Raw genomic sequence first — 122,691 nt, forward strand, 5'->3', positions numbered from 1 at the left:
ACATCACATAATAATTCCATTTCATGAAAATATGCAAAAATAGACCATAATAGAATGTGTAGTAGTAATTCCATAATTCAAGAGTTCATAAATGATCATAAGGACCCATAAATTTGAAGTAAAATAGAGGATAAATGGTTGGACTTGTGGAAAAGAAGGTTTCCACAATCAACCCACATACCTCAACTTTGGAGAATCCTTGATGAAGATTGGAATGGAGAATTGATGCTTGAGATGGAGTCTTGAATCCGGAATTAGAACTTGAGATGTTTGAATTTGGTTGAAGATCTTGGTGGAATTTTGGAGAGGGATTAGTTAGTGTTTTTGAGTGTTTTGAAGCTAGAAAGAAATATAACTAAGTATGGGACAATCCTTTTTTTTATAAAAGAAAAACGTCCCAGCCGCTACAGTAACGTAGCTCACTGGAATTTGCAAATATGCTCCGACAGGTTTTACGAAAATTGTCATAACTCCTTCATCATAACTCGAAATGAGGTGAAACCAATTGAATTCGAAAGATAACTCGAAGGGCTTTAATTTAATAGGTAGTGGCCCTTCCAGTTCCTTGTGTGCTAAGAGATAAGCCCCTTTAAAGTTGACCCTGAAAATCGCATTTTTTGCGATTTTCGAATTTTGATACGGTTGCTCTAAAATTTGGGTTAGACCCATTTCCCACTCAATTTTACCCCCTGAATAAGAATATGAAGTCGAATTTCCGAAATCATGCATGGATTTTGAGATATATGGAAATTACAATTATTGGTGTTTCCGAAGCACATTTTCGGGCATTTTTGGGGTCGTTTCATTCATAATATTTTTTCTTACAAAAATTTTATATATTATATATAAATAGTGCTACTTACTTTCTCATTTTTAAGTTTTTACGTCAAATAAATATTGTTTTTAAGGTTTAAGTTGATTTTTCTAATTAAATATAATTTCTAATGTTAAGAGTAAACATTTTTCGTACATTATTCTAATTCGGAAGCTTATTTAATTAATGAGTCACTAATTTATACCAATTTTATTTTCTAGAATGACTAATTTTATCAAATAAGCTAATCTTGTAAAATAATTATTTCTAATTTAATAAATTATGATTAGTTGATAAAGAAAAGGGTTACATTTTAAATGGGTTAATTTGAATAAAAAATGGCAATCCAAGTCCTTTTAAATCGGTCAATCTGTGTGTGCCACGTAGGAAGCACATGGATTGTACTTCTTCAGCATTAATTTTGACCATCGGATTCAATCTAATGGCTCAAATTAATCAGGCCTTTTACCATTATATATATATATATATATATATATATAAATTAAAAATTTTGACTTTTTTTAACCATCGGATCAAATGATCGGACAGACCTAATTAATCCAACACTTTTTCTTTCTCCCAAAAGGTCCTTGCATTCCAATTTGAAAAAGAAAGAGAGGTTCAGTCTCCTTTCTCCTTTCCCAGAAAAAAACCGTTCCCAACAACGCAGTTCCTCCTTCCCATCAATAATGTCACGGACGGACCACCAAAAAATTGCAATTTCCAGTGGATTTTGGCCTTCTCCCTCTATTCCTCAGCAATTTCCCCTCTTTTCTATCAACTTTATATCTCTTCTATCAACTTTTTTTATAAGGAAATAGATCCCTACACCTCTATTTTGGCTAACGTTTTGTCCAAAATAATTCAAATTTTGAGGTCGAAATTGGTCCAACGGCTTGAAATCTGAAAAGGTGATAGTTGATTTTTGATATCTAGTTGCAGCTCTCTGTTTCCAGCGATTTTTCGAATTTCAAATCCGGATTTTGATGTCTATTTTTCCCTATAAAAGGCAAGCGTTCTCTCCTCCAAAAGATCATCCAACAACGAGCAAAAGAGACTACCTGAAAAGAAGATCAAAAACATTCAGAAAATATCCAGCAACGATAAAAAAAAAAGATCCAAGTATCATCGAAGAACAAAGAAAAAATTTGAAGACGATCCAAAAGCGATAGAAGATATTTTGACCTTCTTCCCCTTCTGCTTTTAGCTTTGAATTCGAGTCTGGAAAAGAGTTTGAAGTTGGAATCTTGACAAAATCTCTCTAGTTTGCTGCTCAACACAAGGTAAAATCCTTTTCAAATCTAAATTTATTTTTAGTCAATATGTTTATTTACTGGTGGAAATTAGTTTAGTTCCCTTTTTAAAATATAACTTTGAGAATGTCCTTCTTGCTTCTTATATGTTGTGTTGTTTTAGTTGCTACGATGGTCAAATACATTCATTCCTCTCCTAGTTCTTAAAATTAATATGAATTTCATTTCAACACATAAGTTATGTTTTGAATATTAGTTGTGTAGATGTATTGTTTAAATTTTGTATAAATTTGGATGGAACTAGTCTCTCCGTTAGTATTTTTTTTTTCAAGTATATTGTATACTTTACTTCCTTAGTTCTTAGTTACAGTGAGCCACTAAAATCATTTTGTTAATTGGGCTCTATGATGAATATGTATTACTAATTTTCGTATGCCTTCTTTACTCTGAAGTAATAGAATTGTTGAATGTTTTTTAAATAACCCGTTAAGTAGTTTACTTTCAATAAAGTGAGCATGAACATTCTTGCTTTACTCACTTTCATTTGACTTTGGTTAATTTATTGTCTCATAAACAAGTGCTTGCAATGCTTTCTGGATGACTTTGTTATGTTCAAGATTGTTTCTTTGAAGTTCATTGTGAGAAATGGGTATTTGTTTATTTTAGCATGTTCCTAGTTAATGTCCATTCTTTAATCAACAATGTCATCTATATTTAAGTTATACAAATGAGTGTTTTTTTTCTTACATTCGAGGATGTTTTGTTTTAGTACTATGGATTGGATTGATTGAGTTACATTTTCATTTATGTGTTGCTACTATACATATCAAGAATTTACTAAGTTGTGTGTAGGTCATGACCACTTTTTATTGGAAGATTGCTAGTTAAATTATCTTGAATGCCATTTCTTTTACTCATATCATACTCCGTTATCACTTTAGTACAAACATATTTTGTTATCACTTTAGTACAAAATTTCTAATATTTCTTCCTCTTCTTACGTTTCATGTACAACCGGAGAGCTGGAGTTTCTACTTTGGAACTTATTATTGGCCCAAAATATTGGGCCAACAGCAATTAGGGTCATCGCAATGCTTGGAGTCTCGTAAATTAGGAGTCCAACATTTCCTAGTCCCCATTTCATTGTCTTTGATTATATTGTTTTGATATACTAACTCTAACATATGTTTGAATAACTCTTAAGTTGTTTTTGATATATTAAAAATGCTTGTCTTTTATTTTTGAAGATTATTTATGTGAGCTAATATTATTTGTTAACAAGATTGAGAGTTATATTATAAACTTTTGGTAACACTCATAGATCAAATGATAGAAACAATATTTTTTTCTTTTCTTGAAAATAGGTAACGTCTTAAGTTTACTTATCCGTATTCTTTTAGGCCTTTTAAGTTGGGAAGAAGGAAATTCACATTCATATAGGCCTCTTAAGTTAAGGAAAATAAAAATTATAGTTTAGAACTTAAGAAAGTAAAACTTATTGTTTAGAATTTCCAAATGAAGTTTCAAAAAAGCTATAATAATATTCATTTAGACCTTTAAGTCAAAACAAAATTCATCGTTTAGGACCCCCTAATGGACTTGAAACTATTTTAAAGACTAAAATAATTACCCTTTAGAAAAATTGTCCTAGGGAGGACCAGGGACAAAATTAAAGCAAACGTTTGAAGTAGTCACTCTCAACTTAGGCTTTTAGCCTGAGTTAGGGTGCACAATGTCCAAGGAAGGACCAAGAGAAGGTGAGTTGGGTGTATTGAAAGAAATGGTATTTGTTAGGCACAAACATTTGAATCAAAGGGAGCATTTATTCCTTTTGGTTTCTTTTAGGCTTAAGTGGACTTATTGTCAATAATAGCCTATGATCATTTCCCAATTCCCAGTCTAAATCATCTTAGCAAGACAATCGGGGCAAGTTATAAACTGGCACATGTCATATGAATAAACAAACAATCCACACACATATGTCACCTTGTTTCACTATCAAATCATTAATGTCAAGACCCGAGCCTACACCCTAGATGTGGCCGGCACTCGAGAACTTTGATGGTCCCCAAGCGAATCCTCATCCTGGCTGACTGCAAGTGGAAGACTAACTTTAGCATATATAAGCATCAAATTGAAAGAAATGTTTAAAAACAGTTTACTGAATCTCAAAACTTTGTTGAATATACTGAGTATGAAACATAAGTTTTAAATAAAACATCTGAAACTGAAAGACTCTCCAAAACTGTCTATCTATGAAGCCTCTACTGTACAAAGATGAGTGTTGGGATAAGACCCACGACTCCTCAAAAGAACTACTACTAACAACTAATAAAATTGGAGTCCTCCAGAAGATAGGAGGTCTCACTCATAAAAACGCCAGAGTATGAAGTGATCTCAAACTCTTGTTGAGGATCCTAATAACCTGTATTTTCATCATTAAAAGATGCAGGTTGAATGACATCATTACATTGGATGTACGAGTATGTAATATAGCTAAATAATAAATAACTGAAAGAAAGGACTGGAATAGATAACAATGTACTCAACCTGAATGTAAAGAAATAAAGGAGTTAAATCATTTAAAGCTTTACAAAATACTTCATCATCTATGAACTCAACATAATAAGCGATACATAAAAATATATTTTTAACTATATTTGGGAGATTCTCTAACCGACAACCATCACTATGAGTTACGTGATGATACAACGTCTCACCCACGCTGCCAGAACTGTCCTATACCTTGCCGGGATATAGCACTTGTCACGACCCGAGCCTACACCCTGGACATGGCCGGCACTCGAGAACCATTGCTGGTCCCCAAGCAAACCCTCATCATGGCTGACTACAAGCGGAAGACTAACTCAAGCATACAAAGCTTAAAAACTGAATAAAAATTCAGAAAACTCAAATACAAAGCATTAACTCAAATGAAAAACTCTGAATAAAAATAATATATTCAACTCGCCACAAAATAGGCAACTTAAGTCTTTAAAACATTTAACAGAATAAATGAATAGACTTCTGAAACTCTATTATCTATCTACGAAGCCTCTAACTGACAAAGACGGAAGTCGAGACAAGACCCACGACATCCTAACAACTGATATAACTGAAAGTACAAGTGAAACCCTCCGGAAGCAAGGAGGCTCTCCATAGCTAACTCGAACTCCATGTGGTACCAACGAAGATCTTGTTGATGACCCTGAATACCTGTATGTGCATCATGAAATGATGCAGGACAATTGGCTCAGTATGTGGAATGTACAAGCATGTAAGGGGAATTCTAAAGCATAACATAAGCTTGAACTTGATAAAAAGGAAACATACTTACCTCCTCTCAACTCACTCATGCTTAAATCAACTCAAGAATAAGAAACATAGTTCAACTCAATGATAATATATTCAACTGAGTGAAATAAGGCTCAATTCAATAATAAGATACTCGACTCTGGGTAATCAACTCTGGATACTCAACTCTAGATACTCAACTAAATATAAAACAACAATACACATGCAATATATGGAAAGCTTTTTGAATAGTAGAAAACAACTCAATGTATTAAGGAATACAATAACAACTCAATTTATATATAATAAAATATAATAGAACTTTGTGGGAGTGTCACTAACCGACAACTATCACTGTGAGCTATGTGATGATACAACGTCTCTCCCACGCTACCAGAATTATCCTATAACTTGTCGGGATATAGAACGCCTCAATTGAGTGCATCCACTAGTCTATGCTAAAAGGAATTAAGGAATCATCTAAAAAGTATGACCCTTTCTACCCACGTTGGCTACATGATTTATGGAGGCTTGAGTTATCTTAACTCGTCCCCACATCGGTGCTCAATACTAATCCCAAAATATACTCAGCTCATATGTTTAATAACATAAATCTTTATGTGACTTGAGATTATTACTCAAAATCTTTCTCTAAAAAGAGATACTACTCAAACTGCTCAAAAACTCTTTTGGATACCTCAGTTTCCTCATCTTTTAAATGTGAAAATATTTACACTTGGGAATACTTAGTTCCCATATATCATTTTAAAGAAAATGAACTCGACTCTACTCTTTCTCAACTCAAGTGCTCAAGTCTTAAGACAATTTTAGAAAAAATTGTAAAAGACTTCTCATAATAAAGTTCATGCCGAATTATGGACGTGAACGACTCAATTCAAGGTTTTAAATAACCATAACTAGAACTCAATACTCGAGACTCAACAACTCAGAACTCAAGGAATTTAATGGTAATACTCGTTTCAAGAATGCTCGACTCAGAGGGTTCATGTGGAATTATGGGCATGAACTACTCAACTTAAGGACTCAAAGATACTTCTCATCTCAAGACTACTCGACTTATAGGGTTCATGCGGAATTATGGACAAGAACTACTCAACTCGATGACTTCATGGGTAACATGTAATTGTTCTATGATTAGGAATATAATCTCTAAAGGTTTAGGAACTCGATACTCAAGACTTAGAACTTGAAGATACTACTCCTCTCAAAGATACTCAACTTTTGGAGTTCATGTGGAATTTATGGGCATAAACGACTCGACTTGAGGGTCTAAATACCAATATGGAGCTCATTTATACAAATCTTTTCATTCTCATACTTACTTCTTCAAAACTTAGCTCAAATGAATAGTTGATCTCAAGGATTCACAATTGAACTCAAAGGCTTTCTTGAACTCTACTCTTACCTCTCTCTTGAATTTGAATTATGAATTCAAGAGTTATGGTTCATCATATGAAGGATCTCGTGATGATAAAGTATACTCATGAATACATTCTCCTCATCTTTATGCTCACTTTCTCGAGTCTTGAAACAAGTTATTTGAATTAGTAAAAAAACTCCTCCAAAAAGACTCAAAGGGACTTTCTCAAAAATGTTCGAAAGAACTCTCAAGACTTAACTCTTAGCTCTACCTTGAATTTGAATTATGAATTCAAGGTTATGATTTGTGGTAGGAAAGATATCGTGATAATTAAAAGTGTTTTAGATATTTAATCATGAGAAACGGTTGAAAAACAATGTTTGGGGAGCAAGTCCACGACGCGGAGATCAATTAAAATGTTTGGTTGAAATAATTTTTGACACAGTGGACTCCGCATTCTCTCCGCGACACGAAAAGAAAATCTTCACCCTGAAGGAACAAGTCTGCGTCGCGGACCTGGTACTTATCCCTTGTCTGACTTTTTCTTCCTCATTTTCTGACCCCAATTCGCCTAAATTCAAAAAAAAATCTCAATTTCTCTTAAGATTCATATACTCAATACATTTACACAAGAATATAATCAAACAAAACACTAATATCGACATGATTTCCTCAAGAACTCATTTATTTCATCTTAACTCAAGAACGAAAGCCAATTTCAAGAACACAATTCAAGAACATCAAACCTTCATCTTTCTAGAACGAATTTAACGCTGAAATTAACATGATTGGCGAGTGGGTGAACAAACCCAACACTATGGAAGCTTACATACCTCTTAGGGATCAAACCCATGGCGAAAATCCACAACAAAACTCAAGAACATCGACGAACGCTTTGATCCTCTCCTCTTTTCTCTAATTTTCTCTTCTTGAACTCTCAACTAAAAACCCTAGGCGTATATTAGAATTATAAAACTGAACATAATAAGATTAGACCCTTAAAAACTTACTAAAAATGAATTAAATCTTACTGGGTTTGGAAAAGACCAAAATACCCCTTACTATTTTCGGTTAACTTTCCTTAATTGGACAGCCTAACTTCAAGAGGGCATATCTCACTCATTCGACCTCGAAACTTAGCAAACTCAGTGGCATTGGAAAGCAATGACATTTCGTTTTCCATCACATGGAACACCTAACTCATCATGTACCGAAGGTTATGGTCATTTGAAGTTGACTTAAATCTTAGAATAACTTAGGAATGACTTGAACGAATTCCATTTATTTCTTTTTGAAACTCAAGGTGCTATATATAGTGATCTTAACACTTAAGAAAATTTAAATTCCTCGGTAAAATCCTACTCACAACAAAGGATGGTTCAAGTCTTAGCTCAAAAAAATTCTAGGGTGTTACAGGACTCTTCAACTAAGTGGATCCACTAAGCTATGCTTAAAAGCAATAAGAAATCATCTAAAAAGTATGATCCTTTACCCATGTTGGCATACATGGTTTATGAGGATTTTGAGTTGTCTGAACTCATCCCCATATCGGTGCTCAATAATACTCCCAATAATATATATAACTCATGCTCATATGTTTAAAAACATAAATCTTCCTCTGGTTTGAGATAATTTCTCAAACTACGCTCTTAAAAAAGGTAACTGCTCTTGAAATATCTTTTGAACTCATAACTCATTTAGAAATCTCAGTTTATCTTTTATCAATGTAAAAATTGATACCTCTGGGAATACATAGTCCCCTTATACTCTTACTCAATTCATACTTGAAAACTTTTTTAAAACATATCAAAATCATATTTTAATATGATTATTGATGACTTGGAAAGTCATACTGCATAAACATTGATGGTATATCTAGATACCATACTGCTCATACATTGATGACATACTCGATTGTCATACTAATCATATTTTAGAAACTCTTTTTTCAAAACTCATCTTTACTTTCTCAAAACTCAGTTTAAGAACTCAAGTGTTGGCTTTAAAAAGCATTTCAAAATTTATAACTCAAACCATAGGGTTCATGTGGAATTATGGACAGGAACGACTCAACTCACGGATCTTAATAGCAATAAGGAAAGTTGATACTCAGAACTCAAGACTCAAGAACTCATGGACTCAAGAACTCGAAACTCATAACTCAACGATATTTCTCCTCTAAGAAATACTCAATTCATAGGGTTCATGTTTAAATATAGACATGAACGAATCAAATCAAGAATTTTAATGCATAACATATAACAATTAAATAATTAGGAATAGAATTTCAAAAAGAAACAGCAACTCAAGAACTCAAAATCAACTTATCTCAAGAATACTCAAATATAGGGTAGAATCCTAGATTTCTCTTTTACTGATTTGAAAGTAGATGTAGGGCGTGAGGACGAACTAATCCAACACTATGATAGCTAGCCTTACATACCTGAAAGAACAAGGTTCTTGGAGAATATTGAAGAATCTTGGATAAGAACTTGATTACAAGCCTTGAAATCCTAGTTTGAAGGTAAACAATCAAGTAAACCTTTCTTGAATTAGTTTCTTGAAATTTCTATGGCCAAGAATTATGATTTTAATTAGTGATTCATAATTGTGTGGAGGAATTTGAGTTGAAAAGAATGGAATTCTTGGAGAAAGGCTTACCTTGAAGAAGAATCTTGAATGGAGTCTTCTACTTGATTTTTCCTTAGGGTTTTGTCTTAGGATTTGAGAGAGAAGAGAATGATGGATTAAGAGATGAAAATTTGATTGTTTTGGGTCTTTAATTAGTAAAGAAATTCGCTTAGGGTTTTCTTAGAGGTAAAAAGACCAAAATGACCCTTTTTAATGTTTTCCCTCGGCTAATTCGTAACAACATTGTATCATGTTACTAAAATGGTCATAACTTTTTACTCAAACTTTGGATTGTTGCGAAATTGGTGCCATAGAAAAGAAGACTTGAATACCTTTAATTGATATGTTATTGGCCATATAACTCTTTATATTCTAAGATATATGGTCATTTGAAGTTGACCCAAGTAGAATCTTACATCAAAACTAAATCGATAAGAAAACTTTCAACTTTACTTTGTGCTAAGATTTTCTAGTGACCTTAATTGATATCCAAAATCATTCCCACACTAAAGAATTTAACTTTACACATATGGGCAATTTAAGAATCACCTGATATGACCCTACAAGTAAATGAAGAATGGTTCGAGTCTTAACTTAGAAATTTTTGGGATGTTACAATTAATGTATTTGGTTCATGTTATAGCTCAAGTTATGTTTTCTAATAGATTCTTATCATGTCATACAAAGATTCTACATATTCAACTTATCAAGCACACAGATATAGCACATATGAAAATTTTGAGGGGTACAACTTTTCATGCTTTTTTCCCATAATGCTTTCATTTTAGTTTAGTTCTACACTTATACTTATCCTAAACATGTTGGTTCAATAGAAATAAAACAGTTCATTTGGGAAAAAGAACACATGCAAGAAAACCCCAAGAAAGGATTGTGAGTTAGGTTATTCAAACTTCATCCTAACACTCACAATCCATTCACCCCACCCCCACAAAATATGGTGCAATTGCCCTCAATGCACAGAGAAATGTAATACATAGGGTGAGAAAAACCTGTGGCGCATAAGCGTCGAAGACCCATCAAGAAGAAGGTGGGTTTGGTAAGCCCGAACCAGTTGGATCAACAAGAGAGACACCCTCAGTAACGCCCACAATGATAAGTAGAACACCATCAGTGCTCCTAGATGAAAATGTACTCGCAGCCAACTCCATCGCTCTCCGCTGCCGCAACTTCTTATCTAGCATAGACTGACGTTGCACTTCCTCTATATCTCCCTCTCCCTCTTTCTGGCCCATCTATCCTCCTCTGTATCAGTAGTGGTTCCAGAAGTACGGGTTTATTTTCCAGTCGCACGAGGGGGGTAAAGGGGAGGCTCATCCTTACCAAACAATGCCTAGAGCACTACATCTTTAGCAACATCCTCTGGAGCTGGCTACGGAACAGTAGCAGGCAAGGCATCAATATCAGCCTGGAGTTTTGCCAACACCGTCTGGAAAATAGCAACATCAACAGTAGGCCCAGGCTGGGGACTCTCAAACATCCTAAGCTCGAATGCATAAATCCTTCGATGCACTGCCTAGATCTTCATCTCAACATCTTTCTCTGTCCATGCCTCTGACTCTTCCACTTACTTCCTTATCCAAGGTCGAATGTGTTGCAATAGAGTAGCCATCTGAGTCTCCAATTTTTGGACTCAAGCAAGTGGCAACAAAGCAAATCATGAAGGGGTAAAAGCATGTGGTGTGCTCATAGTCTGGCCGAATGAAGTGGAGGGGGAAGCATGCACATCGGGCTCCGCACAATTCAAGCAATTTTTTAAGTCTCTCAACAACCTTTGTTGACTTAGATGATTTTTTAAACTAGGCAACACTAATAGTACTATGACAGTTTAAGTCTGTCATAATTGCAAATTCTTTCATACCAAAACAAATCGACATGCCATAATAGTTAATTCAAAGTGCATTTTTTTCATCACTAATAATTTTTCGTCGAAGAAGTTAATATACTAATTTCATATGAAATTGTGGAGTTATTTCATCGAACAGGTCTAAAACCTTTTCAAATATACTAGATTGGAAAAAAATCTAATTTTTTTCCTTAAGACTTTTTTTAAAATCAGTGAATGATTTTTTTCATACCTCACTGAACAACAATATCACCCTTCAAATCAAAAAGTTGATTGTCCATCATTTGATGCAAATCATAATCTCAAAATTTGATAGTTTTGACGATAGCATCTGTTGAAAGACTGTCAGGAGGAGACTAGACAGTAGAAGATGAAAGGAAAAGCCTATAATGAAGGTGTTTTGTTCTTTTAATTATGCACCACAACATCATCCGCAACATCACCAACCTGATCATCATCTCCGACGGTAGGGGGTTCTCTACTTTCAAAACCATTTTAATGTTTTGATTTGCTTGCCTGTTTTGAAGAAGAATCATCTTTATTATTTATATTTTCTTCTTCTTCTTGTGCAGACCTCTCCTTGCTGATTATTGTTGGGCTTCAGAATACTGATCTGCATGACTAGGGATAGAGCCTACCTCATTATATGTCAATGCGGCATGATCAGCAAGCAATGTGAATTTATTAATGAACGTTGCTACTTCTGCTTCTTTTTCTCTTGGTGTTTTTGAACTGATTCTTCTAGATTTTCAAGGCGTATTGCTTGAATTAGTGTTTTTCTTTATTTGAGCCATTTTATCCACATAGATGAGACAAAACACAAATCACAAATTAATATAAAATGATTCTTCAATAAAATAGAAAATAAAATTTTATAATTGATTAAATAGTGCACAAATTCATTTTTTTCAAGCAAATGAGTGAATTACTACAACATTTTGATGTTGCAACTTAAGAAATTAACATTACATCAGCTACTTAAGCAGTTGTTTTATAAATTATTTAAGTTGTTGCAACAACTTAAGAATGCAACTTAAAGAATTTATTGCAGCAACTTTAGTAGTTGCTACTGCAACACCTTAAGATAGCAACTTAAGGGATTTTCAGCAACGCAACTACTTAAGTTGTTACAAAAACTTAAATAGTTGCAACACATTAAGACTGCAACTCAAGAAATTTACTATAGCAACTTCAGCAGTTAATTCATTAATTACTTAATTTGTGGCATCAATTTAAGGTATTTGGTAAAGCAACTTAAGCAGTTATTGCATCAGCTACTTAAGTTGTTGCAACAACTTAAGGTTGCAAGTTAAGGAATTTGTTGCAACAACTTAAGTGATTGTTTCATCAACTACTTAAGTTATTGCGAAAAATTCAGTAACTAATGATTTTTTTCAACAGTTGACAGAGTGGTTGCAGTAAGTACTTTGTCTGTTAAAAAAAAATAAGTTTTGCGGTTGTTACAGTAACTATACACCTTTTTTACTCTTATTTTCTCGCTTAATTCATTCATACATCATTTATTTCATACTCAGATTTTTGTGATATCTTCAGCTTTTCATCAATTTCACATTGTTGTAATAAAAAAATATAAATATAATATTTATTTAGGACATAAAATAATAAGATAAGTGAAACCCAAAAAATTCATGCTCTTTTTTTAAAACCATCACACCCTAATTGTTGAAGAAAACTTGAAATTCTAACGGTTTAAGAAATAAAATTTCTCTTTTCACAATGACAATAACAGCATGAGAAGGAGATGACAAAGAAGATGAAGAGCAAAGTGGAAAGTGAGTTGCAAGCAAAGCAAAAAGGCGAAGAAGTGACAAACGATCATTGTAGAAAAACTTCAAAAAAGAATAATTGAGAGAGAAGAGAAAGAGGAGAAGATGGATTATTTGATTTGAAAAGTGATTCAAATTGGATCAGTTGGGGGTCCAAGTGGGGATTCGGTATATTTTAACTATCTATGTATCTATCTTCTATACTACCTTAAAAGCATGAACTACCTAATTTGAATGTTAAATTACTATAATACCCCCAACTTAAAACATCAAATTTAATATGTATTATATATTTCATATTATATTATATTTATTTATTTATTTGTTCTATTTTATATTAAAAGTTGCACTTTTTCGCATTGATGAGTAGTGACTTCTCCAAAAGATTATAACTTCATCTATGAGTTATGACATTTCTAAATGATTGTGATTTTTCTAAAGGGTTGTGACTTATTTGATAAGGCACGATAAGCACATTTTCATACTATCATTTATTGTCTATACATAAGGAGTTTTCTCACATTTTTAATCTACAAATTTTGTAAGTTTTTTGTTCTTCTTCTTCTTAAAATAAGGAAGATTATGAGAATTGTTCAATTATGAAATTACAATATTTTTTTCGGTAAATTATAAGATCAACAAAAATTGATACAACAAATAGAATGGAATAACTCAACTTTATACGAGAAGAATATATTGATAATTAATATGTACTCATTTTCATTGCCATAAATATACTTTTGCAACAACTTTTACTTGTCACGACCCAGACCATCGTGATTGGCACCCACACTAACCCTCCGGTGGGAGAACCATTACTACAACCCAACTAAGCAAAGTAACGAAAACCAGAACATTTAAAGATACAGAAGCAGGGTTAAATGAATAATAAAAATAGAGTTCCCATAAACTCCAAAGATCTAACAAATAACTAACAAAACTATTGCGGAAGTTCAACCTCTAGAAACTGAAAGTCATTGTACCAAAACTCTAAATTCTACAAGTCTATGAAAAAGGGGTACAACTCAAAACTAAACAAAAGCAGTGTCTAATAACATAAATAGTCTAAGTCCAAAAAGAGTGGACTAAACTAAGGATGGATCCATGGCAGCCTGAAAGAACTGGCTCACCCTTGAATTCGGTCTCGGTCTGTGATCTCCTAGCTGAGGTCTACCAGTAACCGCCTAAAGATGCAACGTACTCAACAAAGAACGAGCAAGTGCCAGTAAGCGAAACACAGGCAAGCAATCACAACACAATAACACATATATACAGAATACATAGATCAATTATCCTTTCAAGAACAACATACAGTTCTCAATATCAACGACAAATAGACATGAATGCAATAATCACAGTGGTCCTCTCATGGAACCCATACCCAAACTATTAGTGTCAGAACGTGACACCTGATCTAATATATGTGTCGAAACGTGACACCCGATCTAATATATGTGTCCAAACGTGACACCCGATCTAATATATGTGTCGGACCGTGACACCCGATCCAATATATGTGTCGAAATGTGACACCCGATCTAGTCAGCTTTACCACAATCACAATCACACCCATAATGAACAATGCTCATAGTCATACAATCAAGTAATGGGTTCATGGCATTTAATTGTTCACATATATATACTCATTTGCATTAGATTCAATTCACATTTAACTATTCACATACACGCATGCATAAAATGAAGCAAGTAACTTGCGTATATCACACATACAGGAAATCAAACCATCACATACCTCGAAACCAAGCTTGAATCCTTCTAAGACACTTGAGCCTTCCCTTTGAGGTTCTTTCCGCTTGTTCTTGGTCTAAAACAAGTAATTTAATGCAAGGATCAATAAACAAGGCCTAATTTACCCGGATAATAATCAATCTATCTATCCATGGCCAAACCCAAGATCCTAATGTTCAATTAGGGCTTTTCCCACCATTAACTTCAGGTCAAAACCCTCCTTTAATGATAATTACCTAAGAATCTAATATCTATGGATCGAAAGACGGATTAGGGGAGTAATAATCTTACCTTTAGCGCTAGAAGTGGTGGAAAACTGTCAAGAACTTGCCCTGGGTCGTCCCTTAGCTCTTAAGAACGAAGTTTGGCAGAAAATAACGATTTTGGAGTTTTTCCCCGATTTAAGTTGTGATTGTCCCGCCACAGCGGGATGAATCCCGCTCTGGCGGCTTGCAGGGATACAAAAGATCTGAATTTGAGTTCCAAACTTCCATTTCGGAACACACCTTCAACCCTTGATGTTAAAAAACTACCATTTCACGCTAGGATTAGTTTCGGGAGTTCTACTCACCTGAATTTGATTTCGTAAAGCCTTACGGGCTCCTTAACGTCTTGGATGTCCACTCATGTGATCAAATTCATAATTAAACCCCCTCCGTTTATTACCAGATTTTCCTACACCTCACTTGACTTTCGTCCAAGTCTGGCCTAGGCTAGAAATTTCCAAGTCACTACTCAAAAGTTTTCTGTCCTAAATTATTTCCCTATTGGATTTTCTATAACGACAGAAATAGGCCGTACAATAGTTATCAATTTAGCCATCACTCATCCCCGAGTGATAAACTAGGAGAACTGGCTAAGGCAAGAGTAGAGTAGAATCTGAATCGTCGAATAGCTGGGGATACTTGTCTCTCATGTACACATAGAACACTGGATGGACTCCAGATAGGCTAGGCGATAAAGTTAACATATAACCACTGGCACTACACAGTCAAGAATCTCAAATGGCCCGATGTATCGAGGACTAAGCTTGCCCTTCTTGCCGAATCCCATCCCCCCTTTATGGGTGACACTTTTTAGAAGAACTTGCTCACCAGCCTGAAATGTCATCCCTTACCTTACGGTCTGCATACTTTTTTCTGTCAACCATGGATTGCTAGAAGCTTAGCTTGGATGTTTCTCACCTTATCCTGAGCATCTTTCAGCAAATCAACCCCCAAAGGTTTCACATCTCCAGCCTCAAACAAACTAACACACACTCATAATACCCGAACAATCATAGTTCTTATCAACATCTCCATCTCACAACATAAATTCCTATGAGTTTAAGTTAAAAATTTGATCTTTAGACATCAGATACTCATCGAGGGATATGTCCAAGCATACAAACCCTCTAACAACACTATCGAAAAGCTAGATTTAGTAATTGTGATTGTAGATTACCCTAAGAACAGTAGAATTGGACCCAATGATCCCCACATTCAACCACACATAATCGATACATGACCTCGACGACTAGATGAATCTTAAGATTGTCGGACAACCATATATACGCATGGTAGCTCTTCTATAAATTCTCATAAGCAAGGTGGTACATGTAGAACCACTGGAATACTTTAACAACTCCAAGACAACACCAAATTTGTCATCTGAAATAACCAAGTCTTTCCAATCATCCCACTCAACCAAGAGAACATCGTAGGTACGGTACATCTGATCCACCCACGTGTGAGCATAGCTAGTGAATTATACTGACAACCATGTACAAAATGAAATAGATGGTCACATAAGAATTTACGAAATAAATATTGAATAACACTATAGGTTTTCCTCCGAAGAGCCGATACCAGCCATTCCCATTCAGTTGACTCCACATACTCTTCACATCATTTCACTGAAGCCCACGCTCTCAATATTAACAACCATCATAAACACTCCGACCATTTAACTTACTCTAAACCAACACTTTTAAACGAAAACTTTTCTTAGGTATTTAACGATCAATAGTAATAAACTTTACGACTCAAACCAGGTGTAAGTCCTTTCAAACACTCAATACCTAATACAATTGATCATTTCTCACATTGCAAATTCATACCTTGACAAAATATATCACCACGAATGTAGACTTACAATGAAAAATCTGAATTGTAAATTCAACCATTTAACACAATCCCCTTATCCATCAACATTAGCTTGTACCTTGAAGATTTTTATGAATTCATGGATCTTCGCTTATCATTGATCGTATCTCCATCGATCTTACAATATCTTTTGCTAAAAATTCAATCGTACTCATTGCTAAACTCAAAAACAAAAACAAAGCACTTATTATCACACTCGAACTAATGTATGTACACTCATTTCTCAAGTATTTTCTAATAGTTTTTAACAAATCTGATGGACTTGTAACACTATTATCATAGCCACAACAAAATGAATGAATTCAGGCGTCTCTGAACCCAATTATCTACCCCTCTGAAGATACATCTTTAGCCTTTGCAATCAAATAAAATATTCTTGCTCTCGCCTCTCTCTAAAGGTTGTACTACATCCCACTATTATTTTTTTCTTCATTATGACTCTAGCTCTTTTAAATTCTATTTGAGTGGTGTCCCACCATCTCTTAAAACTTTTCATACAACCACGTTACTCACCAAATATTAGAAAAACTACAATCTTAGATACTCGCAAGTCGTAATTACTATACAAAATTCGATGAACCAACAATGTTATTATATAGTTGCATCCCATCACAATCTATTACGAACTCTTATTACCATTATGCCCAGTTAGCCCTGGCTATCACTACTAAGTCAACATTTTCATCGACATGACACCTCAAACTCAAGTATACCCATCAAATTCAAAGGACTAACCCAATTGTATACACACTTTCTTACTAAAATCTTCAATTGTCTTCACCCAAGTATACTCAATGAGACTTTCTTTATCCATAAGCTTGGCATTCCGGTATCAATCCACTCATTTATGGCTTAAGATAAAATCACCAGTCCTCATACTACCCTCCTACTTCTTAACAGACAAGACAGGAGCATCCCACGGGGAAGCACTAGGACAGATGAAACCTTTATCAAGAAGCTCTTGGATTTGAGTTTTAAGCTTTCTCAACTCTGTCGGGGACATGCGATAAGGAGGAATAGAGATGGGGAGATTTCCAGGTCCCAAGTCAATGTAGAAATCTATATATCTATCTGATGCATACCAGGCAAATCGGTAGGAAACACTTCCTTAAATTCAGACACTATAGGAATAGACGCAATAGAGGGAGACTCAACATCAACATCTCGAATATGAGCCGAATACCCCCAACACCCCTGCCCCACCAGTTTCCAAGCCCGCACGAAAGATATGACCTTAGTTGGCTTTGGCTTGTACACCCCTTCCCACTCTAACATTTCTTTACACGGGATCTCTAGAGTTATCGACTTAGTATTACAACTAAATACAGCATAATATGGGGACAATCAAGTCATGCCTAAGATTATATCAAGGTCACTCATATCCAGAATAACCAAATCAGCCCAAGTCTGGAAACCCATAAATAGGACAGGACATGCACGATATACATGGGTGACTATGACAAACCCTCCAACTAGGGTAGAAACATGGATGAGGGCATCAATCACATCAAAAAATGCATCAAATCCCAAGGTAAACTGAACTGACACATATGAATAAGTAGAACCCGGATCAAACAAAATAGTAGTCATCCGGTCACAGACAATAACAGTTCATGTGATCACTGCATCAGACGCCTCAGCCTCGGTCTTGCCAGAAAAGACATAAAATTGAGCCTTTTCATCTTGACGGTGAACCTCCTTGCTTGGTTGCACTGCTCCCCTACATGCATTACCATTTCCCCGGCCTCCACGGCCTCGCTGATTTCCTCTTCCCCCACCTTGTGGACATCCTCTGCTATTACTTCTGCTGCCTGTTGGTACCACTGCTCTGGTCTGCTATGGCACGGGGTCAGACATGTACGGATGGGGACAATCTCTTCTCATATGTCCAGGTTCTCCACAATTGTAACACACTTAATAACTTAACCAAGTAAGCATCGCTGCTATTGGAGTAGCCGTATCATGACCTCTTTTTATATACACTCAATCTAGGAAATAGTAGTAGAGATTCTAACCTCAATTGTCGTAATATAATTTCATCATTTACTAAGCAACCCATGCATGTTATGACAACAATACTAAATGCATTTTCCAAAGTAATGATGTTCATTATCTAGCCGTCCCTTACAAAACTTCTTGAATGTTGTCACTTATAAGCTTGAATCTGCAAATCTGACCTTAATCCCTTTACAAGCGACGAATTTGCTCTTTTTGACTGAAGCAAAGTGGAGTACCATATTTGGATGAAACACAAAATTTAGCCTTATTGGCTACAACAAATATATTATGTTGCTCTATATTCAGAAACTCATCTCTCCTCCTATCCCTCAAGGTTCAGGGTATATATTTCTCCATAAAGAAAGCTAACAAATGTTTCCCAAGTCATGAGTAGTGCATTTACCAGTCGACACTCAACATGAGACCACCACCACATTCTGGCGTATTCCTTGAACTGGTAAACCATAAACTCAACACTAAATCACTCTACTTTATCCATCTTATGAAGCATCTCATGACAATCAACAAGAAAATCATAAGCATTTTCAGATTCAAAATAATGGGGATTCAACTTTAAGGACTTACTAAAAAGATCATGTTGGTCACTAGTCATTACATGCTCTCATTGAATCGGGGAAACATGCTTATTTGGAAGGACGTATCCTCTCTTGCTAGTGTTGGTGTTACCATTTATGTTGCTCTAGTTCTGACCATAGAGTGAAGGAGGAAAGATATCAATTTGTATCACCTAGATATCAATTGGATTCAAGTAATAGCACGAAGAAAGAAAGAATTGAGTTTTCCTATAGTCTTATAGCCTCTCAAAGAAAAGTACAGACGTTTCCGTATCGTTTCAAAAGACTCTACTAGACTTATTTTGGTACAACGAGATCAACGAACCTAAGGCTCTGATACCAACTTTGTCATGACCTAGACAGTCTTGATTGGCACCCACATTAACCCTCCGGTGGGAGAACCATTACTACAACCCAACTAATCAAAGTAACGAAAGTTGAAACATTTAAAGATACGAAAATAGGTTTAAATGAAGAATAAAAATGGAGTTCCCATAAACTCCAAAGGTCTAACAAATAACTAACAAAACTATTGCGGAGGTTCAACCCCTAGAAATTGAAAGTCATTGTACCAAAACTCTAAATTCAACAAGTTTAAGAAAAAAGGGTACAACCCAAAACTAAACATAAGCAATGTCTAAAAACATAAATAGTCTAAGTCCGAAAAGAGTGGACTAAACTAAGGATGGATCCATGGCAGCCTGAAAGAACTGGTGCACCCTTGAATCCAGTCTCGATCAATGTTCTCCTAGCTGAAATCTATTAGTAACCACTTGAAGATGCCCTGTACTCAACAAAGAACGAGCAAGTGCAGTATTAGTACACAACCACAGTGTACTGGTAGGATTACGTGGCTATTCCAGTAAGCGAAACATAGGCAAGCAATCACAACACAGTAAACACACATATACAAAATACATAGATCAATTATCCTTTCAAGAACAACATACAGTTCTCAATATCAACGAAAAATAGACATGAATGTAATAATCATAGTGGTCCTCTCATGGAACCGACACCCAAATTATTAGTGTGTCGAAATGTGACACTCGATCCAATATAGTGTCGAAACGTGACACCCGATCTAATATATGTGTCGAAACGTGACACCTGATCCAATATATGTGTCGGAATGTGACACCTGATCCAATATATGAGTCGGAATGTGACACCTGATCCATTCAGCACAACCACAATCACAATCAAACGCATAATGAACAATGCTCATAGTCATACAATCAAGTAATGGGTTCATGGCATATAATTGTTCATATATATACTCATTTGCATTAGATTCGATTCACATTCAACTATGCACATAGGCACATGCATACAATGAAGCAATTAACCGGCATATATCACATAAATAGGAAATCAAACCATCACCTACCTCGAAACCAAGCTTGAATCCTCCTAAGACACTTGAGCCTTCCCTTTCTGAATTCTTTCCGCTTGTTCTTGGTCTAAAACAAGTAATTTAAAGCAAGGATCAATAAAAATGACTAATTTACCCGGATAATAATCAATCTATCTATCCATGTCCAAACACAAGATCCTAATGTTCAATTAGGGCTTCTCCCACCATTAACTTTAGGTCAAAACCCTCTCCCAATGATAATTACCCAAGAATCTAAGGTATACGGATCGAAAGACGGATTAGGGGAGTAATAATCTTACCTTTAGCGCTAGAAGTGGTGGAAAACTGTCAAGAATTTTCCCTGGGTCGTCCCTTAGCTCTTAAGAACGAAGTTTTGCAGAAAATAACAATTTTGGGGGTTTTTCTCAATTTAAGTCGCGACTGTCTCGTCATAGTGGGACTCATCCCTCTACAGCCGCCCCGCCCTGGCATGATTAATCCCACTTTGGCGCCTTGCACGGAGACAAAAGGTCGTAATTTGAGTTCCAAACTTTCATTTCGCAACACACCTTCAACCCTTGACATTCAAAAACTACCCTTTCACACTAGGATCAGTTTCGGGAGTTCTACTCGCCCAAATTCGATTCTGTAAAGCCGTACGGGCTCTTTAACGTCTTGGATATCCACTCATGTGATCAAATTCATAATTAAACCCCTTGTTTATTACCATATTTCCCTAGACCTCACTTGACTCAAATTTCGTCCAAGTCTAGCCTAGGCTAGAAATTTCCAAGTCACTACTCAAAAGTTTTCTGGCCCAAATTCTTTCCCCATTGTCTTTTCTATAACAACGGAAACAGATCGTTACACTACTTGACAAGAAGTTTAATGACTTTATGTTGCATAAACTACAACTTGATGTTCAAGCTATGAAAAGCCTCAAACTATTGGAGAAAAGGATTTGATCAAAAACTCATTTGAAGAGTCCAAACTAGATTTAAAAAGTACTCATCATTTACCGATTTATTTGTTGTATTTTTATAATTATTCAGTTTAATATAGAATGTTCTTTTTGTGGGGGGCAAATTTAAGACTACAAAGTTAAAAGACATTTTTATATATTCTACATATCCTTAGATTAAAAGTTTTCTTTATTTTTTAAAATTTTATATAGAATTAAAATTAGACAAATCTACATCAATCTTTTTATCTATACTACCTTAAAAGTATGAACTAGCTAACTTAAATAATAAATTATTATAACCCTCCCCCTCCCCCCAAACTTAAAATACAAAATTTAGTATATATTATATTATATTATATTAAAAGCGGACACTTCTTCACATTGAAGGGTTGTGACATTTTCAAAGAGTTATAACTTTTCTGATTAGTTGTGACCTTTTTCAAAGGGTTGTGACTTTTCCGAAGAGTTGTGACTTTTCCGAAGAGTTGTGACTTTTCCGAAGGGTTGTGACTCTTCTAAAGAGTTATGAATTTTTCCGATGAGTTGTGACCTTTTTGAAGGATTGTGACTTTTCTAAAGAATTGTGACTTTTTTTTTATAAGCCACAATAAACATTTTTCATACACTACCTTTTGTTGGCTATAAAAAGAGGGGTTTCCTCACATATTTAAACTATAACTTTTTAAAGTTTTTTTATTGTTCTTTTTCTTCTTCTTAAAACACTCAATTTTGTATAGCTTCTATATTTTATATCAATATTTATTTATATTATATTAAAAGTAAGAACTCCAATAGTATAATAATAACTAAGTAATTCAGTATAGGGGAGGTAGGAGAATTATATTTAAGAGGTGTAACTAATAGATTTTAAGAGTGACTCTTTTTATTTTTACATATTACAATTAATTTTAAAATGACAAAAAATTATATAAAAGCCAGGAAAAAGATAAATTTAATTGTAGGTCATAGAGAAGTGTTAGATCATCTTATCTATATCTAACTTTATATTATAAATAGTTATAAGTGTTTTTCGGATGTTGATTTGACAACTTTCAGTAGTAATCAAACGAAAGTTTACATCCACTATTCATAAGAACTACCCTTTATCATTCCATTTATAATTGTTTATTGAATTTTTTATTTAATATTATTGACATTATTTTTAAAAATAGTTAGTACATAATTTGATATTCATGTGCAACGCACGTGCAATCAAAACTAGTATTTTATAAAAAATTAAGAAAATTTAAAAAATTTGATTAATCGAAAAATCGAATTTATGTAATTTGTGACTTTTTCATTTTCCTCATATTACCAACTCCTTCATGCCCAACATACCCACATAGGTAAGACGAAAATAAATGTGTTTTTCCACCGAAGTCAAAGACCAATGATATCACCAGTTAATTATTTTTTGTCGATTTTTATTTTCTTAAAGATGTCTTATTTGCTTTCATAATAGCAAGATTCTAAATACTCCATACTAAAGAGGCTTTAGATGCTTAGTTTAGATTCATCTAATGTTAGTTGCATAGATTAAACTATTTTTTCATTTCATCTTTGTTTTTTCATGCTTTTTTCTATTTTTTTCATAATCTGCCAATCTCAGAATTTTTTTATATGAAAAGTGCAAATCGAAACGAATCGAATTAAATTTAAAAAAAATTGAATCAAACCGAAGTAATTTCAATTTGATTATTACTTTCACTAAATCGAACATCAACAAATTGAATCGAATCGAATAGACCGTATGACCACCCCTATACTTAACTTAGAGCATGTTGGACATTATTGCTAAAAACTACTTAATTTTAGAAACACTTTTTTAAAATAACTTTTCAGAAAAGTGTTTTTGAAAAAAATAATTTGTGTTTGGTTAATTCATTTAAAAAGTGCTTTTGATAAAAAGATTGTGATTGGCAAAATTTTTTTTTAAAATACTTTTGAAAGTCAAATCACGAAAAAAAAAATATTAATGCACTTTTAATATTAAGATTATATATAAAATATCAAGTAAAATATATTTAAAAATAATTTCACAAATTAAATCACTACATACGAAAAACTCATCACAAAAATAAATAAATATAAAAAATATATTGATAAATACGTATATATAACAGAGATATTTTAGTCTTGAAATAAATATTTTTTTGTTTCTTCTTCTACTTTTTAAGAAAATATTTTTTTAGTTTGTTCCCAACAAACAAAAGTTGTTTCTGGTTCATCTTAAAAGTTGTTTTATTGATTAGCTAAACAACTTATTTTTCTAAAATAAATATGTTTTATTCAAATGAAGTGTTTTTGGCCTTCTAATTTCAACGGCACTACACAGGCTCTTAATCTTGAAGGATTTGACTTGGGCTATTACCATTTTTTAATGGGCAAACTACATAAATCCCACTAGTTTAGGTTCCAAGTACTAAGATTTTCGATACTTTCGAATATTACTTCATCTACCATATTTCGTGCGTTGAATACATGAGTCTGAATTTGTGAGATACATGTATCTATCAAATTTTTAAAATGAGATACATATTTTATTTGTTTAAACTAATTGATTGTAACTAATTTTCTTAATTACAGGAGTAATTGAGGATTTTCAAAATACATAAATAATTAATTCTGAAAATTTAAATTAAACTAAATCCCTTAATGTAAGGCGGAAATCAAGGAGTGTATCTATATTTAATTAATTTTATTTACTATTCTTTGAAATGATGAATTCATTAATATTAATAATAGAAGACAAAAATATGCATATCTTGGTCATTAATTTGATTTATTTTATTTTATTACTCTTAAAATAATAAATTCATTAATTTGAAGTATCTATAACCAATATATAATGTTTCAACAAACTAAACACTTACATACATGAGTGTTATACAAGTACATTCATATGTATCATAGAAATATCTAGTATTAATTTCATGTATTTGTAATTTGTATCTAGTATTAATTTCATGTATCTTTTTTATACAATTTGATGTATCAAATATCAATTTCATATCTTATATTCAAAAATATGTATCTCAAATGAATACGAAAATAGTCAGATACATTGTAATAGCATATTATATATATATATATATATATATATAAAGACATGGTAAAAGACAGATACATATGACAACACTCAGGTACAAGACTGAATAAATTGTGTTAAATACATGCGTAAATCTCCAATAATGCATAAATCTCATATATATATATATATATATATATATATATATATATATACACACACTTAATAAGATACATTGATAGCGTCTAGATCCGATAGGAGAAGTGATGTGAAGTTTCTAGTTGAGTGTGTAATTGGCACCGTCGTTAGTGTCGATTTTGATAAATTTATTGGGCTTGAAATCTCCGCTTACAATGATAACCATTGTCTCTGCGCACGAGAGGCTTCTCCCCTTGCGAGAAAAAATGATGGGTACGTGGGGAATTGGTTTGAAAGTGGAAAAATCAAAGGCAAAGAGTTTGACGTGTTTTTTGATAAGTTGTAGAACATCCATTTTAATGGAGTGTTTCTTTTCAGTGACTATTGATAAAGGGAGGAGAAAGAGGAAGAGTTGAAGTTCTACCCTAACTCATATTCCCTAAGAGAAAGATATTTGATTTTAATTAAAATGTTAATTTTGAAGTTTAAATGTAAAAATAATTAATCAATTCTAATTTTAAGAGATGTGAGTATTTGATTTGTATCTTTAATAATATATGACATAAAATATTTAAAAATGGTACTCATGTAGGTAATTATTTGAAAATAAATGTAAAATTAGTAAAGAAATGATGGTGATGTACTAATAAAATAGTTTATCCTTTTTTTTTTTAATTGAAAACTCTTTTGTTACCTCCAACTCAAATTTGTCCACTGAGTTGGGTGTATTCAGTTGTCAAAATTCAATCGACGGCTATCTGTAGGTATCTATCTATCGGGTTACAACTTTTCCGATCAGGACATGGAGGCGGCTCCCTCCAATCCTACTCATAATATCATCTCCACCGCCCCTTCTGCAGCAATTAGTATGAATTCCTCGGTCGCGACCCACCGGAATCCGCTAAGAGTTGACTGGCCGACAGTAGACGGACCACTGGGTCTCTCGGAGCAGGAGTCCGTCGATCACGCGCGTAGATTCTTCAAGTTCGGGTTTCTACTTCTTCCTTGGCTTTGGGCTGTCAATTGCTTATACTTTTGGCCTGTTATTCGTCGTCCTAGCTCCTATTATCATCCAGATCTCCGCCGATGTAAGTCCTTTATACTTTTGGTTAAAACCTCTATATAATTGAGACGCATTGCGTAATTTGTCTGGAGAAATCCATCTGAATAACCCCAATGTTAACGCGCATTTCCCAACTGTTCCAAAAAAAATTGAAGGGTTCGAGTTTAAGGGTGAACTCATCTAATTGTATGAAATAGGACATGATATGTTTTTCTAACAAAATGAATACCTATAACCACATTAACTTTCAGATTCCTGTGTAATGATTTCCTTAGTCTTCTTCATTTTTGTATTTTCTTTTTCCAAAACTTCTTTGAAAGAATTTCTTCTTCTTCTTTATTTGAGTTGAGGGGTCTCACTATCCTCCCCACAGCCACTTGTGTAATTACACGGGGTTTGTTATTGTTTTTGTTGTTTTACTTAAAGTGCATCAAATTCAAATTCATAGATAAACAAAAAATTTACAACAATGTAGTTGGAAAAGAATATTGTTCGACTCTCTCAAGTAATTGCCGCCAAATTAATTGGGATGGAATGTGAACTTATATGCTTCTACTGTTTTCATGAGTGTACTATTTGCTTTTGGGTTTTTGGGGTTAATTTGGTCAGCTTCGGCATTATGTTACTGAAGGGAGACGTGTCCTATTTGTGTTGTTATGTATTAGGTAAGCTAGAACCAGCAGTCATGTGGATCAGCCATGAGATAGTAAAGATAAACCTTACCATTCGGATCTCATTCTGATCATTGAATCTTTTCATGCTATGTTAATTCTTGCTTCTACTTTTGTGCTGCTGCAAGTTTTGTTAAACCTTTCACTTATTTCTCATATGGAATAATATTAGTATATGAGAAAATGAACTCATGAAGGTAATTGTTACTGTAAAACATCTTATCTGGTTGTCTCGTTTAGTCTGATGTGATGTATATTTGATAGGGTTATGTTGATGTGGTACTTGTTGATTGCATTATTAAGGCAATAGATACTTAGATAGTCAAAACTGGAATAAACTCCTCTAGCTCAATAGATTTAGGAAGCTTATTGAACAATTACACAAGGTAGGTGAGAAGTTCACAACCTTTGAGGCCTGGGGCAGGGGGCAGGATTGCTGAAAAGGGGTCTTTAAGTTTTGAGATGCTAAAGTAATATTCATTATACCTGGTACTTCGAATCAATCACTAGATACTAAAAATCAATTTGTTGGTAACAAAGTTAATGTTAAGAGTGATGACCAAAAAGTGCTTGATATTCAAGAAATATAAATCAAATGTCATCCATGTTGTGGAGTTGACTTCTTTGTTTAAATGTAGAGACTTTTTACAGCTGTCTGCATTATGTTTAGCTGGATAACAAAACATTTTACAGATGATTATCTCAAAAGAAAAAATTGAAACATTTTCCAGGTGTTATATACCCTCTTTCTCCTAGGATGGTTATGTTTACATGGAAAACAAATTAAATTTAGTTGGATGATAAGTCATTTCCCCAGAGGTTATAAGTTGTACCATTTTTTATCTTCTAGGGTGGTTAGCCAGATTTTAGGGCACTAGTTTGAGAAGTTAAACAACGGTAACTGGGGCATAACTTAAGAGTGTATAGCAAGCATTACTAAAAAATATTATTACTTATATGAAAAAATGAAGGGAAAAGGGTCAAATATACCCTTATACTATTGGAAATAGTCTATATATACCCTTCGTTATACTTTTGGATCAAATATACCCCTACCGTTATACTTTGGCACATATATACCCCTAATTTTAACGGAGGGACACATGTCAACTCAAGAATCAAATAACCCACCTACAATTTTAAATACCCAATTCCTTTGAAACCCACCCATTTCCTCCGGTGACCCACATTGAACCAAATCAAAAATCTTCTCTTTTGTTTACTTCGATTAAACAACTATTCATATTTTCAGTAAAAAATCATGTCTAGTATCTGTTTTTGTTTGGGGTAATCTGAGTGCTGAGTTTTGATATTGATCGAAGGTCCTATGGACGAAGCGCAAAAACACAATGCACACTCGGCCAAGTTTGCTTTTGGTTATGGATTTCTGAATCCAGATATCCGGGCCTGAATCATTCTGGTTAGGATTGCTTCTTAATTGGATCTGATTTCTCCTTAGATTAAAAATAAAACAAATCCATTTCCATATTTCCTTTAAAATCAGCACTCAAGCACGACCAAAGCTCACCTTGAAACTCAAGGAAGAAGTGAAAAGCTTATACCATCTAATTGAATAATGGCACGAAGATCACATGAAATTTTATGATGAACTCTTTGCTGATTTTTCAATTTTGCTAATTGTAACTTTTAGGGAAATTTTTGCATCAAGGTGGATAAGAAACTAACAGTAATAATGCAGTAATTTGCTCTACATTCCCAATTTCACTACACTAATTTTCTTAGTTTTTGCTTCAAAGTTAGATAGAGAAAAGAAATATTAATGGATAGAGATGAGTTTCAAGCTAATGAATCAATGATGAGGAGAAGTTCTTGTAGTTACTATGTCTCAACTAGATGCCCTAGTTAACTTCTATAGTATAACTAGCCCTTCCCCGAACTCCCGCAAGCACTTCCTCATTGAGTTTCACAGTGAACTTTGTGGTGGTTGAGTGTTGATTTTAATAGAAATTTTAGATAGAGAAAATGGGTTTGGTTCAAGGTGGGTCATCAAAGAAAATGGGTTAAATGGGTGGATTTTAAAGAAATTGGGTATTTAAAATTGGGGTGGGTTATTTGAATCTTAAGTTGACATGTGTCCCTCCATTAAAATTAGGAGTATATATGTGCCAAAATATAACGGCAAGGGTATATTTGATCCAAAAGTATAACGGTATGGGTATATTTGATCCAAAAGTATAATGAAGGGTATATATAGACTATTTCCAATAGTACAGGGGTATATTTGACCCTTTTCCAAAGAATGAAATAGATGAATTTGAAACTAGTTTGCTAGAGAAAGCTTGAAAAAATATGCGTGTAGAAAATAATTATTGTTTTGGGGTTAGTGATTTTATTAGCTTTGACTACACAACTTGTAATGAATGCTTCATTTTGGTGAGAAAGGACTTAGGAGTTGTTTGGTAGGATGCATTAGAAAAATATAATGCATGCATTAGCTTTGTGTACTACTAATACCTTATTTGATATACTTTTTCAACCTATGTATTATGGAGAGTATTATGCTATGTATAACGAATACATGACGAATCATTGTGTTAGTAATGCAAGGAGTTCAAATGCATGCATTAGTATAGTTAAAGACACAATCGCCTCTGAGAACCTTTTCTACATTATTTACACCATATTTGTGAAGGGTATATTTATGAACATATAATTTTTTATAAAAAAAGAAAGAAATGCATGTTATTTTAATATACCAAATCAAAGAGTGAATAAGAAATAATCTTAGCATAACATATACCAGCATTACTAATGCATTCTCTTCAACACTATTTTTATACACCCTACCAACGACCCTTAATGTTCTGGCCAAGAAGAAATTGTTGTCAGATTTCAAAAGTGCTAAATTAGGTAAGTGTGCTCTGCTTGTCTGGAAAACAATCTTTCAAGTCTTATCCTCCTTCAAGAAAGATAAAACTGCTTGAGTTGGTGCATTCAGATTTATGTGGTCCAATGAAGACCTTACTTTGGGTGGTGCACTTAACTTTGCTACTTTTATTGGTGATTGTTCAAGGAAACTTTGGTTCTATGTCTTGAAGACTAAAGACCAAGTGTTGGACGTCTTTAAGTAGTTCCAGGCTTAGTTAAGAGTGTTGAGAGAGAAAATAGGAAAGAAGTTGAAGTGTATTCGTACGGATAACAATGAATATTGTGGACTGTTTGACGAATTTGCAAGCAACAGGTATCAACCACCAGAAGACTCCTAAAACTCCTCAGTTTATTGTTTGGCAAAGAGGATGAATAAGACCTTGATGAAAAGAGTTAGATGTTTGCTTTTTGAAGCAAAGTTGTCAGGTTCTTTTTGGGGTGATGCTTTATTAATCGTTGCACATGTTATTAACCTATATTTTGCTATTGCTTTCAAGAGTGATGTTCCAAGCGAAGTTTGGTATGAGAAGGATGTTTCCTATAGCAATTTGAGAGTAGCTATTGTTCACTTTCTAAAAATATAGAGCTACATGACTCCAAATCTTGCTCTTCTAGTTTCTAATGGAGGACCAAGTTGTTGGCAACACTTGGTTCAAATTTCAGCTTAATCCAATAAGAAAGAAATCATGAATTGCCAAAAGAAGCTGGCTGGTCAGATTTATTTTCATCTGCACTTTCTCTATATATTGTGCTCTACCTCTCTGCCAAACCATTAAGCTGAGAAGTCTTTTGTTGTTGATACCTTGTTGCTTGCGATGTTCGTCAACAATACTCACCACCCTTATCAGCACGAAAACACTTTAGCTTCTTTCCCAGTTTCTTGCTCACTGAATGCCTGAAACTGCTTAAAGACACCCAACACTTGATTTTTAGTCTTCAAGACACTGACCCCAAAGTTTGCTAGATCAATTATAAGTGTTGTGAAAAGTGATTGCCTCGTCGCCAATGGCGAGAGGAGAGGAGAGGCAACCCTTTATCGCCTATTAGCTTTGTAGCGAGGCGATCTTCAAAAGGCGACGCCTATGGCGAGAAAGGCGTTGCCTTTTGTATTTTCTTAAAAAAAGACTACCAATTTAGGATTTTAAAAGTTCAATGGTAATTTTAGGGTTTTCTTTCCAAATTTGCACAGTTGCACTTTTAGACCTCGACTGTGACTCCAACCAGTCAACACGACTAGACTTCTCCGTCGACCAACGAGACTTTGCTGGCAACTTCAAAGTCTAACCATTACGTATTTCTTCTTTTCTATTTTGTTCTCTAGCTAAGTAACTCTGAAGTCGGAAGAAGAAAAGAAGAAATACGTATTGGTTAGACTTCTTTTCTTCTTCCGACTTCAGAGTTACGTATTTCTTGGAGGAGATGATATTTGAAAGACATTTCTATTTTGTTCTCTAGCTAAGTAGTGCTGACACTTTTCTATTTTAGCACTCTTGAAAGCTGACAACAATGTCTTCTTTGCCAGAATATCAAGTCCTTTCTCTATAATCTGGCTAAGCCTCTTATGCCATAACGTTGAAGAGTTATTACACTCTCAATTGCATTCATCATATCAGTAGAAATCGTAGTCTAGTACAGACCATGAGCCACAATTAAGGAACCCTTAGTGAGTTTCCACCACAATATAGTCATGTTACCAGTTTCAAAAAAGAATTTCCACCACAATATAGATATCTCGAACCAAAGCTTTGGTACAAATTATTGGTGTTTGAAAAGGTGTGGTTCACACAGCGGAGTAAAAACAAACAGGCACTAAATCCTCTCCTTGTCTGGTGAGAACAAAATATCGAACATTGAAATTTTAATGTGGAAAAACCTCTACAATGTGATGAGTAAAAACAACGGGATCAGAACTCCACTTTATTGATGAGAGAGTTACAAAATTTCTCCAAATTGGCAACAATGTGTGTGTGTGTGCGCATTTATATTGTGCTCTACTTCTCTTTTATATTAGTGTTTTTTTTTATTTGCTTCATCTGAAGAATATTATATGCCTATTTAAGAGGTGAATACCTCTCCGGATGTCACTGATGGCATCCACAATTCCAAATTATACTTGTGTGTGTCTGAATTAGGTTTCATGACATCCTTGGCGACTCCGATAACTCTTATATAGCTATCTCTACTTTAATCTACTGGGCGTATTACAGTCTCTATTCGTTTAGGTTTTAGAATGTTTTGAGTTATAGATGTTAGGTGAATTTCATGGTGTTTGCTTTTATGAGAGCTTAGAACAATTGGTTTCATGGTGTTTACTGTTATGAGTTATCATTTTAACTTGGGCCTGCAAGCACTTGTCTAATATTGAGTTTTGAAAACTATGATTTGTAGATGTTGTCAGGTCAGCAATAGGTTTCACGGTGTTTGCTGTTATCCTCTCAAGTTGGGCTCTTACCTTTTCCATTGGAGGAGAGGGTCTATTTGGTCATGCGTGGGACAAGCTAGTAATGTACAACGTTGCTGAGAAATATGGGTTGACGGGGTGGATTTAGGTACTTATTGCATTCATTTGTGGTCAAACCTCGTAGACACAAGATTTGTATATATACTTCCCTTGAAAAAGACTGAGAGACTGGAATATCTCAGTTAGACAGTTACCATGATTCTATTAAGTAGTGAGGAAACCAGGGAAGATATGCACCTTTTGAACTCAATTGTATGCAAAACCCAAAGGTATACATTGCAGGCTGTAGCTTGAAAGTTGTCATTTTGGCTAGTCAGATCTAGATTTTATTATTTCAGTAGTTTCTTCATAGGCTTCTTCACCGTTATCTTAGGTATATAAAAGAAAACCTGACGACCTATTTTCTTATCGGACACAACTTATCGATGCTTCCAATTGAATTTAAAATATGAGGTAAAAAATGATAATTTCAAAATTCACTGGATCCAGTTAGCACAATTGGTCCTAGTTCATCTTTTTCCAATATTGAACTAATTCATAAATGTAATAGCATAATATGAATGGCTGCTTTCTTTGACGATGTTTACTATGTAACCGTAGATGATATGGGAAATGTAAGAGTAGATGATGGAGAGAGTTTAAGTTATTCTAGCCTCCTATATTAAAATGGTCATTTTACATAAACAATACCCTCTATCTCTAATTACTTGTCCACTTTTGAATTGATACACTTATTAAGAAAACAATTATCATAGTGAATTATTCTTATTAATTATGAAGATGAATTATAAAACTTAAGATTTTCAAGAAGTTCTACCTTTTTCAAAGTAATTAATTAAGGGTATAATAAGTAAAAAAAATTGTCCTTTCTTGATTAGTCAAAATTGACAAGTAATTAAGGACAACTAAAAGAAAAGTGGACAAGTAATTAAGGACAGATGGAGTATATATTATTTTCATAACGGGAAAGGGTCATATTTGCCCCTATATTTTTAGAAAAGGGTCATATTTACCCTTCATTATACTTTTTTGATATATTTACCCTTACCATCCAACTTTGAGGCCATATTTACCCTTCATCCGTTAAATCTCCATATTCCCACATAAATTACCTATGTCTACATGGATTTTATTTCCTCCTACATATATCTAAAACATTATTTAAATTTTAATTGCCCACAATTTTGTTAAACTTCCATTGATTAATTTGGAAGTTTGGAGAGGAATACTAGAGAACATAGAAGTTTAGAGATGGTAATCTGTTTCGTCTCTCCACCACCAAATAGGTCCGATCATCCCAAAAAAAAAAATCTTAAACCACCGTTAATTCGTCAGATCTTCACCACCACCGAAAAACTGAAACACCACCCTTGAACAATCAAATCAAATCCACCAAATAAATATATTTCTGAACAACATTAAATAATCTAGATATATAGAAGTTTTCTAGTAGTTGTGTCGAATTTAGTCTCATCTCATCCCCGTTTCTCCATCAATAACCACCGCGTAACAATCTTGTAGCCACCAGAAACCAACTTGAATCCTCCATCTCCATTGTTGAACTTCACATCACCCTCTCCACCGTCTAAAACAATCGAAAAAATAGAGCACGTGTAGATTGTTTGTAAAAATTCTACCTATTTTTTAATCAAATCGAGATTAAAGATAAAAGTTGGATGTACTTAACAAAAAATTATTGGATTAAATGTTAAAAATTGTATTAGTTCTTAATCTTATTGGTGTATGATGTGAAAAAGGATATATATAATTTTTTATGTTTGTTGTATAAAACGCCCATGGAGAAAAATTAAGCAGAGGAATCAAAGTTGGATTTATTTTGGTCAATGGAAAGGATTTAATCGTGTGGGCTGAGTTAAAATAATTTAAATAATATTTAGATTTAATTAGGAGAAAATGAATTCCACGTAGGTGCCACATAGGTAAATTTATGTGGGAATAAGGAGATTTAACGGATGAAGGGTAAATATGGCTTCAAAGTTGAATGGCGGGGGCAAATATATCAAAAAAGTGTAACGAAGGATAAATATGACCCTTTTCTAAAAGTACAGGGGCAAATATGACCCTTTTCCGTTTTCATAATTATCATTTATAGTAATATAATGTATTTTACCATTTATGACATTTTTGGCTCTCTCTCCCTCCTATTTTCTTTTTTTTTTTCCAGTTTTTCACTCTCTTTTTTTTTTCTCGTTTTTCACTCTCTTTATTTATTTTTTATTTTTTTCGTTTCACTCTCTTTAATTCTTTTTTTTTTGTTTTCTCTTTCTCCCTCTCTCCTTTTTTTTTTCTCTGTTCATCTTTCTATTTTGTACATTTAGTGAATATATAACTTAAATATTTTTAATATAATTAGAAATATTATATGTGATTTCAAACATTTTGATACTTTAAATTAGTTTACATTTTTAAAATTTATACTAATGTATGATTCGAATTGTGTTATAACTATCGTTTATATTTATACAATTTTAATACAGATTTTTCAGAGCTTCACCTCTTTTTTGATAAATCATCACCATCAGACCACCAAATGCTTATATTTAATACAGTTTTGATACAACTTTAATACAATTTCTTAGAACTTCGCCTAATATACAACTAAAACATTTTTTATACAAATATATTACAAGTATTATATGTGAATTTCAAACATCCTGATACTATTTAAATTAGTTTACATTGTTAGAAATGTATTACATTTGTTCTACAATAATAATAATACAGTTTTGATACAACTTTCAATACAATATTGATACAACTTTAATACAGTTTTGATACAACTTTAAAACAATTTTGATACAACTTCAATATTGTTTTGATACAACTTTAATACAATTTTAATACAACTTCAATACATATTTATATCAAATGGTTATTAAAGCTAAAATTATGTCATATATGGTAATAAAAATAAAGTAACACTTAAAATCGTAATTAGTCAAATAAAATATATTATTTATGTAAAAATCCCTATTAAAATTAGCTATAGAGTCCATATTAGCACAAGTCCAATATATGTTATTTATTTTAGGGTTAATATATATTTATATACATCTTACCTGACATTCTATGCAACAATCAATCTATGCATACAAAAGAAAATAGAGGTCAGCGGAAAAATCTTACCTGACATTCTCAATTTGATTTTTGTTTTCTTGTTCGTGCAATGGTGTTCTCTTTGTGAATTGGGTGTAAAGGCCGCAATTATTTGTACAATGACTAAAATTAGAGTAAACCTTATTTAATTTATTTTAACACATGGATCAAGTGACATAGATTATTAAGTAAATTATGAATTTGATCCATTAAGTAAATAATATATTTATTTGAAAATGATGCAATTTTAACCCATTAAATAACAATAGGGACATTTTTGACCAAACTATTGAGACAAACATATTTGTAGACAAGGATTATTGATGTTATATTATTTTGAATATGTAAAATGCATATATGAAAGTGTATTTTTGTGTAAACTTAAGTATTTGTTCAACATAGTTTTGCATCAATATATAGTTGCAAATGTTTATAACTGTGTATCTTTATACGTCTTATCACTTTGAAGTGTAAAATATTGGGCCCGTACTCAAGCACAGGTCATGCCCCTCTAATACATTTATAAGAGATTATTGTTATCATTATTTAGACAACTTACAAAAATAAAATAAAAATTGCTAACTTCCAATAGCAAAAAGTAATCACATTAATTAGCAAGATCTTTCGGATCACATTAAGGGTAGCTTCTGATTTCTAAAGTTGTTTCTGCCCTAACTCCACACCCGCACCGCACCACATAAATTATGTATTTTTTAATTTTACCCCGTCCCGCAACCACATTTATCCCAACCCGCCTGTCCCGCATATGCTTAAACCCGCCCTACTTCGCACCCGTCCCACTCCATTGCCACCTTTAGTTGACGACATAGTATTGATTGAGGAGACACTAAACAAAGTTAATGCTAGGTTGGACATTTGGAGCTAAACTCTAAAGTTCAACGAGTACAAGTTGAGTAAGACCAAAATGAAATATTTGGAGTGCAAATTCAGTGTTGTATTGAATGAAGTGGATGTAAAATTAAGGTTTGTAATAATATTTTAAAGAGAGAAAGTTTTAAGTATCTTGGGTCCGTAATTTATGATAGTGGAAATATCGACAATGATGTCATACACCGCATTGGGGTGACATTAATGAAATGAAGGTATACCTCTATAGTCTTGTGTGATAAGAAAGAACCCCCTAAACTTAAATATAAGTTTTACACCATAACGATGGTTATACCATCTTTGTTATATGCAGTGGTCATATTCAGTCATCTTTGTTATATAAGTTTTAATTCGGTGTACATGTTATTCTTGATTGATGTTGATCTTCCTGTTTCTGGTTCTGAGAACTGGTACATACCATTTATCCATGCTAATATATGTTTTTATTCAATTTCAGAGTTTAAGAATATTTTTTTCCTACTCTTTTCCATTTAATCTAAATTATAGCTACCAATTATATTATATTATATATATATATCCTTTAACTTAGTTTCAATTGACGTTTATACCATTCAAATTAGAGTGTACATAAGTAGATGCTAAAACTTGTATACTATTGGACAAATAGACACATATCATATGTGGCATCCTACCTGACAATTTGCAGTCCTACAAGACGTCCTACTAAATAATGCCACATAGAATGTGTATGTCTACTATTCAATTTTATACAAATTTAAATATTTACTCATATATATTCAAAATTGAAGGGCACATATGACAACTAATGCCAAGTTAAAGAGAACGTTTATGTATTACTTCCGTCCCATATTAATCGATCATTTTGTTCTTTTACATGCATATTAAGAAATCATAAATAAGAAGATAATTTTACTAATTCACCCTTTAAAAAACTTCTTGAGAATTTTACAAACAATGTGAACACTTTAAAAAAGAATTAATTGCAAGGTTAATGCATGAAAATTTTAATTAGTGTTTTCTTAATTTAGTAATGTGGACGATTACTATGCGACAATTATTTTTAGTAAGATGATCAATTAATATGAGACGGAAGGAGTATGTCAAATATCATTACTCCCTTAGTCTAACAATAGTTGTTCAATATACTATTTTGGGATGTTCAACAATACTTGTTTGCTTTATGAAATCAATATATAATTTTACACTTAGTTTCTTTTTATCCTTATAATTAATTATGATATAGTAAAATTATCTTTCTTATTTATAATTTTTTAAGAATATGCAAAGTCTATAATGAACAAATATTGTTGGACCGAAAGAATAATTATTAACAAGGCCAACAGGCGTATTTTTTTACATGTTTCAACAGAGGAAGCAAAGCCCACTGCGAGTCCGAAAGCCACGTGTGAGTTTCTTCACTTGGGCAAAGAGCCCTCATTGTTATAACGCCTGCGAAAATTGAATCTGCCCTTCTCCGCCGCGGACATCCGCTGCAACCGGTGGCAGCCATTTAACTTACTAGATTGCAGTAATGCCGAAGAAGAGTAACGGAAATTCCGACAACCACGACGGAGATGAGCCGGAGGATTTCGTCATTCCATCTTCCAGTGCCGAATCACAAGACGCCGATGAAACCGAGGAAGAAAGCGACGACGTACAGAATGTTCACAAGGAGTATGTAAGCGATACGGACAAAGAAGAAGAAGAGGAGGAAGAAAAAGTCGAGGGTAGCAAAGTCGGTGATACTAACAGCCGGGGCAGGAAGGAGGATTTGGAAGTACAGAAGAAGGTTTATAGAAGAAAGGGGAAAAAAATAGTGGATGGTAGTGGGCACAGCGAGAGTGAAAACTTGAAAATATATACGAGAAAGAAGAAGATGATAGAAAAAGAAGAGGAGGTTGAAGAAAAGGAGCAAAATGTTGGTGCAAAAATGGCTAAAAGCAAAAAGGATTATAGGGAGAAACATACGAAGGAGAAGAATGAAAAGGCAAAGAAGGAAGATAAAGTGAATGAAGGTAAAACGGCAAAGAACAATGGAGATTCTAGTCGTGGAGGCAAAAATGAAAAGAGGAACAAGAAGGATAAGAGGAAGGAAGTAGAAGGAGAAACAAAACTAGCAAAAAAGGGAAAGAGCAATGGAGGTTCTAGTCATGGAGGTGTAATTAAGAAGGAAGAGAACAAGAAGAAGAAAAGGACAGACGAACGAGAAAGAGAAGGACAATCAGCAAAAAAGGCCAAGGTCAATGGTGATTCGAGTCAGTTGAAAAAAGAAGAGAAAAATATGAAGAAGACACAAAATAAAAAGGAAGGAGATGAAGAGGCTGAAGAAAAGCTAGTGAAAAAATCATATAGCAATGGAGTTGCAAGTCCAGCTACAAAGGAGAAGATGAAAAGGGAGAAGGAAAAGGAGGGTAAAACAAATAATGGCAAGGTAAAAGATGAAGCAATTGGCAATGGTACCACCAAAAAGAATGAGGAGAAGAAATTGAAGGCAAAGAAGAAAAGGGAGGATGATGAAGAGGAGGAAGATGAGAAGAGTGAGAGTGCGCTTTACCAATTTCCCCATAACCGAGTCCATCGGATAATAAAAAAAGAAAATGCTGATATTAGGATGTTACACGAAGCAACCTTCCTTGTTAACAAAGCTACGGTATGGCTCTACAATCCTTATTCAATTGTTCAATATTTGATGCTGTACATATAATTTTCATTGTCTTATGTACATTGATGTTATAAAAGAGTTCCTGATAAGGCATTTCTCATATTAATCCTTTCAAAATTCGTTCTTTGACTTCGAGGACTTCTATTCAAGAAGTGACCAATTAACACAAATGCAGTCTAAAACCTCCATTGCTCACTGATTTTGGAGGTTGTTAAACTTCTTTTAGTGTTATGTGGACTATGAGAATGCTGCTGGAGGCATTTATGATATACACAATATCTCAAGTAAAGAAAGGTGAAGTAAGTTTTGACAAGAATCACAAGATCATTTAGTGTAAATGCCGACATTTAGATATATAAGTTAAATGTTACATGATAATGACATAATAGATGGAGATCTAACGAAAATAAATCAAAAGAACATCGATGAAATGAAAAGTAGTCCGAGTGTGCTATGTGATGAGCAGATAAGAAGTGTTGTAACACATTGAATCTCGGGTCGTTAAATACTAACATATTTGCTAGATGAATGGTGTAGAAATGTGGATATTAAGATGAATGTTATGTAGAATACAGAAAATTAGAGGTGATAATATCTAACAGAGGATGTAAATAACACAAATAGACGATAAAATGAGAGAATTTCACCTAGGTAGTTTTATCGTGTCTTATGTTAACCACAAAGAACCATGTCTTACTATTACATAAGCCTGTATATGCACCGACTCAGAGGTGTGATAATGCGATGACTGAAGAAGGTAATAGACTCTTAGTAGACCTACGATATCTCGGCTTAAATATTGACTTGGCTAAGAAAAGACACAATGAAAGCAATTCATATAGGTGATACCAATTAGTTGGGATTAAGGCTTAGTTGTCTTACACTTATAATAAGTCTGATTTTGATAGGGAGTCCTTTTGTCGTGTTAGAGACTTATGCCCGTATTACTGATGAGTGTGTGGTTTAGAGAACCTCTAGTTCTAGAGAACTCCTTATTTGCCCTTTAGACAGCACTGGAATCAAGTGAAATTGAATAGAAGTATAGAACAATTTTTTTTTTTTTTTGGGATTCATGAATCCGACCTCAGTTGATTTGAGGTTGAGGCATAACTGTTGATTGAATTATTGGAGATTGCAGAAGCCACTTACCAGTGTGAGATTTGGACTAGGCTGCTAAAGGCATACATGATTTGGCCTAATATCACAAATGGAACTCCTTTTTTTTTTCTTTGAGAAAGTAATGAAACTCTCTTTTTTACAGGAATAATATCATAAGTATAACTAGGAACTTATTGAAGCCACAACAAGTAATATGGAACATAGCTGTGAATATTATTCACATCCTTAAGCTAGAGACGATCCTTAGAAATACCATATTCTTAGCTGGCCTAAACCAATCCATGCCTTACTTCCTCTAGCATCTAATTGTGTTGGTGAAATATTCATGTCTCTCATGCATTGAGGAGTAAGACTGGTGGAACATGGAAATCCTTGTTTCAAAGTCCATTGAATTGGGTAGATGCTTCGTATATTTGGCAATTGTAAATCTAGTGTCATTTATTGGACTAGAAAACATCTATGATGCTTTCTGATTTTTTATGTTGTGTCCATGTTGCTTTTCTTTTCTCTGGTAATATAGTTGCACCAAATTAGTTAATTATTGCAGTCCAGGTTTATATCATTTTCTCTACAACATTTTATTTTATAAGCAGAGACTATTTGAAATGCTTTTGCTGAGTATTGAGGCGTAGATTCTTTACTTTGAAATTGTAGTAGCATTTTGTTGTCCATTATATGATCGAGAGAAGAATTCCGCTCAAAAGTGTAAGACCCGTTTCTGGTGAATTGCTTGCTTCGAAACAGTTTCATTGTTCCTTCCTTTTTCCTATCATATTTTCTGTAGCCTTGGTTGTTTCACTGTAAATTTTCTTTTGTTTTTATGTTATTGGTTCTTCTTTGCCCCTTCCAGCATCTTTTTTTTTTTTTTGAACATTGGTAAAGTTGTATTCTTTAGCATTAAGGACATGCTGGCCACCTTAAAAAATTTACAGCCCTAACCAAATTTACAAGCTCCCTATGAATTCTATAATTTGATCTACATCTTCTATACAGAGCTGTTTACACCAAAAAAGTAAAGATACCAAACAATTCCATTTTACTTTGTGAAAGGAATTAGATCTATCTTCAAAACATCTCCCATTTCTTTCCTTCCACACTGACCACCATATGCATGATGGTATTAGCTTCCACCACTTCTTTTGAGTCTTGCTACCCCCTTCTAATCCAACATTTAAAAATATCAGAGGTGTGTTCTGGCATAGTCCAGCTGCAGCCTGTGATGTTGAGAAACAGCTCCCAGAGCTGTGTAGTGAATTTGCAATGTAAAAATAGGTGTTTGTTTGTTTCCCCAGTCAAATTGCATAGGAAACAACTAGGGACTAGTTGCATTCCGTTCTTCTGTAACACTTCTTGAGTTAAGCAGGCTCTTTTGATGACTAACCAAGTGAAGCATTTCACTTTGGTGGGGATCAGTTTGAAATGGACTTTAGATTAAGATCAAGCCTAAGCCCAGGGTTTTAGGTGAAGTAAGCTGCCTATTTGGATTTGTGCTTTCAGCCTATTTGTCTTAGGTGGTCTTCTGGGTTGTGTTATAAGGAGAATGAAGGCAAATAAGAAAAGAAAAGGATAAAGGATTTGCTTTTGAGTTAATTAATTTGGTGCAACAACAACAACAACAACAACAACAACATATCAGTGTGATCCCACAAGTGGGGTCCAGGAAGGTTGGGGTGCACGCAAACCTGACCCCTACCTATGCTTTCCGATAGACTATTTCAAAGCTTGTGGAAGTTACTAATTTTGTAACTGGAGTAGTAGCAGCAGTATTAGCTTTCGTCTGCATGTTAACTTGCTACACATGCTTACAATGTCTTACATAATTTTGGTTGCTTCCATGCAGGAGAAATTTCTTGAAGTATTTTGCAGGGAGGCTTATGCTTGTTCTTTTCTGGATCGCAAAAGTTATGTTGGATACAACCATCTGTGTGAGTATCTCTCAATCCATCACTTGTAAAGCTAGATCAACATGACTTCCTAGTGTAATAGCTAGACCTTTTGATGTTACATTTTAATCATGAGTAGTGTCTGAGCACATGCAACATGCGTGTATGCCATTTCTGTGGGAACAAACCTTTAAAAGAATTACATAAATAATATTCAACAAATATGTTTGAATTATGAAATAAAAATTGATTTTTTTCTACAAGTTTTTGAAAATGAAAAATGTTGATCTGATTTAACTAAATAAAGAAAAAAAATCATGCCCCACACTATCATTCATCTTTTGTGGGTGGTAAATCTTAATGAAAAAGTGGAGAAAAAAAAACTAATTGTGTGCATACTAAATACACATTGGCATGTCAACCAAGTTTAACCGTGTTTGGCTAAAAGTTTCAGGGAAAATCTTAATAAGGTGAAGATAGTGTTGCTAGATAATGTTGGCACTAGATAGAGAGAATAATGTAATGGAAGTTACCAATTTTTTAAAAAGAGAATAATGTTAAAATCAAGGTTAGAAAAAGAAGACTTACGTGTATGTGTTGGATTCAAACTCCAAGATCATACCATGAGTATACTCACAAACATCTTTTTTGAAACAAAGAATGTCCTTAGAAAAATATGAAAAAATAAATGAAAAGAGAACCTACTGAGTGAAAACGATATCAGATATCTGCAACCAACAAAGTATACAAGCATGATCGTTTTTTTTTTTTTTTGAAACTGGTAAATGTGTATTCCTCAGCATTAAGGACATGCTGGACACCATAAAAAAGTGTTAGATAAAAAAAAAGCAACTAGAAAACAAGATACTTACAGGGATCTTAATAAATCTACAAATTGGTCTATATCCTCTAAACCTACTTCTTTACACCAAAAGTAGAAAGATATTATACAATTCCATTTAACTTTCTGGATGGAATTGGATCTATCTTCATAACACCTCCCATTTCTCTCTCTCCAAATTGTCCACCAGATGCATTGTGGGATGATCCTCCACCACTTCTTTTAACTTTTGCTGCCTCCTCGTTTCATCCAGCAACTAAGCAAAACTGCAGTATGCTCCGGCATAGTCCAGCTTGTCTTTGTTATGTTGAGAAATAGAGACCAAAGTTGTGCTGTAAAAGTGCAGTGCAAAAATAGATGACTGTTTGTTTCATTTGTCTCATTGCATAAGAAGCACCTGGAAACTATGATGTCCCCTTTCTTCTTCAAAACTTCTTGTGTCAGGCATGCTCTTTTAACCACCAACCAAGTAAAGCATTTTACCTTGGTTGGGGATGGACTATTCCATAAGTTTCTCCATATTTTTGGTTGCCCTCTACACTGTACGTCTGTACCCTTTCTTCCATTATATAAACGCTTTTAACGGAGAATTGCCCATCAATATTGTGTTTCCATCTTAATGTATCTGGTTCAGTAGTAGTGCCATTGAAATCGTCAATCCTATTTAGCAAATCGGCTACTCTATCGATCTCCCAGTCATTTAGCAATCTCCTAAAGAATTAGTTCCATCCCTGTGCACTCCACATATCATAAATGGTGCCATTTGGGTTGTTGCTTAGAATAAACAGGTTCGGAAAAATCTCCATTAATGGACTTTGCTCCTTCCAAGCATCCTTCCAGAATGTTATTCTTTTCCCATCTCCAGCTCTCTTCTGCAAGTTCCCTTCCAGTTTGGGCCATAGAGCTCTAATGGTCTTCCAAACTCCAACTCCATAAGTGTCAGTGCTCACATTGGTACACCATGGGTTGAGTTCACCAAACTTGTGTCTAATTACGTCCCTCCATAATGCATGATCCTCCCCATTGTATCTCCAGAGCCATTTCATCAATAAACTATTGTTCTGTGCTCTCAGATTTCTGATGCCCAAGCCACCTTGTTCTCTACTGTGCATTGTTGTCTGCTAATTGACTAGTTTATATCCTTTGCCCTCTTTACAGCCATGCCACAGAAAATCCCTCTTAAAGTCTGTCCAGCTTTTTCATAACTTTGGGAGGTATGGGAAATAGAGACATTACATACGTAGGAAGTGCATCAAGAACAGAGTTGATAAGGATGAGCCTCCCACCTAGTGATATGTACTGTGCCTTCCACCTAGCCAATCTTTTTTCAGTTTTCTCTAATATTCCATCCCAAATTTCCCCTGCCTTGTGTTCACTGCCCAGAGGCATACCAAGGTATGTAGTTGGCATAGTTTCAACTTTGCACCCTAAAATGATTGCAAGATTTTGGATATTTGGCACCTCTTTTATCGGGAACAAACTGGTTTTCCCCAGTTAACTTTCAAGCCAGAAGAAACTTCAAAAATAGTCAAAATCATTCTGATGTAACCTATTTGTTCAACCTTTGGCTCACAAAATATAACTGTGTCATCTGCATACTGTAGGTGACATACCTCCATTATTTCCCCTCTGCTATTTCCTATCTCAAACCCTTTAATCCATCTATTTTGTAATGCTATCCTCATCATGCTATCAAATCCCTCCATTGCTAGTATAAACAGGAAAGGAGACAGAGGGTCACCTTGTCTAAGACCCCCTTCAGAACCAAAAAAACCTACAGGTTCGCCATTCACCAAAACAGAGGACTTGACAGTTTTAATGCAAAAGTCAATCCATTTCAACCATTTCTCACCAAAGCCCATTTGACTGAGAGTATTCAACAAGAATCTCCAGTTGGCATGATCATAGGCTTTTTCTATGTCTAGCTTACACATGACACCTGCTTCTGCCCCTTTAAGTCTTGAGTCCACACACTCACTAGCAATTAGGGCTGCATCCATGATCTGTCTTCCTTTTATAAATGCCATCTGATGCTTGTTAACTAAATTGTTAACCACCTTCTTGAGTCTTTCAGCCAGTATCTTTGCCACAATCTTATATATTCCACCTATGAGACTTATGAGACTTATAGGTCTGAAATCTTTCAATTCTGAAGCTCCAACCTTCTTTGGGATCAAGGCTATGAATGTTGCATTGAGGCTTTTCTCAAACTTCTGATATTCAAAAAAATATTGGAGAGTCTTCAGGATGTCCTCCTTTATAAGTTCCCAGAAAGCCAAATAAAAGGGCATAGGGAATCCATCCGGCCCTGGTGCCTTCTCCATAGCACACAATTTAATGCCTTCTAAGATTTCATCCTCTTCAAATTGTCTTTGTAGCTCCTCCTGTTCTTCTGCAGATATCCTTGTAGCTTCATGTAACACTAACTCTGGCCTCCACTCTTCTGCCTCCTTATACAGGTTCTTGTAGTAATTTTGAATAGCTTCTTTGATCTCCTCTGCATCTGTCACCTCCATACCATCCACCTTCAAGTTATCTATGGAGTTTACCCTTTTGTGAGCTGTAGCTATCCTATGGAATTGTTTTGTATTTTTGTCGCCCTGTTTCAACCATTGTATTCTTGATCTTTGTCTCCAAGCTATCTCCTCATTTCTTGCAACTTCTTCAAACTCTAAGGCCAAATTTGATTTTTGCATTGCCTCATCATCTGTGGGAGCTCTTTGTTCCTGGATTGCTTCCAAAGCTGCAAGCTGGTTTAAAATGTCACCCTTTCTTTGTTTCCAGTTGCCCCTGTTGTTTCTATTCCACTCTTTTAACTTTTCTTTTAGCATCTTCAGTTTCTCAGCTAAATTATAGTCAGGCCTCCCCTTAACAACAAAAGCTCCCCACCACTGTTGTACCTTTTCTTTGAACCCTTCTACCCTCAGCCACCAACTTTCAAATTTGAAGTATTTTTTCTTGAAGTTCAGCTCTCCACAAGATAGCATGATTGGGTTGTGGTCAGATCCTATCTTTGGTAATACTGCCTGTTTGATGAGAGTAAACTGCTCTTCCCATGATGAAGAGTATAAGAATCTATCGATTCTTGAGGCACTTCTATGATTCTCCCCCCTTCTCCAAGTATAACCTCCAAATAAAGGAGGATCCACAAGCTCCATCTCTTCAATGCATTTAGAGAACTCAGACATTACTCCATTTGTTCTGAAACAGTTTGTTCTTTCATTGGGGTATCTGATTACATTAAAATCACCTCCCACCACCCAAGGTCCTGCACACCTTCCCCCCGCTGAATATAGCTCCCCCCATAAGTCTCTTCTTTCCACTCTTTTACAATCAGCATACACTGCTGTTACAAACCAAAAAAGATTAGAATTTTCCCCAGACATTTTACAAGTTATGCTTTGGTTGCCATGTTCTACCATTTCCCCTTTCCAAACTCTCCTGTCACATAAAATAATTATTCCCCCTGGCTACCATCTGCCTCTAAATGTATCTCTCCCACCCATCTATTGTCCCAGATACTATGTATGAGTCTATCTATATTTCCCCCCAACTTTGTTTCTACCAAAATATACACATCTGCACTCCATTGATTAATCAGATTCCTTACCACCCCCTCTTTCTTTCGTCATTAAGTCCCCTCACATTCCAAGACACGATCTTTATCCTCATCTATGCATAATGGTTAGTCTCCTCCCACTTATTCTAGGTTCGCCATCCTTGAATTTCATATCGAACATTAAATTCTTGAGCTCTTTTGGAATTGTGTTATTGTTGCTATTTGAGGATTTACCCTTTCCTGCGTGTCTCTCCAAATATCTCTTTTGATCCAGCTTCATGCACAAAGCATAAGCCTCTTTTTCACATCCCTTGATAGCTGCTCCAAAGGCTTGCCCTAATTTGATCACATTAAGGTGTACCCAGATTGTAGCCCTCGTCTCTATCATCTCTTCCGTGAGATTTTCTTCGATGCTCAATGGTTCTGGTTCATTGTAAGTGACCAGCTGATTCTCAAAACTTTCTAGAAAGGAAGGATCTGCCCCGCTCATACAGTAATTATTTGTCTCCCCTTCAAAAGCTATGCTATCTTCTTCTTGAGTCATGTCCTCTGCCTGTGCCTCCTCGATTCTCTGATTTCTGGTTTTTGGTTCTCCTTCTTCCATTTGCATGTGTTTTCCCAGTTCCCAATCCATTATATAGTGCTTAAAAGGATGTTTTGCTTCTCCCCAATTGGAGTTGATGAAATCAGAAAAAGGCTCAGTGAACATAGCAGTTTTGGGCTTGCTAGAAAGGCCCAAAAGTTGTGGAGATGGGCTTGTGTTTTATTCAGATTTAAAGTGTGCTCAGGGGTCCCACTTCCACTAGCCATGTGACTGTTGTCCTTTTCTTGTACCCATTCCTTGTAAACCTCGATATCCGCTGTTTTCTTTGTTGCTGGACCTTTTCCTCTTTCTAACACTCTATTTCTGTCTTCTAGCAGCATAGGTCTGTCTTTTGTACCATCAAGCAGTATGTCACTATCACCTCGATCTGCTCTCTTCTCCACCTCCATCAATCTATATGTCGCCGGCGACTCAACCCATACCGGCAGTGAGTATATCAAACCATTATCGACGATCTCAATCTTCGTGGGGATCTTCTCCCTTGGTCCTCTAACTCTGATTCTTGCCCATCTCAGATGATTTTTTATTTCTGTCTCCTCTTCAGTTTCTAGCCACCCCCCACATTCATCACATATCTTTTCCATCACCTTATTGTTCCAGAGCTGCAATGGTAGCCCTAAAACCCTAATCCAAAACCAATCAAACCTTTTTTCATCTGGGAAGGCTCCTACTGTTGGAGACCACCATTCCAGCTTCAAAGTCAGACCTTGTCTCTTCCATTCACCCATGATAACATGTTCAGCCATTCTTCTGGTCTGAAATTCGAAGAGGAAGAGGAAGCCACTCATGTCGTACACCTGAACATTATGAGCTCCTTTCCACGTTTGTTGGGCCCATCTGCGCACTTCATTTCGAATTGGCATATCTCCTTCTCCACAAAACCTGCCAACGAGACATCTTCGTAACAGGTTGCTGTCATCTACATCTGAAGACACCGTCAGCATTGAATTCTCACTGGCTACATTCATTTCTCTCTTGCTCCATTTACTATTGTGCAGAGCTCCCTTGTAATCCCCCTTCCCAGCGATTGTATTGAGATTTAATTCACTTTTTGTAATAAATTCCCCTTTCTTCTCTACTTTTCTCTCAATGAAGTTTTCCACTCTTGTTACCAGACTCCCCCATCCCTCATTAAATGTATTTTCTGGAATAATAATTACTGATCTACTCTGCCCATTCACTGTAATAACAGAATTAAATCGCCCATACTTGTTGAACTTCATGGAGCAATAAATATATGTTGAAATGTCTCTGCATCTCCATGTTTTGAAGTTTTCCCCCCTGCTTTCAGAAGCTTCCCTTAATCTTTTGCATAACCAAAGTAAAGCTCCCCTACTCAATAGCATACGCCTGGTACTCTCCATCAACTCAAACCATCTCTCTGAAACAGATATTGACTCTGTAAGATCATAAGATCCCCCCCCCNCCCCCCCCCCCCCCGTCTGAAATACAACCTGTTCTCCATGTTCTAAATGCTACCTCGAAAAAAGGCAAGAAAGGGAAGAGATTCCGATGGCAGAGAACCACCGGAAAAGGGGCTCTAGACACCCAAAAGGGATCTCTAGAATCCACCTAGGGAAAAGTGCCTGGGAGCATTTTTGTTCTAGTAGACTAGTAGCACTCATGCATAACAGAGAATTGTTGAACAACATTTCATCAGCTTGTTCTTAAAGTTGGGAGATGAAATCCTTACCAAATTAAGATTTCATGAATTTGATTGGGAACACAAAATGATATCATAAATTTTAGAGGATAACAAATATATCGTAGTTGTACATTGGCTTTTATATATTTGTATGAGTAGTGGAAAAGACTTATAGGATGGAGCTTAAAGAGGAAGTGTCCTTTAAAATCCTATTTCTTCACGTTTTCTAACGGTTAAGAGAGATCTCATTCACTTATTTTTCTTTAATCCATTTTTACTGCATGACTTGATGCATATCTAAAAATTAAATTGACTATTCCAATAATCTGATTAGATGTGTTGATTATTGTCACGACCCTAACTACCCCCCAGCTTTGATTGGCAACCAACAATCCCATTATTTGCCAGGAGAACCGAACAATAAAAAAATAGCTAACATAACCCGAAAAGAATGATGAAGTCTAAAAAAACCAAATCATAGATTACGAATTCAATGGAAATAATGAAAGGAAATATCTCAACAAACCCAACTAGAGCCAAAATAACCCAAGTCCGGAGAATCTATAAGAATCAGTTCAAGTATCTCATGTTGAGTATGCAAACCCCACTAAGAATAAGGAAATAGAAAGATAGATAGATATGTGACTTCTGTGGATCTAGAGCATGGCTCACCTCAAAGCTTGTAAAAGACTTGGTGTCAGGTGACTCACTCATCAACCGAAGCGTTAGCTAACACACTTGCATATGTAGCAGATAGGGTTAGTCACAAAGACTAAGTAAAGTCTAGCTCCGGTCCATCTCGTACCTGGAGCAAGTAAGCAATACACACACACACATATATGTATATACATATATACATACATATAAATATATATATATGAATGTGTTCATATATATATATGTATATACATATATATATGAATGTGTATATATATATATATACACAATATGCTAAGGAAAATAGTATACAAAGTGTAGAAGAGAGATATTAGTCATGTCAAGAAAGATGATGATGAGATGCAAGCTAACGTAGTACAACAATACACGCCAATAAAACCTTAGAATTGCGGAGGGTCTCTTGCCCAACTATCTTACCATACACAACTACAAAACCTCGGAATTGCGGAGGGGAACTCTGGCCCAACCGTCTTACTACACAACAACAAAACCTCAGATCTGTAACTCTGGTCCAACTGTCTTACCATACACAACAACAGATTTTCAGAACCGCTAAGGGTAACTCTGGCAGTCTTACCATTTCGGCTGTGAATGGTGGCTTTGGCCCAACGCCTTACGCGGAGTCTCTTCGAGATGTGGAGGGTGACTCTAGCTTAACTATCTTTATATACACCCAAGGACATGTAAAATCAAGTAAATACATCAATCCTAAGGCTAAATAGCCACACAACCATACAATATGAGTAATATTCAAATCACAACGTATCTTGAAGATATCACCAAATCTCAAAAGTGTAAAGGAATCACAATATTAACAAGTCTGCCGAGCACACACTCACTCCACACAGGTGCCAGATAGTCGAAAACATATATGTAGGCAAAGACCAAGCTTAGAAGAAGTGAAGAACGGTACTCAGAAGTTAAGATCTTCTCTTACCTAGATTCATGCTACAAGTAAGCTCACAATATCCAAATTTGTGCCCTCAGGCCTCATAGCAACTCAATCTAAGCAAAAACATAAATAACGATTTCAAATTAGTGTAGAAAAACTAATTTAGGACACCTCGGGGTTAAAATCATATCTTGTGTCAACTCAAACTTGCCGTCGGTCAACTATCTGAGATCAGAAATTTGTCGACACATTATCCATAAGCCGTAGAGTCTAAATGTATAGTTAATTTCTCAGTTGGAATCCACTTGGTCGTTTAATCCTTCAACTTTTCAATTTCCTCCCCAATCTAGGACTTAGGGTTCAATCTCTTAATTTCCAAGTTCAAATGTTTTTTGAAACTGAATTTCTAAGTTCAAATTCTTCAGATTAAATCCAACCTATAGCATAGTCTCTTCTTCAGCACTGAATAATTTATCATAAACCTTTAAATAATTATACCCACATCAAAAAGGTAGTTGAAATCACGAAGAGAACTCGTGGTTTATCTCAAAAAGGGGTTAACGGTGATTTTTCACTTCTATATTTCTGCAGTAGCTGCTTAAACAAACCCTCTAAATTTCTATTGGAAGCTTGCTGCTACTGCGTACCAGAGGCGCTGTGATATCGCTGTGTTTATACGTTATATCTTCAAAGTTGATCCAGGAGAAGTCCAGAGCCCACCTTATAAGGTCATAAACAAGACCCTTAAACTAACTTGTGCTCTTTCCCTCAAAGTTCATGTCTAAAGAGATGTAATTTAATCCCATATAAACCCCTTGCTTTATCCTGCATAAGCCATATTTGTACATAAATTTATTGGCAAGACCTTGTCATTAACTTTGCAATCTAAACTTAGAACCAATGTAAAGCTGCCACCTATGCACGCCTTGGCAAGACCCACTGTAACATGTCCCTATATAACTATAATGATGCCTTGAGGCTGATTAAGTAGTTGAACTTTTCAGATTTATATACTTTCCCAAAGTATATTAATTTTTCACAAAACACTCTTTTGATGGTTGTCCAAGATAGACGGTAAGTCCCTTACATACTCATTTTTTCAAAGCTTCACTTCCTACTTGGTGCCTCCTATAACAAGATTATATATGTATAAACTCATTAAATTAATAATAGTCGCACTTAAGAAATAATTTAAAAATTTATACTAACCAACTTATGACAATTAAATGAAGCCACTCAATGCATTGAATGCAAACGGAATTTTTACGAGATGTACAAGTATACACTAATTATATCTAAAATCCCATTTATTAGAATATATATTTGCATTTATTATGTACAATAATATCATAGGGTAATGTTTAAGTGAAGGGTAAAAAAGTCTATTAACTTTGATAGACATTTTAGTAATTTAATTTTCAGAGGATTCATAAATAGTTATTAGTGGAGGTGTTTGGGAGTTCCTACTTCTAGAATAGGATGGAAAAGAGAAAAATCTCACTGACAGAAATTTCTAGGAAAGAAAAGGAAGAAAAGAAGAATGATCATAACCAACTTGTGGTATTCAGGGATATAGTGGAAGTTCCACTACATATAAGTGACTCAAATAACGAGGAAGAATTAGTGGAACGGGCTACCTTATGCATTCCCTCTAATATCATCAAGTTAAGCCAACAATTTGGTGCCTCCTTTGAAGGTTAGGAGAAGAAAGCATATTAGCTTTTAAGATAGATCAGAAGAGAGGGTTGAAACAAAGACCTAGGGGAGAACAAGACTTATAAGCAAAACAACAATTCCAAAAGAGGTGTGAAACCTGACTTTTGACATGAAGTTCAAAGAAGGGGAGCCAAGGAACAGAAGGAGGATTGCACTTGCTGGGAATCCACGAAGATCAAAATTTTAACATGGAATGTAAGGGGTTTAAACAAGGTGGAATAAAAGGAGTCTTGTTAGAAATTTGCTGCTATAGTAGGGGGCTGACATATATGTGCTAGTTGATACAAATCTGTCAAGGTTGGTGAGTTTTTTTTAGCAAATGTGGCGTAAGAAATGGACAGGGAAGATTCTCTATAAGATGGAGTGGAGGGATAGTTGTGTTGTGGGATAAAGGAATTGGAGGGGGGGGGGGGGAGTGGTGGACAGTGGTGACCAAATTGATCACTTGCAAGTTTGAAGGCCTTGACCAAGACTTAACTTGGTGGTTCAGAGCAATTTATGCTGAATGTAGCAAAATTGAAAGTACGCAACTATGATGGGAGCCGGCTGCTATAAAAAGTGTATGTAAAGGGCCATGGGTCATTTATGGGGGGATTTCAACATCATCAGATATCCAGACGAGAGAACAAACTGCCAAAGAATTTCAGGAGCTATGTTTGAATTCTCAGACTAATAACATGGAATTCTTTGACCCTCTTTTATTTGGAGAGTCAATACACATGGAGGAGGGGTGACTATCACATGAGTGCTTCCAGATCTCTTTCAAATTTGTGGAAATCCTGATGCCAATGTTGGCGATTGCTGGACTGAACAGGGCTGGGATCTAGTTTTTAGAAGACTTCTCAATGATTGGGAGGTGGAAAGGGTGGCTGAGATATTAGGGATGCTAGGCGGAGTGACCATCAATGCAAATGCCACAGACAGGATGTTGTGGAAGCACAGCAAAGATGGCCTCTTCTCAGTCAGCAGTGCTTACAGAAGAGGTCTACAGGTGATGGCAGGGAGACCAACACACCTCTGGAACTATTTTTGGAAGGGGGATATTCCTACAAAAGTGAAATGCTTCACTTGGCTAGTGATAAAGAGAGCTTGTTTAACACAAGAAGTACTTCAGAAGAAGGGTAGACAGCTGGTCCCTAGGTGTTTTTTATGCAATTTGACAAGTGAAACTAACAGCCACCTCTTCTTGCACTGTAATTACACTGCTCAAATCTGGAATTTGTTCCTTAGCATCTCAAATTTGAATTGGACAATGCCAGAATGTACATCAAACGTGTTGAAGAGCTGGGTAAGGAGAGGGGGTACCAAGAGCCAGAAGAGATGGTGGAGGTTAATACCATCATATATATGGTGGTCAATCTGGAAGGAAAGGAACAGTAGATGTTTTGACAATAGATCCAATTCCATACACAAGGTCAAATGGAATTGTATAGTATCTCTACTTTTTTGGTGTAAACAGTTGTGTATAGTAGATACAGATCAGATTGTAGATTTGATAGGAAGTTTGTAATTGACACTTTTTGGTGGTGGCCAGCATGCCCTTAATGCTGAAGAATACAACCTTACTAGTTTCAAAAAAAAAAAAAAAAGAATAGACATTTTTTTTCTGTTTCTCATTTGGTGGAACTTTTCCTTCCAATTAAACAATTTTTGCTTCCAAAATTGGGTTAGATCACAATCATTTTATTAATATGTGGTGATTGGGAATTCAAGAAATAATATTTTATGTTTGAACAATGGGTCACCAGAAGTCCTGCTTTTATCCTGGCCTCTAAAACATTTCTCTTGACAAGAATTTATCTACATGATAGAATATGTATAACAAGCACCAAGTGCTCATATTGCGACGTTATTGTTGCTGTGATTGAAAGCTACTTTAGGGAAACTGAAAGATTGGGGGAAGGACAACTGGAACAATTGGAGACGAAGGAGAGAGGATATTTTGTGTAGACTCTCTGGACTGGAGAGTCTCATGGAACAGAGAGCACTCACTGATGATAAACTCCAAAAAGCTCATCTAGCTATGGAGTTTGAGGAGCTTGCCAAGAATGAGGAAATAACTTGGAGTCAGAGATCTAGAGTTCAATGGTTGAAGAATGGGGACAACACAAAATATTTCCAGAATTCGCAATGCTCATAGGAGATTCTACTCTATAGACACACTGGAAGAGGAGGGGGTTACTATCTCTGATCTATATACCATAAAGATGGCCATCCATTTTTTTTTATTAGAACTTATACAAAGAGATAGAAACTTGTATCAACATAACATGGGCTCACAAGCATCAACATTGAGGAACAAAAGTGGCTACAAAGACAGTTTGAAGAAGTTATTGGGTGCATTAGAATTTGTGCTAGTGACAAGGCACAAGGGCCTGATGGGTTTTCAATGTGTTTTTATCAAGTCCCTTGGGATATTCTGAAGGAGGTTATCATGAATACTAAGCAACATTTTCATGAATATCAAGTCTTTGAAAAGTGCCTCAATGCCATGTACGTTGCTCTCATCCCCATGAAAAGTGGAGTCTTTGATCTGAGCGATTTTAGGCCCATAAGCCTTACGGTGGGATATATAAGTTGGTAAATAAACACCAGATAACTTTCATAAAGAAAAGAGATCATGGATGCTGCTCCCCTTGAGTATGTGGATTTCAGATTGAGAGGAGAAGAACTGGACATCATGTGCAAGTTAGATTTAGGAAGGCTTATGATCATGTCAACTGGGATTTTCTTCCAAGTATACTCAAACAATTGGGGTTTTGAGAAAGGTGGCTGAAGGCTTCTGAGCATGTCAACTGGGATTTTCTTCTATGTATACTCAAACAATTGGGGTTTGGATAAAGGTGGCTGAAATGGATTGTTTTTGCTTTAAAACTGTCAAGTTCTTAATTCTGGTAAATGGAGAACCTGTAGTTTTTCTTTTTCCATCTGAGGCGTCTCAGACAGGGTAACCCTCTCTCACCATTTTTGTTCATAATAGCCATGGAAGGTTTTAACAATATGATGAGGCTGACAATTCAAAACAGGTGGTTGAAGGGATTCAATTTGAATATTACGGCAGGACTGGAAACCTGTCATTTGCTTTATGAAAATGTGTATTGTAATCTTTTGTGAGGACAAAACAGAGTAAATTAGCTTCATCAGGGTGTTGTTTAACTTTGGAAGCAAGTCTCAGTTTTATGTGTAAATTTGAGGAAAAGCAGCCTTCTACCTATCAAGTGGCTCAGATGCGGGGACTGGCTAACATCCTGGGGTGCACAGTAGGTCAACAACTCCAATTGTTTATCTGGGCATGCCTTTGGGCACCAAATACAAGGACTTGGGATGATAGAAAAAACAGAGAAGAAGCTAGCCTGGTGAAAATCTCAAAATCTTCCCTTAGGGGGAAGACACATTTATTTAGTGCTAGATTCTTACCTACTTATGTTATGTCCTTACTTCCCATCCCACCAAAAGTTTTGAAGAGGCTAAATAAACTGAGAAGTGATTTTTTTATGATCTGGAAACAAGGAGAGGAGGGGGTTTCATTTAGTTAACTGGAAAATTGCTCAACTTTCCAAGACATCATGTGGCCTTTGGTGTTAGGAATCTAAAAATCTGATGAAATGGTTGTGGAGATATGTGGAGGAGGATCAAACACTATAGTAGGAAGTCATACAAAGCATGTATGACCAAAGTAACTAATGTTGTTACAAACCCTTGTGGAATTTTAGTATGGAAGACAATAAGGGCTCTCTGGCCTTAACTATCAGGTAATATCACGTACAGGGTGGGTAATGACGACAAAATTCTTTTCTGGAAAGAAGCATGGAATGGACTGTGGAGGCCTTGATGAATTCCTTCCCTGATTTATTTTCACTTTGTAGCAAACTGGAGGTCACAATAGTTGAATGTTGGTTCAATGGATGGGTATCTCATTAAGGAGACATCTGAATGACAGGGAATTAAGTAGAGTCGCACAACTTTTGTAGTAGGTCGGTGGTTTGAAAGGGATCTCTCCAGGTCCCATCACAATTAAAATAGAAACACACTGAGATTCGCGGTGAGCAAGCTATAAAAAAGAAGTGAGAACGATCAGGCTGTGGGATAGGACCATGGAAGTAGGTATAAAGAGCTTGAGGTCAAGTGTTTTTCTTAATTGTTGGTGGTCAGAAGAACTTGTCTTACACGGGAAGTATAAAAAGGAAAGGGTTCCAAATAGCATCCAGATTTTTTTATGCAATGAGGCATAGGAGACCAATAGTCATCTGTTTTTACATTGTAAAGTAACAACACAGATCTGGACCCTATTTTTGAGCCTCACAAACAGTGAAACAACAAATGGTTAATGCCAAAACATACTGCTGATCTGTTGGTTTCTGGATCAGAAGAGGGGGGAGCAAGAGCTTAGAGAAGTGGAGAATAATCCCAGCATGCATATGTTGGACAGTTTGTAAAGAAAAGAATGAGAGATGTTTCGAGGATAAATTTTATTCTATACCAAAAGTTAAATGGAAATGTATTGCATCTTTGTTGGTATAAAAGAGGAAGTAGAACAAATAGTTGATCTTTTGGGCTCTTTGTAATAACTTTTGCTACCGTGTTTCTTTTTGGAGGTATTCAACACGCCATTAATGCTAAGGAATACAACACTACCATTTAAAAAAAAAAGGGTTTATTACATATGTGGATTTGAGTTAACATAAAATAAGAAAATATCTTAATTTGGGATTCTTAATTACGACATAGCAGTGAAGAATATTCAATACGATATTCTTCGATTATGCTTGATGTTCAAACAATATCTACTTTCAGTCTTACCACATGGAGAGGTATAGATATAGATCATCTATCTGTACCCAACTAGTTCGGAATCATTGCATTGAAGATGTTATAACTTTGAGTTCTCAACTATGACTTGAATGTTGAAATTTTACTTTAGTTACTGTAGTAATTTTTAGCATAATAAGTTGCTTAGCTTTAGGACGAATTTGAATTTTAAAGTGCTACTAGGTTTTGTTTAGATATTTTTGGTTTTTTTGTTTTAAGTTGGCTATTTGAAGTCTTCCTATGCTTAATAAACATATTGAGAGACATTTCAATTAATATTTTGAACCCTCTTTTTTTTTTGTTGAGAAAGTTAGCATTTTATAGCAATACACCAATGGTGTATTTCAGTAGTAATTACATCAGGAGTATACAATAAGCAAAATCAAAAGATATACTATCATTTATACCCCTCCTAAACTATCTAAAAAGTGAGTAATCGCCTCCACCTCTTTGGGGAGGACATGATTATACCAAAAATAAAGGGCTATAAGACGGTTCAACTTCAAACTCTGGAAAGGGATGCTCTTGTTTTTGAAGCATCTCTGGTTCCTTTCCTTCCAAATTGTCCACAAGATGCAAGCAGGGACAATCTTCTATCTCTCCTTGTGACCTGATGTATTCCCTTCTCTATTCCAGCATGGACCTGATTCCCCTCAAATTCAAAAAGACCTGCCACAATTTCTCTGTCACTTTGCAATGGAGGAAAAGATGGTTTGTTGTCCCATCTTTTTAAAAATCCATCAATGGTACCAGTGCCTCATTGATCTTACATGATCTGAGTTCTTCCAAGGAACTATTTTCAATCATTTTTAACCCGTGCTTACAATCACCTTAACTTGCATCGCAAAAATATAGCCCAAAACTTACATTTCAAATCTTTAGCCCAAAACACAATTCGATATACAATAATGTGTCCGGTATATAACAATATTCAAAATATTCATATTTCTTTTTTACAAAAATGTTTTATAACTTGATATACAATATTATACATCAATATATAATATTATTCGAAATTATAAGAGATATTTATGCACCCATATACAATAGTATACAATTTTAAACACTATTATACAAATATATTCCTCTCATCAAGATCTACCATTTGGCTGTAAGTTTGGATTTTTTGGAGGTTGGGAGAGGGCAGTGGCCCCATGGCAGCCCTCTAGGGCCCTTAAGCTCCTCCTTTGGGCCAATTTAGGTAAGGATTGAAAACCTTGGATAAATTATGTAAAGTAACTTTATGGGCTGTACTAGAGTATAATTATCTCTAAAAATATCGAGACACATTTTGAATCAAATATTTTCAACCCTTTTTATTGCACCAACTTTTAAAAAAACCAACACATAATTATGAAGAATATTTTATAAAGATAATAATGACGAATAGTTTACACTAGTTTTTAATTGTTCTTTGGTTTCATCAGTATTTATATTGTCTCAATACATATGGATCTAAATATCTATAAGATTATATAGTTGGTCCCAACTAGTTTTGGATCGAGACCTTATTGTTATTATGTTAATTCAAGTGCATGGTTTCAATACCAGTTGAGGCCTGCCTCTTTTTTCTTGTTCGCTACCACTATTCATGGGCTAACCCATTCCTAATCAAAAAAGAAACTAAAAAAAAAGAAGTAAAATAAGAGAAAAGGAATCCGCTTATTTTATAATTGCTCATGTTGAGTTCAAATGTCATTTCTCAAATTGCTACCCGTGCAACACATTTTAATGAAAATTTTGGAGGAAGAAAATATAAAATGGACAGAAATAGGATTGGTGGATATAATGATCCTGAATTTGCAATTTTGCTGTCCTACACTGTTTCTATTATGCCTCTCTACCTCACACAAGGTAGGACTAAGGTCTGCGGACACCCCACCCTCGCGTGGCCCCACTTGTGGGATCTCACTGGGCATGTTGTTGTTGTTTGCTATTCCTATTACCTTTTGATTTGATTTGCAATTTAGTTCGAAGAGTTCAAATTAAACCCAGGTTGTGATTGGTGGAACACTGTTTGTTATTGTGATTTTAAGTATTATACACAGTCAATGTCAATGTAAATAATATTTTACTCTATCTGGTCATAGGATATGTATAGGCAAATTATATGTTACTTGTCGTAGCAGGTAAAGTTGATCTGATGGTGTAATATTAAAACATTGACGGTGTATATTACTTGGACTCTGTCATTATAGTGTTTCAATTCAGCTGAAGTTTGAACCATCAATTTTCTGGAATTCTGTTTCCTAAAAATAAAGTAATGTTCTGGAATCCTGATTGTCGTGTCAATTTAAGGAGAGAACTAGAAGGAGCAGCTAAGATATAATCCATGAAATATGTTGTAACATCTTTTTTAGTAAACTTGATTGGTGTAGTTGTAACTTATAAGTATAACCAATTTGTTTCTGAGAAGTCACCTTATTTAGTAACTTGACATGTTTTTGGTTGTTTCAGCTTCAGTTGTTTCCAAACGACCCAGATTTGACTTTCTTTCAGGTATCAATTACGGGTTTTCCAATAACCAATGATGTGGCTCTAATAAAAAGTATTCTTCTCTTTTCCGCTGATTCATTCTTTGCCTATGATGCTATCTTTGTAGATTTTATTCCCCAGAAAGTAAGAGCTGAAGATGCTTTGGCTGAAATCCCCAAGGCTGAGGAGACATGATCATGGTGATCCGGAGTTGATGCCTTGTACAATTAATTTTTTGTTGTTCGTAGACAACCACTTGCTACACTAACTACCTATTAAGGGCAGTGACTTAGTTTTTGATTTGCTTCATTTGATGACTGTGTTGGTATCAAGTACGTGATATATATAATGAGAGAGAAGGCAAGGGGAAGAGGGTAAAAAAAGGTGGGGTTTAGGGGCTCTTGTGTTCTAATCAGTTTGATTTCCTATCTGTGCAGTTTATGCCTGTAAATAAAAATGTATTGTCTCTCAAATCTTGAACATCTAGGTCGACTTACGAGTTCCGATCAGGTATTGTGTATCATAATTTCATTTGTCATGCTCTATTTAATCGTATGGAGATGATAATGTCATATTTGTCGGTAAAAACTAATTATGATGCTGTCTGTGATTCTGAAGCTTAATCCTGTGAACTTACGGTTGAGAAGTGACTTGTTTTCTGTTCTCTTCTTTTTAAGCTTCACAACAATCATAGATACTATTACCGCATGAAGAAGAGGCATATTTAGTTACATGTTTGACAAGACGTTATTTTATGTTTCAATTCCGAAGCACAAGTATGTTATGTTGCAAGTTTGCAAGAAAGATTTCATTAATGGTTAAATTCTAGGATTGAGAGTATTGTTGAGCAATTGAGGGGGTTGAGATGCTCACACCTCCAGTAAACCTACGAATCTGTTTTAAAAACTAATATTCTTTTTCCTTTCTTGCACCAAGCCAAGATATGCTAGCTAATTCATTTCTAAGAAACCTAAATGACGTGGAAAAAAAAGGACAAAAATAAAGGTTATGAAGTTACCTAAATTAGTATGCTATATAATCTCCATTAACTCATCATATGCTTGCTTTTAACAATCATTAAGGTCAATGGAGGTATATAGCGCACTAATTTAGTATGCTATCTATATATCTCCTAAAAGGATCCTATCCATCTACTCCACGGGTCCTAGGGGTTAAAAAAACTGAATCGAAAAAACGTTATTGCTATTGGGTTATTGGGTTTTTAATGGTTTTATAAAAATAATAATTGGGTTAATGGGTTTTTAATGGTTTTATAAAAATAATAATTGGGTTATCGATTTGGTATTGGTTTTTAGTATTGGGTTATTAGGTAAATCGATAACCCATCAAGACGATTGTAAGTTACTACTATACCCTTCATAAATAGTAAATATTAATATTTTAACATAACTAGATACTATATCAGTACTCTACACTATGATATACACACTTCACACGTCATAATACTTCTACTTCACATCAGAAATTTCATATTATATTCTGGTTGTAACATATAATTGTAGCCTTCGTACTACATCTATTCTTATTGATGCAATTTCTCATTATATTTCTTGTTTCACTATATCAAAACATTTAGAGTTGATTTGCTTGTCTCACTCTATCGTATCAAATTGTTAGAGAAGTGAGAAATCATGTATTTATTTTATGAGCATTTTCTTATTGGGTAAACCAAAATTCGAACCATTAATGACCAAAAATCGATAAAAAATATCTTATTGGTTTAGCGTATTTAAAAACCAAAAATTGATAAACCGAACTGATAATACATAAAACCAGACTAAACCGATTGATCACACCCTTAACCGGTCCCCCCTTTCAATTTTTTTACCCAAAGAAAACGCAAAAAACAACCATTTGAGGGAGGTCCTACCACAAGAGTTGTCAAAAAGGGCCGGCCCAGCCTCACCCTGCCCAAGCCTCGCAGGCCAAGAAATTTGAAGGGCTGGGGAGGGCCGGTCCTTTATTTGGTAGGGCCTAAAAATGCTCAACCCAACCCGACCCTAGAAGGGCCGAGGGTTGGGGCGGGCTAGCCCTTCTTTTATTCTTTTTTTTTCTTTTCAAACTTATAATTCTATAACATCAAGAAAATGAGAAGATTTTCAAATCAAATATGGCAAATAATGGCGTTGTTTCAATAACACTAGGAAAAATCTAGTGTAATTAGCATTATCTCGCATACCAGATACACGAGTGAGAAAAGAGTGACAAGCAAGATGGGAGGGAGGCGAGGGTGCGAGATTTATATATGTATTTTAGATACATGCGAATTTACTTGGATAAAGTGTATCTAGAACAAATTAATCTAATTTGAGTCCATATATTCCAAGATACATGTATCTGGGTACGAAGATTCATAATATTACAACATATCGTGTATTCAAATAATTAGATTATATACTAGTGAGATTATTGTAAATTACTCTTAAATAAAAAGTTTTGGTCCATGGGCCGACCCCGACCCAACCTCGATCAAGCCTTAAGGGCCAAGGGCTTATATGGGCCGGGCTTATAAGCCCCAATTTTAAATGGGTTTGAAAAATCTTATCACAACCCTACCCTAATAATGGATAGGGTTGGGCCGGCCCCATGGGCTAAGCCCATTTTGACGGCTCTACCTGCCACCATAAAAAGTTAGTTTCAGACAATTTGATTCAAATCAACCCTAAACAACATTAGATTTAGGTATATATTTCCAACATGTTTTTGTTCAATGGCTTTTATATGTCACTCTAAAGCATGTTTGTTGGTTCATTAGTCTTGATTTTCGATATAATTGTAGTTTCTGTCCCCTTTCCCCTTGTTTTCAATGCTTTTTTCTTGGCATGCAGTCAGTGGCGAATCCAGGATTTAGAGTTTGTGGGTGCCAAATAGACTTATCGATTAAATTAATTTTATTGAATTATTCGTCTTTTCGATATATATCATAAATCAATCAATAAAATATAAATAATAAGATATTACACTTTTATTGAGTATTTAATCAAATAAAAGAAAAGTCAAAAGAGTAATAATGTAATTAATTTAATTTAAGTCAATAACAATTATAAAAAAAATAAAAAATAAAATTTTGCTAGATGTTTTTCCTTAAAAAAACTTGCTTGGAGCTTTTTTTTTCCTTAAAAAACGTATGCAGCAAATTTCTCAAAAAAATAGGTACAAATGGAATTCAAACCTGCAACATCAACCTTCTAAAGTTGCCTTCCTACCGTGGCACCACAAGCCAATTTTGTTCTGTGGGTGACACGCTTTATATTTATATAAATATTATATATATATACCTATGTATATATAGAGTTTCCGTCGAAGTTCAGGGGTGGCGTGGCACCCCCACAGCCCTTCATAGATCCGCCACTGCATGTAGTCGCATTACCACTAGGGGCAGATCTAAGGGTTGGTAGAGTGTTCACCCGAATCCCCAAAACAAAAAATAATATTATATATAAGGTAATTTTTTTTTATGTATATATATATAGATTTTGAATCCCCTAAACACATGTCAAGAGGTAGACAATTCCCTAGGGGGTCAAAATTTACTCTGAAGGTTCCAAGTTCAAATCCTAGGCACTATATTTTAATGTACTGCCATGCATTTTGCTCATTTTTTTAAAAAGATTAAATTTTAAACAAGTCCCTGGTTAATTGTATATTAAATGTTCTTGTATTATTACTTGCTGATTATTTTATTACTTGTTAATTGTTCATTATAGTACATTGTCGTAGTTAATTGATAATTCCTTTTTAAGTTACATTAATTAACTAGTTGATCATATCGGATTTTTATGTGCTAATTAGATTTAGGGTGAAAAAGGTTAGTTAGTTAGGGTTGATAATCATTGACGAAACTTTAAACTTAGGTATGAACCATCATACTAACAAAAAGATTTAACAAAAAGTCGTTGAAAAATGGTTAATGAACTATTTAAATCTACCATACTAACAAAAAAGACTTGAAAAAATGTTTTTGGAGATACAATTTGCAATGTCCTCGAGTCATGAATAACTAACTATAAGCTTTAAACCTTCCATACTAACAAAAAAAAGACTTAAAAAAAGTATTTAAAAAAAAATTAGAGTTGGTATTGGAATTTCAAGATACAATTTGCACCGTCTAGTTCTAGCTCTAGGATTGTTGTTGCTTATTCTTCACCTTCAATGTTGCCGTCTATTGCCTTGAGATAACTCAATAACTAGATTTGGTTTGCTTCCCATTTTTCCTTTTATACGTGTGGAATAATTAGGTTGTAGTAACTTAGAATTATTGAAGTAGGATCCTCTAAGGATATTTCTTCCTTAATGAGAGTCCTTTTAGAATTTTTTTCTTCGCGGAGATTCTTTCCATCTTAGTAACTATCTCACTTGTACTTATTTAAGTTTTATAGGCGTATCTTGTTTTTCTATAATTTGTCATCGTAAAAATGTCAAATATCAATTATGAGCCCACGTATTCCATCACTTTTTCTCTTTTTGATGATGACAAACAATGACACCTTTAATCAACAACATAATGATATCTTTCGCCTTTTGCCATCATTGAAAAGAAACAAAGCAGTCGAATTAACACAACAATGGGTGCAATAATGAAGACTCATGGTCACTGAGGCTACATAGACACATACATCAAAGTGAAGAGGCACATTAGTGTGAAGATTGATATTAACCAACCCAATTCTGCCTTTAGGAAGGAATGTAGGAAAGGAAAGCACTTGGAAGAGGCTGGACTTTGGCTTCAGGAAGAAAGCCCTGCACGACCTAGTAATTTAATCTAGATTCACGCTTATGAGTGAAACAGGTTCTTTAACGAGCTCCAACAAAGCACTAAGAGTAGTAAGTAAAAGACACACAATAATTTTACGTGGAAAACATCCGGCTCAAAAGGTGTAAAAAACCACGACATGTACCCCTATATGATTTAACTCCAACTTCACTAAATCAATGAGCCTCAACAATTTAAGATAACAGACTCTGTAACATAAGGAACTAACTCTAATTCCTGAACTTCAAGTTATGGATTCGGATTACTAGTCTTGTAATACTAAGAACTAACTTTGATTCCTAAACTTCTAAGTTATAAATTCATATTACAATTCTTGCAATCCTATGAACTAACTCTAATTCCTAAACATCAAAACAACCCTCCCAAGGTATGTGTTCCCAACTCTTCAAGTTATCCCAATATGAAGACAACACTCTTAATTCAGTTTATAACTCACTCAACTAAGATTACATCAAGACTCAATCGCAAAGAAGAACTCCTAATGCGTATATAAACTTTGTAATCTGCTGGTAGCACTTGCGAAGTCAATTTTCCAATTGCCCTTTTTGCTATGTGAGTGCTTGCGTCTTCTATAGAATTTTTTCTTTTATTTATAGACTTTTGCTTTCCAAGTTGTACTTAACTTGAGTTTCTTGGTTCCAATCATCATCTGAGTCACTCCCTCGTCTACCAACTGAGGTTTTTCTCTCTTTGCCTATGAGAGCTTTCTTCCCCTCAGTGGGGATTCAATCCTTGAAGTTTTAGCGGGAGGCCAGCCCCAAATGGCTTCCCTCTCCACAATGAGGGCTATGGTATGGAATTGTCGAGGCCTGGGGGGTCCTTGACAACTCCTTTTTTGAAGGAGACTATGCATCTCCACTCCCCAGATATAATTTTCTTAGTGAAACCAAAAATAAGGATATTATTGTTAAGCGAGTTCATAGGCAACTTAATAAGCCTTATGCTACAATTGTGGACCCTGTTGGTTTATCTGGAGGCTTGAGCTTATTTTGGAATGATAAAGGTTAGGTTTGTCAATCTCACACTCGCATTTTTATGTTGAAACTTTGGTGCATGAGCTCTCAACTGATTTTAAATATTGGTGCATCTTTGTGTATTTGAGCACTGATAGAGTTATTCGTAAAGCACAATTAACATAACTAACGTTAAAATCGGCTAATTGGGGTCCTCTCTGGATCATTGTTGGAGATTTTAATTGATATTATGGACAACTCGGAAAAGGTAGGATGTAGAAGTAGAGAAGTAGCTTATTTTAAAGACTTTAAGAATTTCTTGTGGAACTTAGGGGCAGTTGATTTAGGATTTAAAGGGAAGCCTTGGACTTGGTGGTGTTTTAGGGAGCATGATGGAATTATCCAAGAGAGATTAGATAGAGTCATTGTATCTCCCAGATGGTGTTTAGAATTCCCTTTGGCCCAAATAATTCATTTGAATACTGAGGCTTCAGATCACTCTGCTCATTTACTAAATACCGATCCTAAGCCTATAAGAAAAAAGCGACACTTCTATTTTGATAAAAAATGGAGTGAAAAGGATGCAGTGAATAATTTAGTAACAAGGTCTTGGCAAGAACAAGTAGATGGTGATACGCTCAAATTACACCTCCCTAAAGAAGCATAAGCGATCGTTATCAAGTAAACAACCCAACTTGTATGTTGGGGTCGATCCCACGAGGAATATAGTTTAGACTTCACTTTAACCAATAATTATGTCCGTTTAGTCAAATTACTTCCAGAAACAAGTAATTAAAAAGGGGGGGGGGGGGATTTGTGAAACAAATTGTAAGAAGTCAGTAAGTAATCAGTAAACAAAAGTCAATTTCAGTTATTATCAAGATGAGAATATTAACTAGGGTATACATGTTCCCCACAAGCTCATAACATAGTAATCCTATTAATAGCAACCCTTTCCTAGTGTACTACATGCAAAGTGATAAGTTAGGTATCTCTAAATCCTTGGTCCGACATCTAGAGAATTTCACCCTGCACCTTGGTCCGGCTACGTGTGTATAACTTTCTAACCCTTACCTTTACCTCATATTAGACATCACATCGATGTTTGGCTTAGTTATTACTTCGTACCAATCGACATTAGCCTATTAGATAGTATCACACTAAATCTATGTTGATAATTCTTTTCTTATTGATTACCTCCTTGGTCCGGCAAGTAGCAACAAGGCGAGTTCTAACGCGTGCACTCGTTAAAAAGACTTCTAAACGAAAGAATTATCAATGCATGCATCAACACTATTCAAGAATTGCTTAGTTACTATTCATACTTTGTTAATCGCTCATGGTTCCCACAACCTTAGTTGTGGAGTTTAGTTACCCATAATCATATGAACACAATTCATTATTTTAGATGAAAGAATTATGAAGTTATGTAAGAAGAACAATAAACCCAGAAATTCAACTTGAATTGCAACAACAAAATCTTCAAAACGAACTTAGGAAATTAAGAATTGCTAAAGTTGCAAGTTAATCTCCCAAGTCAAAAACTAGAATAAAAGTAATAAAGTTTAACCCCTAAAAATGAGGTTTACATGCCCTACTTATAGAAAACAAGTCCTAAATTAAAAGAAAAACAAAATAAGGAAAGTTTGTTCAGGCACGCGTCTTCATTCCAAGAGACTGACTCACGAACCGTCAATGGATCTACGGTCCGTGAGTCCCTTCCGTCAGCCAGGACTTAGAAAATATTTCAGCTTCCCAAAAATCAGCTTCTCTGAAGCAAACGACGGAACTCCAGTACGGACCGTAGATCGATCTACGGTCCGTCAATCCCTCTCCGTAGCTCCACACTTAGAATCTTCAAACATCAGGTACTGGAACCCTCATAGTATCATTCTACGGATCAACAGTACAGTCCGTAGATCAATCTACGGACCGTTAATGGCCACCGTGGTTCCACACATGGTCAGATTTCCCTGATTTTCCATGCCTTGCCTGCTGATCTATGGTCACCATCTACGGAGCGTCAATGGGCCTACGATACGTAGATCACCTCCGTAGACGCCTTGTTCTGCATTTCTTGCAGTTGTCTCTTTACTTCCACGCCTAAACATCTTTCCTGCAAAACATGATAAAAACACATAAAAAAACCAATACAAAAAGGCCCTAGACACACACAACTCTTAAGTGAAATGTATTAAAAATACCGTAAACTCACGATATATCAAATACCTCAATTTAAATCCGTTGTTTGTCCTCAAGCGACGCACTAAGACTCTAAACGACACTTGTATATAAATAAGCAATTTAAGCACAAACAATCACACGACTCTCTATCCCAACTCTCTTTCCGGGTGCAAAATCTGTTCTCTTTGACTCGACAAGCTAAGTCATGCGGATCAATATATGACAAAGATTGACCAACCCACACACAACATACACTGTTTCACTATCACCAAGGTCTCAACTTTCCGATAATGTAACTAGTGCCCTTACTTCAAATGAAATCCCCTGTTTGAATATGACTTTGAGTATAAGGATTCATTCAACACTCACACTCAGAAGTAACTTCAAGTACAATTAGTGCTCAATACCATAGGCTTGCCCTTATTTTCACTGCTTAGACTCTCCAAACTAGATTCTAGGATCACTATACGACTTTCTTGGGTTGTAACGTAGGCTCAGGGTCAAGTGTGGTACATTTGGGTACTTCTTAGTGACTTTCTGCCCTCCTTGACATTACACTAGGCTTTCAACCTCTTTTTGCCCTATTTTTGACATCCTACCATTTTACCTTCTTTCCCTTGATTTTCTTCAACCATGGATGTGACTTTAGACTTTGTAGCTCTTTATTATTTTTTTTATTTTTTTTCTTTTCTTTAGTTTTCAACGAGTCACATCCTTTCCTCTCTTTTTCTTTTTCTCCTTTTCAACATCAAACTCTTTTCATACCCATTTTTCTTTCGGTTTCTTTCTTTCACAGCCACCCTCAACTTATGGGTTTTCCATTGATTGAGATGCACAATACCCGATGTCGGATCAGGGCCAAGATTGAAGTTGCCTTTTACATTAGCCACCCTAAACTTAGAATTTTGGCCTAAGTCGAGGTGTACATGTCCAAGGAGGGACCAGGGCCAACATAGTAGATTATGGGAAGACGAGTTAGAGGTTTAAAAAGAAATGGTCTAATTTAGGCTCAAAGCATTTGGATCAAAGGGAGCATTTAGTTCATTTGGTAGGATTCTCTTTTAGGCAATTTGTGGACTTACCAGAACAAGGGCCTATGATCACTTCCTAGCCTCTAGAGTAGATTGTCTTAGCAGGACTAACCGGGAAAGTTCTAGATTGACACAAAACTATTTGAACAATCAACTATTCTCACACACTCTTGGCACATAGTTTGATTATCAGATTACCCAGTTCAAGTTTTAGCTTAAGTCATACCATCAAGTTGATTCATTATCATGTCATACTCAGAGCCAACACATTCAACTTATCTTAGCCTACAAATTCTAGCACACATCACAAAATTTGGATGGGTATCATTTTTCATAATCCATCATGCTTAATTCTTTTTCATGCTTCTACACATACGATCCTAACACATGCCGGTTTAACAAATATTAAACAGTCTCTTAGGGAAAAAGAACACATGTAAGAAAACCCCAAAAGAGGATTATGAGTTAGGTTACTCCGATTTCACCCTATCACTCACAATCCATTTACCCCACCCCCAACAAAGAATGGTGCAATTATCCCCAATGCACAGAAAAACAGTAAAAAGTAATGGATTTGGGTGAAGCAAACCTGAGGCGCATAACGCCGGCGAATCATCAACAAGCGGGTGGGTTCGGTTTCTCGGAGCCCGCTAAATCAACACTTGGGTCACCCTCAGTAGTGCCCACATCAACAAGGACAACAACATCAGTAGTGCTATCTGCGACTCTAATTGCTCGCGACAGTAGGCAGAACCTCAGACACGTGCATAGAACTCGATGCCCCAACAACTATCTCATGGGCCCTCTGCTGCCTCAACTGCTCATTTATTATTGAGGCTTTATGTGCCTTCTTTTCCTGCCTGCGTTTCCTTTTGCTAGCCTTTTCCTTCTTCGTGAGCTCAGTTTTGTGACTAGATCGGTGCCTCTTACTGCGGGCACGTGCAGGCTTGGGCAGCACATCTGCATCATCTCCACTGAATAGTGCACCCAGGACTGTATAATCGCCTAACGCAGAGGGTGCAACGGTGTGGCTAGGATGGCGTCAACATCAGCCCGAAGACTAGCTAGCTCTGTCTGGAAAGAGGATATATATCAGTAGTAGGACCTGACCTCTCTAGAACTCTCAACTCGAAGGCATCAAGCCGCTTATGAATTGCTTTGACCTTTTGGACTATTTTTGCCTCCATCATTGTTTCTACTCTCTCTTCGGACTCAGCAATCAACTTCCACATCCAGGGCTTAATATGGTGTAGCAGGGTGGCCATTTAGGCCTCTAACTTCTTGACTCGGGCCAGTGGTATAACATTAGCTCCCAAAGGTGTGGTGGCTCTAGATGAGTTGGGGGCCTGACTAGTGGCCTGAGAAGAGGAGGCGAGGGCATCATCAGTGTGGGGTGGAGGGACAGGCTCATCACCATGCATCTGATCCACAACATATACTAAATCAGTACCCAATGACACATCGATCCGTGGCCCTCTGCGAGGAGCAGCCACATTTGCCTCGTCCCAGATCAGGCTAATATCTAAGGTCCCCGTAGGGTGGATCAACCTATCACAATGCTAGAGCGGCACTCCAGAGTCCCTGCACAATTGAAAAATCAAACATGAAAATGGGTAAGTAGTGGAGGTCTTGAACGCCCTCTCGTGAATCTCTGCCAGCAGCATGCAGGCAAAGTCGATCTCCAATCCTACTAATAATGTTGCAACCATGACGGCTCTGTCCCATGTGAGTTAGTTGTCAGCTTTTGTAGGTGACACCCTGTTCTGCACCAACAACCAAAAAAACTTGGCCACCAAAGTCAAGGTCGCCTTCCGAATACCCAAACGTAGTGAACTAACCCACTCCACACGCTCTCTATCTGCAGCTATGTGCCTAGACAACCACAGTAAGACAACCTCTCTCTGCTCGGCACTACGCGTGAAGGCTTCACTCCTCACAGCATCCCATCTGTAATCAAATTCGACCATGTTGAGGGCCCAAGTGTGATTAGGTACAGGGCCATAGAAAAATCGACTGATGGTGGTATGTGAGATGTCTACTGGAAAACCTCGGACCATAGTAGAAGTGATAGGGTCCTGGGCTGTGGCCTTGGACCTCTTGTCAATCAAACCTCGGAGAGTGGCAGCATATGAGGCATAGAACTCCCGCATAATCTCTTCGCTATAGGTCCCAAGGTCTCGAGCCATCCAATCACTTTTGTGAAGTTTAAAAAGCTTGTGGATTTCGGGGACAGTGTGTAAGCTCCCCGTTAGGACTCTGCGTTCCTCTGTAATAAGTCGGGCCATCTTCTCTTTGTCATTATTCATCTTGGCATCCCAATAAATTTGCCATTGGCCCTCAACACACCATCTATTTGGCTCGTCGGCCACTGGAGTAGGGTCATCATTTCGTGGTGCTGGTACTGATTTTGAGCTAGTGGCATCATTAGACGAGGCTGCTTGTTCATTATCGCCGGAACCTGTGGCTGATTTAGCAATAGACTCTGAAGTCTGGGCAGACTAGGACCCTGAAGCATGGGCAGACTCGGACCCTGAAGCATGGCTAGACTTAGAGCCGGACGTAGACCCATTCTCTGAACTGGAAGCAGCTCCAGTTGGTGACCCGATCAGTGTGTGCTCCTCATTAGACTGGGAGACAGTGACTACGTCGAGAATCACCTTCTTGGGGGTGCCTCTGGTGACTCGATGTGCAGTGGGAGAGGTCCTTGTGTTGGAAGGAACGTATGCCGGATCCGTCTCCATATCATTATCTTCGTCAATTAACCTGAAGCTAGGGGCAACAGATTTTGACTTGCCCATTTTTGTGTAGGTGACTAGCTCCTTGGGTGCCATAGAACCTGTGGAAAAGTTATTAGTATTAAGACTAACTAATAACACACTCGAAATAATTTTAGAACTAAAATCGAACACCAACAAATACTAATTTTTTTTTTCAGACAGTGGCTACAGTGGTCATCTATGGTGGAGATCTACGGTCCGTGGATCCCTTTCGTGGATCAAGAGGACCAATAATATTGGTCGCAGAGGGAAACCACGGTTGTACAAAATGATTCGTAGATTGATCTACGGACCGTAGTCCACATCCGTGGTTTCACACTTAGTGAACTTTTCAAGTGCTTCCATCCACGGACCTTATCTACGATCCGTAGATTGATCTACGGTCCGTGGACATGGACACATGGATGGGATCTGTGCCAGGTTTTAGACATACTTTACTTTAAATCTCACATGTTTGACCATTTTCAACAGGGTCCTAGTCTAATCATGCATTTCAACACTTAATCATGCTAGTTTGTCATTCTCAGGATTCAGTTTAATCATTTTAACAAGTATTTAAGACAAACTTTGGAACCCTAAGTCAAAACTTACATTTAGACTTATAATCTCAGACAACAAGGCAATACAATCACTATCTATCATTCCAAGGGTATTGTAACTTCCAATTTTAGCATGCAATTTCATCTAACAATTACCCAAGGTCAAGACCCAATCCCTGACTTTCTATAATCTATCAATGAATCGAAATTCAAAGTGAGGAGAAAGTCTATTACCTTACAGCAACGGGAATGGGGTGATTGTGTGATGATAAATGCTTTCAAGACCAAAAACCACCTCTTCGTTACTAACCCAAACACCAGACCCTTTTGTGGAATATTGAATGAGTATTATTCGGAATGGAAAGAAATCGTGAGAATTATGGGGGAATGGAAGAGATGATTTTATGGGGGAGTTATGGAGTGATTTAGGAGAGTTGAAGTGTTTGAAACAGTTGGAGAGTGAATGGAGGGAACTGGAAATGATTTCAAATTAGGGGAATTTTAAATAGGGGGTCCAGGTCGGGTCAGAAAAAATTAGGGTTTGGATCCACGAGACCCCGTCTACGGTCCGTGGATAAATCTACAGTCCGTAGATTGGGACCGTAAGTGACATTCTAACTTGGGAAATATCAGAAGTTACCTGGGATCTACGGACACTATTTACGATTCGTGGACTGAACCATGGACCATCAATGGGGTCCGTAGACCGCTGCACCAGACCTTTTTCCTACAGATTCTGCTTTTGCCCCTGCACATGTAGCAACCATTAGCACGTTCTTTTTTACATTTTCTGGACACTTTTTAGACACGGACCCTATGTTATGTCTAGCCAACACTAAAACAAAAGTAAAACAACTATCTAAATGAGTACATAGAAGCAACTAAACAAAGAAAATTACTAAACAGAAAACAAAAACCTATTGTTGGCTAGATTTTACATCTTGGGTTGCCTCTCAAACAACGCTTGATTTAACGTCGCGGCACGACGCATGCCTCTTGATTACTCAGACTTCATCAAGATGATAGGCTTCAACAACTTCTTGCACACTTTCTGCGTTTCCCAGATTGATCTTGATCCTTTACCCGTTAACCATGAACCTTGTTCCTTCACTGTTCTCAAGATCAACCGCTCCATGGGGAAGCACTTTTGTGAGCAAAAATGGCCCAGTCCATTTGGATTTGAGTTTGTCCGGAAACAAGTGCATCCTAGAGTTGAATAGAAGCACAAGATCACCCACAACAAATTCTCGCTTTTCAATTTTTTGATCATGATACCTCTTTATCTTCTCCTTGTACAAGGCTGAACTTTCATAAGCTTTTAGGCGAAACTCATCAAGCATATTCAAGTCATTTATTCTTTGATTAGATGTGGCGTCCCAATCCAAATTTAGCTTCTTCATCGCCCACAAAGCCTTATGCTCTAGCTCTATCGGTAAATGGCAAGACTTCCCATATACAAGTTGGTAATGAGACATACCTATGGGGGTCTTGTATGCAGTGCGATAGGCCCATAGAGCATCATCAAGCTTTCTTGACCAATCTGTTTTATTAGCATTCACAGTCTTCGCCAAAATCTGTTTGATCTCTCTGTTGGACACTTCAACTTGCCCGCAAGTCTGTGGGTGGTAAGGAGTGGCTACATTGTTGCGGACACCATACTTCTCAAGTAGTGCCTTGAACAACTTATTACAAAAATAGGAGCCTCCATCACTGATAATCGCCCTCAGTGTACCAAATCTGGAGAATATATTCTTTTTCAAGAATACGGTGACACTTTTACCTTCATTATTGGGGAGCGCAACTTCTTCCACCCACTTCGATACATAATCAACCACAACAAGAATATACTTCATCCCATGTGAACTCACAAATGGACCCATAAAATCAATGCCCCATACATCAAACAACTCTATCACCAATATAAGATTCATAGGAAGCTCTTGCCTCTTTGAAATCCTTCCTTCTCTTTGGCCACGATCACAAGACTTGGCGAAATCATGAGCATCTTGGTGGATGATAGGCCAGTAGTACCCACACTGCAAAATCTTATGCGCAGTCCAAATACCACTATGATGCCTATCAACAGGCGATAAATGGCATGCTTCAAGTACACTCAACATCTCAACCTCGGGCACATAGCGACGAATAATCCCATCAGCACAACTACGATACAAGTAAGGCTCATCCCAAAAGAATTTCTTCACATCATGCATAAACTTTTTCCTTTGGTGAAAAGATAAGTCCGGGGGGCACCAAATCGCTTGCCAAATAATTAGAAAAATCTACAAACCAAGGAATCAGATCATGAGAAGCAACCAATACCCGTTCATCTGGAAAAGTATCATTAATTTCAGCCCTATCACCAAGCTTAAACATAGCCTCTTCCTCTAATCTGGACAAGTGATCGGCAACTTGATTTTTGGTCCCCTTTCTATCTTTTACCACAAAATCAAACTCTTGCAGTAGCAATACCCATCTAATCAACCTCGGTTTTGCATCCTTCTTCGCCATCAAATACTTCAATGCATAATGGTTAGTATGCACTATGACCTTAGTACCAAGCAGGTAAGATCAAAATTTTTTGAATGCAAAAACCACCGCAAGAAGCTCTTGTCCAGTCACAGTATAATTCTTCTGGGCCACATTTAGAGCTTTGCTAGCATAGTAAATAGGATGAAGAATTTTCTCTCGCCTCTGTCCCAATACTACACCAAGCGCCACTCCACTCGCATCACATATTACCTCAAACGGTTGTCTCCAATCTGGTGAAATAATGATAGGTGCAGTAACCAACTTATCCGTTAGCTCTCCAAATGCTCTCAGACAAGTATCATCAAAATCACACTTATACTCTTTTTCGAGCAGTTTGCATAATGGATATGCAATTTTAGAGAAATCTTTGATGAACCTTCTATAGAAACCTGCATGCCCAAGAAAACTTCTAACACCTTTTACAGAGATATGTGGTGGAAGCTTTTCAATTACCTCTACCTTTGCTCTATCAACCTCAATGCCCTTCTCAGAAATTCGATGACCCAGAACTATCCATTCTTTTACCATAAAGTGGCACTTCTCCCAATTTAGCACCAGATTGCAGTCTTCACACCTTTTAAGCACCTCAGCCAGATGATCCAGACATCGGTCAAAAGAGTCACCTACCACATAGAAATCATCCATGAACACTTCAATAGTGTCCTCCACCATATCAGAAAATATCGACATCATACAACGTTGGAAGGTTACTAGAGCATTGCACAACCCAAAGGGCATCCGTTTGAAGGCGAAAGTCCTATAAGGGCAAGTGAAGGTGGTATTATCTTGGTCTTTTGGAGCTATAGAAATCTGATTGTAGCCCAAATAACCATCAAGAAAATAATAACAACCCTTACCAGCAAGTCTATCCAACATTTGATCCATGAATGACATAGGGAAATGGTCATTTTCTGTCCAAGCACTAAGCTTACGGTAATCCATGCAGACTCTCCATCCATTCACAAGCCGCATCGGAGATAGCTCATTTCTCTCATTAGGAACCACAATAATCCCACCTTTCTTGGTCACACATTGAACAGGACATACCCAAATACTATCTGTAATGGGATAGATAACTCCAGCATCCAACCACTTGATGATCTCCTTTTTAACTACCTCTTGCATAGACAAATTTAATTTTCTTTGGTGCTCAGTACTAGGTTTGTGATTAGGCATGAGTTGGATTTTGTGGGAACAAATACCGGGAGGAATCCCAATAATATCCGCAATAGTCCACCCAATAGCTTTGTCACGCCCCGAGCCTACAACCTGGGCGGGACCGGCATTTGGAGACCATTGCTGGCCCCAAGCGAACCCTTGTCCTGACTTTCTTAACTCAGCGGAAACCTAACTCAACAGAATAACTCAATGCAATAAAGGGTCATAAAGTAACCCAACTGATAAAAATTGGCCAAAAGGCAACTCGTGTCTCAAAATAGAATATTTATACATATATACACCGATGAGAGGCTCAAAACTAACTGACTGATTGTCTATGAAGCCTCTATAACACTAAGATGGATGTTGGGACAAACCCCGCAACATCCTAATAAAACAAAACTAGGAACACAAAATAACTGAGTCATTCAGAATGCAAATAAGCTCACCACTGACTCTCGAGTGCTCAACTGGATCAACGGCGTGCTGGATGCTGATCCTGGGTACCTGCGTCTGCATCATCATAAGATGTAGGCCAACTGGCATCAGTACATTGAATGTACGAGTATGCGAGCTGAAAAGCTAAGCAACATAGGCTAGAAGGAAATCTAGAAGAAACTGAATAACTTACCTGGCTCAACTCAACTCAACCTGACTGACTCCTTTCAATATAAGACAATTTAAAACAAGTGCAATATAAAGAAAAGTTATTTAAAACATGTTATAAACTCTGTGTGTATACAAAGATACAACAAGCCTGAGATGTATGCAGAAATACAAATGAACTGATGTATATAAAAATACAATAATTGTTGTGGGAGTTTCTCTAACCGACAACTATCACATAAGAGCTATAGTGATGATACAACGATCAACCTCACGCTGCCAGAGCATCCTATACCCGGCCAAAGGTATAAGACCTGAACTGCCTAATGGATCCACTAGTCTAATTTGAAAAGGATTCATCTAAAAAGTATGAACTTCTTCTACCCATGATGGATACATGGTTCTATGGGGGCTGTGGGTTCTTTGAACGCTCCCCCAATTCGGTGCTCGATACTACTCCCAAAAAGGTACTGGCTCTTATATTTTTAAAACATATTTCTTCCTGCTGATTTGAGATAATTACTCAAAAACTTAGAAGGCTATCTTGGAAATCTCAGTTTCCTTTCTTGCTTCATTTAAAAAGCGATTACTCTTTTCTGGAAAACTAGCCTGAAGGCTCTTTGGAGATCTCAGTTTCCAATCTTGTTTAAATGTAAAAACATTTCTTTAAAACTTCTTTGGGAATACTTAGTTCCCTAATAACTTTTGAGAATTGAACTCAACTCTATACACTTTACTTAACTTGAAAGTTGAGCCTTAAAATGAAGTTAAACGTTCAATAAAGACTCTTGAAAAACTTTAAAGATTTGCATCTTAACTTCTAAGCTTGACTCTAACTTCACTTGACTTTGATCCGAACTTTCCTCGAATTGGATTATGAATTAAAGGATAATAATCTCATGTTTATGGATGAGTTTGGGATGTTTAGATGTACCTTAGAGTGTTGAAAACCACTATAAAACATAGGTACATTACCAAGGAACATGTATGAAAAAGTGGGGAAAGAATGGGGAAGACTGGCATCCCTGGCGCTCTGAGAGGCGCGGGGCGCCAGCCCTCAAATTTCAGAGGGGCCTGCTGGGCGTCCTGCATGGTGCGCCGCCCCAAGGAGGGGGCCTCAGAGCCCTTTTTGGGGCGTGCTGGCTGGTGCGACGCCCCAGTCCTTTTTCCCCAAAAACCCGACTTTCCTCCTTGTTTTTCCAACTCTAAACCTTCTTAACTTCAAAGGTTCCAGCCCCAAACACTTAGAATCATAAAACCCCTTAATATACAATGGATTCAACTCGAAATTACAACCGGAAACATGCACCCAACCAACAAGAAACTTCAACAACAAAACCATAACTTCAACAACACAACCAATCTTTTCTCGGAATTAAAACGAGTTTGGCGTGTGGGGGAATGAACCAACCCAACACTATGATCTCACATACCTTAATAGGGATCACCCCCGACGAAAGCCACGACGATATTGACGAATCCTTGCTTCTTCTTCTCTTTCTCCTCTTCTTTCTCTCTTTTCTCAAAAGCCCTAACTCTCACTTTTTAAAAGGGAAAACTGATGTAAAATCATCTTAGACCCTTGATATACAACCCAAATAAAAGGTGAGGGAAAAGACCAAACTACCCTTAAAATTTCGGATGAACTTCCCTTACCAACATCTCAACTTCGAAAGGGCATAACTCACTCATACAAACTCAGAAAAGAGTAAACTCGGTGGCGTTGGAAAGATCATTCCAAGGGATTTCCAAAAATAATTGACAATACACCTAAATCATACTGAGCTAGGAGTTATGACTACTCAAAGTTGACCAAAAACTCATTTTTTTCCATACTTAATCAATTTTCCAGATTTTAGAATTCTTTCCAAAAATGACTATTTCAAATTTCCAGCTTCTTCATAGTTATTTCAACTTACACGATGTTACACTAACCTCTGTGGAAAAGGTGGTGGAGGTCTAGGTATAGGGACCACTTTCTGAGAAGTATCTGCTTCTTTCTCTGTCGCATTCTCAAACTCTTCTCTAACCTCTACCACATCATCTTTTTTTCGAATCTCAACATCCACTACAGACGGCATAGGTGGATCAATGGTTTTATTACCCCCTCGAGTAGTAACTACCATACAATGACCATCATTCTTTGGATTTTGGATGTTGTTGCTAGGAAGAGTGTCAGGTTGACGTGGATTCACTGTAGTAGACAACTGAGTCATCTGCTGCTCTAGATGCTTTATTGACACTGCATGGGCATCAACTTTTTGACCAATACCAGACAAGTCATTTCTCATCTCCTTCACATTCCCATCAGTTGCATCAAACCTTCCCATCATCTTCTGCATCATATCTTCAATACGCGCTATATTGCCTCCAGCTTCCCTAGTACCAAATTCTCGATTTTGAGGGGGGACATAAGGTCCAACCTGATTGTTTCTGTTTCCATAGTTGTTTCGGTTGTAGTTGTTGTCGCGATTGAAGTTCCCATCCCAGACATATTGACCCTCTTGGTTGTAATTGCCATAGTTCCGACCTTGGTTTCCTTGACCTTGGTGCCAATTATCCGTGTTGGATCCTTGGACATTTGGTCGAAAACCCCCCGTCTGATCATTCACCGCATAAGCATCCTCTTCGTAATAACACTCTTCAACTGGTGGTGGAGTTCTAGTTAAGTAATTCGCAGCATTTACCTTTTCCGCACTTTCACTCGTATGCTTCAATACCAACCCTAACTCGGTTCTCATCTGAGCCATCTTCTCATGAATCTCATTTGCAGACTGGTTGTTTGTAGTATGATCGAAAAATGTGTTTCTTCTAGTATCGACCTCCTAGTGCTCCATGCTTTATTGTTGCGAGAGATCTTCTCCAGTTTTTCTACAACCTGAGCGTATGTGCACTTAACATATGATCCTCCAGCTATAGTATTAAGCACTGCTTTATTGTTTTCATCCTACCCTCGATTGAAATATTCCTTCAGCGATTCATCATCAATACGGTGATTCAGAACACCTCTTACAAATGCAGTGAATCTATCCCAAGAGCTACTCACAGACTCTCTAGGTAATGCCACAAAATTATTGACCTTATCTTTGTGATTGAACTTCTTGGACACTGGATAATATCTTTCTAAAAACACATCCTTCAGTTGGTCCCATGTATAGATTGAGTTATAAGGGAGCTCAGTGAACCATACAACAACATCGCCTGTTAGTGATAGAGGGAACACTCGCAATCCGATAACATCCATATCTAAGTCTAGTTGACCTACACAGCTTTTGCAAATCACCCTTAGCTTGGCTATGTGAGCATATGGGTTCTCCGATGGCGATCCCGAGAACAAGCCCCTCGCTGTAAGCATCAACATCAAGCTACTAGTCACAACAAATGTGTGCTCCAGAGGCAAATGGGGTAGGACAAGAGGTCCATCTAAGTCAGCAATGTTTACGTTGCCCCTATAGTTGTCATGCAGTCGTGGGCCTGGTGGGCCATGCACCCTCACCCTCACTGCATCTCCCAATTAATTTTCAGCTAGAACCTAGTTGTCTCCACCAACTACCCTCGGAGGTTGCAGATCAACTTCATCACCTAGGTTGCCTCCGATAGGATTTACTTAAACTCCTTGATTGTTCATTCATTGCAAAGTTCGGTTCAACTCTGGATCGTAAAGAGTAAGTGGTTCACCTTGGCTCCGTGTACTTGGCATACACTGGAGTCAGAACCTGAGAGAGACAAAAAGAAAAAGAAAAAGTAGAATTAGGAAATATATGACCAAACTTCAATAATGTAGTTAAAATTAATCTAAAAGACAATTTCCTCGGCAGCGGCACCAAAATTTTATATGCTCAAATTACACCTCCCTAAAAAAGCATAAGCGATCGTTATCAAGTAAAGAACCCAACTTGTAGGTTGGGGTCGATCCCACGAGGAAAATGGTTTAGACTTCACTTTAACCAACAATTATGTCTGTTTAGTCAAATTACTTCCAGAAATAAGTAATTAAAAGGGGGGGGGGGTTTTGTGAAACAAATTGTAAGAAGTCAGTAAGTAATCAGTAAACAAAAGTCAATTTCGGTTATTATCAAGATGAGAATATTAACTAGGGTATACATGTTCCCCACAAGCTCATAACATAGTAATCCTATTAGTAGCAATCCTTTCCTAGTGTACTACATGCAAAGTGATAAGTTAGGTATCTCTAAATCCTTGGTCCGACATCTAGAGAATTTCACCCTGCACCTTGGTCCGGCTATGTGTGTATAACTTTCTAACCTTTACCTTTACCTCATATTAGACATCACATCGATGTTTGGCTTAGTTATTACTTTGCACCAATCAACACTAGCCTATTAGATAGTATCACACTAAATCTATGTTGATAATTCTTTTCTTGTTGATTATCTCCTTGGTCCGGCAAGTAGCAACAAGGCGAGTTCTAACACGTGTACTCGTTAAAAAAACTTCTAAATGAAAGAATTATCAATGCATGCAACAACACTATTCAAGAATTGCTTAGTTACTATTCATACTTTGTTAATGGCTCATGGTTCCCACAACCCTAGTTGTGGAGTTTAGTTACCCATAATCAGATGAACACAATTCATTATTTTAGATGGAAGAATCATGAACTTACGTAAGAAGAATAATAAACCTAGAAATTCAACTTGAATTGCAACAACAAAATCTTCAAAACGAACTTAGGAAATTAAGAATTGCTAAAGTTGCAAGTTAATCTCCCAAGTCAAGAACTAGAATAAAAGTAATAAAGTCTAACCCCCAAAAATGAGGTTTACATGCCCTATTTATAGAAAACAAGTCCTAAATTAAAAGGGAAACAAAACAAGGAAAGTTTGTTCAGGCACACGTCTTCATTCAACGTAACTGACTCATGGACCGTCAATGGATTTACGGTCCGTGAGTCCCTTCCGTCAGCCAGGACTTAGAAAATATTTCAGCTTCCCAAAAATCAGCTTCTCTGAAGCAAACGACGAAACTCCAGTACGGATCGTAGATCGATCTACTGTCCGTCAATCCCTCTCCGTAGCTCCACACTTAGAATCTTCAAACATCAGATACTGGAACCTCGCAGTATCATTCTACGGATCAACAGTATGGTCCGTAGATCAATCTACGGACTGTCAATGGCCACCGTGGTTCCACACTTGGTCAGATTTCCCTGATTTGCCTTCCATGCCTTGTCTGCTGATCTACGGTCACCATCTACGGAGCGTCAATGGGCCTATGGTCCGTAGATGCCTTGTTCTGCATTTCTTTCAGTTGTCTCTTTACTTCCAAGCCTAAACATCTTTCCTGAAAAACATGATAAAAACACATAAAAAACCAATGCAAAAAGGCCCTAGACACACACAACTTTTAAGTGAAATGTATTAAAATAGTGTAAACTCACGGTATATCAGATGACTTTGAACAATCCAAAGTAAGTTTCAAACTAAAAATATGCCGCGCCTCATTAATGTCTTGGTTGAGAAGGGGTAAAGGGAACTCAAAACAAAGAATAATTGAGATCACAAATCAAATTGATAAGCTTAAAAATGATCTTGATCGCTTTGACCTCCCTAAACTTCGACTTTTGAGAAAAGAATTAGGTAAAGCTTTCAAAGAAGAAGAAGCATATTGGAAACAAAAATCTATAGCTTTATGGTTGCAAGAGGGGGATAAAAATACCTCATTTTTTCACATGAAAACTATTCAGCGACGAAAATTCAATAGCATCAAAGGTTTTTGCTAGCTAATGGAAATTGGTTATCAGAACAAGGTGATATTATTAGAGAAGTGGAAAATTATTATGAAATTTACTTACTACCTCTAGACCAACAAATCTTGATCCCATTTTTAACTTTATCCCAAGAGTAGTTGAAGATCCCATCAACCTAAGTCTTATTAGAGAAGTGACAGATGAAGAAGTGAAACATGCGGTTTTTGAGATGCATCCTTTAAAGGGACCATGAATAGATGGAATGACCTCTTTTTTGTTTCAGAATTATTGGAATGTTTTATCTACATACATTATAGTTGCCGTTAAAAGTTTCTTCCATTCAGGATATCTCTTACCCTCTTGGAATCAAACTCTTATTACTTTAATCTCAAAAGTAAATAATTCTGGTGTTATTAGTTAATTTAGACCTATTATCATGTGCTCTACCATATATAAAATTATAACTAAGATTATCAAAGCAAGATTAAAAAAGTATTTGCCTAGTATAATCTCTCATAATCAATCTTCCTTTGTAGGGAGTAGACATATTGTTGATAATGTTGTCTTGGCTCATAAGTGTATACATGTGTTGAAAAATAAGATGAGAGGGAGCGATAAATTTATGGCCTTAAAATGAGACATTGCAAAGCTTATGATAGAGTGGAATGGATATATGTCCAATCTTTACTTTTGAAAATAGGTTTCCATGACACTTTTGTTAGCTGGATTATGCAATGTATCACGACACCTACTTACAAGTTTAATATAAATGGTGAAATTGTTGGGGTTGTACGACTTATTAGAGGACTAAGACAGGGTGACCCTTTATCCCCATATTTGTTCATATTATGTGCTGAAGGACTTTCCAACCAAGCTGAGGAGCAAGGAGAGTTACGTGGAATAAGCCTAAGAAGGGGCGGTCCTACGGTAAATTATCTTTTCTTTGCTGAAAACTCCTTTTTATTTTGTTCAGCTAATACTCAAAGTGTGATAAAATATTTTGAAATTCTAAGAACTTATGAACTTTGCTCAGGCCAGAAAATTAATTTTGAAAAATTAGCAATATATTTTAGCAAAAATACTACCGAGGAAGAAAAAGATAATATTAATTATAGCGGAGATAGGACAAATACATAGAGATAATTTAGGAGTTTATCTAGGATTACCTGCGGTAGTTGAAAGATCAAAGAAGAAAATGCTTGAGTTTATCAAAGAACGAGTTAATCCCTGCAGGCAAAGAAGTCATGCTTAAGTCAGTACTTTCTTCTATTCCTTCATATGCAATATCATGTTTTTAATTTTCAGATAACTTAGGAAAGGAGATTACTACCATTTTATCTGATTTTTGGTGGGGGGAAAATGAGGGGAAAAGGAAAATATACGAAGAAAAATGGCAGAAACTTTGTGAGGCAAAGTCCCAAGGGGGCCTTGGTTTTTGAGATCTGAAACTTTTTAACAAGGTTCTATTGGCAAAACTTGCGTGGAGGATTTTAACCCTAGAGGATTCTTTGCTTCATAGGATGCTAAAAAGTAAATATTTTCCGAATACTTCTTTCCTAAGTGCAGGATGTCCCTCAACAAGTTCTTAGATTTGGAAAAGTATTATGTGGGGACGAGATTTGTTGCAACAAGGAATTCGATGGAGAGTAGGAGATGGAGAAAACATTAAGGTTTGGAGTGATCCTTGGATTCCTAATTCGATCGGTTTCAAACCCTTACAAGGACATACACAAATAAATCCACAGTTGAGGGTAAGCGACCTTATAGATCAACACCATCATATATGGAATATCCAAGATCTTCATCACCATTTTTGCCCGAATGATATCAACTTTATTTTGTCTATCCCAATATCTAGCACTGGAAATTCTGATAAAGTTATCTGGCATTATACAAATTCAGGAAGTACGAGGTAAGATCTGGTTATCATCTAATGAAAAGCCTAGATAATAGTACTGACCCTAGAACTGAAAAACCTCAAGCCAGTGGTCAATCTTTCCCAAAATCTTTTTGGACTTTCTTATGGTCACTTAAAATAAAAAACAAATACAAACATTTCCTTAGAAAATGCATTCTTAATGTCCTTCCTGTTAGTGCAAATATTTCTAAGAGATTGCATCAAAATTGTGATGTTTGTAAGGTCTGTGGCTTAGAAACTGAAACGGTTGATCATATCTTTTTCAATTGCCCAAAAGCACAACTAGTATGGAAGTTGGGCCCCATTAACTGGCCTAATGTAGAAAATGTTATGAATTTTGTAATATGGTGGAATGACTTATTTTGTAATACATGTCAATATCCAGAATCCATTGAGCTACTAAGATTAAGTGTCTCTCTTTTATGGCAAATGTGGAAAGCGAGAAATTCATTATGCTTTAATGGTGGTACATATGAACCTAATGACGTAGTCAATAAGGCTTTATTTGATTTACATGAATATGACGATGTTGTGAAAAATTCGACAGTTGTGAATCCTACACCAAATAAGATTTATGATGTAACCATTACTTTGGCCCGAGATGGGGATGTTGTTTTCACAGATGCAGGTCTACAAAGGGAGAAGGAAAAGCAAGCATCGAATGGCGGCTATAGATAGTTGTGGTTATTTGTTTCATGCCTTTGGTACCCTTATTCAATTTGTAGGGAAGGCCATAACTGCTGAAGCACTAGCAATTCGGGAAGCTGTGGAAAGAGCACTACAAAAGGGTTGGTCAAAGGTTCACATACTGTCAGATGCAAAGAATGTCATACAAATGTTGCAAAAGAATTTGATAACATCTTGGGAAATAGAGACCATTTGCGAGGATGTCTGGCGATTGATGAAGTCTTTTGAAGAATTCGACATTATATATATTCCTAGAACATGGAATGTATTAGCCCATAATCTAGCAAAAATTTCTATGTAAGGTATAAATAGGATTTCTTGGGACTATCCCTTCCCAAGTTGTGTTGTAACGGATGCAATGGTGTCTTATGGACATCTGAAACATGTTTTGAAGTAATGCAATAAAGTGTTTTCAGGAAAAAAAAAGTTGAGTTTCTTGGATACTAGTTCTTCTAGGATGCAACTTCTTTTGTTTTTTTGAATAATATTTTGCGTTGGACTCCTCCTGCCGTTTGAATTCTTTCCTTTCATAGTATTCTAGCACTTCTATTCTGACTTCTTTGTGATTTTATACTCCTTCAAACTGCTTGACTCTTTTGTATTGTAGTTGAACTCCAATTCGTCATGAGACTTCTTCAATTCATCCTTGCCTCTTTAGCTTCCTTCTTGAATTCGAACTTATTGATTCTTTCTCTTCAATTCATCCGATGTTTATTTTCTTGAGATTTATCACGAAATTAACACTATCCATTCATTGATTTCTACACACTTGTCTTTATTAATTTTAAAAGCTTTCCTCGAATTTAATTGCTCATGACAGTGTACCTTTGGATCATGTTGACTCACGTGTTTTATCCTTCTTTGTTAATCCTCAAAACTGCATAAATCATAACATTCAAAATAAACCAAAGGAATCCAACGAACGACATTCAAAATAGGCACATTATTAAGCCATCAGGTTGGCCCTAAACAAAACATGATATATATTGTCGGATATAAAACATAAAATTGCCAAAACAAAAATAACCAGGTGCGGAGGAATTAAGCAAAAAGAGAGGTTACGAGCACTAAAAGACTGGGAGTTAGGAAGGAGCCAAGGGAGCATAGTTCTTATGGACAATGAGAAGGAGTATCATCAAGAGCACTATGATCAATTAGCTTCTGCTAAAGCATCTAATCCTTAAGCTTGAGGATCTCAGCCTGTAAGGCAATTAGATCCTTAGTACAATAATTTCTTTTGAATGGATGCCATTTTGACCTTGAGCTGTCCGTAGATTTATGAATATTTGTGTGACAGGGTGGTGGCTTTAGAACCAATGTGTTCTTTTCAATCATGTCCTTTATGGTGACAATCTTTCCTTTACTCGATGGGTCCCACAAGCCTCAAACATAAAAGTGTGAAGGAACCCATAGACTAGAACATGGGGGCCAGGGTCAGGGTCGATGATCCTAGCCATGTGCTTAATTATTAGAGCAAACAAATTAATGTGTTACTTCATGTCCGAAGTGTTCATAGCTCCTAAGTTCTCTATTAATAAACTCATGTGTACACTCCCCCTATGCATAATCTCTCAAATAGAATCTCATGGAAAGACTTGGTCTCTAGCTCCCTTCAAGACTTTTATAGGCTTCTTCTTTGCCTTCCCTTGAGTGAACTTCCTTGTAAGCAAGGAGTTGACATCCTTTCTCCTAATATATTTATCCAAGCCAGCCACAAGAACTTGTAAAATCTTCACCTAGCTTGAAGACAATCTCTACCTATTTGACTGTGAACTCACAACTAAACTCTTAAGCATCACAAAATTTGTATAAAATTCCACAATCTCTTCCTTATGCACGGTCACAAGGACATCTTAAAACATATGTGACCACCCTTGGAAACATAATTTTTTCAAGGTTAATTTGGAGAACATGTTCATTAATGACTTCAGGATCCACTACCTTACCTTTGAGGACAAACTTAGACCAAACATACTTAACTTTTCATATACCTAGAAACTTTTCAACATTTTAATTTACCTTAGAGGGAGTAGGTTCTTATTCGGAATGGTCGGAGTCATTGTCATCAGGTGAGACCTGGTCCTTATCAAAACAGTCAATCACATCCACATGTACACTTGAGCTCGCTCTAGATTGCTTACTCTCACCTTTTGCCACCCTAGCTAGGATGTTTGCAACACTCAACAACCTCGGCAATATTGACCTTCATTTTACTCCTCCTAAAAGTAGTGCGAGGGGAATTCTCCTTAATGGTATTGTATTTACAATACTTCTTTGAGCCGAAGGCCTTAAGCTTGGAAAACTTGGTCCTGAGAGGAAGTTCATTGTCATTATTTTTCCTTCACTCACATTCTTTCCTTCTTAGTAAACATTTTTCCTTCTTGCCCGCATTGTACTTAACTTACAACATTTAGAGCCGGTTTGACATTGTTGTTGGGAGATCAAAAATACTTATTTCCAGAAAAAAAATACTTTTTTAAAAAAATAATCAAAGTGTTGACAAATCAGTAAAATTACTTTTAAATGGAAGTAGAACCACTTTTTTCTGTTGTTGGAAAGAAGCTAAAAAATTTTGTTTACATATTTATCGATAGATCTCTTATTAATTAATTAGCATATATCATATGTTTGAATATGTTTCATTTAAAAAAAATTATTTTTATTTTTATATAATAATTTTTTAAATTTTATTATATATTTATATATTATTATTTTTCATTTATATATTATTTTACGTATAATTTTACAGGATAAGAAAAACGTAACAATATATAATACTTTTTTGCAAGATTAGAAAAAAAGCAAAAAGTGACTTGATTTATTTTTGTGGTAAATTTTTTGTATGTAGTTATTTAATTTATGGAATAATTTTTAAATTTATTTCGCTTGATATTTTTAATTATATTTAAATAATCATGTTAATATTACATCAATACTTTATTTATTTATTTATTATGTATAATATTAATTGAAAATTTGAATATGTACATTTTAATTTTATAACAATAAGAATTTACGTAAAAACTTTATAATAGATGTTTAAAATAATATCTCTCTATAAAATAATCTTAATATCAAGAGTGCATTGATACTTGTCTTTTTTCATAATTTGACTCAATAGCCCTTTCTAAAAATAACTAATCAAACACAATCTGCTTATCAAAAATACTTTTCAAATGAATTAACCAAACACAAATTACTTTTTTTTCTTTTCAAAAGTACTTTTCTGAAAAGTCATTTTAAAAATTACCTTAAAAAATAAGTAATTTTTAGCAATAATGCCTAACACGCTCTTAATCATCTTGCTTGTACTTGTTTCTATTCTATAGGTGAATCTAGTTCTCCTATAAATTGTCAATCCTCAAAACGTCAATTTTCAATTATGAGCCCTTGTATTCCATTAATGGCCAATCAACGCTATTCAAGGATAGGATATTATTGTTTGTCAACACAATGTTTTATCAGAAGAAAAATCATTATGACTATTCAATTGTAGAATCAATTATATGTCACAATTATGCATGAGAAGAAAGGCTCCAATATGAGATATACTTTTGTTTCTAACACTAGCCCCACCAAAGTTGTCATCTTCCATGGAAAATACTTTCCATCATACCAAACACACAACATTGAGTATATTTAACCATTGGGAATACATGAGATTCAATGACAGACTTAAAACATCACCTATATACGCTTTATGCTCAATCATTTCGGATAACCTTGCATACTCTGTATGTATTACCACAATTGATTGCTAGCACAAAGTTAGCAAACATTTATTCCCCAAATTCTTACTTCTTCTCTAGGAAAATAAGTTCACGACTCATGGACCTTCTACCTCTACACAACATTGATATGGTGTGGACATGTGGTTAGCACGAGAAGTGATGAGTTTGATATTTTAACTCATTTGAGGCCTCTTTAGTTCAACAAATAGTGTCCTCAATGCCTATTTATGTGGTTATCTGATGATATTTTGATATTTTGCATCTACGAAGGCTAAAGGACATGACAAAGATGAATCTATGAAAAAAAGATAAAAACATTGAAAAGAGTGTAAACTCTCAGTTGAGGATCACCTAACCAAAAAGGCAAATCGCCCAATAGGTCGTACCCTACCTAAAGTGAAATTTTTTATGTTTGAGAATATTTAAGGCAAGTTAGTGAAGCAAAGTGAAAACGGCTATTCGCTGAAGTAGCTAGGTGAGATAAAAGCTCCATCGCTGAAGGTGACAAAATTCTGAATTAAAATGAAGGGTGAATGATTGAACAAGGTGGTAGTCAACAATTCGCCAAATGTGGAAGGATGACTCGATTGAGTTCGCCAACTGAGGTTCAAGCACCTAAAGCTTGAAGCAGAGGAATGGTGAGATAAAAAAACATATGGTGATCCACCGATCGTGCTAGGCGAGCCCGACTAACATCATTGATCAGGTCGCGCATGGAATTTCAGACTAATATTTGGAAAAATTATAAATAGCCCAAAGGAGAGAGAAAATGTATCGAATATTGAATCTAGTTTTTTAAGTTTTTAACTTTATGATATGGAGGAATAAACCCTTTAGCCTTTGTGGGGTTATGAACAATCTTGTCATTGACATTTGAGGGTTCCGTTCACCCATTGAGTCTCGAAGTTTTCTCCAAATTCTCCAATTCAAGTTCTATAAATTGATTAGGTTTTCATTCAATTCTTCATGGTTTTTATTTGTATGCACTTGATTATTCGATTTTGATCATATTATGATTATCTAGACTCAGTTACATGATTTCCAATCAATTCCACATGAACCCATGCATTGATCATGATTTTGGCTCTAAACCCTACTTGCATGAATTTATGAAGAAGCTATGAAGTTATGAATGATATTTCCATGAACTTATGCATAATATATGAAAGGGAAGTTTTTATGATCTAAGTTTCTTTAAGATTGACATCAATTCAATTGTGAAAGGTTTTCTCACATTAAAGGATCATGGTTTGGTGAGAAGTTTTGTCACTCATGCATGATTCAAGATTTAAAGAGCTATTCTATAATGTCTTTAGCTTGGATTAGTAACTTAATTGTGCTATGTTTATGATTATGACTAATTCATTCAGATTTTACTTAGCACCGAGAGGATATTGAGATGGAGGCTTTTCCGTTAGTGGAGGTCGAGTAGCAATCTCCTTATCCCTAACAATGTGCTCCCGTAGGTTGTCTTAAGTGACATAGCCACCTAAGCTAGAAGTTAAGGTCTTTGCCTTGGCAAGTAGGAACAACTCTTTTTTGTGTGGGAGCAAAACACCGGATTCCACTTTATAGCACACATGATCTATATCGTTTACTAGTAAATATCCCACAAAATAAATTAAGTTACTTTCAAATTTTTTATGAAGCTTTCCTCGTGATTTTTAGATGCATTGACCATGTTCATGATTATGATTATTCTTTAATGACTTTTTATTATGGTTAGCTTGGTCATGCACATCATGTTTTCGATTATGTCCCCTTATGATCATGTTTTAAGTTTTCATGCATATCCCTCATACTTAGTACATTCCATGTACTAATGCATATTTGTGTGTACATTGCTTCACTAATGTAGGGCTTGCCAACTCCTCTCCCTCCATTCGTGGCTAGTTGATCAATCTATAGGTTTGAAGACTTGATGAGTCCTCATATTCCGAGGACCTTGTTGCCTTTATTGCTTTCTTATGTCTTTACTTTGGATGTTATATGTGGTGTACAGGTTATGTCCCGACCACTTCTTTGATATTGTAGAAAAGTGGAAACGACAATGCACCGAAGTAGTTAGGTGAGCTAAAAGCTCCATCGCCGAAGGTGATAGAATTCTGAATTAAAATGAAGGCTGAATGGCGAACAAGGTAGTACTCGGCAATGCGCTGAATGTGGAAGGTTGACTCGTTTGAGTTCGTCAACTGAGGTTTAAACACTTGAAACCTAAAGCAAGGGAAGGGCGAGCTAAAGAAGAAATGACGATCTGTCGATCATGCTAGGTGAACCCGACTTACGTTGCCGATCAGGTCGTGCATGAAATTTCAGACTATTTTTTGGAGAAATTATAAATAGCTCAAAGGAGAGAGAAAATGTATCGAATATTGAACATAGTTTTTGAACTTTTCAACTTTTTGATATGAAGAAATAGATCCTTTAACTTTTCTCTTAGTTTTTGGGGTTTTTGAACAATCTTGTAATTGACACTTGAGGGTTCAATTTGAAGTGAGTGTTGAAGCTTATTGTTGATTCTCAACTCCTTAATGGCTGAAAACATACTTGGTATAATTTCTTTTACTTTTATGATGCTTGGCTAAAATCCCAATTCTAGTGGTCTGATTATGGAGTTGTGTATTGATTTGATTTAGTGGGTCTAGTGTCTTGCTCTATTTTTCTGTTTTCCATTCATGAATTTGAGCTATTTATATGGGATTGATTTATGGGTTAAAGCTGCAAAGTTAATCATCTCTTAGATCTTCGATTGATGCTCGAAAGAGACTGATTGAAGTGGATAAATAGTTTAATACTTGCAAATTGACTTTGATTGTTGCAGTTTGCTCGAAAGAGAAATTGTAGTTCAATTCTAATTGCCAATTCTGCTTGAAAAAAGAGATTTTAGCAAGGTATTGAGTTGATTTGTATTTTACATAGATGAGACCTAAAGGAGATTCTATAATATGATGTTTCGAGATCTAAAGAAGATTTGTGTCATTGACGATTACCTAACTTATCCATGTTTGTTTAGCATTGTTGAGCAAGTACTTGTTCCCCTACTTGATGTTGATACCAACTCCCACACCACTAGATCGTCTCTAATTTATTTAAATCTTTGTTTTTAGTTGAATTGTGATAATTGATTACTCAACCCTTATAATAAATTTGGTGGAATCATCCACCCATTTGTCTTAATTGCTACGATGAATTGGTTTGCACTTTTAATTTTCTTATTGAATTCTTACATTTAGATCACTCTCTATGAAATTCAATCCCGACTCTTTTGTTGGGTATTTATATTGCTAGCGATCACTTACTCATTTAATCATTTTTGTGAGTAATTTGAGCATTATCAAAAAATTACATGAAATTATAAAAGGCTGTAAAAAGGAGAATGAGTGTAGTTAGTTGACAATCAAGCTTTAAAATAGTTTAATAACTCCTCTGTGCTATACCTATATAGAATATCCATACATCCAACTCAAATATAACCAGACTCAATTACAGAGGCGTATCCAGGATCTCAAGAACATGGGGGCATCATTATCTTCAAAATATACAGTCAATTCAATTATATAAATTTTAAGGTGAGAACAAGTTGACGAGCAAGTAGGCAGTAGCAATATTTATATAGTAATATATTAGCAAAAAACATCATTCACTTACAATTGTCCTCGACGAGTTTTCATATTTTGAAAACGGTTAGTAATGGCATCATTACTTACATTTTTAAATATACTACGCTCTATATAGCAAACTAAACAACCATTCAAAAGATCTTCATCCATCATATTACGCAAATCATTCTTTATGTACTTCATTGATGAGAATGCTCTTTCCACGGTTGTGGTAGCAACATGAATAATCAAACTTAGCTTCACAAGTATATACACAAGTGACCAAGTTTGATCTAGTTTTGTCTCTATCATCACTTTTGCAAGATCCTTGATTCCCTTCAAGTTGTCACACTTTTGAGCATAGACAATAAAATCATCAAGTTGAAAATTGAGTTTCCGAATCTCTTTATCACCAAACTCACTTGGGTAGTACTTGGCTAGTTTCATTATCTTATCCATGTGAAAATTAGCAAATGAATCAACCGACTCAAACTAGCCATACCGAGGAGCAAGTCACTAGTCACCACATCAAAACGATTATTGAGTTCTTGAAGTGCCAAATCAATGACGGCATAAAATACTTCCTCACGAAAGTGATGCAAATATGAAATATTGGACCTCTTACGCTTCGACTTCCCATTAGAGTAGTCTTCATTCATTTTGGGAATTGAAATTTCATGTTTACCACAAAATAAGCTAACCTCATCCATCATAGAGTCCCATTCATCCTCTCTCATCATTTGCAATCGTTTCTTTGAAAGGTCAAGCAATCCCATAGCATTAACGATATCTTGATCTTTCTTTTGTAAAACTTTAATCAACTCATTCGTCAATAGCAACACCTTAAACATCAAGTGCAACATAAAGACAAATTCAAATTCATGAATCTTGCTCAAAAGATTTTCCGCCGCAAATCTATCAAGATGATATAGACAATCACGTTTCATATCCTTAAGCACATTAACAATTGAAGAAAAAAGAATCAGGAAATTGTCCAAGGTTTTAAAATGAGACCCCCAACGAGTACACCCGGTCGTTGGGGGCCACGTTCTTGATTCAAACCTTGCCCTGTATGAACTTCTCCAAATTTAAGCAACTCTTCCAACTTATCTTCTTGATGTTTTCGAAGTGAATCTCTGCGTTTAAATGAAGCTCCAATAGTATTCAAAATATTAGTGAGAGCATAAAAAAAATTATTCACATCCAAATTCTTTTTGGAAAGACCTACAAGTGCCACTTGCAATTGGTGAGCAAAACAGTGAATAGAATATGCAGATGACGTATCTTGTAAAATCAAAGACTTGAGACCATTTATTTCCCCTTGCATATTACTAGCCCCATCATAACCTTGACCATGTATTTTGGATGTACATAATGAGTGATCCAAAAGCAAAGAATAAATTGTCTTTTTTAATGATTGAGAAGATGTATCATTTACGTGGACAATACCCAAGAATCGCTCTATCACCATTCCACTTTTGTTGACATATCTCAAAATTAGAGCCATTTGCTCCTTATGAGAAACATCGTTTAATTTGATTATCAACTAATATTAATAATCACCGTCCAAGTCTTCAATGATAGCCTTAGTTGTTTCTTTAGCACAAGCCTCCACAATATCTTTTTGAATTGTCAGACAAATCATCATATCATTTTGTGGAGCATTACCTAATATTACTCTTCCCACATCAAAACTTCTATCCCCATACCATTTCAAAAGTTCAAGAAAAGCACCCTTATATTCGGAACCTTCACTTTCATCATGTCCACGAAATGGAAATCCCGATGTCAAGAGAAATCTTGCTACATCCTATTGAAACATTTATGATGGATACTATTTACCTTATCAACATGTTTTTTGCATCTTTCTAAAGCTTTGTTCCAACACCTAAAACCATCTCTTGTAAATGAATCTCCGGCATTTTCACGACTTTCAAGTTCATTCTTGAACAAATAACAACACAAATAAAATGCCGCGTCTGCTTTAATGCTATATTCCAACCATTGAGATCTTCTCTCAAACCAAGTTGGTCAAAATTGACGTATTTTATCTCCTAACTTAGTTTTAAGGAAGATATGATCAACAGGTTGACATGGCTTTTTTTGAATGTAATACCTCCTTACCTCATCTCGAATATTAGGACCATAAGATGAAATAGGCATTCGATCTTTGGGATCTGCTTCAAGAGATTTAAAATCAAGCATATTATACATATTTGAAAGTGGAAAAGAATTTGTATGTCTTTGAACTTCCGGAGCAACTTGTGAACTCACAAATGGTTGATTAGAGCTAGAACTTGGTTGGCCATCATCTTTTGGCTTTGGTAACTTGATGAGAAACTTATCCATTTGTGATTTGATGAATTGATTGTAAGAATTATTTTACCTACAAAATTAATTATTCACACTTCTATTCAATCTTATAAAAACAAAATAATTTTTAAAAAATATTAGCACAAATAACAAGTTTACTAATAAAAGAATCACAATTATTAGATAACTATTTAGAAATCAAGAAATTCTTATAAATTTAAATATTCAAGCAATCAAATAATGGAACCACTTCATAAATCAAGAAAAACATATAAAACAAATGAAGTACATTAATAAATAATTTTTTTTTTAGATAACATACCTTGTTACTTGTTCTCAAATCTCACTTCTACTTCACCATGAACAACAAAGTGGAAATGTGGAAGGAAGCCAAAAGAAGAACAATATGAATATATGATGTCTTTACTCCTTTTTACCTTTTAGTTTAGGGCTTTGAAAAGTCAAAAGAAAAAGTTAAAATAAATAAATAAGAAAAACGTCTAAATAAAGAAGGAAAGGAGAAAAAGAAAGTAAAAAATATAATTTGACTTTATTAACACTTCTAGCTTAAGGCCTAGATATAGCTAATGCACTCTAAAAATATGGGTATTTGAACCTCTTTTTATTTATAAATTATTAAAAAGATCTATGAAAAGTGGCACATTTTGTTATATTAATTAAAAATTTAAAATATTAATGTGGATAGAAAATTTGAACCACAAATCTATAAGTTATGCACCCCCTATTTGTACTTACTTATCAATATACTAGAGTATTCTTTTTAACCTTGGGTTCACCAATACAAATTTAAAAAGATAATTAGAAAAATAGTAGTATTATATAGGGGTTAGGAAGGGGAGGATGGGTGCATGTGAACCCCTCGGACTCAAACAAGCTTGCAATTGAGGTGAGTCGATTTGACGAAGATGGTTGTGAAATTTGCTTATTTCACAATGCAAATGAGCTTTTGACTATTGGTAAAGTCTCAATCCAATGCATACTTCCATCATAAATCCATTGTTGACTTAACCTTTTTAGCAACAAAACCTATTACAATATATTTAGAATTGCTTAAGATCTTAAGAGTTGCATTTCTATTATCTTTGGTATTTTGAAGAGCTGGATGGTTTTGTTTTGAAACTGTTGTGTTAAGTTTCCAGTATAACTCAAAATTACATAACTTATTCAGACATTATATAGGATGTATAGTTAATTGTCCTCTTTTTATGTGCAGTTAGGAAGTATTATGCTTGCCATAGCTGTAAAACTCTAATCAAACACCAGGGGAAAGAACATGAAAACAAAAAGAGCAACTAGAAGATTAGGTGCTACAATACTTGAATACAAAAAGTAGCAACCAACTAGTGCTGTAGTTACACAGCACACGCACCAAAACGAGCAAAAATAGACCTCATTTCCACGCAACACCTAGCTTTCCAAGCAGTCAGTGTCACAAACTGTACAGAACAGATAGTCATGTTCAGGCGTTTGCTGTATTAAGATCAGAAGTTTTTCAGAACTACTAGAGGAAAATAGAATGCTAAAACACTCGCAACAAGAGTACCTGTACAAACATGTTCATGCCAGTATGACCGTAGCTTCATTCCATTGTATATAACCTCTTTTGATAATTTACCTACGTTATGCAGTAGCTTCAAGGTCTCCTATTAGAACTTGTTATGTTCAAGACACTCTACAAAAATCTTCAGCAGGGTGCTCTAACCATTCTTGGGGTTCCTGAAAATTACTGGTAACAATCCAAAGTTAGTAACTAGATTAGTCTGATATGTAAAAGGAAAATCATCGTTGGTAGCTATACAAATCATCTGTGCTAAAACATAAATAGAAAATCACATTATTGTAAAAATACACACTAAAAAGCAAGTGTAAAGCAGAAACTTCTGTTGTCTTATTCATGATGAAGTATTTTCCCTTACAGAAGAACCCTCTAGTATACACCCTAGACTCACCTAAGCGTAGCAAAAATATTCGAAATACCAACAGTAAGAAACTAGTTTAAACGACAAAAAGAAGAATATTATGTAGTAAGTCAAAGAGAACATATCATAGATTGCAAATACACTAAAGGAAAGGCCAAAATACCAATAATAAATAAACGAATAATAAATAAAGAAATACAAGATATTAAGGCTAAAAATCCAATTAAATATGTACATTTAGGAGGAACAGAAATATTAATAAAAGCATGTTTTAGAGAAGGAATAGATACACCCATAGAAATATACTTAGCAGATGATAGAATTATACAACCTATAGAAAAAAGCATAATAAGTGCGGTAAAAGGTAACCTCATATACCAAAAATTTAAATTTATAATAAGTGCTAATTACTCAGTAGCAGTAAATGACAGAAATATAGATAAATCATTAGTATTATATTGGAAAATGTCAGGAATAGAACTAGCCCCGGGAAGTAAAATATTTACAGCTAGATGTAAAAACTTATATGTTTTAACGACAAAACACAAAATAACAGCAAAAAATAAAATAAATAAAATAAAAATAGAAGATCCCTTTGAAAGAATAGTTACAGTCATAGATAAAAATGATTATAGTTATAATGAAATTGATATAGAAGAAGATTTAGAAATAGTAAAAGAAAGACTAAGCACATCGAAAAGAATAAACAATGAGATACCCCAAATATCATCAAAAATGAGTACCTCAAGGAGAATAGATAAAACCCCACTAAAATCAATGGAAGAAGACATAAAACCATATCATTACTACATCACGGGAATAATGGAACAACGAAAATATTTAATACTAATAGATACAGGACGAGAAGAAAATTATATTACAAGAGAATTAGTGACGGAAGATGAAATAATAACTATTGAACAATCATGCTCCGAACTACCAAAAGCATTAATATATACCGAAGAAACTACAGAAAAGGAAATAATCATCGGAGGAGTACCAATAGTGATAAAATTCAAAATATATCAAGGAAATGAAAATATCATCTTAGGAATAAAATGGTTAGAACAAGTAAAACCATATAATCTAGAAGACAAACAATTAACAATAAATTATGAAAATAAAAGGGTAATAATAAAAAGGACTTTAGTATGATAAAAATATGAAAATATATATACTTGCGAAGATAATAATAGAAGGATATTACAACCGATATTATACACCAATGATAGATACGGGAGCAGAAGCTAATATATGTAAATATAATTGTTTACCAGAAGATAAGTGGGAAAAATTAAAAACACCTATAGTAGTAACAGGATTTAATAATGAAGGAAGCATGATCACATATAAGGCAAAAAATATAAAAGTACAAATATGGGATAAGATATTAACTATAGAAGAAATATATAACTTTGAATTAACTACAAAAGATATGCTATTAGGAATGCCATTTTTAGAAAAATTATACCCACATATAATAACAAAAACACACTGGTGGTTCACGACACCGTGTAAACAAAAAATAGGAGCAAAAAGAGTAAATAATAAAAAACGAAAAACAACAGAATGGATAAAAGGAAGTGAAAAAATTACACAAAAATTAGAAAATATAAAAGAAGAAGACCCTAAAATAGAATTAATTATATTCTCTATAGATAAAGTAAAAATAATTCAAGATAAGTTAGAATTATTATATAGTGAGGATCCTTTACAAGGATGGGAAAAACATAAAACAAAAGTAAAAATTGAGCTAATTGATAATAACAGTATAATAACCCAAAAACCATTAAAGTATAATTTTAATGATTTAACCGAATTTAAGATACATATAGATGAATTACTAGAAAAAGGATATATACAAGAAAGCAATAGTAAGCATACAAGCCCGGCATTTATCGTAAATAAACATAGTGAACAAAAAAGAGGAAAAAGTAGAATGGTTATTGATTATAGAAATTTAAATGCAAAAACTAAAACATATAATTATCCGATACCAAATAAAATACTAAAGATAAGACAAATACAAGGATATAATTATTTTAGCAAATTTGATTGTAAATCAGGATTTTACCACTTAAAACTAGAAGAAGAATCTAAAAAACTAACAGCATTCACTGTACCACAAGGATTTTATGAATGGAATGTATTACCATTTGGATATAAAAACGCACCAGGTAGATATCAACACTTTATGGACAATTACTTTAAACAAATAGAAAATTGTGTAGTGTACATCGATGATATATTATTATATTCTAAGACACAAGATGAACATATAAGATTATTAGAAAAATTTATACACATCATAGAATATTCAGGTATAAGTCTAAGTAAAAAGAAAGCTGATATAATGAAAAATCAAATAGAATTCTTAGGAATACAAATTGATAAAAACGGAATAAAAATGCAAACACATATAGTACAAAAAATAATTAACTCAAATGAACAACTAGACACAAAAAAGAAATTACAATCATTCTTAGGACTAGTAAATCAAGTAAGAGAATACATACCAAAATTAGCAGAGAATTTAAAACCATTACAACAAAAATTAAAGAAAGATATAAAATATCAGTTTGATAAAAAAGACCAAATACAAATACAGAAGGTAAAATTATTATGTAAAAACTTACCTAAACTATACTTTCCAGATGAAAACAAAAAATTTACTTATATAATAGAATCAGATGCGAGTGAAAAAAGTTATGGAGGAATATTAAAATACAAGTATGATGACATTACGATAGAACATCATTGCAGGTATTATTCAGGAACGTTTAATAATACAGAAATAAAATGGGAAATAAATAGAAAAGAATTATATTTAGTATATAAGTGTTTATTATCATTTGAACCATATATTGTATATAACAAATTTATTATAAGAACAATTAATACATAAGTAAAATGGTGGCTAACAAGAAAAATACAAGATTCGGTAACAACAAAAGAGATAAGGAGATTGGTATTAAATATATTAAATTTCACATTTATAATTGAAGTAATAAAAACTGATAAGAATGTTATTGCAGATTACTTATCAAGACAAAGCTACTCAGACTGAGAACGAAAATACAATGGAAGAGATACTCAAAACCATAACTACACTTTGTATAAAAGTGGATAGTATGGACAACGAGATACAAAAGCTAAAGACTAATGAAGATAATCTGAAGTCTAAAGCTAGTCAGCAGCATGACTATAAAAATGCGGAGCTACGTCGATCGGAAGACGGAAAAAACCCAGAGCTAAAAGGAGACGATGGGAAACTCCTTAAAATCTATAACATTTGTTTAAATACAGCTGCAGGTACAAGCAAACGAGTTAGTGAAAAATAAAAGAATTCAAACTTAAACCAGTTATTCGAAAAACCATTTACTCCAAGACTAACACCAAAAAACATATTAACTATAGAACCACAAACTTCTACATATGCGGATAGCCTACACCATGACAAAAGAACATACAACCATATTACGCGAACCTATATAGAAAATATATACAAAATCCAAACATTTTTAAATCTTAACCCAAGATCTACTACAACCCAAGAACCCAACCAAGATTATTTAACCCAAAAATTACAAGGTTATAATAAATTGATTGTACAACCGAAAACTAACGCCAACTTGGTGAGGACATGTTATAACCATGAACTATTAAATACAGTATATACATATGAAGGAGAGGAACTAAGTGGAAATACCAGAACTACATAAAGCATTTATTACATATAAGAGAGTTACTAAGGGAAATTTATTCAATGTAAAATTTTATACGGCAACAACAGAGATATTATACGAGGAAATAAAACCTCCGATACAAGTGGTAAAGATAGGACTAACAAAAGATATGATAATACTAGAAGATATCGGACAACAACCAGAGATACAAAAAAGTGAGATACCCAGTTTTTATGCCAATAAGAGAATAATTGGTATATCAACCATTATACAAGATATAGCAAATAATTACTTAAACGGAAACGCTATATGAAGCTACTATGCAAAAGATCAGTTAATGATTTATTCCAATTCAAGGGAGCTAAGGAAAGCAGATATGGATGAAGTCCAAAGATGGATTTTATCATTACTCAAGCCAGAAGAACGACCTACGACACGAGCATTAAAAGTAGGATTTATTTTGGCAGAGTTATTAACCAGATATTGCAAGCTAATTGGTCACAAATACCCTGACCACATATGTTCAAAATGTAACGGAGAAGATAATATAATCCCAGACGTCCAACTGGAATAAAGAGATAAAGACGGAAGCAGATAATAAGAAGATAAGATGATGACGATAAAGATGAAGAAAAAGAAGACAATGAAGATGAGATACGGACAAAATAAAAAGATGAGATAAGAGTAAATTTATTTGTCTTGTAAAAAAGTCAATAAAGTATGGTGTGTGTCATAATGTTAAATAGTAGTAGGTATGGGATTGTAAGACAAGTGTAAAGAATAAGTATGAGATTGTAAGAAAGCCATCAAGTAGTGTAAAAAAGTCATAGGAGTAAGTAATATAGTAGTATTATTAGGTGACAAGTGTAGTAATGCATTATTGTAAGTAATGTAGTACGTATGTAAATTCCTTTCTATATAAAGAAAGGCATATGTAAATGAAAAGGCAAGGCCTAACATAATAAAACCTTTCTTGAAAAAACTCTCTCCACTAAGATATAAAAAATACTTAAAAGTTAATATGGAGAAATCTGAAATCCAGTCAGATATTTCAGATAGCATGGCTAAGCAAGAGGCAAAGGTATATTGTTCAAAAAATATGCAGAACTAATTTCATATATTCCTGAATATCATATATATGATTGAATAAATTTATGTTAGTTATTATGTATTAGAATTATTTGAATCATGATTTCTAGTTTATTAACACACTGGAAACATGTAGAAAACTTCTATACTATGCCATTCTAATGTTGAAACCGGTAGGCGAGGAAGCCGTTTATGGGAGTAAACAAAGTTGAGGCGCTGATAAGAAGGAAGTATCCGCTAAAGTACGATGCTAGTAGTGACAGAAAAACATGATAAAGATAATCTAGTTCATAATGATCTAATATGAATTTAATCAATTATGAATATGATAGGAAGGAATAATTTGAAATAAAAAACCTGCATAATAAAGAACATGACTACATACATGCATGATGAAATGATAAAAAACTATGAAACTTTAATCTTATATGTACTTCAAACTATAGAAATAATCAAATTAAGAAGAATAATATGGGAAAAATATTTAATGATTACGAATCAGAAGATATATTAAATAAAAAATGGAATGAAATAGACCTACATGATTTAGACTTCGAAAGAATAGAATGGTATGATTTAGAAATAAATTCAGATTAAAATGAACTACGAATATTTACAATATTGGGTAAAATCTATGGAAGATATAAAACTATTAGAACAATTAATGGAGGAAAATTTATATATGTACCAAAGAACCGAAGATATGTTATATCTAGAATATATCATAAATAATATTAAAGAAATATTCAGATTAAAACAAATATCGGAAGAATATTACAATAAATATTATTACATATTACTATGAATTTAGCACTACCAAAAAATAATATTAAAGAGATATCAAGATTAAGACACTTAGTAAAAAGATATTATAATAAAATCTTAAAAATAAGTTACTCACCTACCACACTACCATCTACCACACTATCACTTTCATGAATTCACTAACTACCAGTTCCGCTTTGAAATTTGTACCTCAAACACATAGCTACCGGTTGACACGCCAAGTTCTGGTCTGATACACTCTGTGTTGAGCTAATTTTTGAGGCATAATTTCCATCAATTGGCCAAGTCATTGGAAGTATAAAATTTCTACAGAAAAAGAACTAGTGAAGTCAGCACTTCAATGATCCCAAACTGTTGATATTTTTATGAACATACAAAGATAGCAATTCAGATGAGAGGAAGAACTAAGATGAGTCTGTACCGCTCCACATGCTTGCATTTGCAAAGATTCATCATGTACGCGGCATAGTTACCAAAATGGATGTCAAGGTCCTTTACCAAGTTTGGTATTTGAAATACTGGTAAGATATCCCAGATTCTTAGTACTTGGAAGTATATGGAATTCTCTAACAGAACATCTATGGTCCAAATTAACTTAAGGTGCCTGACACTGTATATCTCCAATAGTTCAGACGAATTCCCATTACTGTAGTTGAGGATGCTGTGCTTTTCTGATGTGCGCCAACCACTTGAAAGTTTCACCAAAAGTGAGATCACTTCTTTACAGATCTCGGCATCCTTAATTCTGGCCATCGATTTTGAGAAATTCTCACCGAAGAGAATCTGTTAGTTTATAACAGCAGGGAATCTGTTATTTCTCCAAATTGCAAACGAAATAACAGAGCCAAAATAATAATAACATACCCAATGTAATCTCACAAGTGGGCTAGTAAAGGTAGCAGACCTTACCACTACCTCGTAGAAATAGAGAGGCTGCTTCTGATAGACCCTTGGCTTAAATAAATCATTTCCAAACAGTTTAAAAAAGGGAATACAGAGGAGAGCAGTAACAACAACAAAACAATGTGAAATGGAGAGCAGTACACAACATACAAAATAAGAAGAACAGTAACGACAATGAAATAATGCGATAGACGAAGCAAAAAAAAATAGGTGATAACCGAAATGGAAGAACAAGATATTATGAGAATAGTGCTAATACTAGTGGTAAGAAAAAACAAAATGATAGAACAAGCATTCAAAAGAAAGATTAGCAAGCACCAGTAGTAGTTTTGATATAAACGGCTTACTAGCAAAATAAAATTCAGCAAATCTGTTTTTTTGGCTATCAAATTTCAAGAAACAATCATGTGAAAAATGATTTTCACCAATGATTTACACAACTTCCTCAATTAAGGACATTCTAGTTCAACATGCTACCTTCTTGATGTATTTTGGTACACAAGGCTGGTTCAGATCGAGACGTCCACCTTCTGGTATGGGGCTTAGTTGCTACCATATGCTTAGGGGTTTATGGTAAGGCCTTTAAATTATTTTTCAAAAGACAAAATTGACTCGAGGAAAGAAACTTTAACATCCATTATAAGCGAGATGAAGCAGCACACCTTCCACTTGGCTGTTTTGAATAGAGGAGAGTCCATGCTGAGTAATTCTCAATCTGTCCAAAATCAATGGTAGCACTCACAATAGCTTTAGTCAAACTATTGTCCTCATTAACATCAAAGAAACAACCCCGAGCCTTGGAGTCGATGACTAATTGTTTCCAAATGGAACCACTTTTAACCAAAGTTGTCGCATTTCCTAATACCCAAAGACAGTATCTGCATACAAAACCAAGGAAGCAAATATGAACATGGTCATCCATTATCTTTTCATTCAAAAACAACTTTGAGATAAGAATAGACAATTATAATCATTTCTAACATTTAAAAAATATTTAACATGTAATATTGTAGTCTAGAAAAGTAGTGTACCTTGCTTGAGTCAGTGCTGCATTAGCTCTCTGACGATTAGAAAGGAAATCCACTGATCCACTCCCATTGGAACGAACAGTGGATATAATTATCACATCCTCTTCACCACCTTGAAAACCATCAACAGAGCGTACATTCACTGAGAAGTGACTGTTGACATCTGTGCAATACTTCTGTCCAAGTTTTTGTTGAATCGCAAGAACTTGAGCCTTGTAAGGAGATATACAACCAACAGAAATCTTAATCCTTGAAGTAAAAGACTCTACAATTCAGAAAACTAAATCAGAGTTGCTAACATGATTTCCATGCTAACCAAGATACATGAGTGAAATCAAGAAAGACTCATCATAAGCAAAAATGAAGTCCTTGAAAGATAGATTATTACCTCTATAAAGGTTGGCAACTATCTCAGCTACAACATAAACTTCTGCAAGATTTCTTGTGCTGTGTTTGTTATCATGCTCCTCTTTCCCATAGCTTATGTTAATAAAAGAATAAGAGCCAAAAATATTTCCTTTAAGAAATCTCTTCTCATGCTTTGCTTCTTTTACATTCCGACCATACATAATTTTGTTCTTTGTAGAACACTCTATTTGGAAAGAAACTTATTACAGGATGCATCCTATATTCAACATTAAGAAGGTGCTTCTTGTGACCAATATTTACCAGTCTCTCAAATAAGCTCCTCCCAAAGTCAGCCTTCTCAGATAACTGCCAAATAATAGACATTTTTTCAATGATTAAAGAGAATGATACTGATTTTTAAATATCAAGCAAGAACAAGATTATGGAAAAACCTGGCTCTGAACCATTGCAGGCAATTGTTTCTCATCCCCAATAAGTATGGCATGACGTAGACCTGTGAGCTGTAGGGGAATAGTGGATTCACATTCTTTCAGCTGAGCAGCTTCATCAATTATGACCAACTCCAACGGGGTCATTTCTTCTGTACACAGTTTTGATGAGCTAGAAGCAGTACAAAAAATTAAACATGCACCTTTGAGACATAAGCTTCGAATATCGGTGAATTTTGGAAGAGAGATCCTCTTGCTAAGAGATTTCAATATGTTGATGCTTTCTGTTTTAGTTGCATACAGGTTTGAAAAACACGTCGTGTTATTCCTTGTAACAACTACATTTCCAAGTAGAATTTCTCTTAAATCACCATATGTTTCGACAGTACAAAACAATCTTCCAAGAGTCTGAAGCATCTCAAGAACTTTGATAATTTCTTTTGCTATTTCTAGTGGAATGAAAGAAGTTGGAAGATAAGTGTACAAACTTGTCAGATGAACTATTAACTGCTCCAAGATCCTATTGAATCTATTGATAACAAACTCCTGAAATGTGCAAACACGGTCTTGTTTTTTTCCTACCTCCCCTTCAATGCAGGATTTTCACAGCAGAAATGGCCTTATATGCCTTGCCACCTGATCTGAAGTTGTTCATCATTTGAAAACTTTTATTACCCTTTGATTTTTTCTTGTTATCTTTTAAGGTTTGAAGGACATACTTCTTCCGCAACTTACTTTCCCTATTGCTTTGTAGTCCTTCACTCGGAATGCTTCCTTCCTCTTCCTCTTCCTCCTCCTCCACCTCATGGTCATTTCTTTTTTCTTTTTCTAAGTATTCATGGTATTTCTCTTCAGGATCCTCAAGCAAAGATATCATGGACTGTATACCATTTCTCCATCCATGACTAGGAGATAAAGAGCAAGAAAGAGCAGCAACACGGTTATATCAAGAAATACATCAAACAAATTTCCATGATCGTCCATCTTCATTCTTTTCTCATCACCAAATAAAAATATGTCTCCCAACCCATATGTGTCATACTCCAGACCATCCTGTACTAGTTGCAACTCCCAATACAGCAATGTTAGTGGGAGCACAAGTCAAAGTTCTGCATTTCATTTTCAAAAGGAGAAAAAGTAAGGAGGCAACTGTTTTTGTGCTTCCAGTCCCAGGAGGACCCCAAATTAGCTTGACGGTATTCTGGTGACCACATTCTCTTGTTGCAATACAACTTACAACAGCCTCTTGTTTAGACCAAAAGACTCAATCGTGCTCCTTGAAAATGATTTTGCATTAGTCCTAGTTTTGGCGAAGGAACAATTTTCTTCACCCCGCAAATTATTAAAATTTTAATGAACCTTTATCAATGACAATTGGAGAGAAAGAGTCCACAATATTTCTTTAGGATTAATAATTTTGAAGGAGGAGAAATTAACTTACAATACTTGGATCAACTTCCAGCATAGTCTTAATAATCTTCAGGTTTGCACTTTTCAAGTCTGAATTCAAAGTTTTCCATATTCGAATATTCGTTGTCAAATTAGAAAGATAAACAATAAAAAGATTGTCTCCTTGTTCACCCTTATCACTGTGTTGTTTCACAAAAGGTATAGGCTTTGAAGACAGGATAGTTAGCCTGTCCAAATTTTCATCTTTGCCTTGTACTAATGCGATGAGAAATGATCTTTTTGGTCTGTTCAAATCATCCATGCTTTTCAGCCTCACATCTGAAAATGCAATCAAATCTCCAACCTCTGGTTCGTATGTTTCTCTAATTTTTTCTCCCTCTTTACCTCTCTTTAACACAATGTTGTAGTATAAACCCTTATGATGCTTAGAACCTGATATTTTGACGTCAACAACCTCAATTGCAGGGGCTTGTGAAGCAGCTGTCACGCCTGAGCATGTGTTTCCTCAATAAGTGGACCGATGGAATGACTTAAAGTAATGATCAACTGACAAAAATGTCTCTGGAATTTGCTCAACCTGAAGTTTTTTATTAGGAATAACACTTTTAACAAATTGCACATATAACCATGGACCGTGGGTCGTGACTTAGCCCATTTTCTGAGCTGGGCAAGGGGAGGGGTTGCAGTGGTGAACCACGAACCACCAGCACAGGCCGTAGTCTGACCTACGATTCGTGGATGGCAACCGTGGGTTGCACCTGCAACTTCTCAAAATCCGCATTTTGGTCTATCTAGGATACGGGGTGTTACAATGTAGTTACCTGGTCAACAACTAATTTGGTATTATTGGCAGAATGTAGTTACACTCTCCAATTCACCGAGGATGCTGTGAATTGCTTGTAATTATATGGTATAATTACAAGCTGATTACTTTTTAATTTCTTCCTTCTATTTTTATTTTTATTTTCATTTTAATGTATTTTTTATTTTTATTATTTTAAATTCTTTTTTATTTTTATTATTCTAATAGTTTTTTAATATTATTTATATTTCATTTACTTAATGTGATTCTATGCAATTTTTCGTATTATCTAAAAAAAATCATTAGTATAACTTTGTTACTATTCTATGTAATAAATTAAATTAGAATTCATTGTTGAATAAAGTTATGGACTTACGTTTTCCTTTTCTTTTAAATCATATTTATGTATGTTATGTTGAATTTGACATTAGAGTATTATGTAAAATTTATTATTTTGAATTTAGAACTTATGTTATATTTTCAATTTCATTTGCTTTAGGAGTATTGATTCAATATTTTACATTGCAAGCTATTTTTTTAAGTTAGACTTGATATATATCTTTTTGTCAAATGTTTTATAATTTTATGACATTATATTTATAAAAATAATTTTTTTTTTGTCAAATATGCATTTAATGAGGTTTATAGAAATTCTGTATTTTTACTTTTATGATTAATTTAAATAAAATATACTAAATTGAAAAATATAAATAAGTTATTTTGATAATATTAGTTAAGAACATGTTTATTAATTGATATTTTCAAAAGACAATATATATATATATATATATATATATATATATATATATATATATATATATATTAAATATTCACTTTAATATCATTTCTAAATACCCTAATTATTTGTCTAATATAAATTTTTAATTTTAAAATTCAGTATAACCTTATGATTACATTTGTACCATCAAACAGTACATGTGTAATCACAGTGAAATTACATTGTGACAAACAAACAAGTCATTACTACATCATTTTCAATTACTAGGTGACTTTCCCAATAGTGCCTTATAGTCTCTAAAGATTTTATAGCCCAATGTTGTTCACTTAGGGATCGTTTGGTGTGAGAGATAAAAATAAATAATGATGGAATAAGAAAATAGTGATGGATAAAATTTTTGTGTCTTGTTTGGTTGCCAAGATTGAGATAACTTATCCCACCATTTATACCATAGTGATGAGATAAATTATCCCATATACATGATGAGATAAGTCATCTCAGGATAACTAATTCTATGATAACTTGTTCCGAACCAAACAACCTTTAATTTCTTTGTTAAAACACTTAGGACCTGTTTGGTAGGAGGTATTAATCAAAATAGTTCATGGATTAAAATTTAGTCCAACAAAAACATTGTTTGGTCACTTTATTTAACCTAATTCATGGATTAGTTATACCTCATACAAGATCTTATTTTATCCCTAGAAAAGGGATGAATAACTAATCCAAGGTTTAATAATTCTTGGATAAGACCCCTAAATGACTAAACTATCCCCAAATCTTTTTTCCTTTATTTTTTTTTGTAATTTAATGCTCTTTTTCATTTATATGAGAATATTTATAAATATTCTTTTAAATTCTCCAAATTTGTTCCATGTAATTTGACGATTTCACAAACTAATATTTTTTTCTCAACGTTTGATTTGTTATATTGGGTTGATTTTTTTCGGTTTTTTTTAAATGTAGTTCGTCGATTGACCACTTGAACTATTTTTTTTAAAAAATAAGCTTTATTTATTTGAACAATTTAAATAGCCTTAAATCTATGTTAAGTTTAAGGTATATTTGACCAATAAAAAATAAAAAATATACCGTGCTATCAAGGATCTCTATGAAAGCATATCACACCTCACAATTAATTTTTTTTATATATATATATATATATATATATATATATATATATATATATATTTATTTATTTATTTATTTATTTATTTATTAGTGTTTAACTTGACAAATTAAATGAACCATAAAATCTCATTATAATTCAAAGGTATAATAGGAAAGAAACTTTTTCTAGAGTTTTAAACCAAACATAAGATTAAATGGAAAAAATGAACCCAACAATTGATAAAAACTAATCCCTGCATTATTAAACCATGCATTACTAATCCATACATTACTAATTCATGCATACATTACTAATTCATGCATTGATAATCTTACATTATGCATCTTTGTACCAAACGATCCCTTACACAACCTATTTCATACTTAGGTGAACAGTTAAATTAATTGATTAAATTTTGAGAAAAGACATAAAGTAACCACTAAAGTTGTCCCGTATTTGCATAAAGACACCTTAACTTTGGAAGTGTCCTATCACCTCACAAAACTTTTTAATATCTTTGTAAATGGGCCATTTTGACCCATTCCCTCGTCTATGTTGTCAAGTGTGAAGTACACTCCTGTAATATTCATTCAACCCAACCCGACCCTATTCTTTTCAAGAAAAGTCTTCTCTTTTCTTTTGTTATTTCTCAACTTTCCCTAAAATCACAAAATATAGAAAAGTCTTCTCGTTTTCTCTTGGTGTTGATAATCTCGTTGTTGATGTTTCTTGGTGAAGATTCTTGGAGGGACAAGGAATTGAAGGTCTAACATGTTAGGGATCTACATTATATGATAAAGATCTTCTTTTTTTTTCGATTATTATGATTTTAAGGATTGTTATAGTGTAAAGAGTGTTGGAATTGACGGAAATTAAAAGATAAAACGAATTCCTACCTTATTGCGCTTTGGGAAGATGATGAATTCATCAAAGAGAGAGTACCAGCGTTGATCTTGCTTTGGAAAAGGATGAAATTGTGAATTTAGGGCTATCAATGGCTCTTTTGAGTTTAAATTTGGGGAAAATGATGTAAATTAATTAAATAATTAATAATAAATAAATAAAATAACATGTGACACTTTTAAACTGGTTCATGGTAGTAAAAATACTGCATCACGCACCTCATGTGCATGGCAACACCCAAACAAGGAAATGGGTCAAATTGGTCAATTTACAAAGATATTAAAAAGTTTTGTGGGGTGATAGAACACTTCCAAAGTTAAAATATCTTTATGTAAATACGGGACAACTTCAGTGGTAACTTTATGTCTTTTCTCTTAAGTTTTTGATGACCAAACGGGCTCTAACCATTTAGCATGTATTGGAAGTTGAAACACTGATAATCCTTGTAAGCAGGTGCTTTGGGTGAAAACAAATCAGTTCCCTATTCAGGTAAGTAGTAAATTAAAGTGTGAAAAGACAACTACAGTACTTCCTACCTTCTTTATTTAAATCAATATCACATCACTAACACCTTTTTCCGAACAATATTTCCAGCAACCAGGTGATCATCTCCGGCACCGACAGCTTTTGGAGTTCCTCCGGCGACAACCAACCAAATTTTTGAAAATGTAGACGTTTATTTGTATGCTGTACACATTTTCCCATGCATGACTTCACTTAGAAAATTTCGACTCTATTAATAAGTCTTCCATAAAGTTCTTCCTCATTTTCTTCATTTTTTGGACAAAATATCATTATTTACCACAAGTGGGAAGGAGAAAAGAAACCCCTTTCTCTAAAAAAATTCATCTTCTCAAAAGTGCGATTACTTATGCCCAAAGATGAGGGACTATTTTGAGTCTTTCCTCCATTTTTGAGTGCTGTATGTGAAAACTCAAGGATGACTTTGAGCCTTAATCCAAAGATGAGAGACTATTTTGAGTCTTTCCTCCATTTTTGAGAAAATGATTTTTTTTAGAAAAAGGAGTTTAGTCATTTAGGGGTCTTATCCAAGAATTGTTAAACCTTGGATTAGTTATTCATCCCTTTTCTAAGGATCAAAAAAGATCTTGTATGAGGTATAACTAATCCACGAATTAGGTTAAATAAAGTAACCAAACAATATTTTTGTTGGACTAAATTTTAATCCATGAACTATTTTGAGTAATACCTCCTACCAAACGGGTCCTAAGTGTTTTAACAAAGCAATTAAAGGTTGTTTGGTTCGGAACAAGTTATCATAGAATTAGTTATCCTGAGATGACTTATCTCATCATGTATATGAGATAACTTATCTCATCACTATGATATAAATGGTGGGATAAGTTATTTCAATCTTGGCAACCAAACAAGACACAAAAATTTTATCCATCACTATTTTCTTATTCCATCATTAAAAATTTTATCCATCACTATTTTCTTATTCCATCATTATTTATTTTTATCTCTCACACCAAACGACCCCTAAGTGAACAACACATTGGGCTGTAAAATCTTTAGAGACTATAAGGCACTATTGGGAAAGTCACCTGGTAATTGAAAATAGTGTAGTAATGACTTGTTTGTTTGTCACAATGTAATTTCACTGTGATTACACATGTACTTTTTGATGGTACAAATGTAATCATAAGGTTATATTGAATTTTAAAATTAAAAATTTATATTAGAAAAATAATTAGGGTCTTTAGAACTGATATTAAAGTGAATATTTAATATATATATTGTCTTTTGAAAATATTAATTACTAAACATGTTCTTAACTAATATTATCAAAATAATTGATTTCTATTTTTCAATTTAGTATATTTTAATTAAATTAATCATAAAAGTAAAACTACAGAATTTCTATAAACCTCATTAAATGCATATTAAAAAAAATTATTTTTATAAATATAATGTCATAAAATCATAAAACATTTGACAAAAAGATATATATCAAGTCTAACTTAAAAAATATAGCTTGCAATGTAAAATATCGAATCAATACTCCTAAAGCAAATGAAATTGAAAATATAACATAAGTTCTAAATTCAAAATAATAAATTTTACATAATACTCTTATGTCAAATTCAACATAACATACATAAATATGATTTAAAAGAAAAGGAAAACGTAAGTCCATAACTTTATTCAACAATTGAATTCTAATTTAATTTATTACATAGAATAGAACAAAGTTATACTAATGATTTTTTTAGATATTATGAAAAATTGCATAGAATCAGATGAAGTAAATGAAATATAAATAATATTAAAAAACTATCAGAATAATAAAAATAAAAAAGAATTTAAAATAATAAAAATAAAAAATACATTAAAACGAAAAAATAAAATAAAAATAGAAATAGAAGGAAGAAATTAAAAAGTAATCAACTTGTAATTATACCAAGTAAATACAAGCAATTCACAGCATCCTCGGGTGAATTGGAGAGTGTAATTACATTCTGCCAATAATACCAAATTAGTTGTTGACCAGGTAACTACATTGTAACACCCCGTATCCTAGATAGACCAAAATGCAGATTTGGAGAAGTTGCAGGTGTAACCCACGGTTGCCATCCACGAACCGTAGGTCAGACTACGGCTCGTGCTGGTGGTCTGTGGTTCACCACTGCAACCCCTCCCCCTTGCCCAACTCAGAAAATCGGCTAAGTCGCGACCCACGGTCCGTGGTCTGTGTCCGTGGATCAAGACTCCTTTACGCAACCTCTGACACAAACTACGGTCGACCAACATGGACCATCGTTCAATGCACGGTCCGTAGGTCTGACCGTAGATGAGGGTCAACAACCAGTTAGAGGAAAATAGTTGATTGGGTCAACTTAAAATGGTCATAACTCTTAGCACAAAATGAATTATGTGTCCCATGACCTATTATATGATAGATAATTTAATCCTCTTTCTAACGCCACCAAGTTTGATAATATCCGACCTCCGAGTAAAAAGTTATGCTCGTTTTAGTGAAGACCTGTCAGACAGACTTGACCAACGGACCCAAACGACGGCCAGTAGATCAAACGACGGACCGTCGTTCCTTCTGTGGATGTGCTTCGCCTGAATTAAGTTAGGGTTGTTTTGGTCCTTTTTCTATTTCGTTGGACCCCTAAGCTACATCGTTTAGACCCTAAATTATGAGGTTTTAGTCATCTTAAGCCCATAAACATAACTATAACTTACCTAAATCAAATCATTAATCAAAACTTAGAAAATTAGAACGCTAAGAGGAGAAAGAAGTCGAGAACCCTAGTTCAAGAACGCAATAAGTTTTCTTCAGTTTCAGCCTAGAAATCAAAGGATTTCTCTGTTAAATTCGTCACCAGGTATGTGGGATTTCACTAATGGGTTCCTTTCACCCATTAGGTCCCTAGTTTTCAATCAGTTTCTTGATTCCCTTATTATGACTAGACCTAGGGTTTCTTGAATGTTAGAATTGTTGGGTTCCTAGCTGTTAGAATGATCCAAATCAAATTAGTATTGTCACGCCCCAAGCTACCCCCGAGACGCGGACACGAGACCTAGGACCACAAGTGATCCCAAGCGAACCCTGCTAGCATGATCATGAGAATACTAAAGAAAATAAACTGATGTGGAAGCTAAATCATAAATAAAATGAAAAAGATGGGGAATACCCATATACTATAACTGATATATATGAATACTGATGAGTTTAATACAAGGAAGATATTAACTCAATACTAAGTTGAATCTATCTATGTCTGAAATAAGCCGCTAAACTAACTAAAAGTGCTGGGACATGCCCGAGCTAAGTCTAGAAAATCTGAAACTAAAAGACTGAAAACTGAAAGATGACATAACTATTGTCCTCGAAGAATGAAGACTCACCACTGATGCTGCTAAACTGGAGATCGGGAATCGATCTAAACGTGAACTGGATGCTGAGAACCCGAACCTACATCATGAGAAGATGTAGCACATGTATGCCTCATTACTTGAAAGGTACTGAGCATGCAGGATAGAGTAAAGCTGAAATAACATATAACTGAACAAAGCAATAAAGCAATGAAATCATCTGAACATGATATAGATACTGAAATACTGAATACTGAGCTAACGGATGCAATGACCAAATTTATAACATGCTGAGACTGAATACTGACTGTATTGAAATATGGTCAATGCAGAAGAGTCTGACTGAACTGTGGGAGCTACTAATAATCGACATAAAACCACATGAGCTAAATGTGGAGTCCGATGTATACGCTCCATCGAGAGGACCCAATATACCCTGCCAGGGGTATAGAGGCATGCTGGCGTGATCACTAAACTGATGTTGCCCACAGAGGGGACTTACACCAACGTGGCTCGTAGTTCTGGACTATATGGGTACGCTGAACCCTAGTCCAACTCGGTATTATGCTACTCCTAATGAATTAAGTGGTTAAATGGTTATGACTGAAGTTCTGTAAAGTACTGGATAGCTTAAAACTGAACATGCAAACTGAGAATGCAACAATTAATCTGAGAATGATGCATTAATAACTGAGGCATGTATAACTGAATAACTGAGATATCTGACCTAGCATGTGTAATTCAAGAACTAAAGAAATACATAACTAGGGTTCTGAAATTCATGCGAGAAACGATGTAATAACATGATAATCTGATTTGAAACATCTAAATAACTAATTCATGATGACCTGTTGAAATTCTAGAAACCCTAGGTCTATTCATAATAAGGGAATCAAGAAACTGACTGAATTCTAGGGACCCAATGGGCGAAAGGAATCCACTAGTGAAATCCCACATACCTGGTGACGAATTCCACGGAGAAATCTTTCGATTTCGGGGCTGGAACTGAAGAAAACTTGCTGCGTTCTTGAACTAGGGTTCTTGACCTTTTTCTCCTCTCTTGCTTCTAATTTTTCTAAGTTTTGATTAATGATTTTGACTAAGGTAAGTTCTAGTTATGTTTCTAGGCTTGAACTGACTAAAACCTCATGATTTAGAGTTTAAACGACGTATCTAAGGGGTTAAACGAAATAGGAAAAGAACAAAAGACCCTAGAATTAACTGTTGTCGGAGTGACTGACGGACGGGACTGATGGGCCGTCATTCAATCGACGGTCCGTCGATTGGAACCGTCGGTCGAGTCTGCCCGACAAGGCTTCACTAAAATGGGCATAACGTTTTACTCAGAGGTCGAAAGTTAGTAAACTCGGTGGCGTTGGAAAGATGATTCAATTATCTATCTTACCATAGGTCATGGGACATATTATTCCTTTTGTGCTAAGAGTTATGACCATCTAAAGTTGACCCATCAACAATTTTCAGCTATCTGGCTGCTAACCCTCATCTATGATTAGACCTACGGACCGTGGATCGAACGACGGTCCGTGCTGGTCGATCGTAGTTCGTGTCAGAGGTTGGGTAAATGAGGTCTTGATCCACGGATACAGATCACAGACTGTGGTCTGATCTATGGACCGTGGGTCTGTCCGTGAGTCGAGACTTAGCCGATTTTTCTGAGCTTGGATGGGGAGGGGTTGCAGTGGTGAACCACGGACCACTAGCACAGGCCGTGGTCTGACCTACGGTTCGTGGATGGCAACCGTGGGTTGCACCTACAACTTCTCAAAATCTGCATTTTTGGTCTGTTTCGGATACGGGGTGTTACATTATCTCCCCCTTAAGACCATTCGTCCTCAAATGAAGACTAAACTAGCTGAAATGGAGGGAGAGGAATGCAATCCCTACCACTAAACACTGAGAACTGAATTTCTGACTGAACTGAGTTCCAAGAACATGCAAATACGTTGAAAATGCAAGTACAAACTAAAGGAACGTGATTCTAAGACTGAATTTACGTATGAATGACTGAAAAACTGAAGAGGAACTATTACCTCAATCTGGAATGGAATCGAAAGGAAAGAGGTGACGATACTTGGACTTCATGGTTGCTTCTGCTTCCCAAGTAGATCCCTCTACGGACTGGCTCCTCCACAAAACCTTAACTGAAGAGACTTCTTTGTTTCTTAACCTTCTAACTTGCCGATCAAGGATCTCAACCGGCACATCCTCAAAAGAAAGGCTATCTTTTACAGCCACAGTCTCTAATGGCACTACGGATGCTGGATCACCCACACATTTCTTCAAAAGTGAAATGTGAAAAACTGGATGCACTGTTGCTAAAGATCTGGCAACTCTAACTCATAAGCCACTTTACCAATATTTTTCAAGATCTGGTAAGGGCCTACATATCTGGGACTGAGCTTCCCTTTCTTGCCAAATCTCATCACCCCCTTCATAGGTGACACTTTCAGGAAAACCCAATCCTCAACTTGGAACTCTAGTTCCCTTCTTCTCACATCTGTATAAGACTTCTGGCGACTCTGGGCAACCTTAAGTCTATCTCTAATGAGTTGCACTTTCTCCATAGCATCAAGGACTGAATCTGGTCCTATCAAGGCTGCTTCACCTACTTCAAACCAACCAACTAGAGATTTACACCTACGCCCATACAATGCCTCATAAGGGGCCATCTGAATGCTGGAATGATAACTATTGTTGTAGGCGAACTCAATAAGAGGAATGTGATCATCCCAATTACCCATGAAGTCGATCACACAAGCTCTCAACATGTCCTCTAAATGGTACGCTCTGCCTGACCATCCGTCTGCGGATGAAATGTTGTGCTAAGATTAACCTGAGTACCAAGACCTTTCTGAAATGACTTCCAGAAATGAGAGGTAAACTGAGGACCTCTATCTGAGATGATAGACAAAGGAACCCCATGCAACCTCACAATCTCATTAATGTAAAGCTTGGCGTAATCCTTTGCCGAATCTGTAGTCTTGACCGCCAAAAAGAGAGAAGACTTAGTAACCCTATCAACAATCACCCAAATGGAGTCATGCTGTCTACGAGTACAAGGTAAACCTATGATGAAGTCCATGTTAATCACTTCCCACTTCTAAGTAGGAATGTCAATCTCTTGAGTCATACCTCCTGGTTTCTGATGTTCTACCTTGACTTGCTGGCAATTGGGGCACTTAGCCACAAAATCTGCTATATCTCTTTTCATACCATTCCACCAATAGACTTCCCGCAGATCGCGGTACATCTTAGTGGCACCTGGATGAATAGAATATCTGGAGTTATGGGCCTCTGCAAGAATATGTTGTCTCAACTCACCCACATTAGGAACACATAATCGACCTTGATAGCAAAGCACACTATCTCCCCCTTGGGAGAATACCTCCACTGTCTACTTCTGGACTGCACCCTTAAGCTCTAGCAATATTGGATCATTGTCTTGCTTTTCCTTAACTTCTACTACTAAAGAAGATTATGCTCCATTTTGAACCGTTACACCACCATCTAATATGCTCATAAGACGAACTCCTAAGCGAGCAAGTCTGTGAACATCCTTTGCTAGCTCTTTTCTTTCTTCCTCAACATGTGCTACACTACCCATAGATAGTCTGCTAAGGGCATCTGCTACTACATTTACCTTACCAGGATGGTAATGGACACTCATATCATAATCTTTGAGGAACTCTAGCCATCTTCTCTGGCGAAGATTCAACTCTTTCTGGGTGAACACATATTGAAGGCTCTTATGGTCTGTGAAGACATCTACGTGAACACCATACAAGTAATGTCTCCAAATCTTAAGTGCAAACACCACTGCTGCTAGCTCGAGGTCATGAGTTGGGTAGTTTTTCTCATGCACCTTAAGTTGTCTAGAAGCATAAGCTATAACCTTACCTCGCTGCATCAACACACAACCTAGGCCGACTCTGGATGCATCACAATAGATCACATAACCATCTGAACCCTCTGGTAGAGTCAAGACAGATGCTGTAGTCAACCTAGTTTACAATTCTGCGAAGCTTTTCTCACAATCATCTGACTACTGAAACTTGACCATCTTTTGAGTCACCTAGTCAATGGTGAGGCTATGGATGAAAATCCTTCCACAAACCTTCTGTAATAACCTGCTAGACCTAAGAAACTTCTGATATCTGTAGAAGAGGTAGGTCTAGGCCATTGTTTCACTGCTTCTATATTCTTGGAATCTACTCGAATTCATTCACTAGACACAATATGCCCAAGGAAGGCAACAGATTGTAACCAAAACTCGCACTTGTTAAATTTTGCAAATAACTGGCGACCTTTCAGAGTTTGTAGAACAACTCTCAAATGACTCGCATGTTCTTCCTCATTCTTAGAATAAATGAGGATATCATCAATAAAGACGATAATGAACAAGTCCAAGTACTGCTTGAACACTCTGTTCATCAAATCCATGAAAGCTGCAGGAGCATTGGTTAGTCCAAATCACATGACTACAAATTCATAATGACTATACCGAGTTCTGAAGGTTGTCTTCGGAATGTCACTATCTTTGACTTTAAGCTGATGATAACCTGATCTGAGGTCTATCTTTGAGAAATAACTAGCACCTTGAAGTTGGTCGAACAAGTCATCAATCCTGGGGATGGGATACTTATTCTTGATTGTGACTTTGTTCAACTGCCTATAGTCAATGCACATTCTGAGAGAACCATCTTTCTTCTTTATGAACAACACTGGTGCACCCCATGGCGAAATACTAGGTCTGATGAAGCCCTTATCTAGAAAGTCTTTCAACTGCTCTTTCAATTCCTTAAGCTCAGCTGGAGCCATTCTGTAAGGAGGAATGGAGATAGGCTGGGTATCTGGAAGGAGATTAATTCCAAAGTCAATTTCCCTTTCGGGAGGAACTCCGGGAAGATCTTCTGGAAACACTTTTGAAAACTCATTGACTACAGGAATTGACTCAAGAGTTGGGGATTCGGAACTAGAATCCTTAACCCGAACTAGATGATAGAGATAACCTTTAGAGATCATTTTTCTGGCCTTAAGGTAAGAAATGAATCGACCTATAGGCGCTAAGCTACTACCCTTCCATTCAATGATTGGTTCGTCTGGAAACTGAAAATGAACAATCCTAGTTCTACAATCGACTGAGCCATAACAGGAATGTAACCAATCCATGCCTAGAATGACATCAAAGTCTACCATTTCTAACTCTACAAGATCTGCTGAGGTGACTTTCTGAAAGACTGTGACAAGACAATTTATGTATACCCGTCTAGCTATAACTGGGTCACCGACTGTAGTAGAGACTGAGAAGGGTTCTGAAAGAGTTTCTGGGCTAACACTGAATTGGACTGCTATGTAAGGAGTTACAAAAGACAAAGTAGCCCCTGGATCTAACAATGCATAAACATCAAGATCAAAGACTTGTAACGTACCAGTGACCACATCAGGAGAATCTTCCTGATCTTGACGAGCCTGAAGAGCAAAGAGCCTGTTTTAGCGCTGTCCGCCACCTGTACCAAATGAGTTACCCTGCAGAGTCGGGCGACCTACTGGTGTTGTTGAAGTTGTAGACTGAGCTCTACCATTATTTCCTCATTGACCTCGTCTAGAAGGACAATCCTTCAATCTATGACCAGACTGACCACACCCAAAACATTCTTCCTTACCTGCAAGGCACTCGCCCGGATGGTTCTTACTACATTTTGGGCAAGTTGGGTAAGTTTTGGTGCCTGAACAACTACCTTGAGACTTAGAGCCTGACACCCTACCTTTCTGATCATTACGAAACCTGGGGGATGGAACACTAGCTGGTGAAGGGGCTGGAGTTGAAGACTTCTGTTGAAACTGTGAGCGATTTCCACCACCTGATTTCTGTTGGAAATACTTGTAGTTACCTGTTCTTGCTTTCTTAGTCTCCTTAGCTTGTTCCCTAAACTTATCACCCTCAACCTGCTGAGTATGAGTCATGAGCCTAGAGATGTTCATGTCTCCCAACAACATAGCATTTCTGCACTCTGTCTTCACTAAGTCTGACACTCTATACAGAAACTTATTCATCTGAGCCCTGGAATCAGCAACCATGTGAGGAGCATACCTGGAGAGTTGGTTAAACTTGAGCCCATACTCTTGGACAGTCATGTTACCCTGCCTTAAGTTCATAAATTCCTGGGCCCTTGCTTCTCTCAACTCTATTGGGAAGAACCTGTCTAGAAAGGTTTCACTGAAACATTCCCAAGTAATAGGAGCAGCATCTGTACCCCTGTTCTCCTTCCACTGAGTATACCAGATATGAGCTACATCCTTAAGTTGGTAAAATGCTAACTCAACCCGATCATTCCCAGTGACCTGCATCACCTCAAAAATCTTCTTGATCTCATCCAAGAAGTCCTAGGGATCTTCACCAGTCTGCGATCCTAAGAACTCTGGAGGATTCATCCTAACAAAGTCACGAACCCTTGCTGCTGCTGATCCACCATTTGCATTCACATGAGATTGAACCCGCTGATTGTTCTGGTTAGTGACACTCTGAGCCAACATATGAATGACATTTCTGAATTCAGCATTTGAGACTTTCTGATCTGGAACTGGAGGAGCTGCATTTGCATTTCTGGCATTCGCATTCCTGGAGTTAGCTCTATAAGGAGGCATGATTGGAAACGTAGAACGTCGAGTTAGAATGGAACTATATCATACCTTACGCACGATAAGAGTAACAAGAAAATGATATTTTTTTTCCTAAAGACACTTTGTAGCCTACCTCTCATTAGATGTGGTGCGCACTACACATCCATGAAAAAGACTCTACATAGTGCAGTTTTTCAGACATCCTAGGACACTTAAACCTAATGCTCTGATACCAAGTTTGTCATGCCCCGAACTACCCCCGAGACGCGGACACGGGACCTAGGATCACAAGTGATCCCAAGCTAACCCTGCTGGCATGATCATGAGCATACTAAAGTAAATAAACTAATGCGAAAGCTAAATCATAAATAAAATGAAAAAGATGGGGAGTACCCATATACTATAATTGAGATATATGAAAACTGATGAGTTTAATACAAGGAAAATGTTAACTCAATACTAAGCTAAATCTATCTATGTCTGAAATAAGCCTCTAAACTGACTAAAAGTGTTGGGACATGCCCCAGCTAAGTCTAGAAAATCTGAAACTAAAAGACTGAAAACTGAAAGATGACATGACTATTATTCCCGAAGAATGAGGACTCACCACTTATGCTGCTGAACTGGAGATCGGGAACCGATCTAAGCGTGATCTAGACGGTGAGAACCCGAACCTACTTCACGAGAAGAAGTAGCGCACGTATGCGTCAGTACTTGAAGGGTACTGAGCATGCAAGATAGAAGAAAGCTGAAATAACATATAACTGAACAAAGCAATAAAACAATGAAATCATCTGAACATGATATAGATACTGAAATACTAAATACTGAGCTAACTGATGCAATGACCAAATTTATAACATGATGAGACTGAATACTGACTGTACTGAAATATGGTCAATGCAGAAGAGTCTGACTGAACTGTGGGAGCTACTAATAACTGACATAAAACCACATGAGCTAAATGTGGAGTCCGATGTATACGCCCCATCAGAGGACCCAATATACCCTGCCAGAGGTATAGAGGCATGTTGGCGTGATCACTAAACTGATGTTGCCCACAGAGGGGACTTACACCTACGTGGCTCGTAGTTCTGGACTATATGGGTACGCTGAACCCTAGTCCAACTCGGTATTATACTACTCCCAATGAATTAAGTGGTTAACTGGTTATGACTGAAGTTCTGTAAAGTACTGGATAACTCAAAACTGAACATGCAAACTGAGAATGCAACAATTAATCTGAGAATGATGCATTAATAACTGAGGCATGTATAACTGAATAACTGAGATATCTGACCTAGCATGTGTAATTCAAGAACTAAAGAAATACATAACTAGGGTTCTGAAATTCATGCGAGAAACGATGTAATAACATGATAATCTGATTTGAAACATCTAAATAACTAATTCATGATGACCTGTTGAAATTCTAGAAACCCTAGGTCTATTCATAATAAGGGAATCAAGAAACTGACTGAATTCTAGGGACCCAATGGGCGAAAGGAATCCACTAGTGAAATCCCACATACCTGGTGACGAATTCCACGGAGAAATCTTTCGATTTCGGGGCTGGAACTGAAGAAAACTTGTTGCGTTCTTGAACTAGGGTTCTTGACCTTTTTCTCCTCTCTTGCTTCTAATTTTTCTAAGTTTTGATTAATGATTTTGACTAAGGTAAGTTCTAGTTATGTTTCTAGGCTTGAACTGACTAAAACCTCATGATTTAGAGTTTAAACGACGTATCTAAGGGGTTAAACGAAATAGGAAAAGAACAAAAGACCCTAGAATTAATTGATGTCGGAGTGACAGACGGACGGGACTGATGGGCCGTCATTCAATCGACGGTCCGTCGATTGGAACCGTCGGTCGAGTTTGCCCGACAGGGCTTTCACTAAAGCGGGCATAACTTTTTACTCGGAGGTCAAAATTTAACAAACTCAATGGCGTTGGAAAGAGGATTCAATTATCTATCTTAACATAGGTTATGGGACACATAATTCCTTTTGTGCTAAGAGTTATGACCATCTGAAGTTGACTCATCAATAATTTTCAGCTAACTGGCTGCTAACCCTCATCTACGGTCAGACCTATGGACCGTGGATCGAACGACGGTCCGTGCTGGTCGACCGTAGTTCGCGTCAGAGGTTGGGTAAAGGAGGTCTTGATCCACGAACACAGACCACGGACCGTGGTCTGATCTACGCACCGTGGGTCTGTCCGTGAGTCGAGACTTAGCCGATTTTTCTGAGCTTGGATGGGGAGGGGTTGCAGTGGTGAACCACGGACCACCAGCACAGTGCATGGTCTGACCTACGATTCGTGGATGGCAACCGTGGGTTGCACCTACAACTTCTCAAAATCTGCATTTTTGGTCTGTTTCGGATACGGGGTGTTACAAGTATGTTAATATTCAGTTTATTGCATGAATTTCAGAATCCTAGCTATGTATTTCTTTAGTTCTTGAATTACACATGCTAGGTCAGATATTTCAGTATTCAGTTATGCATGCCTCAGTTTATAAATGCATCATTATCAGTTTAATTGTTGCATTCTTAGTTTTGCATGTTCAGTTTGAGCTATCCAGTAACTTTCAGAAATTCAGTCATAATGTGTTAATCACTAATCCATTGTTCAGTCAGATTCTATTGTATTGACCATTTATCAGTATAGTCAGTATTCAGTTTCAACATGTTATAAATTGGTCACTGAATTCAGTTATCTCAACATTCAGTATCTATATCTTGTTCAGATTATATCATTGCTTATTTGCTTTGTTCAGTTATATGTTATTTCAGTTGTATTCTATCCTGCATGCTCAATACCTTTCAAGTATTGAAGCATATGTGTACTACATCTTCTCGTGATGTAGGTTCAGGTTCTCAGCATCCAGATCACCCTTAGATCGATTTCCGATCTCCAGTTCAGCAGAATCAGTGGCGAGTCCTCATTCTCCGAGGACAATATTCATGAGTCTCTTTTCAGTATTATTTTTAGTCCTTTAGTTTTAGTTTTGCTAGACTTAGCTAGGGCCTGTCCCAGCATTTTTATTCAATTAGAGGCTATTTTCAGACATAGATTCAACTTAGTATTGAGTTAATATCTTCTTTGTATTAAACTCATCAGTTTTCATTTATCTCAGTTATAGTATATGGGTATTCCCCATCCTTTTCATTTTATTTATGATTTAGCTTCCACTTTAGTTATTATTATCTTTAGTATGCTCATGATTATGCCAGCAGGGTTAGCTTGGGGTCACTTGTGATCCTAGGTCCCGTGTTCGCGTCTCGGGGGTAGTCTCGGGGAGTGACATACATGATCAACCAAACAGAACAGACAGTGTAACTACACATGTTTGGAAAGTCACCCTGGTAATTAGATTTGGTGTAATTACTAGGATAGTAATTACACAACATATTAATTACATTGATATATTTGTTTGTCATGTACTGTTTGAATGCACAATTTGTTTTTGACAGATAAGAAACTCTATAAATGATATCACATTAAATATTTAAGATATAGATTGTCTTTTGAATATA

The 122,691-nt window shown here is 35.5% G+C and overlaps 2 protein-coding genes and 1 pseudogene across 2 annotated transcripts; 2 read left to right on the forward strand and 1 right to left on the reverse strand.

Moving 5' to 3' along the window:
- The first annotated feature begins 25,681 nt into the window (after positions 1-25,681).
- LOC125875138 (probable gamma-secretase subunit PEN-2) lies at positions 25,682-32,367 on the forward strand. The gene is made up of 2 exons (XM_049556230.1): positions 25,682-26,065; positions 31,989-32,367. The coding sequence occupies exons 1-2, from the start codon at positions 25,780-25,782 to the stop codon at positions 32,147-32,149; spliced, it is 447 nt and encodes a 148-aa protein (XP_049412187.1). The 5' UTR covers positions 25,682-25,779; the 3' UTR covers positions 32,150-32,367.
- A 5,152-nt stretch (positions 32,368-37,519) lies between these two features.
- On the forward strand, positions 37,520-59,523 carry LOC125874035 (uncharacterized). Its single transcript, XM_049554845.1, has 4 exons — positions 37,520-38,698; positions 41,670-41,754; positions 58,914-58,955; positions 59,059-59,523. The coding sequence occupies exons 1-4, from the start codon at positions 37,580-37,582 to the stop codon at positions 59,124-59,126; spliced, it is 1,314 nt and encodes a 437-aa protein (XP_049410802.1). The 5' UTR covers positions 37,520-37,579; the 3' UTR covers positions 59,127-59,523.
- A 41,829-nt stretch (positions 59,524-101,352) lies between these two features.
- Positions 101,353-119,173, reverse strand: LOC125873850 (uncharacterized; annotated as a pseudogene).
- Between the last annotated feature and the right edge of the window lie 3,518 nt (positions 119,174-122,691).

The sequence above is a fragment of the Solanum stenotomum genome, chromosome 8, assembly GCF_019186545.1.
Source record: "Solanum stenotomum isolate F172 chromosome 8, ASM1918654v1, whole genome shotgun sequence".
Taxonomy (NCBI): Eukaryota; Viridiplantae; Streptophyta; class Magnoliopsida; order Solanales; family Solanaceae; genus Solanum; species Solanum stenotomum.

Coding starts and splice junctions, on each gene's coding strand:
- LOC125875138 (XM_049556230.1), top strand. CDS start 25,780: ATGGAGGCGGCTCCCTCCAATCCTACTCATAATATCATCTCCACCGCC. Junction 26,066..31,988: donor TCATCCAGATCTCCGCCGAT/GTAAGTCCTTTA, acceptor TATGATTTGTAG/ATGTTGTCAGGTCAGCAATA.
- LOC125874035 (XM_049554845.1), top strand. CDS start 37,580: ATGCCGAAGAAGAGTAACGGAAATTCCGACAACCACGACGGAGATGAG. Junction 41,755..58,913: donor TGTTGGATACAACCATCTGT/GTGAGTATCTCT, acceptor TGGTTGTTTCAG/CTTCAGTTGTTTCCAAACGA. Junction 58,956..59,058: donor CAGATTTGACTTTCTTTCAG/GTATCAATTACG, acceptor CTATCTTTGTAG/ATTTTATTCCCCAGAAAGTA.